Source organism: Pleurodeles waltl, chromosome 4_2 (genome assembly GCF_031143425.1).
Source record: "Pleurodeles waltl isolate 20211129_DDA chromosome 4_2, aPleWal1.hap1.20221129, whole genome shotgun sequence".
NCBI classification, from domain to species: Eukaryota; Metazoa; Chordata; class Amphibia; order Caudata; family Salamandridae; genus Pleurodeles; species Pleurodeles waltl.
The window spans coordinates 371,340,165-371,484,343 of record NC_090443.1 but is presented as its reverse complement, the minus strand read 5'-3'; positions in this window follow the sequence as shown (position 1 = coordinate 371,484,343).

Here is a 144,179-nt window from a genome sequence, read left to right as displayed (position 1 = left end):
TGTCCAGAGGTCCCTGATGGGCCAGGTTGGTCATCCAGATCCAGGAGAGCAGAGTCTCTGTCATCACTGTGGGCCTCTTCTGTGGGGAGACTGGATAGTGCTGGCACCTCTTCTCCAGTGACATTGGCTGGGATACCTATGGGGATGTAAATGCAGTGTTATTGTTTCTGTGTGTGACATATTGTGCATGGGTGGGTTGCCATCTATGGTTGTTATTGCCCTGGCAGCTTTACCTTGTGTGAGTTGTTATGTGGTGGGCTAGCTGATTCTCTCTAGTGTTCATGCTTTAGTGATAGGTGTTCATGCAGGTCTGTGAGTGGTGTCCATGCATTGGTATGGCATGCATGGCTTGGATTTGGGATGAGTGGGTTGTGATGGTGGGGTGTGTGGGAGGTGGTGGAGTGATGGGAGTGAGGGTAAGGGGGGGTATGTGATGGCATGCAGGTAGAGGGGTAGTAGTAGTATAGAGTTGACATACCAGAGTCCAGTCCTCCTGCTACTCCTGCCAGGCCCTCCGGATGCATGATTGCCAAGACTTGCTCCTCCCATGTTGTTAATTGTAGGGGAAGAGGTGGGGGTCCACCGCCAGTCCTCTGTACAGCGAGCTGGTGTCTTGCTGCAATGGAACGTACCTTCCCCCGTAGGTCATTCCACCTCTTCCTGATGTCATCCCTTGTTCTGGAGTGCTGTCCCACGGCATTGACCCTGTCCACGATCCTCCACCAAAGCTTCATCTTCCTAGCAATGGATATCTGCTGCACCTGTGCTCCAAATAGCTGAGGCTCCACCCGGATGATTTCCTCCACCATGACTCTTAGCTCCTCCTCAGAGTATCTGGGTGTCGTTGAGGTGCCATGGGTGTTGTGTGAGTTGTGTGGGTGAGGGTGTGTAGGGTGATGTGTTGGGGTGTGTGATGTGAGGTGCGTGGGTGGGTGGTATATAGGTGATGGTGGTGTGTGTCTTTGGTCTTATCTGTGGTCGTGGTGTGTGTCTCGTGGCAATGGTTGTAGTCAGAAGGGGTTGTGGGTAATGTGGTTGTGTTTTTATAGTGGTGTGGGTGTGTGGGTGTGGTGTGTGTATGGGTGTCAGGTATGTATTGTTTGAATTGCCAATGTGGTGTTGTTTTGTTTGAGTGGGTGTATTTTGAGTGCGCCGGTATGTACCGCCAATGGTTTACTGCCATTCAATGTCCGCCGTGGTGATTCGTGGGTCATAATGTGGTGGATGTTGTTCTGTTGGTGTAACGATGTAGGTTTTGATACCGCCAGTTTATCACTGACCTTTGGTGTGGCAGAATTGTGTGTGTGGCTGAATAGTGACGGATTGGTGTGTGTGTCATAATATGGTGAACGGATATCCGCGGCTGTATGTTGGCGGTAGTCAGCACGGCGGTTAGAGGGATTTACTGCCAATGTCATAATAAGGGCCTATATCTCTTTGTATGTTTTCAACTGTTTTAACATGTTTTTAAGATACCATTTTAGCTAGTTTTATGATTTTAGCTTTTTAGTCCAGAGCATTTTTAGCCGGATTCCTTCACCTTCAATGGCATCATCCTATGGTTTCATACTAGTTACTGCAGTGGGGAGGGTGTAGTGAATCCTATATTTTTTTAATGGGAAACAGGCATTAGCTTAGCCTTCTGGTTTGCAGACCTGTGCCCCGTCACTAGTGACTTTTACCCTACTTAGCTTGCTCTGTTTTAGCACAATGATTTAATTATATGTTTCCAAGATGTCTGCATTGTTTCTAGTAAGGCCAATATTTTTGTTTCACGTTATCAGTGCTACCGTGCTAAGACGTCAATATCAAGTGACAAAGATAAACAAACTGTAGATATTCACATTAGGTACTTTCCTTCTTCACTCCTTCGAGGGGATTTTTTACATAAATTGCTGTCCTAAGCATGTCTTGTTAACTATTGTTTGGGAACAGACCTACGTCAGGGGTCCGAGCAGATCTGTATAAATGCACCTCAGACAGGTAGTCAGAGAGATTCCGACCAGATGCCATTGCTGCTATTGATGCTACACATCGCCTTGACGCTGACCCAGTCTTCATGTCCCTACGGAGTCTGAGCTTGAGACCTCATTCCATGGTAACGAGGGTGGGGGGGCTCTTCTCATGGACATGTCATTGGCAGAATAGGTTTAACACACCTAGCACTCTTTAGGTTAGAGATTAGGTTCATCATGCTAGAGTATTAGGACATATTTCATATTGCATGTAATTTTATGTCAATGCAAGATGGTGGGGGTCTTTGTATTAATGACTCTTGTCTTTACCATTCTGTTTCTTGCATTGTTTATTATCCTGATCATTGCAGCCCATGCAACTTATCGGAGATTGCAGTTTTGTTAAATAAAATCTATTGAAAACTTTACTGCATCTCCTTCATTGCCTGTGTTTTATTGAGACATGTTGTTCATGTGAGAAAGGGGTACTCTCTGTTTAACCATGACACTCCCTTAGATGTCATACTCTTGAGTCCATGCGTAAAGGCTGCCACAAATCACCTTTTACTGTTTGGGTTTTTGGTGAGGTGCTGCTTGTGAGCAAGAATGGTTGGGACAACAGTTGCGACTTGTTGTAGGACTGGCATTGTCGCCTACAAACATAAGTACTGCTATCTTTAAACCAGCAGTCGTACCTAGAGCAAGAGTCAAACAACGACAGATTCATCACCCTTTGCTGGTTTATATCCCTGCCAAGCCATTGACCATTGCCCGGCCAATGTGCATGGGCCATCCATGGTTAACGGTCCTCCATGTGTCAGGGATGTGGCCTATTGCAGTGCCAGTACATATTCCCATGGACACACTGTGCAGGCTCAGCTTCCAACAATGACTAAATTCCATGGGCAATTACTGAAGAAGCAACATTACCTATGACGTTCCCCCCTTGACACACATGTACGGTGCAGGCCAAGCTACTCTCACACAGAGTAGTGACAGTGTTCAGTTCTGACATTACCTAACCTCCATTCATTGACAGCCCCTACCTTATGTGTGGCCCCCTTGCATGCTACCTGTTAGGGATGGTATTGTGTTGGTGAATGGCCCATGAAATTGCAAATTGCCCACATAATGTAACAATATATGTAGTGGTGCATGGTTCTTGGCCTTCAGAAGTCACATGCCAGGGATTTGGGTATCACTGATATGTGAGATAGAGTCTGTAGAACCCCATACATTACCAAAGATGTGTGTACCATAATTGTTGTTTCTGACACACTCCCTGAGGTTAGATTTGCTTTCCAATGGTATATGTATTGGGCAATGAGTAGAACAAGGATTATGTTGTTAAATTTATTAGAGGTATTTACAAAGTACTTTTTTGGTAGACTAGGTATAAAGGTTGTCAACAATTGTCTGTCTCCTGCGGACTCCTGCTGCTGTGTTTGGTTGGTCCCCCTCAAGGTTGTCATCCCCATTATCCTCCTCCTCCTCATTGTGGACATCTAATTGCCCATCCCAGGGGATATTGTTTCTGACACACATGTCGTGCAGGATAGCACACACAAGCATGATCTTACATACCAGCGGGGGAGCATACAAGATGCTTCCTCCTGTCATGTCCAGGCACCTGAACTGGGATTTGAGAAGGCCAAAGCTCCTCTCCACCACATTGTGTGTTTTCTGGTGTGCTTCATTGTAGGCAATCTGTTCATTGGTAGTTGGATTTGCAAATGGGGTCAGGACCCACGGCTGTATGCCATAACCTTTGTCAGCTGCAAAGATAAGAGGGAGAAATTTAGTGAAGAGTTGAGAGGGATCTGGAATATTCCATGGCAGTAATTGGTTGCAGTTTGAGTGGTGAATCAGAGGTGTCTGTGGTGTTGTGTTGTGTATGTTCCAGGTCTTGTGATTTGGTTCTATTTGACTGTCATTCTTGGATACTGACTCAAGGACCTGTATACGACCATTTGGATTCCAATACGTATGCTCATCATTTATGTAAAATTGTGTACTTCATTTTAGTATCAGGGTCCTCATATAAGATGGAGGCTACCACCTCCTTGCAGCACAATGGTTTCAGATGTGTAGCCAGCATAGTTTCCCTACAAAGCCAGGCTATTCCGTCAATGAAGGCATGTGGCATTACACATGCAGTGCAACACTTAGTGGGCCTTAGTGGCAGATGATGGTTATGTCAACCATCTTGGCCCTCACTACAAATCTGGCAGTCTCGAGAATGCCAGAGTAACAGTGACAGTTGGACCGCCGCGGTCGTGGCAGTATCACTGACACATTATAACAGTGGTGGACCCACCACGATAGGACCGCCAACATTGCCAGGTTGCTACCAGCCAGCTGCCTGGCAGTCCCAGTGGTCTTAGTCCCCCAGGGCAGCACTGCAAGTAGCGCTATCCCCCGTATTTCGACTCCCAAATCTGCCAGTCTTTGTATGGCGGTTTCACCGCCATCCAAGGGATGGTGGAATGCGGATGTCGCGTGCCCCTGGACTGGCTATGCAGTTAACATGGGCAGTGTCGGGGCCCACATGGACAGACCTGTAGCGCTTTCCAATGCACGAATTACATGCAGTAATAACCGCAACCAGTGCTGCTGCACCCACTCTAATGCCACACTGCAGCCGGATCACTTACAAACTGGCTGCAATGTTTTGGCCCTCTTCCCATCTGGGCTGGCATATGGAAAATAATGTTTCTGCCCACATTTCCAGCAGTGAACTCCTAATTGGTCCAGCAGGGTTTGGACCACAATGGCTGTCTAACTGTGGTGGAAGTTTACCAAGTGGCCTCTGCTGGACAACAAACTTGTGATGAGTCTCCAGGTGTCCAAGGGTGTGTATCACATATTAATATGATGATCACATTTGGTACCGGTGTATGTCCTAGCTTCTTAGCAATTGGATTTTCAGCCAGACTTACTACACATGCACAGTACAGACTCTGGGAGGGGGCCCAGCTATTTTTCTGAAAGGTCACTTAGTACAGTGCATGTATGGCCAGTCATGTCCTCCATACTCCTACGGGGGCCTACTATGGCATCCATGTACATTACAGTTTAGCAGAGAATCTGCACCAAGGTGTACTATTGTTAGTCTACAGTACAGGCATGATGGTGGTAGGGGGTGCTAAGTGGAGCATGTGAGGTGTCAGTTAAGTAGTTGTGGCACCATTTCTCATGGTTCTGCCCCATTATCTTTAATGGCAGGTACATTAGACTTCCTATATGTGCAATACAATGCATTTGACAGATGTATGTGCAGCCTACAGGTTTGTCAGGCATGTGTAGGAGTAATATGTAGTTGGCACCACTTGGGTGACATTTGGTGTGGATTGTGCCTGAGTCTTGCACACCATGAATGCGGTGGCAATGTACCTAGGTGTGACTTTCTTTACATGCTTGTAGGAAGTTGGCTCTGTATGTACTATTTCAAAATAAGAAATAGCATGGACAGAGTCCAAGGGTTCCCCTTAGAGGTAAGAAAGTGGCAAAAAGAGATCATTCCAATGCTCTATTTTGTGGTAGTGTGGTCGAGCAGTAGGCTTATCAGAGGGTAGTGTTAAGCATTTGCTGTACACACAGGCAATAAATGGGGAACACACACTCAAAAACAATTCCAGGCCAATAGGTTTTTATATAGAAAAATATATTTTCTTAGTTTATTTTAAGAACCACAGGTTCAAGATTTACAAACAATACTTTAAATGAAAAGTATTTCCCTTAGGAACTTTAGGAACTTTGAATTAGCAAAATACCTAATACAGTTTTCACACAAATGGCAATAAGCTATTTTAAAACTGGACACTGTGCAATTTTCAACAGTTGCTGGGGGAGGTAAGTGTTTGTTAGTTTTGCAGGTAAGTAAACCACCTACAGGGTTCAAAGTTGGGTCCAAGGTAGCCCACCATTGGGGGTTCAGGGCAACCCCAAAGTTACCACACCAGCAGCTCAGGGCCGGTCAGGTGCAGAGGTCAAAGTGGTGCCCAAAGCACATAGGCTTCAATGGAGAAGGGGGTGCCCGGGTTCCAGTCTGCCAGCAGGTAAGTACCCGCGTCTTTGGAGGGCAGACCAGGGGGGTTTTGTAGGGCACCGGGGGGATACAAGTCAGCACAAAAAGTACACCCTCAGCGGCACGGGGGCGGCCAGGTGCAGAGTGCAAACAGGCGTCAGGTTTGCAATGTAGTTCAATGGGAGACCCAGGGGTCTCTTCAGTGATGCAGGCAGGCAAGGGGGGGGCTCCTCGGGGTAGCCACCACCTGGGCAAGGGAGAGGGCCACCTGGGGGTCGCTCCTGCACTGGAGGTCGGATCCTTCAGGTCCTGGGGCCTGCGGGTGCAGTGTCCTTACCAGGCGTCGGGCTCTTAGAAGCAGGCAGTCACAGTTAGGGGGAGCCTCTGGATTCCCTCTGCAGGCGTCGCTGTGGGGGCTCAGGGGGTCAGCTCTGGCTACTCACGGGCTCGCAGTCACAGGGGAGTCCTCCCTGTAGTGTTTGTTCTCCACAAGTCGAGCCGGGGGCGTCGGGTGCAGAGTGCAAAGTCTCACGCTTCCGGCGGGAAACGTGTATTCTTTCAAAGTTGCTTCTTTGTTGCAAAGATGTTTCTTCTTTGGAGCAGAGCCGCTGTCCTCTGGAGTTCTTGGTCCTTTTAGATGCAGGGTAGTCCTCTGAGGCTTCAGAGGTCGCTGGACCCTGTGGAACGCGTTGCTGTTGCAGTTTTTCTCGAAGTGGGGAGACAGGCCGGTAGAGCTGGGGCCAAAGCAGTTGGTGTCTCCGTCTTCTCTGCAGGATTTTCAGCTCAGCAGTCCTTCTTCATCTTAGGTTGCAGGAATCTAGTTTCCTAGGTTCTGGGGGCCCCTAAATACACAATTTAGGGGTGTGTTTATGTCTGGGGGGTTAGTAGCCAATGGCTACTAGCCCTGAGGGTGGCTACACCCTCTTTGTGCCTCCTCCCTGAGGGGAGGGGGGCACATCCCTAATCCTATTGGGGGAATCCTCCATCTGCAAGATGGAGGATTTCTAAAAGTTAGAGTCACCTCAGCTCAGGACACCTTAGGGGCTGTCCTGACTGGCCAGTGACTCCTCCTTGTTTTTCTCATTATCTCCTCCTTCCTTGCCGCCAAAAGTGGGGCCGTGGCTGGAGGGGGCGGGCAACTCCACTAGCTGGAGTGCACTGGGGTGCTGTAACAAAGGGGGTGAGCCTTTGAGGCTCACCGCCAGGTGTTACAGTGCCTGCAGGGGGAGGTGAGAAGCACCTCCACCCAGTACAGGCTTTGTTACTAGCCACAGAGTGACAAAGGCACTCTCCCCATGTGGCCAGCAACATGTCTGGTGTGTGGCAGGCTGCTGAAACTAGTCAGCCCACACTGGAAGTCGGGTATGGTTTCAGGGGGCATCTCTAAGATGCCCTCTGGGGTGTATTTCACAATAAAATGCACACTGGTATCAGTGTGCATTTATTGTGCTGAGAAGTTTGATACCAAACTTCCCAGTTTTCAGTGTAGCCATTATGGTGCTGTGGAGTTCGTGCATGACAGACTCCCAGACCATATACTCCTATGGCTACCCTGCACTTACAATGTCTAATGTTTTGCTTAGACACTGTAGGGGCATAGTGCTCATGCACTTAGGCCCTCACCTATGGTATAGTGCACCCTGCCTTAGGGCTGTAAGGCCTGCTAGAGGGGTGACTTATCTATGCCATAGGCAGTGTGAGGTTGGCATGGCACCCTGAGGGGAGTGCCATGTCGACTTAGTCATTTTCTCCCCACCAGCACACACAAGCTGGCAAGCAGTGTGTCTGTGCTGAGTGAGGGGTCTCCAGGGTGATATAAGACATGCTGCAGCCCTTAGAGACCTTCCCTGGCATCAGGGCCCTTGGTACCAGAGGTACCAGTTACAAGGGACTTACCTGGATGCCAGGGTGTGGCAATTGTGGAAACAAAGGTACAGGTTAGGGAAAGAAAACTGGTGCTGGGGCCTGGTTAGCAGGCCTCAGCACACTTTCAAATCATAACTTGGCATCAGCAAAGACAAAAACTCAGGGGGTAACCATGCCAAGGAGGCATTTCCTTACAATGCTCATGCCATAGGCCATTGACATGGCGGAGCTATTGTTGGTTTGGTCTAATGTGTGTGAAGTATACCTAGTAGTCGACCAGTGGACACTTGTAGTGGTCTGTGGTTTTCTTCTGTATGCAAAGGGGACATATCTCTACCTGTCCTTCACGTGGTGAGGTTGTTATTTTGTGGCTGTGTTAGGTACATGTGGGTGTCTGCGTTTATGATGTCCAATCATTGTGGTGCTTTGCAGCATGTTGCATATGTGTTGTTGCCAGTACATGTGTGGTCCCATGCCCATGCGTCTCTGTTGTGGTGAATATCTTGTTGGTCCTACAGGGATGCTGTTTTGTGTGTGTATTGATTGGTTGGTTGACTTACTGACAAGTAGGCCGTTGCTATATTGTCCATCCTGGAACCGCTTGTTGATGGAGTGCCGGAATATGTAAGCACCATGGACGCTGCCGTGGTACTTGGCTGAGATGTTGGTGAAGAGCCCTTAGTGGTCCACAATGGCCTGACCATTTATCGAATGTATGTGCTTGCTGTTCCTGTACAGGTGTTCCATAGCTGCAGGTGGCACCAGTTGTACATGGGTGCAGTCCATTGCACCCAGCACATGCGGAAACCCAGCAATCAGATAGAATCCTTGCTTGGTCTCCTGCTGCAGTTGCTGGGTGTTAGGCAAGCAGATGTGGTGGGGTGTGAGGTGGATGATGGCATCTAGGACCTTAGGCAAGAAAACAGATATTTATGGCTGTTAGACACCAGCCACTAGTGCCCCTGTTGTCTGAAAGGATCCAGAAGCCAGCATATGCAGTACAGTGAGGAGCTTTGGGATGGGTGGTATGTTGTAGGAAGTTTTCATTCTTCCTGTAATATCTGGTGCAATCTAGTTCACCAGGCGTAGAATGGTAAGTCCTGATGATGTCTTGTTCCCTGAGGCCAAGGAAGGTTGTCCTCTGCCAAAATATCCCCTTCTGCGGTGCCCTTGTGGGTGCCATGGTGGTGTTTGGGGTTGCCTTTGTGGAGGTGGAGGAAGCAGCTGTCATTGCATATGTCTGCAGTGTGTGCCTAGCTGGAGCAGTACGGCTTCTATGTTGTGTTGGAGGTAGCAAATGTTCCTTCTGTGAATTTTCCTTATGTAGTTGTGTATGTGCCTCATTTTAACACCTGGTCAGACCCAGGGGTTAAAATTTGATGTAAAACGGGGTTAACATCATTTGGGTCCGTCTCCCACCCGTGCGTCTTTTTTGCACGGGGGGATAAATATGGTGCTACAGGGCTTAGAGTCATATTTTGGACGGGAACACCTACCTTGCATCTCATTGACGCAAGGTGGTTTCATGCATCCCAAAAATTACATTAACTCCTATATTTTCATGCTAGACGGGTCTAGCTTCAAGATGTAAATATGGAGTTAAGTTTGCGCTGAATTTGCATTTTAAAAAATGATGCAAATTCAGCGCAGAGTATAAATATGCCCCACAGGTACTACTGGGCTGAGCACAGAGCCTTCGTGATATATCACACTGAGCTGCACCAGCTCCGAGGAGAACCAAGTGCCTGTTTTTTGTGTCTACAGTTCTTACTTATATATAAAGAAACATCCAATGTTTATTCGTTTAATACGGAATTTATCTTAGTTAATGTATGAACTTTAGGCAGAACAAGTAGATAAACAGAGAGCAAATTTTTGCTTACGTTTCCGACATGTTCAGTCTAAAGTTCAGGCATTAACTCGGAGAAATTCCGAGTTTAATACATGTATTTTAGACACCTTCAATGCAAAAACATAGGTGTTCGGCTCTTCCCCGAGCCAGCGCACTTACGATGCAGCCCAGGCCCCAGAGCAGCCTTGCTCCGGCTACCAGTGATTTAATAGTTGTCAAAGAGCGCAGGCTTGCTTTCGTTAGAGTTCTAGGAACTATACCTATTTAGTAAAGGCCTTGCTCATAAATATAAAATGTAGAAACAAATAAATCACTTTTCCAAATTGCTGTACTGTACACTGTAAGTAACTAAACACACAGGAATACCCTGCATTTTATTAATAGGATGCCAAAGCACTCTAAATTAGATAGTTTTTCAAAAGTTCCACTTTTTAAGTTAGGCTCCTAGCGGTGGCTTTCTTACCAATGCTCCCAGAAGCGGCTTATTGTATGCCTCTCCACTCGCGTGGTCTGGCACTCTACTGCAAGCGGCCGTGGAGCGCTTAAATGCCCCCTTCTTTTCTACCAATTTTACTCTGCTGATTTGTTTAACTTTTGCCTTATGTTACTTATGACTTTCTAGAGACTTCGAGCTTCAATGACGAGTGAAGGCGAAACCAGATTGTAAGGTGAGAATGAGGACGTTCATTAGTCCACTCGAAATTCCTGATAAAGAGCAGAGATCCATTAAAACTCACCTAAAAAAGTGGCAACCAGTCCCCAGACTCTCAAAAGTAACCTCTGCGCTGCTGCACGCTGTCCTCCAAGGAAAGCCAACAACTCACCTCTACTTCTGTGTTTCCAAGCAGTGATTATGACTTCACATGTGACGCCGGTCCCTGTGATGCTGTCAGTCTGTGCCTGAAGCAGGTGACCTCACAACAGACTGTGACCTGAAGGTATCGCCATGGTGTCTTTGTGACGCAGCAGTGTGTCGCATCCAAGTGACATATTCCACAGACTCTAAGATGGGCTTTATTGTGTCATTAAAAGCAGGCAGGTCGTCACAGAATTTAATATGTTCTGTTGATATTTAAAAACATGATTTATTTTTAGAATATATTCTTTATTGGATTTGGAAATATCAAATGTTTACAATTTGTTAACATATACACTGGCATTCCATACATTTTATGAACTGAGCAATAATATGCGTGTAACCCATTTCCAGTTTGTAGGAATTTTGATGAATGTATTTTCCCCCAAGATGAAGCTTTTTTTCGACCTTAGAAGATCTGCAACTTCCTTTTCCTTCCTAACATTGAATGTTTAGGACAATCCCACTAAAGGTGATCACTAGTTTTTAATGTTGTATGAACAAGTACTACAATAGTTAGCAAGGAGTCACTGGAACCGTTGCCTTTCACGGATTTTAGTGCCTGTGACACTCGTAGCTTAATCAGTCGTATGGAGGAAGAATCCTCGACAGTAGCTTTGAGACAGCTAAGGTCTAAACTTTGAGACAGCAGAGGTCTAAACTTTGAATAAAGAACTTAGGGCCAGATGTAGGAAGCCTTTTGCGCCTCGCAAACTGCGAAAAACGCAGTTTGTGAGGTGCAAAAGGCCAAACGCGATGCACAACCGCAAATTGCGAGTCGGTACCGACTCGCAATTTGAGGCTGCGACTCGCAAAGAGGAAGGTGTGTTCCCTTCCTATTTGCGACCGCATCGCCATGCTGAGTTGCTTTGGGACCGCGAATGCAGTCGCAAACCAACTCGCAGTTACCATCCACTTGAAGTGGATGGTAACTCATTCGCAAAAGGGAAGGGGTCCCCATGGGACCCCTTCCCCTTTGTGAATGCCAATAAAAATATATTTTCAGAGCAGGCAGTGGTCCTATGGACCACTGCCTACTCTGAAAAAACCGAAAGCAAATGGTTTCGGAATTTTTGCTTTTTGCAGCTCGTTTTCCTTTAAGGAAAACGGGCTGAAAAAACAACAAAAAAACAGCTTTATTCAAAAAGCAGTCACGGACATGGTGGTCTGCTGTCTCCAGCAGGCCACCATCCCTGTGAGTGCCTGGACTCGCTATGGGGTCGCAAATTGCGACCCACCTCATTAATATTCATGAGGTGGGTCTTTGCGACCCCATAGCGAGTCGCAGAAGGTGTCTGAGAAACCTTTCTGCATTACATTTTGCGAGTTGCAAATTGCGAGTCGCTAGTACTCGCAATTTGCAACTCGCAAAATGTTTTGTTGCTACATCTGGCCCTTAGGTCCACATATATTAAATACCGGTCGCAAAAACCTGGTCACAATTTGCTGCCTGTCTTTTTGGGACCACTAAGGAGTGAGTTGTAAACAGACCTACCTCTAACAGCTATGTCTTCACACAAATTATTCTGGGTGTGCAGCAAGAGGTGGCTAGGGGTAAGACCAAAATGTAAATACATACTACATAAATGGTATATAAGGGTGCAAATGCGGAAAAGAGCATTAGGAGGTTTTAGGTGAGCTGGGGGATAAACACCTTCCCCATTTTTGTAAGGAACATACTGGAGGTTGGGTGAATAGTAGATGGATTAAAACGATTGTAACCCCTGTATGAGAAGTGTTTAGAAAGTGAGACAGAAACAGAGAGAGGTTATGAAACTTATGATATATCGTTTTCCATAGAGAATTGCTTCTGGTTCAACAGACTACGTCTAGAAGGTTAATACAGACGTAAAAATGGCTTTGAAATACACAAAGGAAATTACTGAAAATATGACAGTCCTGGCCGTAAATACCTTTACAAATATTACAATACTTCAAAAAATTTTACTTTCCCAAAAAAATATTCTTTTTGAATTTGTTCATTCAAAATTGTATTTCAACTTGAATTACCTTCTCGGTTTTCTATGCAAAACTTTCGCCTAGATCCATATTAGGGAATTACAGATGAGTATGACCAACATGGTGGTGCAGGTAATAGTAGTGCAGAGCGAAAACGAGAGGTGCACAGAGAGCAGAGACTTTTAGAGGAGAGGGTCATTGCAGGAGAGGAAAGAAGTAATGAAAAGTGGTGAGTGAAAAAGAGAGTTGTAGAGGGATAGTAGGAACTTCAATGGTTGAAGTGCAAAACATAGGAGAGATTTAAAGGGGAGACATTAACAGTGTGGAGGGGTGGTGAAGATGAAGGGGAACATTTGCATGGGAGATTATGGTACATAGAATAACTCGCCAAAGTATAGGAGAAAAAGTTTATAATAATGTCAACTAAAGTGTTCCCAGAAGACAGCATGACCTGATTGGCTCCTTTGGTGGGGTAGCTGCTCCGAAAATAATGCAATGTGTCTTTAAGTGTGTGTTTTAAGAGTAGCTGAACAGATCCCATCATCACTTCACTGAGGGAAGACTTTTTCCTAACTTTAGTTTTTTTCCCCTACTGCTTATTCATGAACTTGACTCTTATACGCTTTTGCTCATTTTGCCTATGAAACTTATTTTTGTACATTTGAGGCTGACACATTCCACTTAGAATGTTCTATTTACACTTTCAATGCTTCATTTAGCTTAGGAAAAATTATTTGTAGAGCAGGTATATTCTATGTTTTGCATCTTGTACTTTGTAATGCTTTACATTGTCATCTATATAATACATAACTTCAGGCTGAATAATCTTATTGATATGTATGCATACTTGACAAACTGTTTAATTGATTGATTGATTGAGTGATTGATGGATTGATTAAGCTTGTAACTTTGACTAATCAACAAATACATCATCATGGTTTTCAAACCACCCCCTCTGTTGTTCTTGTGGAGTCAAATAGGTTTTGCTGTAATTTGATATGTGATGCTGATAATAGCTTCTTTTATACACTTTCAGTAGCCAATAAAAGGTCCATGCGACCAGTGGTGCAATGTGTTCGATGACTACAACAGAGCATGCAGGTATAGGAAAGTTCACTGAATCGTGTTCTCTTGGGGGTAATCTGTATGCAGAGAGTTTCACTGGCACAATGATCATCAGGTTGTGAGCCTGGAACCTGGCAATACCAACTCAGCCGACCATCCTTCCAAGGTCAGTAAATAAGGTACCATTGAATTGGTTGATAGCAGTAACTACTATTTACAATGCTTAGAATGGCAGATGTTTATTCTGAACACATATCTTGATATTCCTGTGCCTGAAATTGTAAGTGTGAGTAACTATATGATATAACTAAATCTGGAAATGAAGTTACTGTAGGCTATCCCCACCTATATCTCTCCTTATCTCATGCTAGTTTTGTGTCAAGTGATTATGAACAAAAATGCACTTCAAATCACATTGCAAAAATAAAGAAAGGTACCGAATCCAGTATGACAACTCTGAGGCTAATCATAACCCTAGAACTGTTCCAAAATCTTAACCATGACCCTATCCCAAATTGTAACTATCCCACTAGCCAGAGCCCAAACCCCCAAACCAAACCCCACTGCAACCTTGAACATTACACTAAACACAATCCTTCCATTGTAACTTCTAATCGTAAATCTCAAACATCCCCTTAACCTGTAAAGATAGTATTCCCCTGTAGGAAACTGGTACTTGTTGCAGTTACCCCTCCACACTTTTTGCCTGATAGTGATGCTGACTTGACTGAAAGTGTGCTGGGATCCTACTAACCAGACCCCAGCACCAGTGTTCTTTTCCTAAAAATGTACCATTGTTTCCACAATTGGCACATCTCTGGCATACAGATAAGTCCCTTGAAAAAGGTACCAGGTGGTACCAATGGCCATGTGACCAGGGAAGGTCCCTAAGGGCTGCAAGCATGTGTTGTGCCACCCTAAGTGACCCCTCACCTAACACATGCACACTGGCAGTGCAGATTGTGTGTGGTGGTGAGGAGAAAAAGACAAAGTCGACAAGGCATCCCCCTCACTACCTGTGACATAGGTACATCACCCTTCTGGCAGGCCTTACAGCCCTAAGGAAGGGTGCACTATACCACAGGTGAGGGCATAGCTGCATGAGCAATATGCCCCTACAGTGTCTAAGTCCATTCTTAGACATTGTAAGTGCAGTGTGGTCATACTAAGTATATGGTCAGAGAGTTTGTGAGAACAAAACCCACAGTTCCATAATGGCTACACTGAATACTGGGAAGTTTAGTATCAAACTTCTCAGCATAATAAACCCACACTGATGCCAGTGTTGGATGTATTATAAAATGCACACAGAGGGCATCATAGAGAATCCCCCTGTATTTTACCCAATCCACTAGTGTAGGACTGACTTGTCTGTGCCAGCCTACCACTAAGAGACGAGTTTCTGGCCCCCTGGGGTGAGGGCCTTTGTGCCCTCTGGGGCCAGAAACAAAAGCCTGCTCTGGGTGGAGGTGCTTCACACCTATTCCCTGCAGGAACTGTAACACCTGGTGGTGAGCCTCAAAGGCTCAAGCCTCATGTTACAGTGACCAAGGGCACTCCAGCTAGTGGAGATACCCGCCCCCCAGACAAAGCCCCCACTTTGGGTGGCCAGTTAGGCAGAAACATAAGAAAAACAAGGAGGAGTGACCACTTCAGCTGGGACCAGCCCTAGGGTGTCGAGAGCTGAAGTGACCCCCTCCTTGCAGAATCCTCCATCTTGGTTTGGAGGACAGGGGCCAATAGGGATAGGAATGTTCCCCCCTCCCCAAAGGGAGTGGACACAAGGAGGGTGTAGCCACCCTCAGGGACAGTAGCCATTGGCTACTGTCCTCTGACCCCGAAAACACCCCTAAATCTTGTATTTAAGGGCTCCCTGAACCAAGCTAGTCAGATTCCTCACAACCTCACAAGAAGAAGAAGGACTGCTTAGCGGAAACCCCAGCAGAGAAGAAAAGGAGATAACAACTGACTTAGCTCTAGCCCTACCGGCCTGTCTCCTGCTTCAAAGAACCTGCAGAAGAAAAGTGATGCATCCTGCAGGTCCAGCAACCTCTGAAAAACCTCCAGAGGACTGCCTGCATCGCAGAGGATCAAGAACTCCTGTGGTCAGCGGTCCTGACCACAGAAAAACAGAAGAACAAACCTCTTCTGAAGGACTCCCACCACACTCCAAAAGTGAGTCCGGACCACTCTGTACCCAATGCCCATGGCCCGTGTCCAGGTGGTGCACCCAGCCAGAGATGATCCCCAGGTGATTCTGAGCAAGTGCTCACCCTGGGTTGACCCCTGCATGATGATGCCCGCAGAGGGAATTCCGAGGACCCCCCTGACCGCGACAGCTCCGGATGAAGATATTCAACCCCAAAGGACCCACTGCACCTGCATCCGCCAGGCGCTGGAAAAACGACACCCGGTGCAGCAACGATCAACAGACGGCCCTCTTTCCTGTCCAACTAGTGGTGTGCCCGAGACACCCCCCCTGGACCTCGCCTGCAGCCTCTGAGTGACCCCTGGGGTCCCCTCATAGACCGGCATTGGGAGCCCGACTTCCTGTTTGCACCCTGCACCCGGCCACCCCTGTGCCGCTGAGGGTGCATGTTTGGTGCCTACTTGTGGCCCCTTCAGTGCTCGTCTAATTCCCCCTGGTCAGCCCTCCGCGCTGTGGGTACTTACCTGCAGTTAGACCGAATTCCGAGTACCCTCTGTCTCCACAGGAGCCCTAGTTAAAATTGTTCAACTTTGACCTCTGCACCTGGCCGGCCCTGTGTTGCTGGTGGTGGGTGTTTGGGGTTAACTTGAACCCCTACAGTGGACTATCTGTAACCCGGAGACTGGAACTGTAAGTTGTGTGCTTACCTCTAAAACTGTACTTTATTTTCTTCCCCCAGGAACTGTTCAGAAAATGCAGTGTGTCCACATATAATATAGATATTCTCTGTTTTCTTAAAAACTGTTTACTTGACTAAAGTGAAACAAAGTTACATTGATGTCTATGCTAAGTACTTACCTGCAACAGTATTTGCTTCTGAACTGAATCTTGTGGTCCTAGTAATAAAGTAACAAAAATATATTTTTCTATATAAAATCCTATTGGTCTGGAGTTAAGTCATTGAGTGTGTGTTTCTTCTGTGGCTTGTGTGTGTACAACAAATGCTTAACAGAACCCTCTGATAAGCCTTACTGCTCGACCACACTACCACAAATAGAGCATTAGTATTATCTATTATTGCCTCTGTCAAGCCTCTGGGGAACCCCTGGACTCTTGGCACACTATATCACATTTTGATTTGTGTATACAGAGCCAGCTTCCTACATCCTCTAACTACAGAAATTCTTCTAACCCTTAATCTACTGGAAAGCCTGTCTCTAAACCAAACTTCATCCCCAACAGAAACATTTAGAGAACCGTAGTACAACCCAAACCTAATCCCATTCTTATCCTGTGCTATAAACCTAAACCTAGACTACAGAAGCCATTTGCAACACAAAATACAGTAAAGGTTTCAATAATGAATTGATTTTGTTCAATATTACTCTAAATATATTGTTCATAATACCTTTCTTGATAATGGTTTCTCCTTTTTCGTATTATACCAATTTGGAGCCCTGGTTAGCTGAGAGTGAATTTAAGACATAAAATCCAGCTCTCCATTGCTAATCAGCAATTTGTAAGATCCTAGTAAGGTATTCTAAATTAAGCGTTGTCAGAAAATTTGTATTCCTGATCTGTACCATGTCTATCAATTAGACATGGATTAGCACATGGGAAACTAATTAATCTCTGGGATACCTCTTATCTTGTAATGCGTGCTTTGGAAAACATATTAATTGTAGTGACTGGTCAATGGTGAGACTGAGATTGCATGCTGCAGCCAGCAACCACAATCGTTTAAGGTCCTTGTGAATTCTAAATTACACTTCTGTGACCCAACAGAGGCACAAGTGTCTTTCCACTGAGTGGGGCCTTGGAAAGAAAATTCATGTTCCTTTGCTGAAGAGAAACATGGCAGCCATGAATCCCTCCTCCACAAACCCAAGTTAACATCTGGGTATGCAGCAGTGAATATACCGTGACATGTTCCTGTGTGAAGTTAGGGATCAAATTCTATGTCTGAAGGGTAACCTTCTGGATTATAGGAACTCCTGGAATTGCTTACTCATAACTGTTTTCATACCCTTGCAGCATGTCAATCTTACATGATTCTTGTAGTTTTTTTTATTTGTTCATACTAGGCTTAGAGTGACCCCAAATGCTAAGTGTTACTGTAAATCAGACTAAGCCTGGACACATTTTAATTTACATCAGTAAGGGTGTGAAAATTCCAGAAATGTCCCAAAATTTAATATTACACTGTTTTCCATAATTTTCACCCAGATGGGAGTGGTTACCGGGGAACAGGACGTGTGAAAGTCATTTTAAGGCACAATCAGTCTTCTCCAGGTATCTCATGTGACTTTTTTATCCAAGGTGTGCCCTTGAGAGAAAAAAAGCCAGGCGAGGGATATCGGCAAAACACATTTTCCTGTAAAAGCATAATTTTGCCTACTTTCATTAACCTTCTGTGAAATTTTATGATATTTTGCCAAAATAATTCTGCAGGTTCACATTATCTCCTAATTCAGTCCTAAAGGTCAAGGGTATAAGGGAATAAAAGAGAGTGAATGCTCAGTGGACCTGCATGGCTCACACTCCACAGACAGTACTCTCAAACCTCAGTACTATTTAAACTACATGCACAAAACATACAATCTGTCACTCTCGAGCTCAGGGATTCTAATTCATCAATAGACTCTTATCACACAGTGTGAATGATACAGTGTTCAGTTCATCATTGCACTCTTCCGTCAAAATGAGACTAGTTATTTTTTTAAGTGCAATACACATAAGATTTCTGATAAGACCTCCTTATACACTTTTGAAAATGACTTGTGTTCCAACTTTAATCAGCCCTGAGGAAGCCGGAAAGCACTTCAGCTAAACATGTTTGGTTTGTGTAATGTGAATTATTTGAAGAACTAAGGTCCTAAGATATTGAAACAATTTTTCATCGATAGCTTTAGACTTAATTTGGAGAACCCCCTCTAGAAAACTTCTTATTGTGTGGGATAACCAGCAAACTAAAGAAGAACGCTTTTCACTGCACTGCAATTAGGAGGATTGCTACCTTTTGGACTGGATTGCATCCTTTAACTTTAGGCTTTTTTTTTACAATGAAGTGTATCATTGTTTGTCTTCCACAATTTTCTTTGTGTTGTCTTCTGTATACTATATAATAAATGTGTTATTTTGCTGTAAAAATCCTAAACTGATGATAATTTTACTTGTTGAATGAATATTGTGCAACTTCTAATTCAGACCCAAATTGTATGAGACACTTTTACCAGATGATTGAGGAAAAGAAATGGAATGTTCCTGCTAAGTTTGAAAAAAGCATTATTTAACTACTGCCTAGTGATGGTTCACAGATCCCTGTCAAAGAAGGAACTGGAACTATGCTTTTTGGATTGATTGGAGGTACTTTCTCCAAACGTGTTAAGTGGTGAAGGGGCAGAGGTCCACTTTGTTTTTTGGTCCTCTCAGGATACAGGACTCACATGTCTCTCCTACTGGAGGAAGTGGCTGACTTTGCATCCCAAAGGGCGGCACTAGTCTTGCAGTCTGCTCTCACAGGCCATTTGAATACTTAAATCCTCCCAAATCACCCACTCCTTCATCTCCCAAAGTTCTAGACCACTAACTTGCTGTTTCCTGGCAGCAGGTAGTTTTCCCAGGCTCCTGCTCTCATTCATAGATCTACCATAGCTTCCAGGTTCTCCCCTTTCTGCCAGTCTCCTGCCTCACGCAGCCTGGCAACCACATTTGCTTCTCCTACTTCCCATTTGCCAACATCTAGAACACCACCTCCTTCCAGGTTTTCACAAAAGGTCACCCACTTGCCAGCTGAATATGAGCCTGCCATTCCTTCCCAGACCAGTGGCTTACTAGCAATATCAGGACCATGGGAGGAGGAGTCAGAGTCATTCATGGACGAGAAGTCACATCCATAGATGTACATTGATCATACATGATGCACATGGCTGTTGATTCACCACAATGCCAGATGTAGCACAAGAAATATCACATGTCCTTTAACTTCAATTACATCAGAGGAAGTGACATCATATGTCTTTTTATGTCTTCTCAAGACGTTATTTCACATGACAGTTGTCTGGTTATGTCACAGGAAGTATATCACTACATTTAAAACTCTACAATTAGTGCAAGATTGGGAAAGTGTAGATTCTATTTCTGCCTTTACCATATCAACCCATGTCTTTCATTCATCATCCCTACCTGTCACAACTCTACCTCGGTATCTCTCTCACCTCCATAGCTGTTTTATAACCTTTCTTCCCCATCTTACTCTTGTCTTTAACTTTTCCTATCATGTTCATCTCTATCTTTTACACTTTTCCTACTACACCCTGTCCTGCTCTCTCTTCTCTGCAGTGTAGTTTACCTCTTAACAACATCTCTGCAATCTTATTACATTCAATTCTCTCTCTTATTCTCAAAGTTCTACACATGTTCCCTCCCTCTGTCACCATCAACCTATTTTTTCTTAGCTTTATAGTTAACAATCATAGGGGGTCATTCTGACCCCGGCGGTCTGAGACCGCCGGGGCCAGGGTCGGTGGGAGCACCGCCGACAGGCCGGCGGTGCCCCGCAGGGCATTCTGACCGCGGCGGTTCGGCCGCGGTCAGATGCGGAAAACCGGCGGTCTCCCGCCGGTTTTCCGCTGCCCTTTAGAATCCTCCATGGCGGCGGAGCGCGCGGATTCTGACACCCCCTACCGCCATCCTGTCAGGAACAGGATGGCGGTAGGGGGTGCCGCGGGGCCCCTGGGGGCCCGGGCACTGCAGGGGCCCCCGTAAGAGGGCCCCACTATGTATTTCAGTGTCTGCTATGCAGACACTGAAATATGCGACGGGTGCCACTGCACCCGTCGCACATACCCACTCCGCCGGCTCCATTCGGAGCCGGCTTCCTCGTGGGGAGGGGTTTCCCGCTGGGCTGGCGGGCTGCCTTCTATCGGTCGCCCGCCAGCCCAGCGGGAAAGCCTGAATGGCCTCCGCGGTCTTTCGACCACGGAGCGGCCATATGGCGGTTCCCGCGAGGCGGGCGGCTACCGTCGCCCGCCTCAGTTAGAATCAGGGCCATAGTCTCTTTTCTTTCTTCTAGGTTTCATTGCAACCCTTTTGCTATCATTATGGTTTGCTCTTACCTCCAATCTCATGACTCACATTGTCTCACACACATCTACTTGTCCATGTTCACCTGCATCGCACCTTGTGTTCCCCCAACTTTACCTCTCTCATTATCACCTCCATCACTGTTTTCCTTAGGACTGCAGGTCTTGAAATCTCTTAGCTTATTTGCATACAGTCTTCTCCCCTATATTTGACCATAAAGTATCTCTTTAGCATCCCGCTCTTCTCTTATAATGTCAACTTTATGCCTGCTGCATTAGCCACCCAACTCACCGCTGTCTCAAATATTCTCTTACATCCATTTCCAGATTCAGGCCCTCATTCCGACCGCGGCGGGCGGCGGTCGCCGCCCGCCATGCGGTCACCGCCGAATGACCGCACCGCGGTCAAAAGACCGCGGCGGCCATTCCGACATTTCCTCTGGGCCGGCGGGCGCTCTCCAAAAGAGCGCCCGCCGGCCCAGAGGAAATGCCCCTGCAACGAGGACGCCGGCTCAGAATAGAGCCGGCGTAGTTGCAGGGGTGCGACGGGTGCAGTAGCACCCGTCGCGTATTTCAGTGTCTGCTTAGCAGACACTGAAATACTTTGCGGGGCCCTCTTACGGGGGCCCCTGCCGTGCCCATGCCATTGGCATGGGCACGGCAGGGGCCCCCAGGGGCCCCGCGGCACCCCCTACCGCCATCCTGTTCCCGGCGGGAGGACCGCCGGGAACGGGATGGCGGTAGGGGGAGTCAGAATCCCCATGGCGGCGGAGCGCGCTCCGCCGCCATGGAGGATTCACTGGGGCAGCGGTAAACCGGCGGGAGACCGCCGGTTTACCCTTTCTGACCGCGGCTGAACCGCCGCGGTCAGAATGCCCTCGGGAGCACCGCCGGCCTGTCGGCGGTGCTCCCGCCCCCGTTGGCCCTGGCGGTAGCCTACCGCCAGGGTCAGAATGAGGGCCTCAATCTCCTATGTTAGGCTACAACTTCAATAACTTCTCTCTAACCTCTACTTTTCCCAGTTTTCATATTAGCTCAATCATGTTCCTATTTCTTCTCTCATTTCTCTCCCTTTTTTATTTACATGCTTCACATCTGTGCCTGCTTCACTTGTACACTCCTTTGCCGTTCCCTCTCTTCACTCATCTTACTACATGCTGGTTCAACATTTTACTTCTTCATCCCTTTGTATTTGGTAGGCCTACACCTCTCTACCTTTTGTTGCCTGCTCTCTTTTGGTATCTCATTCATGTCCTTACTCCAAGGGAGAAGCTAGAAAAATAAAATACCACCCCCGACTTTGGTTCATACATGGCAATTGATGTGCGATTAAAGTGAGCAACACCAACCCTTCCTATGAGGTGCCATGGCAATTGTACCCCTGGGACAAATTGTCTGAAAACGGTGCAATATGATAAATATTATTGCATGATTTTAAAGGAATTTGGCCAAAAACTACACATTTTCATTCATCTTTTCGATAGTCTTTCTTTCCATATCCGCTCCTTTCATTTCTTCTTCCTATCACCTTTATTTTGTTTGGTTTTTTAAACAAACTTTATTAAATTCTGGAACAAGAAGAACATAATACATACGTTATGTTTTACGGCCACACTGTATGTTGCTTTTATTTGAAATCATAATCAGTGCATTTTTACTAAAAACATTCGGAGCAATGGAGAACACAAGTAATATAGGCATACAATATAGAGGCAGCACAGAGGCCTTCTGAAGAATTACTGCAAGAAAACAAAATTAAACATAATAGAAATTTCCCACCCCCCTATAACTCCAACCGGTTATCTGCTGTGCGTAACATTAAAGGATGATAACGTTAAGGAAGTAGGGGGGGATGGGGATATGATTAGGAGGGTGGAATCAATACGAAGCACAATACAAGTATGAAATCAAAAGACCTGTTACATTTTACAAAAACATTTGTGCTGAAGGTCATGTGACATTAGCAATACAGTGGAATAGGATCTTACTTTCTCTTCATAACTCTTAGTCATTGCCTGTCAGGGACTTAAATATTTCTATTAAGTCAACCCAAACTAAGGACCAGATTTACAAGCCCCTAGCGCCACCTTACGCCACATTAACGTCATTTTTTCCACTAATGTGGCTCAATGAGGCAAAAATTGCCATGCCATATTTACAAAGTGGCGCAATGAATGCAATGGGCCTCTGCCATACCCCAGTGTATAACCTCATCTTGCCAACTGGATGTAAGAGGGGCCAAGGAGATTTCCAGCGTTTGGTGATCCCTCGTTTGGTGAGTAGAAACACCAGGTACACAAAGCACATCATGGTTTTAGAGTTTTTTGGGGCACAGATACAGGCCCAGAAGACAATGTTGAGCCGTATTACAGTGGGGTACCCCAGTGATCACAGATAGAGTGAAGTGACCATCAGCCCATAAGGGCGCCAAGAGACACACACCCAAAGCATTTGTAATTAAGTCTGTAGGGTCCGCCTCGCATCAGGGGCAGTTCAGAGAAGCCATGGGAAATATTTTGTTTGAATGGCATAAAATAGGCCCCGTGCAGAACTGAGAATTGAATACCTGAGAATTTAATAAATTTAAACCATGAGTTGTGGATAATCATACTGGGGTATTTGATAAGAAAGAGCCATTCTTTATCATGTAGGTCATGAGCCAAGCCCATCTACCAACAGGCTATCAGGGGTGCCAAGGAGGTGTATAGGTGCATGTGAACTCCTTTATATTGCCATTTAACTAAATATCTGACAGTGCCCATTTCTTATACTGGCTGGACTACGGAGTGTGTCTCTGGTTCTGACCTCGTTTGCACTCAGTGCGCGCTGTGCATACTTTTCAGACAGCCTGTACACAGGGAGGGTGGAGGTGTCACAGAGGTGCATCTGCATACTGAATAGTCTTCCTGGGCTGAGAGAAGGGAGAGGCGGGGCACACCTGCATTTGTAAAGACTGTGCCCTGGCCTCACACAATAGGGTTGTTAACCCCCCACTGATGTTTGGAGCCTGTGCTGAATTGAGAGAGGGGGCACTCCCAGAACCAGTTGTAACTGGCTGGAACCTCCTCTCCCTTCCATTGTAAAACACAGTAAGAACTGACTATAAGTACAGGGAATTTTCCCCACAATTTGAAGACTCTTGGAATCATCTTGGAACTGGACACCAAAGGCTGAAAGGACTCACCAGGAACTGCTGCTGCTGTGCTGACCTGTGACCTGCCTGGTCACTGTGATGGACTTGCCACTTGCTGCCTTTCCCTTGTGCTGGCCTGTAGCTGGGCCCTCCACATGAGGACCTTGTCTTAAGATTCTGCTCCCAGGGGCAGGGTGCTGTGGCCCCTGACCCCTGCATCCATTTCTTCACGAGAGGTGCTTTTCCGTGGTTGCGGCTGCCATATCGCTGATTGCAGTGTGCTTATGGAGCCTTGGGAGCTCATAGGCTCCTTGCTGCATTGTTCCCCTTTAAATAAGATCACCGCAGCGGCCCGGGAAGCTAGAAGAACACACGCGCACCACATCGGGTGCAGGCGAGTGTCTGCTCGGGCCCCAGGAGGGGTCTGATCTTCTTGTGGCTTCACAGCAGGACCAGGGGAAGGCGCGGGGAGTGCCCCCTTCCCCCTGGCCTCTGCTTTAGGAGCAGGACGCTCCTTTTCTGCTGTTAGGTAAAACGGGCATTATTGTGGCCCACCCCCTTGGTGGAAGGGCCAGTGGAGGCCCAGGAGGGCCCCCAGAGATCGTGGGTCCCGGGAGGGGCCTGTCATTAAACCGGAGGGGGTGCGTGGTGCCTCTCTCCTGCCCTAAGTTGTTTTTGCTGGCTTTGGCCCCCCTTGTGAGGGCCGGTGGAGGCCCTGGGGGGCCCCCAGTAATCACGGTCCCCGGAGGGGCATGTCTATAAAAGAGAGGAGGTGCATGTCGCCCTCCTCTGACCCCAGAGTATAAGGGAGGCCCCCGTTTTGCGCATAGGAGTGCCGGGGGCCCCATTGTTCGCCTTCTAGGCACTGGAGGTGCCTTCATCCAACCAGGTACTGTTTAAAGGACCAATATAGTTGCAATCCAAAGTTCTTTCTACAGACTTTTGTATGATTCATATATTACCTACCTGCGTTTGATGTTTTTACATATGTGTATGCAAATGTTCCTTTTATGGACATGCTTGCTAATATGTTTTTCTAACTTGCAATATGTTTTCTAATGTTCCTACTATGGGCATTTTATGATATTCTTATGACAAGTGCTGTGATGTAATAATGTGTTTTCCTGACTACTGCTTATGTTGCAGAATACTGAGTAACCTGTGTGTTATGTGTGACTACTGCTAGTCTGCAGAGTAACTAATGTGTAACGTTCTGACAACTGCTAAGGTAGCAGGATAGTACTAATATGTGATGTTTGGTCTGATAATTGCATTGTGTACAATACAGTATATTTTCATATAATCTGGTGTTGTGTTTCCTTTGTGGTCGGGATATTGTGTCACGTGTGTTGTGTGTGTTGTGCAAACGCTTTACACATTGCCTCTGGGTTAAGCCTGACTGCTCGTGCCAAGCTACCAAGGGGGTGAGCAGGGGTTATCTTGGACGTGTAACTCCCTTGCCCTGACTAGAGTGGGTAAGTTCTGCCTAGCTGAGGTGCATACCCTAGCCAACCAGAACCCCCATTTCTAACAGCCCCATATTGTGACTTTGAATGCCTCCCACTCTCTCAGCGGGGAGGAAGCAGTGTCAGTGTTTTCTGCAAAGAAAGTGGTGGTAGTGATGCCCAGACTGTCTTTGAAAACAGTCTCCTCTAGTTGAAGAAGGTGTAAATGCAATGTTGGGACTGGGGTATGAATTCATCCCCAGGACATGGTGAGTTCAAGATGATTGTGATCGGATAGAGTTTTACCCATGTAAGTGTAATCAGTGATGCACACTTCCATGTGTGAAGGACATAAAACATGGTCCAGGTGGATGTGTAGCTTTTGTGGTGGGGAATAGAAAGAATATTCCCTCATTTCTACATTGAGCGTCTGCCAATGCATCAGACAAGGACCACCCCATTATCCAGTCTCATAGAGCTTTCGCCTGCTTGACTGATAGAGCACTTGGGAGAAGGGCTTGTGAATGAGCTAGGTATGTGTCCAGAACTGTATTAAAATCTCCTCCGATCAGCCATGGAAGATGGGACCATTCAGCTAGCACAGGAGAGGTGTGTCAGAAAGGCATCCTGCTCCATATTAGGAGTGTAAACACTTCCCGGTACCATGGCTTCACAGACAAAAATGTATCAGCCATGTGCTTCTAGTTTAGAGTCCGTAGCCTCAAATGGTACTCCACCCTTAGTCCAAACTGCTGCCCCACAGGCAAATGCAGAATACGTAGTAGCAAACAATGGCCCTCTCCTGTTCATACAAAGATTAATCAACTCAGTAGAGGAGAGGAGGGTTTCTTGTAGATAAACTATGTGAGATTTGATGCGGTTGACTTGGGACAGGATACGGTGACGTTTGTGGACTAAGCCCATGCCTCTGATTTTCCATGTTAAAATGTGTAAATTGTTCACAACAGTCGACATAGAAAGAGATAATATGAAACATATCGAGCAGAAGCATCCATCAATCATCCCATGTCTCCCGAATCATGTGTGCACAGCATATGTTTTAAAGAAGAAAAATAACAATCAAACCCCAATACTTGGGCCAGCGAGGAACAATCGATCTACCAAAACAGTAAACGTATCTTAATATAAACTGCTTTGGGGAATGCCAGCGAGGCTGTCAGGCTGTCTGCATGGAATAGCAAAAAGCAATAGCGCAAGAATTTACAGCGTACAGACGGGGCGACACAAGAAAAAAACACCGTATTAATGCAGCATCACATAACAAATACCATTCTTAGGCCCTGATTTATCAATGTTTTGGGCCGCATTACCGTCACATATTGACGCAAAAGCGGCGCAAACTTACAAAATACAATTGTATTTTGTAATTTTTGCGCCCCTTTTGCGTCAAAAAATGACGGTAATGCTGCGCAATTTCTTTTTATAAATCAGGGCCTTAACGCTGAAGGGACGAAGGGCATCATGAACAATAGATGAGCCTACTTGGTAAAGTACAGGCCAGCAGGGCAGGAATCGATAGTGCAAAGTCTCATACCTACAGTGTCAGATCATAATGTCCGCTGTCTGTAGCGTCACAGACGGAAAGAAAGCCATGACAGGATTAGAGTTGGAGTGTGAGGCAACTCTCCCCGAGGAGCTGGTTGGAGACAGTTGGAGTTGCTGCCTGCCAAAAGACACAGTGGCATGTACTGCACGCCGCCCTTCCAAGGCCTGCTGAGGGTCAGGGACCACCTCGAGGAGAGCAATCGGGGAATTCCATACTGGCAGTCGTGAGGAGGCTGTTGTATATTCCGATTTGATAGTTATGTGGGGTGAGAGGGTGACAGGCACTTGGATAATGTATTTCCAACCAATCCCATACAAATTCGGGGGTATAAAAGAACAACGTTTGCTGATCATGGACCACCCTCAAGTGCGCAGGAAATATTAAGGCTTATGTTAGACCTTCAGAGAGAAGTTGTTTCTTCGTGGCGAGAAAGGATGCCCTTCTGCGCTGAACTGCCAAGGTGTTTTTTGGAAAAAGGGCCATGTTAGAGTTGTCAAAAACAACTGGGGCATTCTCCCTAACCTTTTGCAACATAGTGTCCCAGTCCCTGAAGTTGAGAATGCAGGCAACAATGGGTCTGAGGTGCGCCCCTGGCGGCAGCTGGCTCACCTGCACTCTATGTGCTCTTTCCACTTTGTATAAATCAGAAAGTTCCTGTGGGGCCATACTGGTACTCAGCCAATCCTCGACGAACAACATAGCATTAGGTCCCACTGTCCCCTCAGGTAGTTCAATAATGTGCACATTGTTGCATCTGCATCCTCTGCCCTGTCATGCAAGAGGCGTAGATTGTGCCAAAGATCATCCAATCCATTTCAGGGGGCCACCTGTAGTAGAGCCAAGGTCTGTTCAGTTATCATCACCTAGAAGGCCCAAGTCTGTCACCAGCGTGCCAATGCAATGTTTTCTATAGGTGCTCTCAAATCTGGTATTTCTTGCAGGATGATGTGGAGCTTGTCTGAAGCAGGGCCCATTGCCATTGGCGGAATGCAATCGTCTTCTTTGCGGGTCAAGAAGACATCTGACTGGACATGTTGCAATTGAGAGCTCTCTCGAACTGGCGTCGGGGCCGGCCTAGTGCTCTTGATGCGACCCATGGTAATCAGAATCCGCTAAGGCAAGTAGATTAAGGGCGCTGAGAGGGGTCAGCATCTAAGGAGAGTTGTTGAGCCCAGTTTCCATCCCCTTGCTGATACCCAGGGTCTAGGTTGCGCCCATGATTGTCACTCACCAGAGGTTACGTAGGGCTAGCTGAATTGCACCGGCAGAGCGTGGGGGCAAGGCTTGCACGCCATCTAAGGGCGGAGAATGAGGTTCCTTCGGGGGTTAGTTAGTAGGGTCAATGATAACACATGGCTTGCCCTGCAGAGTTCAGAGTCAGCCGGATAGATGTGCCGATGAAAGCAAGCACATTAGGCAGGTCAGGACATATAGGAGGGATGTATGTAAGCCAGTAGTCATAGGAGGTGGGATATATCATGAATTCCCCTCAGGGCTGGTCGCTTCTCAGCGATGTATCCTAGTATGTGTGGGAAGCATCACTGGCCTGTGCAATATGAAGGCGCCAGATACCATCTGCCAGCAGCAGCGCATGCCATTTCATGGCTCATAGAGTCCCAAGGGGGGGGGCAAGAGGGGCACAACAATGGAACAGGCCTGGTTCTGGTAGTAACAACAAGAGGAGGTTTCTGGACTGTATAGTAGTGACAGGGGACAACTAGCAAGTCAATGCCTCCAGGACATACAGTCAGGGTGGCCGGCTCTGCCGGCGCTGTAAGCTGAGCCCTCCCGCACGGCCCAGGCCCCCCACACTCACTGTCAAGCCAGCATTAGCGGGTCGAGGAGTGGGAGCACAGGTGTGAAGTGCAGTCCCCAGGGCTGGCCCCAGTGTTTAATTTATAGATAAAAAGGTGCTGGTGCCCAAAGCCCTCCTCTTAAACACGCGGCTGCTGCAACTAAATGTGTGAACATGGAATACTGAGGCAGCTTAATCCTGAAGCCATCTCGGGCCTCTTCTATCCATATAAAGCCACTCGCTGCCCCTTCAGCTCACTCTTGCAGCTTTCTACTTTCTCCCTTTGTGACGCTTTTTCGTTTTTCCCTTCATCCGTTTTTCCCATATGTCTTTTGCTGGAACCAAATGCCGGAGGCAGAAGAATAAGCCCCGGCCCTCAAAAATAAGTGCCTGTGCTCAGCACCGGAAACAATAAGCACAAATTAAGCACTGGCTGGCCCACCGTGCTCTCACTCCGTTTGCAGTTCCTCGGGAGGAGCGGGCAGGCCGTCGCACATGCCGGTACCAGTCCGATAAGTGCCCACCTCTGGCCCTGGGCTTCAGTTGTAATCCCAGCATGCCCAGCCGACAGAGAACAGGCCAGGTTTATAGTGACCCGACGGCTGGCCCCGAGGGTCCATTCCTGGCTCATAGGAACAGGCGTCGGCAGCCCCGCAGTACAGGGCAAATGTGGCCAGTCGGGGGGGAGGGTGTTGGTGACAATCTCCCCTGGAGGGGAAGGTTGTTCCAAGGCCGGTCTCCCTCGTGGCAGCGGAGTGGTAACTAGTGCACTTCCGTGGGGACAACAAGGGGTGCCGGGCAGCCCCTGAAGGTGGGCCGCCAAGGCCCAGCAGGGCACAGCCACGTCCCCAGCCACGCAAGCCCTTCTTGTTGGCGGCTTATGGCTCTGGCACTAGCTCACTGCTGGTCAGAGCGATAGCAGGAGGGGCAGGAGCAAATCTCAGGAGCAAATCTCCCACTTCAGTGCTGCATGCAGTTAAACGTTGCATACGACACGGGTGGTAGCGGATAAATGCATTTTCAAGAGAGCCCTCTGAGAGCATTTTTGGCGGCTAGCCACACCCCATCTATATTATGTTTTTGTGTGCTTTATTCTTTCTTTTCATCTTTCTTTCCTGCTGTCTATTCTTCTCTAGTTTAATCTGTTCAATTTTCTAGCTTTCTATCCCTTTACTCTTATCATGCCCCTGTCATTCCTCTGCACCTTCTTTGCATTTTTTCTTTTTGTATTCCTGCCATTCATTAATTCTTTCTCTTCTTTCCGTCAGTCACCCATCCCTTTAGCTCACATTTCTTCTTTATTTCATTATATTTTTTGCTTTCCAACTTTCCCTCCTTCCATTTTTCTTTTTAGTTTATCTGTCTCTTCCTTTTCACCCTTCATTATTTATTTTCTTCCTTATTACTTCAGTCTTTCTTCTTTTACATTTTTTCTTTTTTCTTATGTTCTTTTGCATCCTCTTTCCTTCATGATTCCTTTACCTTCCTTCTTTCATTATTTTCATTTTACTTTCTTTCCTTTGAGCTGACTCTCTCCATTTGCTTCTAAAATATTTTTTCTTTGTCATTTTAATAACTTTTCTTTCTCTCTGCAGCCCTTTTTTGGTCGTTTTAGGTTTTCTTTTTGTCCTCTTCCCACAGCTATGCTATTATTGTCGTTTATACTAGTGGAATTTATTCATTTCTTCGTCTGAAATGCGATGACCGTTGAGCCAGCGATGAAAGAAGAGCCATAAAACAACTCAATCTGCTCCAGTAGCACCCTGGCCTTACTCTCATGGTCTCCCTCCTGTGCTCTTTTTCCCCTGTATCCACCTTTCTTTTACTCAGTCTATCCTTTCTACTCTCCCTTTCCATATCCTTTACCCTACCTTTTGCTCAGACAGGTTATTTAACTATAGGAAATGAAAAGCGTACAGTCCACACATGATATTGCGGTGTGGGGAAATAGGTCAGCTAGGTAGTCCCACTATTTGAGGGACACCTTCCCTTAGTCATGCTCCATTCACCTTCACATCGCTTACAGGCAAGATACAGACTCAAGGCATCATGATGAGAGCCGCAGTATTGGGTCCTGATACATCAGGGCATCACTGCCTCCAGAAGACTTGACATTTGTCTGCACTATGCAGTGTACCCTGAAGATACTCTGAGGACAGAGACATTTCTAGGGGATTTATAATACCGCACCTGGTTCCTCTCTTAATTCCCCATAACTTCCTAGAGTTTCACCTGGACATTTCAGCTGTTTTCAGCTTTGAAGTGTCCAGGAGAAATGCACTAACTCCGTTGAGTTACTACAAATCTTGTACTCCTGATGGGACTGGTACCTGCTGCTGCTACAGTACACATTTGGATTACCACTTGACTTGTAATGAGGCTCAAAGACCTGTCTCTCTGGAATTTTGATTCTTCTCCAGTCACTAGACCACTGAGAGGTCCTTCATGGGCCCAGCAGCAGTCAAAGTGAAACAAACTGTTGCTGGCATATGACCCTGACATACTATTTGTGCAGGTAGATTATTAGGTCATCCTCTGAGTAGCTGAAAACCTTCTAAGGAAGGATATACCTTTCAGTGCAGGGGCCTACCGCCACCCTGCCTCCTATTGCAGACTCAGCTGGAGCAGGGGACTGCTGCTTCATTTGAAAGCGTCCTTTGATTTGGCAGCAATAAAGCCATCAGTGAACAGCACAACACTGCCTCTTGAGGCAGCTCCGAAGATGCTTATTACACCCCTGCAGTTTAGAAACAATTACTTTATTAGTTAGTGCACCAGACTTCAAAGTCTATTTATTTTGCTAAATAAATACATCCTGAAGTGCAATGCACATCCTAAGAAAGTGCTCTTGTTTTGGTTGGAGCAACAGGAAGAAAACAGGCCTCGCTAGACCCTTACTTTCCTTCTGCTCCTAGCATTGCTATTGCACCTCAGGGGTCGCGAGGGCAGTGCATGCGTCACAACTCTCTTAACCATAGAATGACGCCATTGCGATGCAGAGAAAGAGAAGAGGATCTTAGTGGGAGGCACTAATCAGGATGTGTAAGGAGGGTTCTTAGTGATGGAAAGGCCAACGAGCTGGATGAAGAGGCGTGAAAATGAAGGAAGATTTGGACTTCTAGATAGTTGGAAATGCATGATGTTGACATGTAGAATGGTGAGGATCAAGGTCAAACTGACCGTACTGGGCGTCAGATGTTTACCCGGGATTTTTTATTGGGGGCCAGTTTTTCAGCAGTGCTTCAATATCGGCCCCCAGTAAAATAAAATCAGCGCCCAACATAATCCACTAGGCACTCATGTTCCTTTCCAGCCTCCATGTGTTTTTAAATATGTTATGGATTTCAAATCACTTGCTGCAGAGTTCCTTCTATATCCAACAGTTTTCAGCAACAATAACAGTGTCACAATATCTCTGGTGATTAATCATCCTGCTCAGGAGAGGTGAGAGTTTTGTCTAGTGGCAGTTTTGGCTCATCTAAGGTAGAGCAGAGGGTTAACATGCCTGCTGCAAAGAACGTTTACCACTCAGATCGCAGAACTGTACTTTATGTGCATAGCTCAGTGGGTTACTGCTTTTGTCACAGTGATCCTTTTCTTACTTGTAGGAGGCTGGCCTGGCTTATAGTGGGTACCTGATGGTACTTACACCTTGTGCCAGGTCCAGTCATCCCTTATTAGTAGATTAGTAGTGTTCTAACAGCTTAGGCTGATAGAGGTAGCTATAGCAGAGCAGCTTAGGCTGAACTAGGAGACATGCAAAGTTCCTACTATACCACTTATATCACTTAGCACTATATCACAAGAAACACAATACTCAGACTTACTTAAAATAAAGGTACTTTATTTTAGTGACAATATGCCAAAAGTATCTCAGAGGATATACTCCCTTAGGAGGTAAGTAAAATACACAAAATATACACACAAACCAAAATCAGGTAAGTAAACAGTTAGAAAAGTAGTGCAAACACTGTAGAATACAATATGATGCAACAGGACACAATAGGCCTAGGGGCAACACAAACCATATACTCCAAAAGTGGAATGCGAACCACAAGTGGACCCCAGGCCTAGTGTAGTGTGTAGAGGGTCACTGGGAGTGTAAGAAAACACTACAGGTGTCCAAGATACCCCACCCCAAATCCCTGAAAAGTAGGAGTAAAGTTACCCTACTACCCCAGAAGGACAGTAAAGCCGAGATAGGGGATTCTGCAAAGACAACAACTGACTGCAAAGCACTGAAGGCGGATTCCTGGACCTGAGGACCTGTAAAGGAAGGGGACCAAGTCTAAGAGTCCTGCAAGTGTCCGGGGGGGCAGGAGCCCACTAAACCCCGGATGAAGGTGCAAAAGGGCTGCCTCCGGGTGGAAGAAGCCAAAGATTCTGCAACAAAGGAAGGTGCCAGGAACTTCTCCTTTGGTCAGAAGATGTCCCACAGCGTACTGGAGGATGCAGACTTGTTTCCATGCAGAAAGACCGCAAACAAGCCTTACTAGCTGCAAGTGTCGCGGTTGAAGATATTGGGTACTTCCAGGGCCCAGGGAGGACCAGGAGGTCGCCCCTTGGAGGAGGAGACAGAGGGGGCACTCAGAAACAGAGAGAGCCCATGCAGAAGCAGGCAGCACCCGCAGAAGCACTTGAACAGGCGTCCAAGAAAGCTGAACACGGCGGTTGTCTCAGCACAACAAAAGAGGGTCCCACGAAGCCGGTGGTCAACTCAGCGAGTTGAGCAATGCAGGACGGAGTGCTGGGGACCTGGGCTATGCTGTGCACAAAGGAATCCTTGCAAAAGTGCACAGAAGCCCTAGCAGCTGAAGATCATACAGTACACAGGATTACTGTCTGGCGTGGGGAGGCAAGGACTTACCTCCACCAAATTTGGACAGAAGGACCACTAGACTGTCAGGGTAACTTGGATCCGGCTCCTGTGTTCCAGGGACCACGCTCGTCAAGATGAGAGGGGACCCAGAGGACCGTTGATGCAAAAGTTTGGTGCCTGCGTTGGCAGGGGGAAGATTCTGTCGACCCACTGGAGATTTCTTCTTGGCTTCCAGTGCAGGGTGAAGGCAGACAGCCCCCAGAGCATGCACCACCAGGAAACAGTCGAGAAAGCCGACAGGATTAGGCGCTACAATGTTGCTGGTAGCCTTCTTGCTACTTTGCTGTTGTTTTGCAGGCATCCTGGAGCAGTCAGTGGTCGATCCTTGGCAGAAGTCGAAGAGGGAGATGCAGAGGAACTCTGGTGAGCTCTTGCATTCGTTATCTGAAGAGAAACCCACAGGAGAGACCCTATATAGCCCTCAGAGGAGGATTGGCTACCTAACCAGATAAGAGCCTATCACGAGGGGTTTCTGACGTCACCTGCTGGCACTGGCCACTCAGAGGTCTCCATTGTGCCCTCACGCCTCTGCATTCAAGATGGCAGAGGTCTGGGACACACTGGAGGAGCTCTGGGCACCACCCCTGGGGTGGTGATGGACAGGGGAGTGGTCACTCCCCTTTCCTTTGTACAGTTTCACGCCAGAGCAGGGGCTGGGGGATTCCTGAACCGGTGTAGACTGGCTTATGCAAGGAGGGCACCATCTGTGCCCTTCAAAGCATTTCCAGAGGCTAGGGGAGGCTACTCCTCCCCAGCCCTTAACACCTATTTCCAAAGGGGGAGGGTGTAACGCCCTCTCTCAGAGGAAATCCTTTGTTCTGCCTTCCTGGGACTGGGCTGCCCAGACCCCAGGAGGGCAGAAACCTGTCTGAGGGTTGGCAGCAGCGGTAGCTGCAGAGAAAACCCCAGAGAGCTAGTTTGGCAGTACCCGGGGTCCATGCTGGAGCCCCGGGGATGCATGGGATTGGCACCCCAATACCAGATTTGGCTTGGTGGGTCGATTCCACGATCTTAGACATGTTGCATAGCCATGTTCGGAGTTACCATTGTGAAGCTACATATAGGTATTGACCTAAATGTAGTTGACACGTGTAATGGTGTCCCCACACTCACAAAGTCTGGGGAAATTGCCCTGAACAATGTGGGGGCACCTTGGCTAGTGCCAAGGTGCCCTCGCACTTAGTAACTTTGCACCTAACCTTCACCAAGTGAGGGTTAGACATATAGATGACTTATAAGTTACTTAAGTGCAGTGTAAAATGGCTGTAAAAGTTGCAGTGGCAGTCCTGTGTAAGAATTGTCTGAGCTCCCTATGGGTGGCAAAAGAAATGCTGCAGCCCATAGGGATCTCCTGGAACCCCAATACCTTGGGTACCTAGGTACCACATACTAGGGAATTACAAGGGTGTTCCAGTGTGCCAATCAGAATTGGTGAAAATGGTCACTAGACTGCACTGACCATTTTAAAAGCAGAGAGAGCATAAACACTGAGGTTCTGGTTAGCAGAGCCTCAGTGATACAGTTAGGCACCACACAGGGAACACATATAGGCCACAAACTATGAGCACTGGGGTCCTGGTTAGCAGGATCCCAGTGACACAGGCAAAAACAAACAGATACACAAGTAAAAATGGGGGTAACATGCCAGGCAAGATGGTACTTTCCTACACAACCCCCCCCCCCAAATGAGGGACAATAAGGCTAACCTTGCCCAGATGAGTCTTCATTGTCTAAGTGGAAATATCTGGAGAGTCCATCTGCATTGGAGTAGGTACTCCCAGGTCTATGTTTCACTGTATAGTCCATTCCCTGTAGGGAGATGGACCATCTCAACAATTTGGGTTTTCACCTTTCATTTGTTTTAGCCAAAGTAGAGGTTTGTGGTCTGTCTGAACAATAAAGTGAGAACCAAACAGGTATGGTCTCAACTTTTTCAGTGCCCAGACCACAACAAAGGCCTCCCTCTCTATGGCAGACCAATGCTTTTCTCTAGGGGTCAACCTCCTGCTGATGAAAGCAACAGGTTGATCCTGGCCCTCAGTATTAAGCTGTGACAGCACTGCCCCAACCCCCAATTCAGAAGCATCAGTCTGGACTATGAACTTTTTGGAGTAGCAAGGGCTTTTTAGGACAGGTGCAGAGCACAATGCCTGTTTGAGCTCATCAAAAGCTTTTTGACAGCTGGCTGTCCACAATACCTTTTTAGGCATCTTCTTACTAGAGAGGTCATTAAGAGGAACTGCAATGGAGCCATAATTCTTAATGAACCTCCTATAGTACCCTGTTAGGCCTAGAAAGGCTCTCACCTGGGTTTGAGTTGTGGGGGAGTCCATTCCATAATGGTTTGGATCTTCCTCTGCAGTGATGCAATCTGTTCCCCACCTACAAGGTGGCCCAGATAAACCACATTCCTGTGCCCTATCTGGCATTTTGAAGCTTTGATAGTGATGCCTGCCTTTTGCAGGGCCTCCAAAACTTTCCACAGGTGGACCGGGTGATCATGCCAGTTGGAGCTAAAGACAGCTATATCATCTAGGTATGCTGCACTAAAAGCTTCCAACCCTTGTAGGACTGTGTTCACCAACATTTGAAAGGAGGCAGGTGCATTCTTCAGACCAAAGAGCATCACAGTGAATTGATAGTGCCCTCCAATGGTTGAAAATGCAGTTTTGGGTTGAGCATCTTCTGATAATTTAATCTGCCATTACCCTGCAGTTAAATCAAAAGTGCTTAGATACTTGGTAGAATCCAGTGTATCTATGAGCTCATCTGCCATGGGTATAGGGTGAGCATCTGTCGTGGTTACTTGGTTGAGCCCTTTATAGTCAATACAAAACCTCATCTCTCTTTTACCATCCTTACTGTGAGGTTTTGGGACAAGCACCACTGGGCTAGCCCATGGGCTTTCCTAAGGCTCAATCACTCCTAAGTCTAACATTTTCTGCACCTCTTGTTTAATGCAGTCCCTGACATGGTCAGGCTGCCTATAAATCTTACTTTTGACAGGTAAACTGTCTCCAGTATTGATTGTACCACACCAAGAAGTGGTACCTGGTATTAGTGAGAAGAGTTCAGAAAACTGACTTAAGAGATTTACACAGTTGTCCTTTTGCTCAGCAGTAAGGCAATCTGCGACTACTACTCCCTCCACTAAGCCATCAGCTTCAGTGGTGGAGAAGAGATCAGGGAGAGGGTCACTCTCTTCTTCCTGTCCCTCATCAGTTGCCATGAGCAGGGTGAGATCAGCCCCGTCATAGTAGGGTTTTAGGCGGTTGACATGGAGCACCCTGAGGGGACTCCTGGCAGTGCCAAGGTCTACCAAGTAGGTAACCTCACCTTTTTCTCAACAATTAGATGGGGTCCACTCCATATGTCCTGGAGTGCTCTTGGGGCCACAGGCTCCAATACCACACCTTCTGTCTTGGGTGGTACTGGGTCAGGACAGCCTTCTGGTCATGCCATTGCTTTTGCAGCTCCTGGCTGGCCTGAAGGTTTTTACTGGCCTTTTTCGTGTTCTCAGCCATTCTTGATCTTAGGCGAAGTACATAGTCCACAATGTCCTGTTTAGGAGCTTTTAAAGGTTGTTCCCAACCCTCACAGGGTGCCCAAAGAGGAGTTCAAAGGGGCTAAAGCCCACTCCTTTGTGGGGTACCTCCCTGTAAGCAAAAAGGAGGCAAGGTAACAGGACATCCCATCTCCTTCTGAGTTTTTCAGGGAGTCCCATTATCATACCTTTGAGAGTTTTATTAAACTTCTCAACCAGACCATTTGTTTGTGGATGATAAGGAGTAGTGAACTTGTATGTTACACCACACCTTCCACATTGCTTTGAGGTATGCAGACATTAAGTTACTACCTCTGTCTGATACCACTTCCTTAGGGAAGCCCACTCTGGAAAAGATTTCCAGGAGGGCCTTTGCCACTGCAGGAGCTGTAGTGGTCCTTAAGGGGGGGATTGCTTCAGGATACCTAGTGGCATGGTCCACTACCACCAGGATAAACCTATTGCCTGAAACTGTTGGAGGGTCAAGGGGGGCAACTATGTCAACCCCTACCCTTTCAAAGGGGACCCCAACCACAGGAAGTGGAATTAAGGAGGCCTTTGGTGTACCACCAGTCTTGCCACTGGCCTGGCAGGTCACACAAGAGCCACAAAACTCTTTGGTGTCCTCTGACATATGAGGCCAGTGAAACAGGGGAACACGTCTGTCCCAAGTTTTACTCTGGCCCAAATGCCCAGCCAAAGGAATGTCATGTGCCAAGGTAAGAAGAAACTCCCTGTACTGCAAAGGGATGACCAATCTCCTGGCAGCTCCAGGTTTAGGGTCCCTTGATTCAGTATACAGGGGGTTGTCTTCCCAATACACCTTATGGCTATCACTGACATACCCATTCTGCTGTTTGACAGCTTGCTGTCTCAAACCCTCTAGTGTGGGACAGGTCTGCTGTGCCACACTCAGCTCTTCCCTAGCAGCACCCCCTGCACCCAAAAGCTCAGCAGTGTCTGCTGCCAGCTCCTCTGGTATAGGTTCTGCACAGGGAGAGGATTCCTCTTCCTCAAAAGGGGAATCTTCTGGTGAGGGAGGGATAGTGGGCAAGGCTTTACCCTTACTACCCCTAGCTTTTGGGAGCACTTCTTCCATTGTTCCAGGATCCAAGTTTCCCTGTCCTTTTTGCTTTTTGGCCTGAGCCCCTGTCAAAGCACAAATATGCCCAGGAATGCCCAGCATTGCTGCATGAGCCTCCATCTCCACTTCAGCCCAAGCTGATGTCTCCAAATCATTGCCTAGTAAGCAATCTACAGGTAATTAAGTGGCTACCACAACTTTCTTTGGACCAGTAGCCCCCCACCCCCCAGTTGAGATTCATAACAGCCATGGGGTGGCTAAGTGTGTTATTGTGAGCATCAGTCACTTGGTACTGCTGACCAAGTAAGTGTTGATCAGGGTGAACCAGTTTCTCTATAACAGTGGTTCCCAACCTGTGGTCCGCGGACCCCCAGGGATCCGTGACACATTCCCAGGGGGTCCGTAGGCCTGGGCTGGGAGGAAGGCACTTCTCCAGCTGGGGCCTCTGACAAACACGTGTGTGCGTGTTTTTAGATTTATTACTTCCTTTGTTCAGCAGGTTTAAAAGCACCGCAAAGCTCCTTCTACAACAAAAATAAAAGCGTCAAGATAACTCTGGTCATTAGTGTACCTGCTGGACAGGAATGAGAGCTTTGGACAGTGGCAGTTTTGATTCAACAGTAGCGCAGATGGTTAATATGCAAGCTGCAAAGGAAGTGTATCATGCAAAGAACAGTATTTTATGTGGATGGCACAGTGGGTTACTGCTTTTGTCACAGAGATTCTTCTGTTACTATGCAGTTCATAATTGTAATATAGCACAGTGCGCTATGAACTGCCATTAAGGGCTTGCATGCCAACTGCATGGCACAAATCAGAAAGTTGTTTTTCCCAGTCTTTCATTTTCCTTATGCTGCTAAAAAAGGTTTGCATGCGTATAAATATATTGTTATTATTAAGGACAACGCTAACCACTGTGTTGTGTTCTGAATCCTGAGTTTGTGCTTCTCCAGAAAAGCACTCTTAGAAAATGCCTACCAGTGTGGATGACATGGGAATCCTACACCTTGTAGCCTCCAGTAAAGTGCTCTGACACCCTACAGTGGTATGAGAGGTGCTATAAGACAAATTAATTACATGTGACATGGAGGCTATGTCGAGATGAGAGGCCCTTATGGTTTACTTCCTTTCCCTGCCACATATTTCTGTGAAAAAGCTTTCTCAGATCTTACTTACGTAAAAAATATTAACAGAAAGCGCCTCGGAAAGTTAGAATCTGACCTGGGGATTCACCTTTCCTAAATAAAACTAAACATTGAAAAGTTAGTTGCCGAGATACAGCATCAACCTTCCCAAGAAAATATTTCAATTTTTTTGCATATTTTTTCAATATAAAAGAATCATATCTTCAGTAAATTGAGTATTTGTTTGGTGTGTAAATAATGCAAACATTTATAAATGAATAATGCAAACTCAAATACATGAAAATCTGACATGTAATTGGGGCACATAAACAGAAAACACAAGCACACATTGTCTTCAGATTGATAGAGGTGCAATTCTAGTGAATATACGTATATGAACTTATACTCATTCGTTAGTGAAGAGCAAGGCAAAAAGCCATGCGTGTAATTTGCCTAATCGGCAAGCTGCGAAACCAAAAAACGAATCCAAAAGGGATGAAAAGTAGATGTGCGTGAAATAATTAGGTGACATTTTGGAAACATTTTGGGAAATTTGCAATCTGATTTATAGCGAATTACTTTTTTATTGTTTGAAATTTGAATTGTACAAATTGCTTGGGGGTCCTCGGCTCCCAGTAATCATTCAGTGGGGGTCCTCAGGAGTCAAAAGGTTGGGAACCACTGCTCTATAACCATAGTTACGCTGGCTCCTGTGTCCCTGTAGGCCTCAATCTCAACACCATTAATTAGGGGTAGTTGCTTGTACTTACCCATATTAAGGGAACAAGCAACCAAGGTGGCAAAGTCAATGCCACCATCAGAGACTAAAACAGCCTCTGTGGTCTCCCTAACAAGACCAACCCCAACTACACTGCCAATGGTGAACCCAGCTACACCCTTGAATTGGCTATTTGTAGTAGACTTCCCACCACCCCTGCTATTACCAGGGGCACTAGAGGTTGCAGTTGTGGTTGTGGTAGTGGGAGCCTTGGTGTTTTTCTTTGGACAAGTGGCATCACTTGCCCAGTGGCCTTTTACTTTACATAAAAAACACCATGGCTTTTTCTGCTTGTGAGAAGAGGATTTGGACCCACCACCCCCAGAGGATTTTTGTGGGCCTGATGAAGACTCAGAATGTTATTTATCTTTGTCCCCACCCTTGTCAGAAGACTTACCATCCTTCTTCTTCCCATCCTTGTCACCCCCTGTATGCACTTTTCTGTTCACTCTTGTTCTGACCCATTTGTCTGCCGTCTTTCCCAATTCATGGGGAGAGGTCAGATCTGAGTCTACCAAGTACTGGTGCAACAAATCAGACACACAATTGTTCAAAATATGCTCTCTCAGGATTAGATTATACAGGCTTTCATAGTCAGTCACCTTACTGCCATGTAACCAACCCTCCAAGGCCTTCACTGAACAGTCTACAAAGTCTGTCCAGTCTTGAGAGGACTCTTTTCTGGTGTCTCTGAACTTAATCCTGTATTGTTCAGTGGTTAAGCCAAATCCATCCAAGAGTGCATCCTTAAAAACTTTGTAATTATTAGCATCACTTTCTCTGACAGTAGGGAGCTACCCTTACCAGTGAAAGATAGCCACAAGATAGCAGCCCACTGCCTTTGAGGGACCAACTGTACCATACAGGCCCTCTCAAGTGCAGCAAACCACTTGTTTATGTCATCCCCCTCCTTGTAATGGGGGACTATCTTATGCAGGTTTCTGGAATCTTGCTCTAACAGGATTATCATCAAAAACACTGCTGCTGCCACCATGGGGAACTAACCCCAACCTCTGCCTTTCCCTTTCCACATCCAGAGATTCCCTGTCTAAGGCCAACTGCTGCTGTTTAAGCTTCAGACTGGCCTCTTCCGGCCTCAGCTTTCTTAGTTCCCTTTCCATTAAGTTATCCTCAGGGTGGGAGGCTTGGGAATTGTGAGACACAGAAGAAAGATGGGAATTGGCAGAGTTAGACCTGTCCCTAACTGGCTGGACTCTAGTAACCTGGCCTTCAGGAGTGAAAGGTGCTCTACTAATGTGTGACTCCCTCCCACTACCAGTGTCACTAGATGGCCTGTTAGCTGACAGGCCCTTAGAAGAACCCTCCCCAGCATCCTCAGGGGCCTCCTCTGAGTCTTGCTGGGTACCCCCCTCCTCTACCTCCTGATCCTGGGATGGGCCAGATTGGTTCTGGTCACTTTCTAGGAGAAGGCTAAGGAGAAGATCTTTAGTAGGATTATTACCAATTACTAAACCTCGTTCAATGCAGAGACCCCTCAAACTTTTAAAGTTTAGATTCCCATATGTTGCCTGGACAACTGTGGGAGTAAGCTCTACTGCAGATATGACAGAAAGGGTTTAGGACAGAGAGAGAAAAAAACATTTTGAAACTTTTTTAAAGAAAGGAAAAACGTTTTCAAACTTTTGAAAACCTTTGAAAGTTTTCAGAAACTTTTCAGAAACTTTTCAGAAAGTTTTAGAGAAGGAAAGTTAAACTGTTTATGTTACTGTGTATATTCTGAAGTATTTATTATGAAAATCACCAATGGCAAAGTGGTAAAGCAGTTACAAGTACTTATCCCACCGCTGCACCACCAATGTAGGAGGCTGGCCTGGCTTATAGTGTGTACCTGATGGTACTTACACCTTGTGCCAGGTCCAGTCATCCCTTATTAGTAGATTAGTAGTGTTCTAGCAGCTTAGGCTGATAGAGGTAGCTATAGCAGAGCAGCTTAGGCTGAACTAGGAGACATGCAAAGTTCCTACTATATCACTTAGCACTATATCACAAGAAACACAATACTCAGAGTTACTTAAAATAAAGGTACTTTATTTTAGTGACAATATGCCAAAAGTATCTCAGAGGATATACTCCCTTAGGAGGTAAGTAAAATACACAAAATATACACACAAACCAAAATCAGGTAAGTAAACAGTTAGAAAAGTAGTGCAAACACTGTAGAATACAATAGGATGCAATAAGACACAATATGCCTAGGGGCAACACAAACCATACATTCCAAAAGTGGAATGCGAACCACGAATGGACCCCAGGCCTAGTGTAGTGTGTAGAGCGTCGCTGGGAGAGTAAGAAAACACTACCCGTGTCCAAGATACCCCAACCCAAGACCCTGAAAAGTAGGATTAAAGTTACCCTACTACCCCCGAATGACAGTAAAGTTGAGATAGGAGATTCTGCAAAGACAACAACTAACTGCAAAGCACTGAAGGCGGATTCCTGGACCTGAGGACCTGTAAAGGATGGGGACAAAGTCCAAGAGTCCCGCAAGTGTCCAGGGGGTTCAGGAGCCCACTAAACCCCGGATAAAGGTGCAAAAGGATTGCCTCTGGTTGGAAGAAGCCAAAGATTCTGCAAAAACAGAAGGTGCCAGGAACTTCTCCTTTGTCCAGAGGATGTCCCACGGCATGCTGGAGGATGCAGAGTTGTTTCTACGCAGAAAGACTGCAAACAAGCCTTGCTAGCTGCAAGAGTCACAGTTGAAGATAATGGATGCTGCCAGGGCCCAGGGAGGACCAGGAGGTCGCCCCTTGGAGGAGGAGACAGAAGGGGTGCTCAGCAATAGAGAGAGCCCATGCAGAAGCAGGCAGCACCTGCAGAAGCACTTGAACAGGTATCCAAGAAAGCTGAACACGGCGGTCATCTCAGCACAACAAAAGAGTGTCCCACGAAGCCGGTGGTCAAATCAGCGAGTTGAGCAATGCAGGACGGAGTGCTGGGGACCTGGGCTATGCTGTGCACAAAGGAATCCTTACAAAAGTGCACAGAAGCCCTAGCAGCTCAGGATCATACAGTACACAGGATTACCATCTGGCGTGGGGAGGCAAGGACTTACCTCCACCAAATTTGGACAGAATGACCACTGGACTGTCTGGGACACTTGGATCCAGTTCCTGTGTTCCAGGGACCACGCTCGTCAAGATGAGAGGGGACCCAGAGGAAAGGTGATGCAAAGGTTTGGTGCTTGCGTTGGCAGGGGGAAGATTCAGTCGACCCACGGGAGATTTCTTCTTGGCTTCCAGTGCAGGGTGAAGGCAGACAGCCCCCAGAGCATTCACCACCAGGAAACAGTCGAGAAAGCCGACAGGATTAGGTGTTCCAATGTTGCTGGTAGTCTTCTTGCTACTTTGTTGCGGTTTTGCAGGCGTCCTGGAGCAGTCATCGGTCGATCCTTGGAAGAAGACGAAGAGGGAGATGCAGAGGAACTCTGGTGAGCTCTTGCATTCGTTATCTGAAGAGAAACCCACAGGAGAGACCCTAAATAGCCCTCAGAGGAGGATTTGCTACCTAACCAGGTAAGAGCCTATCAGGAGGGGTCTCTGACGTCACCTGCTGGCACTGGCCACTCAGATGGGAGAGGTCTGGGACACACTAGAGGAGCTCTGGGCACCACCCCTGGGGTGGTTATGGACAGGGGAGTGGTAACTCCCCTTTCCTTTGTCCAGTTTCGTGCCAGATCAGGGGCTGGGGGATCCCTGAACCAGTTTAGACTGGCTTACGCAAGGAGGGCACCATCTGTGCCCTTCAAAGCATTTCCAGAGGCTGGGGGAGGCTACACCTCCCCAGCCCTTCACACCTATTTCCAAAGGGAGAGGGTGTAACACCCTCTCTCAGAGGAAATCCTTTGTTCTGCCTTCCTGGGACTGGGCTGCCCAGACCCTAGGAGGGCAGAAACCTGTCTGAGGGTTGGCAGCAGCGGTAGCTGCAGAGAAAACCCCAGAGAGCTAGTTTGGCAGTACCCGGGGTCCATGCTGGAGCCCTGGGGATGCATGGGATGGGCACCCCAATACCAGATTTGGCTTGGGGGTCAATTCCACGATCTTAGACATGTTACATGGCCATGTTCGGAGTTACCATTGTGAAGCTACACATAGGAATTGACATATATGTAGTTCACACGTGTAATGGTGCCCCCGCACTCACAAAGTCTGGGGAAATTGCCCTGAACAATGTTGGGGCACCTTGGCTATTGCCAGGGTGCCATCACACTTAGTAACTTTTCACCTAACCTTCACCAAGTGACTTATAAGTTACATGCCAGGCAAGATGGTACTTTCCTACACAACTGTGCAGTTCATAAGTCACAATTGTAATCTAGCACAGTGAGCTATCAAAGAGCCGCATCAAAACTGCGTGGTACAGATTAGATAGGTATGTTTTACCCAGTCTTTCATTAACTTAATGTTGCTAAAAAGTTTTTTTTGGGGTAGAAATACATCCTTATTGGTAAATCCAACCCTAACCATTGTGTTACATTTTGAATCCTGAGTTTGTGCTTCTCCAGATCAAGCACTCTAAAAAATGCTGACCAGTATAGACGACATCAATCCTACACCTCTTCTTATGTAACATTTTCTATACCCTGATTTACACACCTATTATTCATTGTCTCTATGTGGGTGTGTGATCTCACAAGCGTATCCCATGTGACAGTTAGATGTAAGAGAAGTTGAACAATGTGCTTTCTAAAAATTCTCCAAAGTAAAATAGAAAAGCATAATATAACATGCAGCAACATAACACAGCATACCGTAGTAAACTGTATAATACCATATCATACCATACTATAGCATAGCACATTTTGTTTTAGAAAAACATAGCTCAACATAGCAAGTTGTACCATACCATAACAGACCATACATACCACACCGTACCATAACATAAGATAATTTAGTGAAGCATAGGATATCATAGCAAGCTGTACCATACCATAACAGACTATACCATACCATATCATACCATACTATAAAATACCGTACCATACCATACCTTACAATGACAGGCCACGTCATACCATGTAATGCTCTACAAGGAGAGGCCATGTCATATCACACCATACCATATGCCATACCATACCATAAAACACCACTGTGTATTAAGAGACCACAAATATAAAATAAAAATTGGTGGTAGAATCTGCTCATTCTAGTAGTCATTGCTGTCTATCCACCGCCGTGGGAACTCTCCATGATAGTCTGCATTCCTACCCGGATTTCAGGGAGGAAAGAGGCTAAATCAACTATTAATGTTGTTATATCTCCAGGGTGCAGAGTTTTTGGAACTTTTCCAAGAAACATTGAGAACAAATATATTCACTGAACCAGATAAACAGCTCAACTCTGCTACCTATATTAAATATCTTATGTCAAATAAACTGGGTTATGGGATAAGTCGTGAGCTAATCTTGGTAGGATTTAAAGAGATGTAAAGAGATGTAAAGCTTAGCTGCACATTTACGTAAGCGGTGTAATGGTTTCTCTCTCTTTCCTGAGAAAGTATTTAGCTGATTAAATAATAGAGACACACCATGCCTAAAATGTCTACAGTACCATTTCCAGTCATATCACAGTTAACTATTAATAGGACGTTTTAAATTTAACAAAGTAAAGGTTGTAAGATAGTGCTGTGCACAGTAAAACACTTGTCTGAACTACTGGGAAAAGGGGTTCTGCTGACAGCACAGAACTGTGTGATAGATTTCACTTAAAAGAAATCATTATAATGTCATGTACATTTAATAAAACCTGAAAACCTCTAAAATACAATGTAGTTTGCAAACAAAGTGATCCGAAGTTAAAAGTGTGTCCTCCAGCGGATGCCGAGAACCGCAGATGGAAGTTCCCGCACTGTAATATGACAAATTGTCAGAGTTTAGAAGAAACTATGGGGGTGATTCTAACTTCGGCGGGCGGCGGAGACCGCCCGCCAAAGTTCCCCCACCAAAATACCGCTCCGCGGTCGAAAGACCGCTGAGGGTATTTTGGGATTTGCCCTGGGCTGGCGGGCGGCCGCCAAAAGGCCGCCCGCCAGCCCAGGGCAAATCAACCTTCCCACGAGGACGCCGGCTCAGAATTGAGCCGGCGTAGTGGGAAGGTGCGACGGGTGCATAGCAGACACTGAAATACTTTGTGGGGCCCTCTTACGGGGGCCCCTGCAGTGCCCATGCCATGGGCATGGGCACTGCAGGGGCCCCGCGGCACCCCCTACCGCCATCCTGTTCCTGGCGGGAAATCCGCCAGGAACAGGATGGCGGTAGGGGGTGTCAGAATCCCCATGGCGGCGGAGCGCGCTCCGCCGCCATGGAGGATTCTGCAGGGCAGCGGGAAACCGGCGGGAGACCGCCGGTTTCCCGCATCTGACCGCGGCCGAACCGCCGCGGTCAGAATGCCCTGCGGGGCACCGCCGGTCTGTCGGCGGTGCTCCCGCCGACCCTGGCCCCGGCGGTCTCTGACCGCCGGGGTCAGAATGACCCCCTATGCCTCCAGATTAGGTGGTATGGGATACGTGCAGGAGCCCAGTGAATAAAAGAGTGAGTAGAGCCTCACGATTAGATACCTTTCCATAACATTATCACTACAAGACATTTTGGGGGTTATTCTAACTTTGGAGGAGGTGTTAATCCGTCCCAAAAGTGACGGAAAAGTGACGGATTTACCACCAGCCGTATTACGAGTCCATTATATCCTATGGAACTCGTAATACGGCTGGTGGTATATCCGTCACTTTACCGTCATTTTTGGGACGGATTAACACTCCTCCAAAGTTAGAATAACCCCCTTTGTCTGTTTGATTGGAGAAGATTTTTGCACAGTCCTGAAGAAGCGTCAAGAGATCTTTTAGGACGTGATTAGGCGCGAAACATGTTGACTTATTTAGTGGTGTCAGAAGCAACATTCTAAACCATATTATTGAAAGAGTAAAGAGTCATTATTTCCCTTAGACTCTCCTTTTGTTTTTAATCTTGACCAACATCCCCTACTATTGAGTAAAAGGAAGTTCTTGAGGAGAGTTGAGTCAATTTTATTTTCATCTTTTCTTTTTCTCCACTGTTCTGTCTATTCTGCACGGAAGTTTGGCTTGGTGACCCCATTGTGGGTCCCGTCAGACATTGCATTACCAGTCTGGCATGGAGCAAGCCTGATGATGAGACCTGAGGGCCCTTGCTTCTGAAATATTTCCATTCTGGACACCTGGATGTTATGTTTTATGGAACAGTGTACCTTTTTTTGTTTAACATCCATAATATTACTGCATAGCTTGTTGCAGGACTGTTAAGGGTTTAGTGTACTTAAGCCCTAGAAAATACTTCTTGTGGAGGCATGATGCTTCAACATGAACTCAGGCATGTGCACAGGCCCCATTCCTTCTTCTGTACAGCATCTGAAAATGCTGGAGTCCATGAGACGAGATGGGAACTTAAAAAATTGCAAATTGCTGACGACCAGGGGCCATATTACAGACGTGCCTCAGAATGCAACTGGTATTTGCAGCTGCTTTGTGCACCCTCGGGGCACTTTCGGACTACAGAAAGGGCTGCAAACACTTGGGGAGCACCTTCTGTAATACAGATAGCGCTGGCACACATGTAAGTGACCAACTTTTGGTGACACACTTCCAGTAACCCTCCTGAAGGCAGCTCTCTGAAGGGATGAAAGGACTCCCAGACATCCCCCTGCAGGCGGGTGTAGTCGCTCACAGCACCTGCCTGCAAGCATATCTTTAATCCCTCTTAAAATTGCAGGCGGGTTGCTGCCTGAACAGAGAACCACAAAGCAGCTTTTAAACAGCTGCTCTTTATCTCTCTTGAATGCGTTGCTCTGGGAGCAGCTCGAGTTCATAGCTGCCCTGAGGGCAGCACATTCAACATAATAGGGCGCCCATTCCCTGTTTGTACCCAGGGCGCCTGCTCAAAGGTGACCCGTGGTGCATACTGGAAAAGTAGTGTGCTCTATCTGTAATAGGGCCCCATGTGTTCTGAAGTCACTTGTGCAAAGTAGTGGAGAAGTGTATTCCACCATGGTACAGAAAGCCTGGGCTAATGCATACAGTCACGCAACTCAAAGCTGAGGTCATGTTGCAAACACACCACAAACAGAGCTAAGAGCTAGGCAGTGTCCAGACCTCGTGCAATTAACTGCATGGATCACACAACCGCACTGCAAGAGCTTACCATCCAAATCAATTTAAGATATGCATGTCATCAGTTCCACAGGGTCTGCCGGGTCCTCGAATCTTGTACTATATATTTTTATTTAAACTCAGCTGAGAGTTCTGGAAGCTGAGTGTAGACGTGCACACATGAGCCTCATGACCAGGTTGTGCAGGCTGTGGAGAGTTTTTTCCCAGCTTGGCAACTCTTCTGCACTTGTGCACCACACCTGCACTGGACAAGGGACAGTGCATTGCCTCAGAAAGGGAGCTCTTTGCCAGTGGCCTTTTCATTTGCAGTGAGCCATCTGAACAGTGCCATAGCTACAACTGATGTAGTAGGTGCAGTGCTACCAGGGCCCGGAGCCCTAAGGGGCCCACTGCACCATGATAAATGCTGCATTCACTACCTCAACAGCAGTCCAAAGGACGACTTTCTTTCCTTGCACCAGGGACCATGGCATCCTTGCTAAGCTATGGTATCTCAAGATAGGATTTGATAGTGTTACTGTACAGAAAAAAGCAGTGCTTAATTTATGTTGGTGGTTTCTGGTGCTGGGCAACGGCACTTATTTTTTGAGGGCCGACACTTATTTTTCTGCTTCAAGCATTTACTTTGAGCAAAAGACACATTTGGGAAAGATGGACTAAGAGAAAAATGAAAAAGTGTCACAAAGCTAGAAAGCTGCAAGAGTGAGCTGAAGGGGCAGGGATTGGCTGTAAATGGATTAAGGAGGCCCGAGACGGCTTCAGGATTCCGCTATCTCAGTATTACGTGCTTGCACATTCAATTGCAGCAGCCGTGTGTTTCAGAGGAGAGCTTTGGGCACCAGCACATTTTTATTCATAAATTAAGCACTGGAAAAAAGGCCTTGTTGGTTACATCTATGCAGACCATACTTGTGTTGGAGAAGAAGCAGGCCATATCTGACTGATCACCCGGGCTGGCTTCAACAAAAATGAGAAGGTTTCAGCCTTGCCAAGCCCTGGATCCCTACCACAATTTGCTGCTCCTGCTTCTTCATAAGTCACAGGCCACAAGGGAATTGCCATGGGCCACAAGGAGGGAGCTATGACCCCTGCCACTCTTAAATGATTCCCATAAATCACTGTTGTATTAGGAGTAAAACATCTGCATATGGTTGATTCTTTTCAGAGTCAAGTTTATCTGGATAACCTTTTGTTGTACATGAGCACAGTAAATGTATATGGTGTGGCAGGACATGTGTTTAAAATATCAGTTACTTGAATTAATTGGCCAAGGATGACAGACACATATGGATCCCCATTGGTTATATGTACAGGTATTTGTAGAGAGAACACCTAGCTTGGAAAAAAGGGAAAATATACTATTTGAAAGGCAGTGGGTCTGATTCATATCCAAGAAGAATATATGGGGACGTTAGATAGTTAGATGGGTCTTCTTTAGTTTCAGTCCCGGGACCTGGAGGAGCTGTTGTGCTTAGCACTGGTGCATAAGGTGCCTTGGGCCAATGTGAATTTTCAGTTGTCCTCCAAAGTGCAGGTCAGTAGTGTGTATTTTCAGTACTAGTACTGGATATTTCTGGACGTTAGAACAGCTCTGTGGTTAATACAACTGGAATTTAAATGTTTTAGTGATGAAATTGTGATGTAGTATGTGGATATTTGCAAGAAAGTGCTACTTTGAGGGTGGATACATGCAAAACTCTAGGAGAAGTGTAGGGCGAAGTGCATGGTTTAGAGTTGCATGGTAACAAAAAAGCATCTGATTTCAAGAGGAAGTGCTGCAAAATTCTCATTGCATTTGAAGCAGAAGTGCTTGGAATGAGAAATAACCACAGAACTTGGTGGTTGTGCACCAATTTTGGATGTTTTTCCTTCCATATATTTTTCTGCACTTCTACACTTATGAATTGTGTCTGGAGAAAAGTTTTGAGTTGGGTATATCTTGTAGACTTGATATCGTGATTCAGCCATAAACTATGACTGAATCAGCAATACTGTAAAAATTGTAATGATGGCCTTAGAGTTTTAGATGTGGATGTTTCTGAGTCTGATTGGTTCTGCATTCAATAGTCCAGGCACATTCCATATTACTGTAAGATTGCTGCCTATTGTCCGATTGGTCTGCAGCTTCATGAGGGAATGGAAGATCTAACTGGAAATGGCCTGAACATGCAAATTTTAGCGGTGCCTTGCTTCCATTCCCTGAATGGCGGAAGATTTTTCTGGTTCGATTCTGAAGTGGAAAAGAGACAGTAGAGTGAGCCCTCTACTATTAACACACAAGGGACAGGAGGAGTTCAAGCTGCCACACGTTCTTCTAAGACATCCAGTTATCACAAAACAGTGTGACAGCTTAAGGTAGAATACAAGTTACAGTATTACTACCTCAAGGTAAGTGGATATAAATCCAATTTGTATGTTTACAGCAGTCCTATGCAAGTGCAAAGGAAAGGGAAAATCATTTGTATGGAAGAGGAAGCCACACACACATAATAGTGCCATGCTTCATCATCAGCAACCTCTTCCTACCCTGGTAGGACAGTACCACCAGGGTGGACTCAACCATCGTTCCCTACAGGTGGTCACAGTACATGGCTCTGTCTCGAAAGGCAACTGGAACGTCCCTCCTGGGTGGTGGTCGTTCACCAGGACGGTGTCCCCCACTTGGACAGGAATTACTCGGGCTCTCTGCTTCTGAGAGGCATAGTCATTGGTGCGAGTCGTCCGCCTTGTGGACTGGCTTTGGGGCAGTGCGGGATGGCGTCGGTCCCTACCCTACCGAAACAGAGCTGGCTCAGGGTTGCGCCGGTGGTGGCATGAGGGGTGACTCGGTACTCCCGGAGGAATGTGTATATGGCACTTTCGACAATCTGTGATTCCGCTGTGGCTATGCAAATTATCTTGGTTAGTGTCTTGACAAACCATTCTACCTCCCCGTTTGCCTGTGGCCACTTGGGCGTGATCCGGCGATGCTTTGTGTTTCTCGATTTCGGAAAATCTGCCCACTCCTGACTGTTGTATGGGGGCCCGTTGTCCGTGCCGATCTCCCCAAACAGACCGTGTGTAGAGATCAGTTTTTCCATCTTCGGGATTTTCCATCTTGCACAAGCTCCACCTCCGAGTATCGCAAGTAATCATCCACCACCACTAACATGTAAGATCTGGTGGGCAGGCTCCTGAAGTCTGCACTGACCCTTTGCCACTGGGCAATAGGGCCATCCTCAGTGATGACTGGCGCCGGGGAGTCTGACATTCCACTGGCTTGGCAGACGAGGCACACTTTCACCATATCCTCTACTTCCTGGTCTAGACCGGGAAACCAAACCTTGGTCCGGAGTCGGTTCTTTGACTTGACGATACCCTGGTGGGCTCCGTGTGCTAGTGACACAGCTCTGGACGTCAGGCAAGAAGGTATTACAAGGCGGAGACCTCGCAGCAGACACCCATTGTCGCTCACTGAGAGCTTGTGTCGAACATTGAAAAGAGCCTGAAGTCTGGTTCTGGCATCTGTGGTGCGAAAGGCCGCAGGACATTGCAGTGGGTGCTAGTCGCCAGATCGGGTAGCTTCCATGGCTATCTGTAGGCAGTCGTCTTGATTTGTGGCTTCCACCACTTTGGTGAGCAGTATGGGCAGCGACCTGGCCCTATCAACCACCAACCGAACATACTCTTCAGTTTCCAAGGCTTCTTCAGCTTCCTGGGGGGTAGCCGGGTGTGCGTGGAGCAACAGGAAAGCTGCAGGGTTTCGAGTGCCCAGTTGGTATTCTACAGTGAAGTTGAATTCCTGCAGCTGCAGTATCTACTTTTGGATCCACGGTGGTGGCTTTGATGAGGACCCCTTGAAGAGGTGAAGTAGTGGTTTGCGGTTGGTAACCACAGTAAAGGCTTTGCCGTAGAGATAGAGGTGGAAGCACCGACACCCCCAGTGAATGGCGATGGCCTCCCGCTCTATCTGGGAGTACTGCTGCTCTGTAGGCGTAAGTGTTCAGCTGGCAAAAGCGATGGGGGCCCACTCCCGCAGTCTTGTTTCTGGGTCAGAACTGCACCCAGGCCCGTGGGACTGGCGTCCATGGCCAGCTGCGATTCGCGTTGAGGATCAAAGAATGCTACCGTGGTGTCAACGAAGAGGCCGTTCTTCATGCTTTCAAAACCGCGTTCTTGCTCTTCACCCCAGCCCCAGGGATTATCAGCTCGGGTGAGCACTCGCAGGGGGCCGGTGATGTCGGACAGGTTTTTCATGAACCAGCAACAGTATGTGACCATACCAAGAAAACTCCTGACCCCCGATACAGAGGTCGGATTTGGGGCCTCCTGGATATCTCTCACTTTGTACTGGTCTGGACCAATCATGTGCTCTGAGAACTGGTACCCGAAGAAGCAAATGTCGCTTTTGAGAAACTCGCACTTCTCCCGTTGTAGCGTCAGCCCATGCTCCTGCAACCTTTTGAGCACCGCTCGCCGCCTTACCATGTGATCTTCCAAGGTGGTGGTGTGCACCAGAATATCGTTGCACACGTTCAGGACCCCCGAGAGCCCTTGCTGGACCACTTGATGGTGTGCTGAAACACCTCGGAGGCGCTGGAGATGCCAAAATTTAACCGGGTGTACCTCCAGGGGCCTGTGTGCGTGGAGAAGGTGGTTATTGGGCGGGAGGTTAGCACAATCTGATGGTACCCAGACCGGAGGTCAATTTTGGAGAACCTCTTGAATCCTGAGAGCTCCCTGGTGATATCGTCTATGGTTGGGGTTAGGTGCCTCTCCCTCTTGATGGCCTGATTGGGCAGGCATGTCCACATAGATCCGGATGGCATCAGGTTGCCTAGGTGTCCTTGCAACAACTATCAGGGACACCCAAGGGATGGGGCCCAACACCTTTTCGGTTATTCCTGCTGGCTCCAAATGTTGCAGTTCACGTTCCACTTTTGGAAGCAAATGGAAAGCCACCCGCCTGTGTTTGAGGGTGACGGGGGCTATGGAGTCGTCTACATAGAGTCTGAGTGGGGCCCCTTCAGGCATCCAATGCCATTGAAGAGCGAGTCGAACTCTTTCACGAGGTCTCCCAAACTGCTAGCATGGACACTGAATACAAAGTGCACTAGATTGAGGCTTTGGGCGGCTTGGCAGCTGAGCAGGAAACCTGACCCTTCAAGTGACACGTAAACTGGTTGTGATTTTCGTGCTCTCATGAGTAATGTCTGCTGTGAAGACTCCAGCTATCTCGAGAGGGTGCGCATGTCCAAAGGAGTAGGCATGCACCCTTGTGGGTTTGAGTGGTGGTGGGTTTGGAAGTCCATGGTGCACCTTGGCGGCCATGAGATTTATCGAGGCCTCTGTGTCAATCAAGGCTGAGATGCGTTGATGTTGCAGTAGCACCTGGCCTATAGGCAGCCGCTGGTTACAGATTGCCTGCACATCATGGATTACTTGTGGGTTGTCGCCCATGTCACTGTCTGGCGAGGTGGTAGGCAGGGAAGCTACAGCCCTGATGGCCTTCTTGGGTGTGGGCACCGCCACCTTTGGTGAGGAACGGCAAACTTTTTCAAAATGGTTGAGTTTGCAACATGCGCTGCAGGTCTTCCCTTGGGCTGGGCAATCCCCGGGATGTGACAAAGGGCTCCCACACCATCTGCAGAGTTTGTCCCTCGATTTCCCTTTAGGCCTTCAGCTCTCACCTTTGACACATCTGTGGTCACCGCGTTGACTGGCTCTGATTTTATTTAGACAGTCAGCGCCTGTTGCATATGCCTGGCCCGTGCCTTCGATAGTCCTTGTGAATGTCCTAGGGGGAGGATGTCTCTCATCCGCATGTTCGGCTCCTGCAGGATGCGTTCCCGGAGTTTTGATGAGGAGCACCCTTGGATGAACTGCGCCCTGACTTCATCTTTCTCACCAGGCAACGTGCACGTGCTGGCCAGTTCCCTTAGGGACGCATAAAAACATCTACTGACTCGTCGAACTTTTGGCATGCTTGGCACAGTAGGAAACACTCATAATTCGGATTTGCATAAGGTTAAAAATGTACAGTGATCACACCTTTTAACGTGTCGTACGTGTCAGGTGTTGCTTCTGCCACGGACTTGGATACTTTGTGGGTGTTGGCCCCTCCTAAATGAAGGAGTAGAGGTCTTTTGCGCTCATCTTTCACCTCTAAAGCCTCGAAGTAGGTTTTGAGGCGTTTGACCCATGCTTTCCACGTTGCAGCTTGGGTGGGGGGGCTCCAGTGATGGTAAAAGGCTTAAGGGCAGGGATACCAACCATGTCGAGGGGTGCACCGGGCTGCCAGCAGGATTCAGAGTGGGGTGCCTCAGACTCCGTGCCCTGGGGATGTTGGCTTGTGCATTGGCCTGTGTATCTCCTCACCTCAGTCAATGCAGCTGGTTCACCTCCGGCCTGCTCGCCTCCACTTCATTCTTCAGAGGCAGCCACCTTGCAAGGCAGGACTCCCACAGGGGCCAATGACAGCAGGAGTGGATGCTTGCCGGCTAGAGCCCACGTGGCAGGTGCTCAGCTCCACAGAGCAGACCTCAGCAGCAGGTGTTGAGGCCCCTCCCGAAACATGGCGTGCTGGAGAACAGCAGGAGTTGGGGAAATGGTAGGGCCACTCGGGTGGGGCAGCAGCGCTCCGAACTGCAGCATGCAGGGGAGCTGCAGGGGGTGCCCGGAATGCGGGGACACCTGTGCGGGGCTGCAGGCAGCTTTAGAATGTGGCCCTTCACTAAGCGTGGCCAAGGAGCACAGGGAGGGTGTGTTGGGCCGGGCGGAGGCACTCGGGAGGGGCAGACGGCAGCCAGGAAGCGTGCCACTGTGGAAACAGGCACAGGAACACCAGGACGGTGTGCGTGTGCAAACACACTATGTTGCTTTCTGTGTGGTTTTCGGCACGAGGATGGTGTGGCGGGCGCTCCTCGTCGCCAAATGTAACATTGTAAGCCGCATGAACCACACGTGAGTCGGAATACTTGGTAACAGTACGTTTATTGCTATAACAGTATGGGCCGGAATACCTTTTTTCGCCCTGGCTCCTACTATATATATACTTGGCCACGTCATGTCAGGGCGATCGAGAGAGGGGGAAGCTCAATAAACACCTACAAAACTTTGCATGGTGGGCTGTCACAAAATATGGGCCAACACTACAGCCCACTGCCTCTACATGTCATTGTGCCCCAACAAAGGATTAGCTATCTCTGGCTCTCATTCATATGCGCACCCCCATGGGGGTTGAAAACAGCCTCTTACTACATGAAAAGGTGCATCATGCCTGTCCACCTGTACATGCCTGCTCTTTGCCACTAGCACAAAGAGCGGACAGAGTGCGGCCGTTTTTAAAGTCTGCCCACCTTCTCCTGACTTGGGGTAGTTCCGTGTCACGTCAAGAATCACATGACCACATAGACGTATGTCAGGGATTCTGGGAAATGTAGTCTGTTCCCAAATTGCACAAAGATCGTGATCTAAGGACACCATAGAGGCTAAAAAAGTTTGATCAACTGCAATTAAATAGATGTCGTCTACATGACTAGGTGCCCATTTAACCTAATGTATATAGGCACGACTACCAGGAGTGTGCGCACCCGCTAATGTGTGTGTGAGGCTTTCTCTTCTATAACAATGATCTTTCCTTTCCTTTGCACTTGTAGAGGAATCCTGTGAACATCCAAATTGAATTTATATCTGCTTACCTTGAGGTAATAATACTGCAACTTGTAATTTATCTTAAGCTGCCACACGGTCGTATAAGTAGAGGGACCCCAACATGAAAGTCTCACTTGTATTTCCAGGCACAATATGTGAGCAAGCCAGGGCAGACCTTGTCTGTCCAGGATTTTGTCAGAGCACATTATGCTATTCTCATTTAGGTCCATAAACAAGATGCGTTTACTAAGCACTGCTGATGTTTATTAAATTGTTTTGCACATGAGCTGCTTTGCTGTTGCTTTTTCAAGCTCCTCCCTTGTATTAAGCATGACCATTGGAAATATTGTCAGTTATACTGCAGTTTACGGCACATCCTGCATGTTTGGAAGAGTACTGGTGGCTCCATTAGTGTAATGAATGCATGCCTAGATAGTGACCAAAAGCTTCCATATCTCCCATGCCAACTCGGGATCACTGCAATCGCCTTCCTCCTTTTGCTCTGTTTCACTTTATTGACAGCTAAAGATGTTGCATGAATGGGTAGCGGGCACTCCTAGCTCTAAAGGAACTTTAAACTTCCTAGGCACAGCTTTTCAGTGGACGCTTCTGCAAATAGGAAGCAAATTCTATGTTTTGTTCTTTCTCTCTGCCTTAAGCTCTTAAAATAAATTGTATTCCTGGACTACTTAACCCAAAACTAAACAGGAAGCGCCCTTGTTTTACGAACATTGGAAAAAGGCGGTATGTGCATCCCAATTCCCATAAATTGTGGGGCCCCTTGATGGATAAAGTTTTCATCATAGGAACTCCATGCCAGGTTTAAGTAGACCATGTTGTGGATACAGAAGTCTACATCTAAAGTTCTAAAACTGTCAAAACTCAGTTCCACAATATATTGCAAGAGATACATCTCTCTAAACACGATCTCGCTATTGTTTTCGAGATGTAGCTCCAACCACAATGCTGTATGCACCAGGAATTACGTGCTCAGTATTTCTTTGGAGATTTAAACAGTAACACACACATTTTTGGTATCAAGGGGCTTGTAGCAGTCAGTGGTTGAACCAGTAGATAAGCATATGCAAACTCACCTCCATTGTCCCTATATTTCGACACTTATGAACCTCCCTCTGCCTAGCACAGAAACTAGCAACATCACAAAATAAAATGATGGACGGAGTGTTGAAACTTTTCAAACACTCACTGTACCACTGGATTCAAGCTAGCCTGGCAGATGAGGGGTGATACCCCGAAACCGGTCCCAGGATGCTTGTTTCTGGTCCAAGGAAGACCTGGCCTGGCAGTTCAGGCTGGACTCTTCCCATGGAGAGCTGGGACAAGACTGGGTCCAAACTGAGGTGGCATGATGAGTAAAAGAATGAACCCAGATCTGTGACTGGGGTGATTGTTTAAAAAATTACAGCACTCTGTCCATCATCCGTTTGTGTTGCTAACATTGCTGTAAGTCTCCAGGGTATGCCCAGAAGTGAGCCCCATGCTCACTGTGTCACTGGATTCAAGCTGGCCTGGCTGATGAGGGGTGATACCCTGAAATTAGTCCCAGGATGCTTGTTTCAGGTCGAGGGAAGACCTCGCTTGGCAGTTTGGACTGGACTGTTCCCATGGGGAGCAGGGTCAAGACTAATTTGTATATGGCTGGGTCCAAACTGTGGTGGCATGGAGATCAAAAGAACATTGAATTCAACCCAGATCTGTGATTTGGGGTGAGTCTTTGAAAAGTTTCAGCACTCTGTCCATCATTCTTTTGTGTAGCTTGCACAGAAACTAGCCTTCTTTGGTGGCATCTGCACTCTCTGAAGTACTGCCTTCTTCTCAATTGCACTCCATCCCACAGTAAGAGGAAGACTGTAACACAACCTTTCTCTAGGAGTGCACCTTTAAGTATGGAAATCCATTCCACTGACCCAAAGATTTCCTCAGAGGCCCGCGGCTGGCTCCATTGAATGGCACCTAGGCAGCGTGGTCTTAAATCACCCTCATGCCTCTTTTAACCATCAATTGACACTCCGTACAGCTTTATCTTACTGTTTCAATTTCTTTTCCATCCCTGCTTTCTTTATTTGTTCAATGTTTCTGTCATTCCATTTGTCCTCCTTTCCCCCTTTTATGTTTTCCTCTTTGTTGACCTGGGTCAAAGTGTGGTGATAAGTGTTTTTCTCTAAAGATGAGTGCCACTGGGCCCCACCTGCAAACCACACTCAGATTTAGCACTGACTCTTCCTTTGGGCTATTCAGAAGAGAAATGAAGTATTTATTGTTCCATCATCACTTTTTATGTGAATCTCCTCCAATTTTCTGGTTTTAGTTATAACAGGTAACTGATAAAGTATTGCATTTTTACAGTTGAATACCCAGTAACGTTAGTTTGTGTGTGAACAGCTATCATACAAATTACTGCAAATTTTTGCAATTCTACTGTTTTTTGTAAATCATTTATCTTTTCCCACTGTATGTTGCTTCACTTAACTTGTGAATTTAAAATATATTTGGCTTATGATATTTATGTTTATGAACCATGTTATTTTTGACGTGCACAGTCACCGGCTGGGTCTTGTCCATGCTGTATAAAACTGCAAATAAATAAAAATTCTGCGTGTCCCAATTATTACTTAATAAGCGTGGTCAGACTACCATGGAAAATTTACCCTGCGAGACTGTGCATTAGAGAATCAGGAATATAGCTGACTATGTTCTCAGTGACTTGGCTGGCTGATTTGCAGAGAACAACCCCTAAAGCTAGTTGGAGGCCAGCATGCTAGATTTAAATCTGGGCATCATGGTGGCTGGAACTTTGGAAGATGATTTTCTACAAGGATATACACCCGAATTATATCATTAGGTGCTTTATTACATAAATGTTTCTTCAACCCTTCTGCCTCTCTGAGCCATCCCACTTTTACGGTGGGTTCGAAAGGTGACTATTGCAAAAATATGTAGTCTGTGGGTCATAGAAGGTACTGAGAAGAGAATCCTCTACACCAGCAATCAAAACAAAGTACCTGAGGAAAGGCAAAACCCAAATACATACCCTGAAACACATGGTTTATCATTTAGATCACTTAACTAAATTCTCAGCAAAGAGGTGCCTAGCTGACTTCATGAGAATAAGTAGATGACCTTCCAAGTAACAAAAATGTAAGCAGTTTTGGGATGGTGGCAGAGGTGACCCGCGCGCTCTGTTGCTAACGCACTTTACCTGCCCCTCCCCCGGAAGTATGCACAGTTGAGCGCTGCTGATGGATGACATTTCGTAGTTCTGCTTTATTTGGACCAGATCAACGAACAGGCTACAAGTGTAGAGTTTGGATGGGGCACCACTTTTAGCCGGCAGCCAATTTATATGTGGTGCCGCCTCAGTGGATTCAGCAGCACTGACTGCCTTTGGCGAGGCTCGTGAAGACAGCTCAATAACGCCGAGTTGGGTGGGCTATGACTCTTCTAAGACCTGCTCTCTGGCCTTTGGAGACAATGCTGTGGCTGGAGAGGTCGAAGCTGCTGCGCATTTGCTGCCTAGGGAAAGGGTTGTTGCCATTTTGTGGCTAATCCCTTTTCTAAGAGAACTGTTCCTTTGGATGCAACATTCCATGTGTGGAGACGCCCTCCCCATCTGTATTTATGTCTGGTGCTTAAGTGAAGCAGGAACTTTGTATAGCATAGATAAGACTGATAGACTGGTAGAATTGCAGCAATATCTTTCAGGTTTCACTCAGTTGAACTTTATGTGCTGATTCTGCCTATTGACCATGTGAACATTGCAACGTAAAGGGAGAGGCAAATTAGCAGGAGCGCCCTGTCCTTTAGGGTGGAGGGGCCACCCCCCCCCACCTTTTGCCCCTCATGAAGAGTGTCTGTCAGGCTGAACAAAGGTCAGCCTGACAGACACTCTTCATTTTCAGGTCAGACAGTCAGGAGTGAGACATGCGCGATTTGTGCAGACTCCTGGCTGCCGGAGCTGAACTTTGCTGGGCTGGGGAGATCACAGCTCCTATGGGCATGACCTCCTCGGCTCAGCAAAGGTGCCTCGAGGCCCTCCCCTGGGTGACGAGGAAAGCGTCACCCATTGACTTCGACCTGGGCGCTTCAGGTTTATGCCCTGAATCGCCCAGGGCGAGTGTCAATCAGTGACACTTTGTCACAGAGTGGGGTGGGGTCAGCAGTCTCACTGACCCCATCCCACTCTGTGACGAGGCTAGGACTGCTGCCTTCCCTCATTGGCTGACATAAGGTCAGCCAATGAGGGAAGGCAGCAGTCCCAACCCTCCTGGGACCGGAGGCTGAAGGTAAGTGTGTGTGTGTGATGTTTTAAAATGAATGTTTGGTGCGTGCGTGCATGTTTGAATGTTATGAGTGTTGTTAATGGATGTGCGTGCATGAGTGTATGTGTGAAAGAATGAGTGTGTGTGTGTGTGCTTCCTGCCCACCCCCCTCCCTCCTAAAGTTGCCGGCCGCCACTGCTTATTAATCACACCAGGTCAATCCAATTCATCCCAGAAGCCTAAGCGCAGATGGGGCTTAATCAAATCAGTTAACGCTCGAGTCAGTTCAACATGCAACGTGGGAAGGAGTTAGAGAACTCTTGAAGGCAGGTTGAGTTGAGCAAGTAGTAAATCTGTGTGTGAGACAGGGCTGGACAGCGAGAGTAGGAGAGGAGGAAATGTTTCAGAACCTCAGCTAACAGACATGATTTCAGAGTCAGTTATGATAGTAGGATAAAGGGGATGTGCTACCTCTGGTGGGGGGGTGTTGTATGGATTCTTGTATCACTAGAAGACTGCTAGATTAGGGGCGGCAGCACCTCTGATTGTAGGTGGCTGAGTCGTTCCTACAACAATTGGCAACTGTCAGCCCAACCCTTCTGGCTTTCTAGCAGCAGCTCACCCAAACCCAAACATTGAAGGTGATTTCTTGCAGCCTGATTCTGAAAATCTGTCAGGGAAATTGTGGTGGAACAAATCTTACCCTTTTCTCTTGTTAGCAATACGTCTTTTACACACACACACAGGCAAGAAAAAAGATGCAGGACAGTTTTCAATACATTTATTGAAAAGACTGCAATCTATGATAAAATGCATGAGCTGCAATGTTTAGGATAGTGACAAGAGACAAAATCAGGATCGTGAAAATAAGCAATGTGAATATGAACAATCCCAACATTTTGCAAAAATACATGAATATGGAAATTCCTCCCTAAAGAGTATTGTCTACCCTAAAGAGCACAAGGCATGATAAACCTAATCTATCCACGCTATGTCCATGAGAAGTGCCCCAAGCCCCATTGCCTTAGGACAAAGTCGGCCCCCAGTCAGGCTTCGTAGAGACACAAATTCTGAGATCTGCTACAAAGTGACGTGCAGTATAGATGGAACGCCCTCTAATGACATTGGTGTCACAGAGTGTTTTTGTAAGGCTCATGTTATTGTCCGTGCAGACATCCTGGCATGGGTATGTACCTAAGCATTAGATTGTGTTTGCAAACTTGTATCGGCAATATCATAACAAAATTTCTAACATGCTCAGATTCTGTTCTCATCTAACGTGACGCAAAGGGACATGATGACAATCCAATACATACATTACTGATAATGACGTTTTCAATAAATGGCAACTGATTATAAAATAAAAACACTTTTATAAAATGCAAGAACTGCAAGTACTGCTAAAATGAATTGAAATTAATAATGAAACAGAGCATATTTATCTAGGTAAAAGGGCATAGGCCTGCAAGCCGAAGCTAAGCTAAACATCTAGTTGGTTAATTGGCACTGAAATCAGATTTGTTTGAGATTGTGTTCTGGGGAATGGGGATAGGGGCTCCCAGGGAATTCTTGGTGGGTATTAAGGGTGACGGGGTGCAGTGTCATGGCACCCAGAATGAGTTTTGTGTGTGGGACTAGAAGGGGTGGGTCAATACACTCTTCCGTCAGGGGTTATGGGTTTGTGTATGGGAGGATTGGGGCGAGGAGGGCGGTGGTGGTGGTCGGGGGTTTTTTGCATTGGGGAAAAATGAGAAAGTTCATGAGTTGCTATGCTACAGTTGGTATGGCTTACTTTGCAGCTGATGTGGCATCTGGATGTATACTCGATATGGCCTAGAGGGAAGGGGTGAGCTGGGAGCAATTGCGATTGTTTTAGAGAACCATTGTGACCAAGGTGGTGAAAAAGTGCCAGCCCAGCGAAGATTCAATTTGATACTTATTGAGGTTAGCAGTTAACAATATAGCTATTTCCAAGGGAGTATACTATAGTTTGTTTCTGAAACACATTGCACTTTAATATTCATAGGTATAACATGGATGCTTTCTCCCTGTTTGGATAAGTACTATGGTGGTCATTACCACCCTAGTGGTCTTCAGACCACCAAGATCACGGTGGGGGTCTGCGCAATGTTCGGACCGCCAGCAATGCCAGTTTTCCTGCACAGGGGGGACTGACGGTGCCAGCGCTCCTAATCCACCAGGGCAACACTGCAAGCAGCACCGCCCTAGGGATTACGACCCCCTTCTCCGCCAGCTTTTACATAGAAGTAGCACCTCTTTGTAAAAGCTGACAGAGACGGGGTGAAGGAGGCCCCAGGGGGGGTCTGCACTGCCCATGCACTTGGCATGGGCAGTGCAGGAGCCCTCATGGCCAGTCCCATCGCGCTGTTCAGTGCGGCAGGTGCTGGTGCACGCTACGCACTGCAGCATTGCCGCCAGCTCAACTATAAGCCGGCATCAATGAAGTAGGCTGTTTCCAGCTGGGCCAACAGGCGGAAACACAGTTTCCAACCGCTGACCCAGTGGGAAGCTCCTAATGGGGCCTGCGGGAAGGTGGCCGCACTGGGGGCAACCTGACCGCAGGAGTTTGGGGGACGGGCTTTTCCATCTACCAAACTCATGATGACACCCTATGTGTATATGCTCTTTACCACCTATATGGTGTTTGAGCATATTTTGATGCTTACTTTGATATGCGGGACTCTTTTCACACAGTGCTGGGTGTGTACACTGGTTCTTTGCGGTCTGTAGCACCATGACAACAGTGGATAATAAGTCGGATAAACAGGGGTCCTGGATTGTTTCACTAAAAGCTAATGGGTTAAATAACAAGCGCAAACCTGAGCTATCAAACAGTAGATGAAAGAACACTCGCCAGATTTAGTTTTAATTCAAGAAATGCATTTTTTAGACAAAAGAGAGCCGTAATATAAGATGTTTAAACACTGGGCACGTCACCAATGTTTGTCATCCGCGCAAGCCACTCATTGAGCAGTAGCAATATGTGGGAACAGACATTTCCCTCTGCAGGTTAGTTACATGCAAATAGATAAGAATGGCAGCTGGGCTCTCATTAGTGGTTTGCTTAATACCTCTAGATTGACAATAGCAACGTTTTCTGCCCCCAACCTTGACGACCCCACCCCAATTGTTGAGTTCACGCAGGCTTTGTTGACCATCCCTGGGGCAGTAATTATTGGTTGGGATCTTAACTTTCACCTAAACCCTACTCTGAATTCTACATCTCAGACAAGCAAACAGAACAAGCCATCGGTAGCCAAAGATGTGTTCAGTTGTATGCAAACCTTAAGTTTAGCTGATCTTTGGCAAGCGCACTATGCGACGAGGCAGGAATATTCTTGTTTCTCGGGTAAACACAATTCTGCGGCCAAGTTGGATTATTTTTTGTTTTCTCGAGAATTTAAATTGAGCAGCTATGCACACACTCCTAGTAGCTTTTCTGATCATTCCTTGGTGGAAATGGTTATCACAGGCATTAAGGCAGAGAGAACCACTTTTCAGTGGTGATTTGATAAGGTTAACTTGGAAATTGAATAATGGTGTAGGATGTTAAATAGGGAGATAATGGGTTACTGTGCATTAAATGTAGGTTCCGCTAGTGTAGATGTAGGGGGTCATTCTGACCCTGGCGGTCTTTGACCGCCAGGGCGGAGGACCGCGGGAGCACCGCCGACAGGCCGGCGGTGCTCCAATGGGGATTCCGACCGCGGCGGTAAAGCCGCGGTCGGACCGGCACCACTGGCGGGGTCCCGCCAGTGTACCGCGGCCCCATTGAATCCTCCGCGGCGGCGCAGCTTGCTGCACCGCCGCGGGGATTCCGACCCCCCCTACCGCCATCCAGATCCCGGCGGTCGGACCGCCGAGATCCGGATGGCGGTAGGGGGGGTCGCGGGGCCCCTGGGGGCCCCTGCAGTGCCCATGCCACTGGCATGGGCATTGCAGGGGCCCCCGTAAGAGGGCCCCTACATGTATTTCACTGTCTGCTGCGCAGACAGTGAAATACGCGACGGGTGCAACTGCACCCGTCGCACGGCTTCCACTCCGCCGGCTCGATTCCGAGCCGGCTTCATCGTGGAAGCCTCTTTCCCGCTGGGCTGGCTGGCGGTCTGAAGGCGACCGCCCGCCAGCCCAGCGGGAAAGTCAGAATTACCGCTGCGGTCTTTCGACCGCGGAACGGTAACCTGACGGCGGGACTTTGGCGGGCGGCCTCCGCCGCCCGCCAAGGTCAGAATGAGGGCCGTAGTCTGGGATGCATTTAAGGCAATGATTTGAGAACAAATAACCTCTCATACCATTAAACAGCGAAAGCTACTAGCTGCTCAACAAGTATCTCTTCAATCAGCTCTCCGCCGAGCAAGTCAGTTTTACACCTGTAACAAGAACACTCATAATAAATTGGCGCTTAATCAAGCGAGAAAGTGCATGCACGTTTTGTATTATGTTCGCAGTTACACAGCCAATGCAGCCTACCTTCAGAGGGTTTATGAGGAGAGTGAGTATGCTGGCAAATTTCTAGGTTGACAGACTTGAGAACACCAAGTCCATAATTGGATTAATTCGCTATTCGATGAGCAAATCCAAACTCACATCACAGAGCCTGCCCAGAGTTCGAAACAAATGTAAACACTATAAAGCAAAATACAGTATACAACAACAGGTCAATATGGATTGTCTTAACCATTTCTTATGTCAATTATCCCTTCCAAAGCTCTGTGCCATTCAGAATCAGGTCATATTAGCTGCAGTCTCCCTTGAGGAGATTGAGAGGGTGGTGGGCTCACTGGCCAGAGGGAAGGCCTGTGGCAAAGGTGGGCTACCCGTAGAGTTTTTTTAAAAATAAATTTTAATTTGCCTTGAGCCCTCAACTTGTTAAGCTGGCTAACCATATTTAAGCCAGTAGCGAGGTCCCAGCATCATTTCATAATGCGGTGGTGTTTAGCTTCATGAAAAAAGATAAGGATAAAGAAAATGTTAACTCATACAGGCCCATCAGTTTGTTAAATGTGAATTACAAAATAATTGCTAAAGTATTGGGCAACTCATGAGTAAAACATTAGGCTCCCTTGTCCACCCAGATCCAGTGCGGTTTCATTCCTGGGAGTCAATTGTTCTCTAACACACATTTCTTAATTGAGGCATTAGATTATTTTTCGCAAAACCGCATTCCTGCGCAAGTGTTTTTTTTAGATGCCGAGAAGCCTTTTGATCTAGTGTCCTGGGCCAGTCTTTTTGCCATTCTTCGAGAGTTTGGGTTTCTAGAGATATTAATTAAGCATGCATCGCACCTATATGTTGGGGCTACTGTCCAAATAATTATTAACTCTCAAAATATTGGGACTTGCTCGATTGCTAGGGGCACGATGCAAGGATGCCCAGTGTTGCCTATTCTTTTTGTGTTATTTTTAGAGCCCTTAGCCATAGCAATACACAAAGATCCCCATGCTGTGGCCCCCATAAATCGAATGACCTGGATTAAACTACATGCTGATGATATTCCGTTATTCTTAAAACCGGGCCGTACAAATTGGCACCAGCCATGTTTGGAAAGGTGTTTAAAAAATTTCAAGAATTTCAGGATCTAGGTGGGTACAAGATTAACAAACTGAAAAAAAGATGTTGCTAAATAATTGTTCACTGGACACTTTACCAATAGATTTCACCCCTTAGTTAATCCTTGACCTAAAAGATACTTAGGCATATATGTAATAGAAAATGACCTTTTCACATTGAATTAGTCCCTTCTGGTGGGTTAGATTAAGGGTCTTTTTGAAAAGTGGACTGACTTACTTTTGTTGATAATGGGTCGGGGGTTTTGATAAAAATGTCTGTCTTACCTTTATGCACGTCCATATTCTCAACTATTCCATGCCCTCTTCAAATGAAATAGTTTAAGGAACTGGAGGGCATTTTTTCGGCCTTTATCTGGGCAAATAAAACACCAAGGCTAGCGATAGATGCACTTTATAGGCCGACAAAAGAAGGTGGCCTAACTTTGCCAGATTTAAAACTATAATATTTTGCCACCGTTGCTCATCCTTCAAATAGGTTCTTTAAAAAAGCTTCTGGTCGAAAGCGGGGTGACAATGTTTTATTAATTTAATTTTTCGATGGTTTTCTGTGCCTTTCAAAATCTCCTAACAAAGTCAGATATAAGGTCCTAAAATAGATTATTAAAGGTAAAGAGCAATTCTGTAAACATTATAATATACCAGTTATCAATGGTGTAACCTGCTTGGCAGATATCTATGTTGATAATCATCTCTTGTTGGACAAGAGAATTAGCACTAAGTGGGTGTGTTATGGATTTATTCTGATATCTGATTTTTTTAAATCAAGCCAGTTTTAAGACGTGGGAGGAAATTGAGCATTTTATAGGCTATTTCAGCCAATGATGGAAGGATCTTTTATTTTTATTAGACAGTTCTTAAGCAAATTAGATCTTAGTAGAATTTGTACTAGCCTAGACCTGGTTAAGACTGGATTGGCTACACTACTCGTAGGTCTATTATTGGCTGGGTCAGCATTCTTAGTCAGCAGCAGACCAAGGTGTTATATTCGAAGGCTCGAGATAAGTGGCAGTCCAAGGAAGGTCTCCAGGTTACAGACGAGATCTGGAACAGGGTAAATAAATTCAATCTTTGTTTAATAAAAGGGGCAAATTTCCGTAGAATGTGGTTTTATGCAAAGTTATTACCCTACAGAACCCCAGTGTTTTTGCACAAAATTAATCCCCACGTTCCTGATAGATACTTCAGGTGTTCTGCTGTGAATGGAGCCAGTTGGACACATATTATCTGGGAGTGCCCTGAAATATCTTCCTTTTGGGCAGATCTTCAGATGCACTGTACACGCACTTTAGGGTTATATCAGCCAATACCTACATAGCTGTTCTGGGGTACTCTCTCGATATTAATGTTTCATCTCTCTCTTTGTAGCAAGATCGATAATCCTCCAAAAAATGGCGATCGGCGCACGTTCCAACATATTTACAATGGTGGTCCAAAATGTTGAAAATTAAAGAATTAGAGAATCATTTTGTATTGAGGTCAGGATCCCTTAAGAGGTTCTGTGGGTTATAGGAATCTGAGCCACGGTGGTAAATTATTTTAGTCTCGTGGGGGCATTATTGTACAATATTTGACATTAAGAGTCATGCGCAATATTGATGTCACGATGATCACGTTTTGTTGTGTTGCTGCTATCTTTCTTTTTAAGGACTTCTTATTTTACGTTGGAATATTAATTATTTGTACAATGTATGAACTCTTCTAATAAAAACAAAACAAAATGTTAGCAATTTTGTCTGAGCAAGCTGGTTTGCAAGCGTCACATCTCAGGTGCCAAGGTACAACACGTCCAGTCTGGGAGTCATCTAGAATGAGTTTGAGAAGGAGGCTAACTCAGCTTTCTGCTTTTATTGAAGCCATCTGCATCTTAGATAATTCCTAAGTAGACTTTCAACCTTCACATATCACTGAAAAGTTCAGGGAGTGTCTGGAGGTAGATTGAAGAGGCATGAGGTGGAATAAAGACGTGCAGCTTTGGTATTCTGCACTCTGACATTCAGAAGCACAGGCTTTGGGCTTCTGAATAAAACTTTGGGGCCCAGCACTTATTATTTTACAAATTAAGCATTGGATTGAAGTATACTCTGGGGCCCCTTATGCCATATTAGGATTTCACAGAGGGATGTCGTAATGCCACCAAAAAGTTAAACATAATAAACTCTAAGCATCCTTTGTTTTTTTACTTATAAAATACAGCCGATACAAATCACTTAAATCAATGCTATCATTCCATTTCTTTTTTCTGGAAGCAATAAAAAGCATCCAAATTGCATAAATAACCTTTTAAGAATGCATAAGGTATCTACAACCCTCTAAGTTTATTAGCAAACATAAAAAAAAAAACATATGGTGACACAGGGTCTGATTACGACCTTGGCGGATGGGATGCTCCATCACAAAAGTGGCGGATATTCCGTCCACCATTTTACAAACTCCATTATATCCAATGGAACTTGTAAAATGGTTGGGCGGGATATCCATCACTTTTGTGATGGATATCCCATCCGCCAAGGTCGTAGTCAGGCCCACAGTCATGATTTCTATTGATCTCCCCCCTTTGTTCAACAGTGCCATATTCTCTTAAACCTTTTATTTGCATCAACTCCTATAGCATTTTTTCATGAAAATGAACCTTACATATTGTAGCGTGCCATTGGGCAGCAGTTGGAGCTATATCTGTCTTCCAATTGACCGAAATTAGGGATCTACAACTAAAGTAACATTAAAGAAGAACTAGGCCGCTCGTGCTGACCTATCATTAAAGAGGGATAAAATACCAAAAAGCGCTCCATAAGCATCAGGAAACAAAATTATATCCCATCCGTGCCCTAATTTCAGAGAAAACGTTCCAAAAAAGCACACAATCTGGGACAGGTACAAATTGAGTGGAGCCAGTCGTCGACTTTGTGCCCACATCTAAAATACGCAGACGAGACTACTCCATATATTTTTTGTATCTTCTCTGGAGTGTAATGTAGCAGCCATTTACTGTGAAAAGCCATTCTTCTGTAGTCTACTGCCCGAATCGCCTTGGCGCTAAGCTGATTGTAATGTTGACATTGGGTGGCTGTTATTTTACAGTAGGTAGTATTAAGAATTCAACACAAATGGTCTGATACCAGAGTAGTACCCAACTTCTGGAGGAATATTCTGTACCAGCTGCCAATCCCTGTTAGAGACGGTATGAAATATGCTCGGCTGAATTTCTCGGATACTAAATTCATATCCATCCCATAGTCAAATGCTTGATTTGAGTGTACCTAAAAAGAAGTGTGTCACTCATAGAGGCGTGGTTGTTCCTTAATGTTTGTCATGAGGTAAAAATTATATTGCGAAAAAAGTCGCTGGAAACCAAGACTTTTCCAATGGTTAATCGCCACTTTGGCAGAGCCGAAAACTCAGCTCGGCACAGGCAGAGAGCTTCACCTGAGTGTGGAAACGAGGAAGATTATATTCTGCCCAGATCAAATTGAAACGATCTGCTATAATAATGTGAGGGGTCTTGTCCCGCATCTTCTTGGGTAATCTAGGAATCTTTAAACAAGAGAAAAGATCTATGGCTTAAGCATTGAGCATAAATAGAAATTATTATTGCCTGAGGTATCTCTGAATGCTCGTGTAAGCCAATCTACAAAGGCTGCTTCATAATAGGTTTTTATGCGTGGAAATGCCAATCTGCCCTCCTCCAAACCTAATTGAATGGCTTGTAATGTAATCTGTGGTTTCTTATTTTGCCAGATAACCCGCAAATTGCAGTTTCTACAGTATCAAAAAAGGCATGGGGTGGCTTAACCTTAACATTAGAAAATACGAACAGAAGCAGAGGTAAAACATCCAACCTATAATCGTGAGAGAAATATTCTCCCACTGTTTGAATAAGCCACACATCTTGGAGAGGACAGAAACATAATTGAGTTTTTGGAGATCTGCAAATTTGTAAGTAACCTGAATACCTAAATAACGAATGGGACGCTCTGAATTTTGGCTACTGTGCATAACAGAGGGAAGAATAATGGAACAACAGTTAAATAATATTGCTTTGGATGTTGACGGATTAATTTTATAGCCGCCTATCGCTGTGAATTCATTAATTTTAGAAACAGCATATGAGATATTAGATTCTTTTGCAGCTAAGTAGAGAGCCACGTCATCAGTGTATAATTTAAATTTGGTGCATTTAGTAGAGTAGAACGGATATTTGAGTCTTGGCGAATATCACAGGCAAGTGGCTCGATGAAGAGAGCAAACAATATGGGGGACATTGGACACCCTTATGGTGATCACACCAGATGGTGTGTTATTAATACATATATTAGCTCTTGTGTTGGAGTATAAAGATGTCAATAGCTGCTGAAGCTCGATGGAAAGCCACATTTGTGGAAAATAGTGAATAAAGCTCCCCATTTCGACAAGTTCGAAGGCTTTTTCGCGTCTAACATCATTACCGCAGCCTTGATATTTCGGTTCGAATAGCAATCCGTGGCTTGAAGTAGAAAGTTGGTGTTTGAAGTGATATATCACACAGGAAGAAAACCATTCTGGTCTGAGTGTATGATGGACGGAGCCACTAAAGATAATCTAATAGCAATAATCTTCGTGGCCATTTTGTAATCACTATTAAGAAGACTAAGGGGCCGATAGAAAATCAGCTCCATCACTGGTTTATTCTTTTTCACGTAGCTGACGACAGCTGATTCAGTGAAGGAGGTCGGTATGCGCAGCCCGATAATATCTGATTGAACAGACAATTTAAGAATGGAGTAAATTGCACAGAAAATGTTTACTCTAAGCAATCTTTCAGACATGATTGTGTGTAAGTCAGAGGGATATGCTTTCATTATCTGTAACCTTTTTATCTATTTGTGTTTTGTATACTACAGGATACCACGTTGCCATAATCTTGAAGGAATAACTGAGGAGGAGAGTGAGATATTGTTAACAGGAAAGAAAAAAGTGTAATTGAATGAGATTAGTTGCAACAAAATTATTATACATCTGATTAAAACCCAGCTTCATCAATATATAGCGAGGCTAGAGCACATTTGAATATAAATATTTTCTAATTTGCCAAAACAACTCTGACCAAAAGTGAATGTGTTGGAAGTTCCACAGGGTTGAGGGCTGACAATGAGTGATCTTCCTCTTACATTGGGTGGACTGGATTATAAACAGGATCATGGAAGCAAGCCTTAGGTGTCTGGTCAGTGGGTCCTTCTGGAAAATCTTAGGTAGACTGTGGATTTCCCAAATCATGCTCTCTGACGAGTATAACCAAGAACCTGTTGTTACAAAGAATAATTCTAATATTTCTCTAAATCCCACATTTTCTTTCAATTTTCACACCTGTTTACTAGACAAATAAATTACTGTTAAGTGTGCTTTTACAAATGCGGTTAGCTACATTCTTAAATATATGTCATATTGTTTTATCTATTTTTTGTGTCAAAGGGAGGGAGTTTTCCGGAGAAGTCTTTCCTGTAGAAAGTTGAGATGGCGCGTGAGGCCGGATTAGAGGTGCCTGTCTAAAAGTCTGATGAGTTAATGCAAAAGTCCCACTGTGCTGAGTGTGTCACAGGCATCAAAAAGGAATAATTCCTATATTTAGACAGTCTGCATTCCTTGAATGTCTGTTTCCTGGTTTTTGGATGTTAGATCAGCCTTTTTGGCCTAGTACAAAAGTATACGATGAAAGATGTCACAGGCTTGGCGGGGATTGCCGTGCCATTATTTCCTAAAAATACTAACAGGTTTACAGTAATTTCATAAAATGGCGTGTTGTCTCAGCTGAGGTTGGACCATTTCTTTCTTCATCACAGATCAATTTTGGGGGGTTGTAATAACGTCAGTTTAACAACTTAATGCACAATCATGTAGAAGCCAAAAGATGATACAAATTAAAACCGGTACAACGGATGGCTTCATTAGATGAAGCATGTGCCTAGGTTGCATTCTGTTTGATTGGTGCCTTTATTTTTAATAAAAACATATTTAAAAAAAAATCCATTTACAATTTTGCCTAAAAAGTAGAAAACCCTTTTATTGGGACTTCCCTTTTTTAATTCACAGTCCTATTTCTAAGCCTTTATGATTTTTTTGTATGTTCGATATAAGAGGCTAGAAAAGGCGCAGGTTAACCTTAGGTCTAGACAGATTATTACTTTTCAAATGTCCTTCAAATGTTAATCTCCCATTAGCTGTGCGTCCTTGCTTGTCTTGCTTGTTGTGAGGGCAGGTGATTAACAGCTGTTATTGACTGTAGAGTAGACATGGGCAATAACGTTTAGCAGGGGTTGAGCAATGCCACTCTAGTCTGAAAATTGTTTTCGTCTGTTCAAGGGAGTAGCCTGCTACTTAACACACCCTCTACTTTGAAACAAACCTTCTAATGCCAAAGAGTGAACTAAGAAAGCGAGCCAACAATCCGTTGAAAGGTTTACTTCATCCATTTATGCATTCATCCTCTCAATCTTCTCTGAAGAAATTCATCCATGCATCCATCCATCCAGTTTCCTTGACCTGCCCTTCCCATCCTCCCATTGGACCTGTCAGTGCTTGTTTCACTTTCTGCTTTCCCTGTTGCTCAATTTCCCCCATCTCTCCTTCTCCCCATTTTAATGATTTTCCTTTCTCTGTCACGTTCACTACATCTAGTACCCCTTTGCCTCCACCACTTAGCCCTGCCCTGGCATGCCCTTTAAACCTTCTTTAAAAGCTGTTGCTTGCAGACCCGTGAGACAGACGAGGCCCTAAAAAAGAAAACAAAGTTTTAATGGAACTTATCTTTTTAGCCCATGCAGCTCAGTGCCACCCTTCTTCATTCGCACCTGTAGCGCCTAAATAGCCCACAGGCCCTGTCTAATAAATGTGTTCAATGCAAAATAACTAACCCTTCAACTAGCTCAGGGGGGTTGTTCTTTTGAGCTTTATTTACGTTTGACTCTATGTACACATCAGCCAGCCATGTTAGGAGCTACTACAATTTTGAAAAAATAGGTGAATAAAAAATGCTAAGGGCTTGCTTTAGAGATTGGCACAAGATAAAATCTTCCTCTTTTTTAATCCTCTGAAGATGGAGGAGATTCCGTATGTCTATGTTGTACTGAAAGTACGTTTCCCTGAAGGTACAGGTTTTCAAACGTCTACAGGCTAGGTAGCCATAAACCGCTTTCAAATTATTAAAAGCTATATTTTATTGTTTCAAAGGAAACAGCAAGTACAAAGAAGTGATTTGAGTGTTGCGAGCCAGCAGGCCAATGTCAATTTTTAGGTACGGCTTTAGCAAGACCTCTAGTAAAATAATATGTACAATAGTCTTCTTTATTGAAGGGGTGTTCAGCCAGTCCTTTTTATCCATTGATCTGTTATTGTGTCATTCACATTTTATTCTGACTACTACAGCATACAGTAGAGGGGTAATGGCTCAGCCCACATCATTCATTAGCTAACTTCACTGTGAATGATGCATTTAACCCTCCATTCATAAAGCTGTTTATTAATTGTTAGGGACCACTATGGCACTACATGCTTTTTTGAGACCAAAAAATATATATTTTTGTTTCTAGAAAATGTTTTATTTAGAATGGATTGGCACCGGCAGCTCCCTCAACAATTACGTTTTTCAAAAAACCATGAGAAAACAAAATAACCTTTGAGAAAGCTAAAAAGCTTCCAACCAGTGCCATACCTACATGTTTTTACAAACACTCGTTTATATTAAGCTTCGGGGCATGGCCAGTTGTCTTCAGGACAATTTGTCCTTTTAATTTTTCACGAAAGTTCTGAAAGGAGGAAAGAACCCTTAAGCCATGGTTCTACCCAATTACTTTTTTTTGCATGCCACTCCGAGATTTGAAAGTCAGAATGGGTAGTAATTAAAAGGAACGTTTTCCCCATTTCTGACCTTTCCCTATGCAGGCCCCTCTAGGCAATATCTACAGGGATTTTCATTGGGAAAACACTAAGGCCCATATTTATACTTGCTTAGCGCCGTGTTTGCGCCACTTTTTGACGCAAAAACAGTGCAAACTTACAAAATACAATAGTATTTTATAAGTTTGCGCCGATTTTGCGTCAAAAAGTGGCGCAAATGCGGCGCAAAAAAGTATAAATATGGGCCTAAGAGCCGTATTTATGAGGGCCTTGCTTCGCTGTTGCGTCCCTTTTTTTTGGTAACGCAATGGCGGCGCAAACTACTAACTCATATTTATGAGGCAATGCAAAGCCACTTTGCATGGCTTTGATGGCCTCATTAACATGGAGTAAGGCAAGGTAGCGCGGATCGCTGCATTGCCTTACTCTGCACTAGGGAGGCATTCCGTGGGTGTTGCGGCGGGTGTTCTCAAGCAACAGCCATGGAATTTGACCCATACACAGATTTACAAGATCTTGTAAACCTTGGAATGCGCCAAAACCTTACACTTCCCCAGGAGAGGAGCAACAAGGAGAAATATCACTATTTCTCTAAGTTTTTCCTCTTTCTATGCGTGCTGCATTTTGCAGCATACAAAGAAAGAAGAAAAAGCCTCTCAGGATTGTTTTGTGTGCAGGAAGGTTCCCCTTCCTGTACAAAACCAATCCTGCACGCAATTCAGGCATCTTTGCACCATGGTGCAGGGGTGCCTGCGTTAATGCTATTCTGCCAAAACAATGCCAGCTCACAGTGGAAAGGACAAGATTGTGCCTTATGCCATAGATATAGCGCATTCCTGCCCTTTCCCTGTGATGCAGGGCCGCACAGCAAGTTAACTTGCTGCACTGCTCTGTGCCACAAATCCATAAATATGCGCCTAGATCTGGATACAATTTGTGTTCAACTTGAAATCTAAAATTGGGCGCATGGTGGCATCCTGCATAACTCATAATCAGGCTCCAAAAGGTGAGGTGGAAGGATTCCTTGCATTAGTGTAAGCCCCTGCCGTGTTGGTGAATCACACACCGTGCCCGCATAAATCTCTTCTGAAAGATCTTTAATCTACTGAACAAAATGTAGAAATTGACAAAGTGGTACATAACAATTCTCACTCACCAGCAATTTAAAAAGATGTGTACTTTTTAAATATATTCAAGCCTAGGTAAATCCACAGAAATCTGAATTGCATTAAAACACTATAGTGGATCTTTGAGCAACATATTTAAACATATTTAAGACGGGCCCTAATCATGATTGCAGGAGTTCATATCATGAATTGTTGTGAATGAAAAGGAAAAACACCCTTCAGGTCTGACTGGCAAACACTTTTTCCATAAAAATAAAAGAGTACACATTGTATTAAACCCATGGTAGATAATAGTATCTCGGTTGTTTAATGCATGTAAATAAATGTAAGATTCTGATTTTGGTGCTATATAAGATACACTATCCTCTATATTTAATTTAGTTCTTGATTTTTTTTATCAATGGGATCTAATTTCCAGGAAACATTTTTGAGGCAAGTACGTCTACTGTGCATTGTGACTCTTTATCAGTGGTGTCAAATGCAGGTCTAGAAGACTGGATCCATGCTAGATATTTAGGGTAACGTTTGACCATATAAATGACTTCCGCTTAAAGTTGTTCTATGTGCATCTATAATGCACAGGCAATGTATGAAATTGGGTTATTAGTTTAGGCAATATCCACAATCCTTATCAGGGTGAAACAGTAAAGTCACTAAATTAACCTGACTTCAATCCCTTGGTAGCCATTACACAGAGCAGACGTACTTAACTTGGAGACAATGTGTAAAGTATTTATGCAGTACTAAAACAGTTAGAAAGCTAACCCACAACACAATAAAAATCCCCATCCAATTTAGAAAAATAGAATACATTTTAATAAATACAATTGTATAAAAATAAAAAAAATCCAATAAGGTGAAGCAAGGATATGATTTTTTAAAGTTTAAATTACTTATACTGGTTGCTGTAGACTGGGATGTAGGCATGATTTGACGCTGACCGCGATGGAGCATGGGTTGGCTACATGGACCCTGTTTGTCTCATTTGGAAGTTTTGCCATGGGACTTAGGGCCAGATGTAGGAAACGTTTAGCGACTCGCAAACGGCAAAAATTGCCATTTGCGAGTCGCTAAACGCGTTTCCCAATGCAGAAATGCATATTGCGAGTCGGTACCGACTCGCAATATGCATTTCGGAATCGCAAATAGGAAGGGGTGTTCCCTTCCTATTTGCGAGTCTGAGTGGTATGCAATACCATTTGCGACCGCGTACGCTGTCGCAAATGGTGTCGCAGTTACCATCCACTTCAAGTGGATGGCAACCCACTCGCAAATTGGAAGGGGTCCCCATGGGACCCCTTCCACTTTGTGAATGGACCCACAAATATTTTTTCAGGGTAGGTAGTGGTCCAAGGGACCACTACCTGCCCTGAAAAAAAACCGAAACTAAAGGTTTCGTTTTTTTTTTTAAGTGCAGCTCGTTTTCCTTTAAGGAAAACGGGCTACACTTAAAAAAAAAAAAACTGCTTTATTGAAAGCAGTCACGAACATGGAGGTCTGCTGACGACAGCAGGCCTCCATGTTTGCGAGTGCCTATACTCGCTATGGGGCCGCAATTTGCGACCCACCTCATGAATATTTATGAGGTGGGTCATTGCGACCCCATAGCGAGTCGCAGTCGGTGTCTGAGACACCGTACTGCATACCAATTTGCGACTTGCAAATTGCGAGTCGCAGGTACTCGCAATTTGCAAGTCGCAAATTGGTTCTTTGCTACATCTGGCCCTAAGTCTCAAAAATGGAAGTTAAAAATCTTCAGCGGGGAAAGGCGTAAGCTGTAGCTGAAGAGGGCCTAACAAGGTCAAGTAGCTATTGGACAAGGTCCCAGTGAAGACATTTGTTTTTGTCAGGAATGCTCAGAGCAGGAGGAAAAATACAAAGTTTTCATGCCCAGAGAAGGTCCTTCACCAGTTGGATACTCTGCCCCTCTCTGCCTAGATGCAGGGTGGTGAAACCCATATCTTCTTGTACAGAGCCTGTGTGCCCACACACAGGTATGACCAGGAAAATGAACACCCCCTCCTCTGTGGTCACTTTAAACCAGTTCTGAAGGCACTTCCCCTCCCACCTGGATTGATGTCTTCCTCACTGGAGGAACAAAAGAAGTGACCTGTCCACGTGTCGTCTGATATCTGCCTTGGACAGGAGAAGCCTCTTTTGAAGTGATTTAAGTTCCTGGGCTCATCCCAAGTGGGCATCCTGCCACAGGAGCAAAATACCCACTCACACCAAAGCCTTTGTCTCTGCTCTGGAGGCAGATTTTACACCTCATTTTGGGCTTTGGCACTCAGACGGCTTTAGCTGGAACTCACACAAAATAGCCCCCAGAGGCTTTAGGTATGGAAAAGGTAACTTTCTGAAAGTACCTTTTCCTGATTATTTATAAAATCCTGATTCATCATTTAATTGAACTTTAAATAAATATTACAGTTGCTACCTATCTACTATTCAAAGATAGTATTATTAAAAGTAATAGTGTATCCCAGTATTTCTCTGGAACAACGAGTGTTGCTACAGTGAAAATAGCTTTCAGGAACTAGTCACTGTGAGGGCATGTTTAACATTAACTTTCAACCATTTCTACTGTTAAATACCATGCACTGTGCCTTATGGGCTACAAAGGCCTACATATAGGGGAGGTATTAATATTTTAAAAGAAGGTTTTGTCAGTTCAAATTGCAGTTTTCACACTGCTACTTTCAGGCTACTATGGTAGGTCTGAAGCCATGTTTACACTTCCACCATAGTGGATGGCACAACAAGTGCTGCAGTCCACTAATGACATTTAACCTACAGGCCCTGGGTACACCTGGTTCCATTTATTAGGAACGTATAGGTAAGTTAAATATTCCAAGTAGGAATATACCAATTTAGTCAAGTAACCATGTTAAAAGTGGGACTACAGGCACTTTACTACTAGTCATGAGGGGAAAAGTGCCTAAAGTTCTATGGAAAAAAAAAACAGACAGGGACAATATCTGGGAGTACACCATGCAAGGTGCAAAAGATGGTCATTTCCTACAGGCAGCATGGATCTGCCAATTCAGAACCTATTTTGTACACTCCACTAGGTTTATAAACAACTGTTTGGAAAAGACAAATGTGATCATATTTCTACGTCATCTCATGCATCAGTCCGCAACACATGAGATCCCTCTCTTCACAATCACAAAGACTAAAAAAAGTAAATTTTCGGTACTTGAGTGGTCAGATCAGAGAACATAATGAAAGGTGGTCGAGTAAGCATCTGCGCCTATGAGAAAATGGTTCAAGAAGGCTTTCAATTCAGAACTGTGGTGGACTACAGTGACAATATTTGATTGTTTCTCAATGTAACAAAGCTCTAAGGGGCATACTTACAAGCCCCTTGCACCACCTTACTGCCACCGTAGTGTCATTTTTTTTACGCTAAGGTGGCTTTTCTGACACGCCATATTTACAAAGTGGCACAATACTTGCATTGCGCCACTTTGCAACCCCTTGCGCCACATTATGCCTGCAACAGGCATAATGAATGCAAGGGGGGCATTCTGGCGCAGGGAGGCCCGAAAAAATGGCACAGTGAAATTTACAACATTTCACTGTGCCATTTTTTCTACCATTTTTAATGCCAGCTCAGAGCAGGTGTTAAAATCACACACCCATTATGTTCAATAGGCCTCCCTGTGCTTTGTTGCACTAGTATCAACATTTTTGACGCTAGTGTGGCAAAGAGCCATAATATTGTCAGAAATGTTGACGTTACTGTGTAACGACTACCATGATGCACTGTATTGTAAATATGGCGCAACCATGGTGTCGTTAGGTGCCGGTAGGGGGGGCAAGAAAAGTGCAACATCATCAATGACATGCCACTTTCTTCTAAAAATGCCATCAGTTCCTTGGCTTGGTATTTTCAGTAGTCTGATATACTTTTACTTATTTTTCACCTTTTTTAAACTTTACCAGCGTTATGAAGATCTATTGAGTTACCAGTCTTTTAAGTACACCAATATTTGTTGACTTCTTAGCCCTCATTCAAACGAGTTTTAAGAGTGAATTTATTCTCAGCTAGTGGTGGAAAAGCCAATAAGTCCAGTGTTACCTGCCAGACTATTGAGTTTGTCAATGATTTTTTAAAATGTTTTTGTAAATCTTTAACACACACACATTAAAAAATGGCTGCCTGGACTTGCACATAGGTGTCGGCTTGTGCATGCAAGGGTTTACATCTTTGAACACAAAGAAAGACTATTCAGAAAGATGTTGGCTGCATGCAGTACTTGCCTGGGATGCAGCAAACTGCAAGCGGCAGCACGGATCCGGTAGAAGAGGCTAAGGAGCTATTAGGCCCTTGAAAAGTTAAAAAAGATGAAAAATTTAAAGTTACACATTTTTTAAACCACAAAGGGGCCCAGAAGACACTGGCATTGGCTGGGTCTACTTTATCTGTGGCTGTGCTTCAACAGAAAGCCATCATTTACAGAGAAAATGAACAATGGCTTATGTGGGTAGACCCATGGCCCCATGGTGCATGCTGTGTTCGGAGGAAACAAAATATGAATGACAGTAAAGCAGACCTAGTATACAGTATACATATTTTTTTGTAAAATCAAAGGCCTTGGCTAATGTCAAACCTAAAAAGAGACTGTCCAGAGTCTTATCAAGGAAGACTGTAAGCAGAGTTCCAGTTCTACAAACAAGAAAGCAAATAATACAAGCATTGTCAAACCCAGTGGCATGGCTTATAACCAAAAGTGTTTGGATGCTTATATCCATGCAGTCATTAGGCTCTGTATCTATGTACTCAATAAGTGAGCATCCATGCACTGAGTCACTCATTCATCTATTTATCTACCCTTTGACTCATTTGTGCTTTCATTCACTCATCAAACTGTAACTTCACACACATAAACTCTGCGATCAAGTAGGTGTCACTTTTAGTTATTAGCCTTACCTACTGGCTTGGCTGTTACTTTCTGAGTGATGTGAAAGTGCCTCCGGTAGTGTGTAATTGCTGGCCTGTGAGGAGGGAGAGAGTTCTATTGGTGGTATGTGACTGCTAGTATATGAGGGGTGTGAGATTGTCACATAGATATGCTTCATGACTATCCTCTTACATCCAGGACCAATGTAAAAGAGTACATGGTGATATTCCACCATTTTACTGTCTTTTATGTGGTACTAAAACATTAGGCTACTTCCATCATTGAAAACTGATGCAGCAACTCTAAAATTTGATGCATCACTGAAGTTGCATCAGTTCTGAGGCCAACTTAAGCGGTGCACCACTTTTTGGACGGAATCATTATGTCAAAGTTCCCACAGATGAGTCAGAATTTCTGACGCACCTTGGGTCCTGCGCCATGGGGCACCATATTGTAAATATGGCTCATCCATGATGCAGTAACGGATTCCTGCATGTTGCAACTGTTTTTGATGCATCACTGCCGCAAAGCAGTGATACGTCATTTCTTGTGACTATGGCCCCCAGTGTTTAATGATCTAAAACCTCCTTCCTGTGGTGTTTTTCAGACATTTTACAATCTAAAACCCCTTTTAATGCATTTGTCAGAGTTCACGATACAAAACCCCTTCCTACTGTATTTGTTGGAGAAGTAAGAATGTGAAACCTATTTATAATAGCAGTGGAGAAGTGTGGCTCAATAGTTAGAGCGGCAGACCCTGATGCACAAATCTGGTCCAGGACCATGGTTCAATTCCCGCCCGGCGGGTCTTGGGCTCAATTTCCTCGGACCTGATAATTCTCGCATCAGTGCCTAATCTAATTCATGGTTACCATTCTGTAACTCTGGGCAGTAGCTTGCTTAATCTCCACAACAGTGCTGGGATGCCTGGCTTCACCTTGGAGGTTGCCCAGGAGTGGGCACCTCCCAGGGAAAAGCCAGGAGGGGTTCCACAGCAGTATGTGTACAGCACCTTGAGACCCTAACGGGTGAGTAGTGTGCTATACAAGTATGAAGTTTATAATGCCCTTGTCATGAGCTGACCATATAAAAAGCCCCTATCTACTGCATGTGATGTGATCTGTCTTGAAAATGTCATTATCAGTTAATAGCAATTGAACTACTTCATAGGAGGGCTAGCACAACTGTTGTGTATTGAAATACTAGTAAATTAAATCAGCAAAAGGGCAGAGCCAAGGCCCTGGGCCACCTTGGTATCAAATCTAAACAGAACACCCGTTACACCCCCTGTGCACCTGACTTCTGGGTAGTGAGGCAGAAAAAGACTTTCTTAGGGAGGTGAAGGTGTTTAGAAACTCAGAACTCTAAATAAAACACAGTAACACCTAATAAATCAATGTCCACCTAGTGCTTTCACCTATTTAAAACATTGAATTGAATTCACACAGCTAAATACTAAACATAACATTATAAATGCACACAATGAAAACTAGAACACTGTTCAACTACAGATGTGTGGAGGAATCTCTCCCATTATCAAACATTGCGAAACCCTTTCCTACAGTGCTTGTTATGGAGATTGTAGCGTAAAATCCCTTCCACTTGTATTTTTTAAGGTTTTCACAATGTAAACTTACTACCTATTTGTTTATCAGAGAGTTTACAATGCAAAATCCCTCCACACTATTTGAGTCACAGGGTTATATCAGTCAAGGCCATTTCATACATGGTCTATGTTAACAATGCCTCTGTCAATTGTGAGCAATGTAACTACTTGACAGGCTGGATAGCACAGTTACTGTCCAGTCAAGAGCCCATAAAGAAGACAATCAGCAAAGGGGAGGTGCCAATGTGCCATAGATATTTTACGATGTTGCATAAAATGGCTCACGGATAAGGAGCGTTGCTGTAATAAAATAGGTCTTCCTATGTTAGGAATTCTTCCTTCTAAGGATAATGTGGGCTGGATCTTCCATAAAACTTAATGGTAGCCAGGCATCCAAGTGCTGTTGGGGCCGTTGTGGAGATTAAGCAATTCCCTTGGACCAGATAATTCTCGCCTCGGTGCCTAATCTAATTAATGGGTCCCACTCTGCAACTCTGGGCAATAGCTTCCTTAATCTCCACAACGGCCCCAACAGCGCTTGGATGCCTGGCTTCACCCTGGGGTTGCCCAGGAGTGGGCACCTCACAGGGAAAACAGCCAGGAGGGGTTCCATAGCGGTATGAGTACAGCGCCTTGAAACCCTAACGGGTGAGTAGTGCACTATACAAGTGCAAAGTTTACAGTTTACAGTTTTACAGTTTAACATAGATGAAACAGGCAAGTGAATAGAACCCATAGACTCGGACCAGACATTAGAGTGCTAGAGTTCATGGCTACCATCCATCAAACAATTGTTACCTTTGAATGGCATTCATTTTCAGCTGCTAGATGTCTCCCCATTCCTATTTAGTAGATACACAGTTCTCAAGGTGCAATGCAGTGTATAAAGGATCACATCAAGATCTAAGTATGGCACCTCCTAAAAATAAGGGGCATATTTAAGAGCCCCCTATCGCCACCGGAGCTTCACTTTTCATGACGCGCCAGTGGCACTAAGCACTGCTCCATATTTACAAGAAGGTGTAATGCCACTTTTTTGTGGCATTACGCCTCCTTGTAGTTATGCCCCTCTGACACATTTTTCTGAGTCAGAGGGACGTGCAATGGGTGTTGCTGTGGGCATTCCACCGCAACATCCATTGCTTGTGACGCTGCCTCAAATTTACGATGTTGTCGTAAACCTGAGGAAGCACCAAAAACGAACGCGTTAGCATGGCAAAACGAGGAAGAATGCTTTTATTCCTTCTTGTTTTTTGCTTTTTCTATGTGTGCTGCATTCTGCAGCACACATAGAAGAAGCAAAATGCCATGCACGTTTTTTTTATGTGCAGGAAGGGACACCTTCCTGCACATAAACAATCATTCAAAATGACGCTTTGGTACTTCTATGTGTGCTGCATTTTGCAGCACACATAGAAGTGCCAAATCGCCATTATCGATTGTTTATGTGCAGGAAGGAAAACCTTCATGCACATTAACAGTCTATCCCCTCAATGCAGACCCACCTGCACTATGGTGCAAGGATGCCTGCGTTGGCGCTAGGCAGCTTAATTCAGTGCCAGCACAGGGGAAATGCAGAGGTGCGCCCCTGCGTTTCAAAAGTGGCGCAGGGCAGCACTGCTATTTTTGGAGCAGCACCGCTTTAGCATAAGTCTGGGCCTAAATCTTCACAACGTGGATTAGTAAGAATATTGATGACTTACCCTTGCCTAACAAAAAGGTTTTCATGGCAGATCAGGATGCTGGTTTGGGGAGCTGGCCATAGTAGACGACATTATCTCTGAGGTAGAAAAGGATAATTTCTGGCCCAGGCAACATACAGCTGTCAATGACATTTTTTGTAACTAAATGTATAGTTTTTTGTAACCAATTATGCAGTTTAGCAACTTATGAGGCCCAACATTACTAGTCAAGGGCAATGTCCAGCCTCACAAGAGGTATGAAAACCCATTATGAAAACCACTACAATACTCCTCAATCCGCAGTGTGTCCACTGTAGACAAAGAAGGTCTCTGAGGTTATGCGTCTGGTTTGATTGAAAGTATGGCCAGTGTACAAGGCTGCAGCTTTCAAAGGTACGGTAAATAAATCAGTTAGTGGGAACCATGTGCAGCATCAGTAAGTAGAAAGGCTGCAGCGCTATTTTTATTTTGTAATTTTCTCTCCTAGACCTTGTCATAATGACTCTGGAACAAAATATAGATGGTTGAGACAGAAACAGAGGGACAGGGGGTCATCACTGAAATGCTTTTGGATGGCAAAGTCTGCATAATGTCTTTCCCCTTTTCACTTGTACTTCTGTGAATTGATTTCCCTGGATAAGGAATGAAACAGGTAATTGACAGGTTTTATTAAAGGGCATGTTGAGTGAATTTCTGCCTGTGTTTACAGAGATTTGGGAACTGCTGGGTTTCTGCTTTTGGAGCCTCAGCCAACTCTGCAGGTGGAAACTCTTGACTAAGCAGCCCACACAGTATGATGCCCTGTGATGCAGTGGACTTGCCTTGTGAGGCATCGTAGACTTAAACAGTAAAAACAACCAATGGCCCAGATGCCCCTCGAGAAAACACACTGTACAACAGGTCCAGTAGTCAGAAATACACCCGTTCCCGCCAAGGAGAGCAGGGCATTGCACTCAGATGGTAATCCACCAATCTCTCCATAAGGGCATTTTGAAAAGCAGTACAGTTGGAACAACCTCCCGGATTTCTCTGCAACGAGGATAGAGGGCTAGGGGTAGAGGGAGGGTGAGAGAGAGAATACAACATTTCTGCCGAGAAATGCCACAGGAGGTCCCTTTGGCCAACAAACATGGAAGTTGGAGTACAGAAGGAAATTACAAACAGAGTCAATGGGTTGCTCAGCTGATCCAGTGCTCACAGGTCTCAAAGGCAGCCGTAAATACTTTGGAACCCAGAAGCACTGAGTTGATGGTAAGTAGATAGGCCAACTGCCTTATGTAACAAATGAGTCCCATATAGCAAGAAAGGTAAAAAACAAACTGGGGCAAGGGAGTGGTACGAAAAAGCTATAGGGGATACATGAACCAGGGAATGAATAAAGCAACAAACAAAAGAGATGCAATGCGGTGAAGAACCGAACGAGAGCTGGAGTCACAGAACCAGGAGCAGTCTTGCTAGTTTGGAGCGCTTTCATAAGAACCATCACATTCTGTAAGAGATCTACTTGCCGTGACTCCCTGCTGCCTATTCCAAAGCCTTGGTTTCTTTGTGTGGGCCATCTTCCAAGAGCCATTCCTCCCCAGACTTGAATCCTTCCCAGCCTTACATATTTGTTTAAGACAGATTCGATTAGTCTGTCTTCCCGACTTCCCTTGATAAAATCCTGATACCACTGAATTTTTGGTATTCTTAAACTCCCGCTTTGGAAGTTTGTTTTGGAAAAACACAAAACAAATATGCAGCAGCCAAATAAAACATTGCTCATGCTTACCGGTGCCTACACTGCAACTGTTGCAAGGATGGGTGCCTGTAGGCCCAGAGACCCCTGCAGGAATCTCATTCTGATGGACGGCTCTCTTCTGGGTGCCTGCCAAACTCTAGATTAACGCCTTACACTGTTATCTGAGTGAATGGCATACACATGAATAACTGCATACCCTGATAGTGTACAGTGTTGCGGTATGTGGGGCAGGACTTTTACAGCCTGGGACTTGAGGTACGATCGTTTTGAATCTTAATAGGCGTCCAACAAAGTATGACATTTGTGTTTTCTGTTATGTCTCAGAAAGCAGTTCTGGGTCCGTTGCAAGTTTCAATCATGAAGCTTATAAGAAGTCAAGCAGACCCATACACTAGTGTTAAAAAGAGTGCAAATGTTGTTTGTTCTCATGTTTTCATCTATGCCAATTAGGAGTTCAAAACCAACATACAAATTCTCATTTTGCTCAAATGTTCACACCTTAATCAATAGTTTCAAGCTGCTGCTAACGACACCGAATTTTAAAAACTTGTCAATAACATCCCCAAAAAAGGACACAAAAAATGCATGTGTACTTCCTATGTTGTTATACCCAAGAGCAAAATTGCCATGAAAATTCACCGGGTACGAGGTCGATGTCTGTGCAGGCATGCCAATAATAAATATGCAGCAGCTGGGCAAGTGACAGTTTCTTGCACATTTATTTCACCAAGGATGGTGGGCTGCTGGGGACAGTGGGGTCTCTGTCTCTAGTCATAAACTTTGAAGGCACTCATCTTTATGAATAAAGCACAGTGCCCAATTTCATGATCACCCCCAATAAAAGGAATCGAAATAAATGTGGTAGAGAGGCACCCATTACTACTGCTCATTCGAAGGGCCTTTTGCACCACATTTGCCTAATTTTTTTCATGCAAATGCACTTTAAACTTAATTCTATGTCAGGACCGGAGGCAAGGATTATGCCTTCTTTCTCCACTTTATTAAACAGCAGCCGAACAATACATAAGAACTACTAGTCCCATGAGAACTTGAGAATCGGAGTACAAAAAGAACCAATCAAAATACAAAACAAAAACCAATCAGGAACAGGCAGTCAAAATATAGTCCATTAACCATTTCCAGGCTTCCTCTTTCTTCATTGCTCGTAGCCGATAAAAGTTGTTTTCATTTACTCTGTTCGCTTCTTACATGGGTTTATATTCTAATGTGTGTAGTTTTTGACAATTATTGATTTCTTTATTTACTTCTAATGTCGTGGGAATGTTTTAGTTCCTTCGCAATCGTATTTTCTTATTTGGAGTGCGCTAGCAGTGTTCGAACGCCACCAGGTGGCGCCCATTCGAACACTTGCGCTGAGGAGGCGCGCTGAGGAAAACGCATGGCTTCGATTCATGTCAGTTCACAGAGATGAAGCCGCGCGTCCTCCACCAGCTGTGTGTGTGTCTCTCTCGCTTCTTTTTCTCAACCTGGAGAGTAACACTCTTCATTAAGGGTATGTAGCCACCACTTGACACCCCGTTTTCATTGGGGCCTGTATTGTTTTCTTATTCCATATGCCCTACAGGGTCGGTATTGGGCTTTCTGCTCTTTTTTGGGACACGCTCGCAGGCAGATTCCTCTGGTTATATATTTAATATATTTATAGTGAGGTTTGTGCTCCATTTAAATATTTTCTGTGAACTGGGGAGAGGTATCCCGGGCTGATGCCCTTGTACATTAGTGTGATTTCACACTTTTAATCCTTAGCTGACCCCCAGCTCACATAAACTATTATTATTATTATTATTATTATATATATTTATATAAACTGTTGACTATATTTAAAAAAAAAAAAAAAATCCTCTTTGAATTTCATCATCCAGTTTATTATGGAATTAACGGATGATGAGGAGTTTTTTGATGCTGTTGATGCCTCTATTTATAGAGCAGTTTCTGAGGCAATTGGTCCTCTTGAGGACAGACTTTCTCTACAGATTGCACGTGAATGTGTAAAATGTACAGCCTCTAACATAACTCCCTCAGCGCTACCTATATCCCTTAATGACTCTCAAACCTCTAGCATTGTCGAGCGGCAGAAGTTGATCACAATGTTTTCAATTGTGTTAAAAATTAATTTTTATCTCTTGCTGATCCCTCTCTTTCCTTAGATCCTCAACCCCACTCTCCATCTCTTCAACACACTGACTCCTCTGGGGAACAAGATGATGATGATGCAGGTCCGTCCAGACCGTGGTTTCCTTCCACCTGTCAACCTACTCCTCAAGAGTCCATTTCGGACACTTCTGATATGTTAGACCTGTCGCGTGGGCTCTCATTATTCTAAATGAGACTACTGGATTTCTAGGTAGCAGGATCGATAACGGTGTGGGGACTGAGTCTGACCCACGTGTAAAGAACTCTGTCACCCTAAATCCGGTTTTTGCTCCGGCTAACTAGCAGTGCCTCATTTCTCCCATGTGGAAGGAATGATTTGGCAGCCGAGCGCATGACATCTTTGGAACTTCTCAGGGAAGTCGTGGTTACTCAGATCCAAACCAACTCTCTTATTTCCAATATGATCTCATATACAAATGACAAAGACAGTATAAGTTGTATATAATGTTTTAATAAAACGACTGTATTTTAGATATTAAGGCGTGAGCCGCAATAACCAGAACGATACAACACAGTAGGATTGTGATAGTTACCAGGAGAGTAAAACATAAAAACAAAGCTATCATATTGTCAAACAGTTTCTACTCTCCCTCTGCTTGTTCTATCTAGAGCACAGCATGTTAAGCTTCTAGCTTGCCTATTAGAATCACTATGGGGATATCAGCCCTCATACCTGAGCAAAGACCTGTGATCTTGGTTCAGCATCTGCAACTAGGCAGTCAGCGTCAAGTTGTGGTTCCCTGGTCGGAATCTCCCTCTTGCGTGTATTGGGACAAGGAAGTGATTTTATAACTAACATGTCATCGTGATCACAAAATGTCCCTACGCAGGAATGCCAAGTCTAAACTCTTACCACGTCTATCGGCAATGTACCAGACTGTATCCTTGACTGAAGCACAGAGTAAATATGTTATGGAGAACTCCAGTGCTGAAGTAGGCAAAACAGTGTGATATGAATAAAAAACAACACCGTAGAACTGGCTATTTGAAAAATAACAGTACGAAGCCTAATAAAAAGCATGTAGAGCAGAGTGCACAGAGGCTCTAAGCTGTCAGCAAATGAATAAAACATATTCAGGGCAAAATGCACAAAGGCCTAAAGCCTGAAGCTAAAGCGCAAAGAATACATAAAACTAACCACACTACACCCTCCCCTTGTCGGTAGCAAGTGGTTCCAAGAATATAAAAGGATGCCCTAAATATAAACAATACCTAAAACAAGTATTTCGACAAGGTGAGAAGACAACAAAGTCATAAATTTAGGTAACACGTGGCCATAAAACCAAATTTAATATAGTGTCAATTTTGTAAAAATCCAATCGTCAGATAAAAGCAATAGAACGCAGGAGTTCCTCCACTTCGATATATGTCAATATCGGAAGATCCACGCCACAAAGTACCATGGAGCAGGTGTGATCCAAAGCCCCAAAACCATTCAGGGCGGCACCCCGTGCAGGGCCTATGAAAGAGACAATACCATCTTCCTCCAGGAAGGGAATCTCATAAACTGCCTCACAAAGCAAGCGCATCCGTAGTGCACAAGTCTGGGAATGAGCCCTAATCGGGAACATCAACAGATCAGTATCGACCATTGGAGGGCGCTGCAATGAGAGACAGAGAGACAGTGCATGTTCAAACGAGCACCAAAGGCATCGAAACACGGGTTGCACACAATCCAAAACCGGTCTGAATGACAGAGACCAGTCGCACTCCAAATGTCCCAGGAGTGTCGCTCCAAAATGCTGCATCATGCGTTCACGACACAGCTGCGCTGATGGGAGCAGCAGTACAGGATCTCGTCGTGACGGGACAGCCATTGCGAAAAAATAGCAATAACAGCAATACTCCAGCCAATAAAGCCAAAGTAATCGGGAAACCCCCAAAAATGCTTCCGAAAATAGAATGTATAGCCGAAGGTATCAAACCGAATATGGAAGAGAAGGTATGAGCAAAACCAACACCAACGACTTTGAAAAAATGTGCAATACCAGCAGTGCTGGATGCATTAAATATACGTCCCACAAGTTCACCGAAGTGATTCGGAAAGTTAGTATTCAAAAGGGACTGTATCTCCGCCGATGACCTTGCCACCTGAAGTGCGTAGGTCTCGCTAGCAGATATAAGGGCCACATGCTTTTGAAACAATAAAGCTTTTAGCCGACTCAACTTGTCGAAATCAACCTTGGAAGTAGCAATATGAGGCCAGATGTCTGCTACCTCCCTAAATTGAGTGGGGGGAAACAACACATTCCCGCAGCACGTAACGGCCTTGTTGACAACGACGATGTAAACTATTCCGGCACGCATGCCACAGCAGCGTTCGCTGTTAAGAACAATGTAACTGCCGTTAGAAAGCACCTGGAAAGTGTTTTTAATAACCGGGACTGGAACTCCCTTCAGATAACAAGCTAAGTTAGCAATCGAAGCGTTACACGCCCCGTGCAAGGACAGCTGTTTACAAACCATTGAATGGCTGACAGAAGCTTCGCATTCGCTGCCGCTAAGAAAAACCTCCTTCAAACCATTAACACATCTGTACTGAAAGGGAAGGTCCCACACCTCGTGTATGTAACTGTCTCCCAATAGTTCATATCTACCCACCGGAATGTGCTTCAAACACGAAGTAAATTGCAAAGTAGAGATAGGTAAATTAATAACCCCATGGATCAACCATTCAGCTGACGGAATCTCAGCTACCGTGAAAGGCAGTTTCTCTAACTTTTCAATATTTAACATAACATATGTCGCTTCCTTTTTAGCCATCAGTTGTTGTTGACGAGTCAAATTAAAAGAGATAAAGATCTCTCTGGCACGAACGTGCCGCCATGGAACGCGAACCGCCTTCAAGGTCTGAAGAGTCCAACCCAGCTGCATGATGGACCGCGTCTGACTCTGCCCATGATATAAAGAAGACATGTCCGATTTAATAATGTCAATGGCAGAGGAAACAATGCTGTCAATCGTGTAAACACGTTCAGAAAGGGTATGCATGCCATTATCAACAACAGACAAGGTCTGCATCAGATTTTCCTGATCAATCTGCCTCAACCGGGCTGCAGCCTCTTGTTGTGAAAGCTTCCAAATCTCATTATAAACCTCGTATAAGAACCTTTTCTTCCGTGGTACTCTGGGACCTGACAAAAAATCTTGTAAATCAGTATTATTAGACAGTAACATGAGATGTGACTTAACTGCATCCAGCGTGGAGGACTTCAACCATTGCTGACATAGCTTCCCCACACTGTATGAAGTTATAATATCAGCATGTTCTGGTGAAACGTAACGAGGGTCTGCCCTACTAGTCCTGAACCCCCCTGAAGAGGTGACAAAACGTTGATGACACATATTAGTGTCTACAGGCCATAATAACCACCCGCCTGGATGTAACGATGAAGTGTTAAGTGTACCATTCTGGACCCAATGTGTAAAGTCACTGAAAGTAGCATTCACATAGTGCTGCCAATTTGTTAATTTAGAAGGGACAGGTATACTAGGCAAAGTTAACTCCTTAATCGTCGCTAAGCCCAAACAGCTAGTCTGTTGTACTGTGTCATTGAGGAAAATCATCTGTACAGGGATAATACATGCTCTAAATAACGTGTCCCTGCCTCGCATTTGCCAATTTTTCGTACCCCAAACACTTTTCAAGTCAACAGTTTTGAACCAGTATTCATATCCCTCGACCGACAGTTTAGATACAAACAAATTAGAATACAGTAATTTAGTATCGGTCAATAACATTTGCTTATTAGAATACGGTGTAACTTTAAAATAGTAGGACCTAGCATTACGTGGATCATGCCCAGTAAAATATGCAAATTTGTCATAATACGTTTTTGAACTCCCTTGTGGAGGAGTCGAGCAATGTTCCCATTGCACATAATTAAACATGGACTTAGGGCTACTAGCTTTATGAATAAAGTGGTGTCCATAATAGTTGTAACAAAACATGTCACCATGATTATCTCTAAACTGGTAAGCATCTTCATCGTCATAGACAGTATAATATTGCAAATCCGTTAGCATAGAATCTACTGTCTTCACATCCCAATCATCAGAAACAATGCCAGGTATAACAATATCATTCATTGATAATTTGAGGACATACGGTATTCGAATCAATTCAGTGGGACCATATATATCAAACATTACTTTATCCCACACAATTCCATCCGGAACTGGTATAGCAGAAACGTTCACTGTGGACAAGTCTCTTCGAACCATATGAGACGAAAAATGTGGTTTCAACACAGTCTCCACGTGCTCAATGTCAGATCGATCAGGAAGAAAATGACCATGTATTATCAGAAAAAAAGTAACCACAAATCCCAACCATAATAATATAGTCATCACGGCCAAAAATAGCCAAAAATAGTTCCAAGGAAAAACAAAATATGTTTGTTTAAGCCATCCCAGCAGCCGTCGTGGACCATGGACAGAAGACATCGAAGACGAGGAGCCGGACCCATCATTATCAGCGTCGTTGAAGCAGCCAGAAGCAGTTCTAGCAAAAGGTGCAACTCTGAACGAAGAAGCAGACGGAGGCTCCCGCCGTGGCACGCTATAAACCACATGTTCAGAAACATCAGTAGAACGTACAGCAATTTGATCACAAGATTCCGTATTAATCGCCATCGGTGGAACGATCGCAAGATCATCATCCACCCTCCCCAAGCTCGGAGAGGAAACAGTGTCGGTGAAAATCACCTGCAGCGGGACCTCATCCCCAGTAGTGAGAGGGATTCCGGAACTACTGGGTGTCCCTCTTGGTCTGCTGTGCAGAATCGGCCACATGTTGTAACTTGACATTATCAATGGAAACAAAGCGATTTCCTTTGGCCCCTCGCAGCGGCGGTAAAATCACAGTTCTCGTGCCGCTTACCCCTAACACAGGGACAGGTTCTCGATAAGAAGGACCAAATTCTTTTTTAACTGCGACCTTTTCACGCACCAGATCCCCAATCCTGGGTATCCAACCAGTAGGTGTTACTGGCTCATCCTTAATTCCTGAGGAGGCAGCATTGGCAGAAGAGTTATCTTCACGGAATTGTTGTAAATCCTGCAAAACAGTGACACAATCATTTATGTCAAAGGGCGTATCTGCCGCCTCCACACCAGGACCATCTAGATCAGGAACATACATTCGTGTTCCAAACAGGCACTCATATGAAGTACGACCCCCCAGTGACCTTCTAGGCAAGTTATTAAGTACTCTCTGTACTCCATATAGGTGGGCTAGCCAACCACGACCCGTACCTATAACTCTGGCCGTTAAGGACTGCTTTAAATCACGATTTAAACGCTCCACGACAGAATTTCCCTCTGGATGAAATTGAGACGAGAATTGGAGTTGGACCCCCAACGAAGCCATGGTGTCCCTGAATGCCTTAGAGGCAAAAGCAGGGCCCTGGTCCGAATGAAAAGCCGCAACTGCAAATATATCGACAAAGATGCGCAAATCTTTAATAACAGTGCGAGCGTCAGCCGAGCGTTGTGGCCATACCCATACAAATCTGGAGCACGAATCTACAGCAACCAATATATATTTGTATGCACTATCTGGTGTCAGCGGACCACAATGATCCAAGTACACACACTGTAATGGTTTGTTTGAAATCAGAAGGGGCGTCTGCTGCGGGCGTCTAGCCGACGATGTCTTAATTTGTTGACAAATGTCACAACAAAGGACATACTGTTTCGTCTCTTTATAGAGACCAGGCCACCAATAACGAGCCTGTAAAAGTGAAATTGTGGCAGCCACCCCAGCATGTGCAGAAGCCACCCCCTCATGTGCTGCAGAAATCAATCGAGGTCTCTCAATTTTATTGGGAATTTCACGTACACCAATGCCTGGAATTGTAACAGTAGCATGTAGCGCACCATTCAAGCAGTAACTATATTTTGAAGGAAATCCTTTAGGAAAAGGCGTGCCATCAGCCATAGCCTTTATGGCAGCTGAAATTTCTGTGTCTGGTTTTGAACTCGAACGAGTCACTGCGGCTACAGTGGCGACAGCCACTGCCGATTTCGCGGCTTCATCAGCCAAAGTATTCCCAGCAACGTGTATTCCAACGCGCTGGTGTCCAAGTGTATGCACAACATGGACATTAGGAAGCGTTTCCTTTAGATCCGCAACCTTACCCCACAACATTTTATGCTTAATGGTGTTGCCTTTAGAATCTCTGAACCCATTCATCTTCCAATAGTGTAAATATTTGTTGAAAGACTGCACACAGTAGTAGGAGTCACAGACCAGCAAGGTTAAAAGTGCCTGATCCGCATGCTCCAACGCTAACAATAGAGCTTTGAGCTCAGCCAGCTGTGCCGTGCAATCTCCCAAGGTTTTAGTATAAGTATGTCGGGGGCAGAACACTTCCCCCTCCATAGTGCCGCTCACCACCGCACATGCAGCAGAATACTGTTGTTTAGTCCCAACCGCCGGTTGCGCAGAGCCATCGGTATACATGACCACTTCATATTGGTCAATAGGCAATGTACCAGCAGGAACAGGGTATTCTATTTCGTATTGAAGAAATTCTTGAGTCTGCAGTTTAGGGTCAAATACATAATCTACATCAGTGGCTGTCAAAGACGTAGCCCATTGTACCCATCGCGGGTGTAGAGCCTTCGAATTAGGAACACTCGCTTTAGTAACAGCCTCTAAGGCCGGAACCGGGGAAACGACAACAATGCGTTGACCCTGGGCCAGCGGTCTTTCTTTAATAACAGCCATCTGTACTGCAGTGAGAACTTTCTCAGTTTGTGCAAAACGTTGCTCTGCAGCAGAATACAAGTGAGATTTGTATGCAATCGGGACAGTCTCCCCTTCATTAAAGGTGACATAAGTAAACCCAACAGCCCCAGGTATTACCCTGATCACTAAATGTGTCTTATTGTCCCGAGTGTGTAAGTGTTTAACTGCTAAAAGATCACTCTGTAATTCTCGCAGTATGTGTGTATGTTCAATCGTCCAAAGTTTACTCGAAAAATTCGGGCGAATCAACTCGTATAATGGTTTTATACGCGTTGCATATTCAGGAATGTAAGTTCTGCCAAAATTCAGAAACGCCAACAATGACTGGAGCTTCCGAACCGTATTAGGAGGCTGCAATAAAGCACATTTCTCCAAAAAATGTGGCGCTAAGCTCTTGCCCTCACTCGACAACTCATATCCCAGGAAAATGACGCTGAGGAAAGCAATCTTTGATTTCTTAAAATTGAACTTATAGCCAATATCAGCAAATCCCACAACAATGCGCGATACACGCCTTAGATGTTGCAGAATCTCATCATCTGTCAGATATATGTCATCAACATATGATAATGCTTCAGGGTCGAACTCATGCAGCATTTCAGTTACACGAGCCGAAAACAGTCCTGGGCTATTCTTATACCCCTGAGGCAAACAACAAAAAAATTTCTGAGAGCCAAACGCACTGAAACAGGTATAGTCCCGACTCTCGGGCGCTATATTCTGGCAGAAAAATCAATTCGAGATATCCAATGTTGTTTTGTATTTTTTACGCACTATATTATTCATAAGCGCTGCGCTATGTGAATTCTGTATTGCATATGTGCGTGTATGACTATTCAAATGTCGGTAATCCACCACTATCCTATACGAATGGTCCGGTTTAGCAACTGGAAACAAGGGATTATTCATCGGCGAGACACAGGGCTCAATAACACCCTGATACTCCAATTCTGTAAGAATTTTCCTAACCGATGCCCTAGCTTCAAATTTGATAGGATATTGCGGTTGTGGCTGAGGTTCGCCCTTTATCGGTATTACATGATAAGGTGATTGTCTGTCCCACCCCACGTTATTTCTATACAAGGCGGGAGCCTGCGCTAGAGCCCATGATTTACTATAGGACTCCGCAAGTTCTCTCGGACAAGTGGTGAGAAGGAAGGTGTAATAACCTCCTCCCCAACTGGACAATCGCGAACAAAGTCAGGTGGCCAATCTTGTTCGGCCAACAGAACATCATATGATTTTACCACATGGTCCCAAAAAATGGCGTTTATAACACGGTCAATGTCCCCTTCCAATCGCATAGTTACTTCATATACCCTATCAGGATCAGAGACTCGCATATCCGCTGTTTCTACTTGTATGAAGTCATCAGTTGCTTTCACCTCCAGATGCTCTAGAAGACTCCGGCGAACTATTGTGACCTCTGCCGCGCTGTCTAACAGTGCTAACGCCCATGTCTGGTTCGTCAAGAGAACTCTCTTCTTGAGCGGCATGTCTAACTGAGACAGCTGCCACTTTCTTCTTTTTGAATTGCTGTTTCTGTTGCAGCGGTTTCTCTTCTTGTTTAATAGAAACCTCTGCTGAGCGTTGTGAATCCTGTCTCGGTTTCACGTACTCCGTCCTCCGCTCTGACCGCCCACCTCTCTCACTTCTCTTTTATGAGGAGTCCTGAAAGGAACGAGATTGGCGTGTATCAGTATATTGATATCTATCAGGCGTCTTCAAAGTATCCCTATTCCTGAGATTATACTTATTCTGTGGGGTCTCCGTTTGCGGAGACTGCCCATCATCCTTCTTAGGTGTTTGCTGTTTCTTTTCCCAGCGCTTTTTCGAACCCTCAGGTTGTTGCTGTTTAGCATTATCTTTATTATTTTTACCCTGTAACTGGGGTTTTTGTGGCCTAGCCCCTAGGCTATCACGACCAATACTAGAATATGTTTCCGCTATTATTCTCGGAAGCTCCCGCTCCTGTTGAAGCAGCGGAACATCCCGAAGACGCATACGCACTGCTAGTGCTACTGCCTCTCCTTTGAGATTACTCAAAATAATAGAAGAAACTGTGGCAAAATTGCCCAGCAACTGCATGCCCAAATCCAAGGCAGGGGCAGCCCCATATTCTTCCTGAATCTGCTTAAGTACGTCCGGTAAATTAGCTAATGTCGGTGTACTGTGTGCCGTAGTGTAGAGCGCGGCAAACACCGTGCCCCAGGTATTACAAAGGTCCACCGGAGGAACCATCCCGTACGGCAAACACATCGTCAAAATTCTATGTTTATCCTGAGGTCCCGTATGGGGAAATACTGCTTCCAGCGTATTAATTTTTTGCGCCAGCCAAAACGGAGTCTCCTCTCATTTAGCCGGTGCTTTACCCATAACTGAGTGTACAGTGGCCGGATTAAGACCCGGAACCACCGCCTGTGGGTGCGCTGGAGCAGCACCCGCTGCATTCGTATTTAATGTCTGCATCACAAACTGAACTAATCGTCTATATGTAGCCGTTAATTCTGTATATAAACGACGAACTTCAACCACTGCCAATTGAGCAACCGCAGGATGTGGTGTATATGTAGCCAATAAAGGCCAGGTAGGACCATCATTACTCAGTGGACCTAACCTTACTTGTGCTATTGTGTGTGGGAGGGCGCCATCAAGCCAATTATGGTGTTCTTGATAAGATAGAGGTATTTCTAAATAAGCGTAAGCCCTGTATTGTCCAGGGGCATTCGCAACTGTGTATTCGTGAAAAGTAGTTGTTCCCCCATCCACTGCTGGAAAAGCGACCCAAGAATAAAAAAGTTCTGTTCTATAGGCTGCATGGGCGTCCACCACAAAAGTGACTGGACCCCCCTGGACTGTCAGTCCATGTGTCAATAGATGTCCCGTGAGCGGATGTCGCATATTAATTGCTATGTTCACTACATTAGGATTCGCCATTTTATAAAAAACGGCTGCAGGTCAGAGAAGGCACACCAATATCGGGGTTTTTTCCTTTCAAAGTTCAAGCTTGAACAACCGACCACTAAGCAATAGGAAGCACCTATGCCGTGGCGGCGGAAACCCTCAGCCCCACGGACGTCTCCGTATACGGAACCGAGGAGTCAAAATATATATGAGACCAAGAGAGTCAGTCGGACCTAATCATTAGAGCCAGACCAAACGTTGGCGGTGCCATGTCGCGTGGGCTCTCATTATTCTTAATGAGGCTACTGGATTTCTAGGTAGCAGGATCGATAACGGTGTGGGGGACTGAGTCTGACCCACGTGTAAAGAACTCTGTCACCCTAAATCCGTTTTTTGCTCCGGCTAACTAGCAGTGCCTCATTTCTCCCATGTGGAAGGAATGATTTGGCAGCCGAGCGCATGACATCTTTGGAACTTCTCAGGGAAGTCGTGGTTACTCAGATCCAAACCAACTCTCTTATTTCCAATATGATCTCATATACAAATGACAAAGACAGTATAAGTTGTATATAATGTTTTAATAAAACGACTGTATTTTAGATATTAAGGCGTGAGCCGCAATAACCAGAACGATACAACACAGTAGGATTGTGATAGTTACCAGGAGAGTAAAACATAAAAACAAAGCTATCATATTGTCAAACAGTTTCTACTCTCCCTCTGCTTGTTCTATCTAGAGCACAGCATGTTAAGCTTCTAGCTTGCCTATTAGAATCACTATGGGGATATCAGCCCTCATACCTGAGCAAAGACCTGTGATCTTGGTTCAGCATCTGCAACTAGGCAGTCAGCGTCAAGTTGTGGTTCCCTGGTCGGAATCTCCCTCTTGCGTGTATTGGGACAAGGAAGTGATTTTATAACTAACATGTCATCGTGATCACAAAATGTCCCTACGCAGGAATGCCAAGTCTAAACTCTTACCACGTCTATCGGCAATGTACCAGACTGTATCCTTGACTGAAGCACAGAGTAAATATGTTATGGAGAACTCCAGTGCTGAAGTAGGCAAAACAGTGTGATATGAATAAAAAACAACACCGTAGAACTGGCTATTTGAAAAATAACAGTACGAAGCCTAATAAAAAGCATGTAGAACAGAGTGCACAGAGGCTCTAAGCTGTCAGCAAATGAATAAAACATATTCAGGGCAAAATGCACAAAGGCCTAAAGCCTGAAGCTAAAGCGCAAAGAATACATAAAACTAACCACACTACAGACCTAGATTAGATTATTCATCCTAGGTATTCTGAAAGGGACCCGTCTCATAAAGTTGCAAATTATGTGCATTTGGAAACCTTTAGAGAAGGAATCATGTAATTGGCTGAATGCTGAGTGCCCACCGCCCTTCTCTACCTGATAAAGTAGCCATAAATCCTGAACTTGATTCCAGAATGTCTACATTCTTACAGAAATTCATAAAGGCCCCAAAAAAGGGAATAGATAGGTCCTGGGGTGCTTGTCAAGATAAGCTTTTGAATATTATAGGCCCTTTAACTAAGATTCTTGACAATGCCAAGGATGCCAAGTCCTCTGGTGTGCTTGTCTGTCCCGATATCCTCTAAGGTTGGGCTCAACATGCTATAATTTTCCTGGGCAATGCAAATTGTGCGCTCTCTACTGAGCGGCGCTATTCTCTCCTGATCAAAGTAGATCCCAAATTAGGAGATTTGGCTGATTCCGAAGCAGGCGCTGTAGCTCAATGAGGATTATTCAGCAAACCCTTCATTAAAGAACTGGGAACGTTTGTGAAGACTTTAACTTCATTGGCTAAGGTACAATCATTAATGAAGAGGGTTTTTGCCCCCCGTTTTTCCCACGGGGCTGGTCGAAACAGGGGCCGCTCGACCGGCCGGGCTCAAGCACCTACCTCATCCAGAGCCCAAGGCTCCAGACAAAACCAGTTTCAGGATTCTAGATTCGCCAACTTCTACCCCACAAGAGGCAGACGCTTCAGGTATCCTAGGTTTCACCATAGACTCGACTTCCGCCACTTTAAGTCTTCCATCTCGAAAGATGGCAAATATTTGTCAGGAATTGCGGCATACTCCGATCAAGCAAAGGGTTTCACTTCGGCAGATTGCTCGCTTAGTGGGACTCCTCTCTTCATCTATACAAGCAATTTTTCCCGGTCCTCTCCATTTTTAGGCTCTTCAACGTTTAAAGGCATATCACCTTCACAAAGGCTAACCTACTCTCAGAAAGTCCTTCTCTCAGAAGAATCAATAGAAGAAATATGTTGGTGGCTATCACATATGGAAGCCTGGAATGGGAGAGCAATGTTCGGTTCTGCTCCAGATCTCATATTCAAGTCAGATACCAGCAGATCAGGCTGGGGCGCTCGATTCAGAGATTTTTCCTCTGGGAGAACATGGTCTCTGGAGGAACAAAATTTACAACTGTTTGGAGCTTTTAGCTAGTTCATTTGCAGTCAAGCGCTGGACCAAAGACTTGATCCACTCATGTGTTCTCCTGAAGATGGACAATATCTTGTCGATCCGTTATATGAACCATCTAGGTGGCACGCGTTCCAATGCTCTTTCCAAACTGGCAACCAGTTTTTGCAATTCTGCCTGGATCATCAAATTTCAGTAACTGCTCAATACCTTCCGGGCAGTCAAAATCAGATTGCAGATTTTCACTCCAGACATTTCAGAGACTCCAGTCTTTGGAAACTTAATCCAGAGGTGTTTTCTGATCTTCAGGATTTATGGGGTCCGTTTACAATAGATCTCTTTGCATCCAGACTGGATCACCAGCTTCCCAGATTTTTCATCTGGAAACCGGATCCTTTTTCCACCGCCATAGATGCTTTTCTTCAAGACTAGTGTCGGGAGAAAGGTTGTGCCTTTGCGATGATAACTCAAACGTCTGCTCATGTTCGTCGACATCAAACAGACATAGTTTTGGTGACACAAATTTGGAAGTCTCAAGTTTAGTTTATGGTTCTTCTGGAACTTTCTTGGGATTCTCCAATCAGACTCCCCCTATTTCCTTTGATGCTTCTAATCCGGACAATATGCCTCATCAGATGGTTCTGGAAGGCTCTCTATCAGTGATGGTGTGGCGAATTTCCGGGGACAATGGTCGGTCCCAGTTCTTTCAAAACAAGCTGAGGACCTACTTTCAATGGCTTGGGCTCCCAGCACGTCAAAGCGTTACAGATCAGCTTGGGGTCGATGGGCCCGTTGGTGTTTGCGAAGGAGTTGCAATCCTGTGGAAGCTGATGTAGTCCATCTTCTCAATTTTCTGACTTATCTTGCTTCTAGAGGAATGGCATATCGATCCATTAATACTTTCAGGTCAGCTATTTCAACTGGTCACTGTATGGTTGATGGTGTTCCGCTGGGGGAACATAAACTACTGTGCCATCTTCTTCGAGGTATTAGACTTTCTTTACCACCTGAGCCCCGTTATTCTTCCTTTTGGGATGTCAATAAAATACTGAATCTGTTCTTGTCTTGGCAACATAATCAATATCTTTCTAGGAAAGAACTTTCTGCCAAACTAGCCATGTCCCTTTGTCTTATATCCTGTAGAAGAGTTTCTGAAATCCGTGCCTTTGACGGATATGATAGAACCTTCTCTCCTTCTGGTGTATCCTTAATGGTAAGTAGACAAACGAAAACTAATACCAGAATAATCTCTTATCCTGCTTTTCTAGATGTTCCAAAGTTGTGTGTTGTTTGTTGCCACCAAGCTTATGAGGAGATGACTTCAGATATTCGTCCTCCCGGAGAGCGTCAACTTCTTATTGCACTGTGTAAACCACATAAAGCAGTTTTCTCACCCACCATTACTCGGTGGGTTTGTTGGGTGATTCAGGAGGCTGGTATCAGCCTTTCCCTTTTTGGTGCCACTCGTGGAGTTATGGTTTCTAAAGCATTTACTTTAGGTGCTCGTCTGGAGAATATCATAAATGCAGCAGACTGGTCCTCAGATTCAACCTTCAAGAGATTTTATTTCAAGGCAGTTTTTTGATGTGGCTCAATTAGTGATAAACAAGCTTTGAACTAGCATAATCCTTGCCTCCGGTCCTGACATAGAATGAAAAATTTCCTAGCTATCATAACAGAAAGTAACAATTTTATTAAGGACTCAGAGAGAGGATTATCCCTCCTGGTCATATAAAAATGTTTTCAGGGAAACCTTTTTCAAATTTAAATGAGCCCTCCCCGTATGTAGTAAGTACTTTCTAATTATCCATTCAGATTTATTGTATTTAAACTGTTAGAATGTAATGAATTGTTTAGGTTTGTTCCGATGTCTCTTCCTTTCAGTCCTTTTCTTCAAATGTACTGAATACCTTGTTTTAAAACCTCCTCTTTCTTCATAGGATCTGAAACAGCAAAACAGGATTCTTAACTAGAGATGGCAGCCTGGCTTTCGTGACGAAAGAGGAAGCCTGGAAAAAGTTAATGGACTATATTTGAACTGCCTGTTCCTGATTGGTTTTTGTTTTGTATTTTGATTGGTTCTTTTTGTACTCCGATTCCCAAGTTCTCATGGGAATAGTAGTTCTTATGTATTGTTCAACAGCTGTTTAATAAAATGGAGAAAGAAGGCATAATCCTCGCCTCCGAGTCCTTAATAGAATTGAAACTTTCTGTTGCAATAGCTAGGACATTTTTCACTCCATATTTATATTTTGACGTTTGACACGTCTAGCGTCAAATTATTGGAGTTTGCACCATTTTTGCATCAACGAAATGCAAGATAGGCATTCCCATCCAAAAAAATGATGCTATCCCCATAGCAGCATATTTATTCCCCCCATGCTAAAATGACGTACAGGTGGGAGGTAGAACAAAATAATGGTGCTAAACTTTCTTATCGCCATTATTTAACGCCTGGGTCAGACCAGGTGTTACAGGACCTGTGGACCCATTCCCACAGTCAAACACCATGGAATAGGCCCACAGATTCCCACACTAAGCCCCGTGAACACCCCCACCACACCAGAAGGACACCAGAGGATGGGGGACCCCATTCTAGGTAAGTAGGGTAAGTATGGGTAAGTATTATAGTATTTGTTTTAAAACTTGCCATTGGGGGCCCTATAATGGGGCCCCCTGCATGGCACTGGGTGCAATAGCCATGCCCAGGGGACACTGGTCCCCTGTGCTGGCCATTCGGGTGGTGGGCATGACTCCTGTCTTTGCTAAGACAGAAGTCATGTTTTTCGATGGTGTACATCTGGAAATGGTGCAAGGCTGGTTAACGACATTTTTTTTTTGCCTCTAACCAGCCTAGCGTCATTTTTAGATGCAAATCCCCCTTCACCCCTGCTGCCACCCCCACCCGGCTAGCATCCTTTTTTTAGACGCTAACCCAAGCTGAGCGCCGCTTGTGCCATTCTATAAATACAGTGCCCATCTAGCATTGTAAAATGATGCAAGCTGGTATGAAACTTTTGGCCGCAAAGCTGCATTAGCGCAGTTTTGCAGCAAAAAGTATAAATCTGGGCCACAAGGAACAGAAATGACTCCTATTTGTCTTACACATCCTTTTGCTCCAACCTAAGTAGGCAGAGGTGGAAGGGGTATGGAATACCACTACTTTTAGAGCAGGATTTCTTCTGGCACTGGAGGCAGACCATCGCCAGAAGCCAAGTTATTGTTGCACATGAATGTGCATCTATGGACTGATAGTGCATCGAAAAAAATAAACTAGCCAGGGGCCTTATCATGATGCCGTTTTCTACCCTGCGCCAGCGCAGAAGGGGCCTGTGCGCTTCTTTTTTGCACCTTCAGCGCGCACATTCAATTGGAACATCTCCGAGTTTATCGATGTTTAGCTGACAGCAGAGCTCAGACACATGAAGAAGCAATTACTGCCCTCTGTTGCAGAACTGTGCTATCAGCAAAAAAACATTAACTGCGAGACTGTTCAAGTAAATGTATACGTGGAAGGCCATAAAAAGAAGCGGACAGACCCCTTCTATGTTCACCAGTGCAGAAAGCAGCATCACGATACGGCTTCTGATCCTCAAATGTCACACGTGGCGTGACCCAGCAAAGATAGGTTTGACAAATCCATTATTTCTAATAAGAACAAGTTCAACATGAGTCAAAAGACCAGCTTAGGAAACTACTGTAAACCTTTCGGGAGTAGTAGAAAAGCATGTTTTGGAGAGTCCTGGCCAAGACTGTGAACTTTTGCCACAGTTTTATACTTGGCAAAACAACTCTTTTAGTCTCTCTAGACCAGGAAGCAGACATTCAGAAAATGTGGTCTGACTACACAGTGCCTTTTCTCAAGCCAGTGACACATGGATTACTGCCTGGCTTTAATGAAATCATCCGTAACAAGGATGCACACCACAAAAACAGCCTTATGTGCCAATGATAGTGTGGAACCTATGTTAGTGGGGATGCATTAACTGACTAGAATGCCTACCATAGGCTTTTAGGCACAATACAACAGGAAAAGACAGATGTTTTCACAAGGGCTCAGTCCCATGAAGAAACAAAGAAGATTTGTGAAAAAGAAGTCTATAGCTGGATTGGCAGGGTTGGGGCCCTGACTATGAGTGGGCAGCACACATAGAAGTGCCAAAGCATCATTTTCAAATGATTGTTTATGTGCAGGAAGGGACACCATTTCTGGCATTTTGCTCTTTCTAAACATGCTGCAGAATGCAGCACGCATAGAAAAAGCATAAAATCAGGAGGAATAAAAGTATTCCTCCTCGTTGCGCCTTGCTAACATTATCCCTGGGGAGGCATTAGATTTTGGCACTGCCTCAGGTTTACGAAATCTTGTAAATCTGAGGCAGCATCAAAATTCAATAAGTGTTGCTGTGGTACGCCCACAGCAACACCCATTGCACGCCCCTCTGACGCAGAAAACTGCGTCTGAGGGGCCCATATTTACAAGGAGGTGTAACGCCACAAAAAGTGGCGTAACACCTTCTTGTAAACATGGAGCAGAGGTTAGCGCCACTGGAGCATCAAGTAAAGCAACGCCCCAGTAGCTCTAGGGGCTCTTAAATATGCCCCAAAATTTTAGCTAGGTTCAAACATTTTGTCTGAATTATTGCTTAAGTTGCTTAAGTTAAAAATGGACCCATATTGGGACTGCCGTACTCTGTTAATCTATTTATCCCTGTTATCGTAGGGGATAACGCTCTTAACTCCCACCTTCCAGACACGTCACCCGACCCAGAATAGGCTGTGAAGAACTTTTCCCAGTGGATCATCGAACGCATCAACACAATCGCCCCCACCAAGCCAGCTGACCCCAAAGTACCAACCAGGAGAGCCAGCTGGTTGTCAGTGGAGCTGAAATCCTCCAAAGGCACCTGCCAGCAACTAGAAAGGAAATGGCGTGCTAGCGAAAAGACAGAAGACCATACCACCTTCAAAACAGCACTCAACCAGTACCACTACCTCCTGAGAGAAACAAAGAAGAGTGCTCTAGCAGACAACATAAAGGCTAGCACACACCATAGCAAGGGGCTCTTCATCATTGTGAAGGAGTTCTCCAACCCGACTGCCACCGTGAATGACATCACCCTCTCTGGTGGACTTCTTCCAAAACAAGATCTCAGCCATTTACGTGAACTTCAAACTCTAGCCCCACATCGCTGACAACATCAGCCTACTCACACCCATGAACACAAACTCCGAACACATGCTCACCCGTTGGGACCCTCTCACAACTCAAGCCACAATCTCCATCATGAACTCTGTACACTTGGGAACACTCAAGAACCCATGTACCCACCACATCTTCAACCTCGGTAGCAAGACATTTGGCGACAAGCTCAAGGAAGTCCTGAATGCCTCCAGAAAACGGCCTCCTTTCCTGAAGACTGGAAACACACTGAAGTGAGGGCCCCTCCTGAAGAAACCATCTGCTGATCCTGCACAACCGATAAATACAGACCCATCTCCTTGCTACCCTTTCCGGCAAAGGTTCTCGAAAAAGCAATCAAGGAGCAAAACACTTGGAACATTACAACCTCCTGGACCCCTCTTGTTAAACCTGGCATCCTTGGTGTGGCCTCCCCTGTCTTTTTTGCCTCTGCTTCCCATGTTTTAACTGTCTGCTGGACTCTGCTGTTTTTGGTACTATGGGCACTTTACCATTGCTGACGAGTGCTAAAGTGTAAGTGCGCCCTGTGTACATTGTATCTGTAATTGGCTTTTCCATGATTGGCATATCTGATTTACTAGTAAGTCCCTAGTAAAGTGCACTAGAGCTGCCCAGGGCCTGTAAATCAAATGCTACTAGCGGGCCTGCAGCACGTGAGTAGCCCTGTAAGCATGGCTCAGACTGAGGAAATTCGATTTTTAATACGATCGTATCGACCCGCCATTTTGTGGCCCGCCGCCATTTTATGTTGCCTTCACTCAGGCAGCACAGCAAACGAAGTCCATTCTGCCTTTTCTGCTTATTCTGCAACATGGTGTTCAAAACAGCCTTCTGCCTCTATCTTTACAAGGCTGGTATTAAGGTCTGACCGAGTACACTAATCCCTGTCTGGTTTTCTAATCCTTGTTTCAACTATCTGTAGGCTCACACTATTCTCCGCCGATCTTATCTTATCGTCTGGCCTTCGCTGTCCTTTGCTAGTATTCTCTCATTTCACAACTGTCCTCCAAACGCACACAAACTTATCGCACCACATGCAACTTCGTTGTGGATCGGTTAATGAATTAGTTCAAGGGAGGGGTGACAAACACAGCTGGAGGGGAGGCAACCTTAAGTCACTTGATACTTTGTTTTCCAATTCCTTCTATTGGTGCTGTCTTGTTTTCCGACATTTCTATTGGCTCTGTTCTATCTTTACATTATTCTTACTGGCTCCTTTCTATGTGTTCTGGGAGTGTATGTAGTTAATAAATGGTTTTTATACGGTATATAAGATTGTGCGCCACAAAGTAAAGTGGCAGTCTCCTGAGAACATACCTTGTGTACTTCTTGGACAACTGTACTAGCTGCAGCTAATAAAATCTGATCTTTTACGCCTGACAGAGTGTCCCGTGTCTCTGTTAGTTGAGGCAGGTGAATCCAAGGAGATTTCAGGCGTACCCTGCGCCGCCAGGCCCATAAGGTTCTGGTTCTTCAACTGGCGCCCAACGTGGGGCGGCTTCAGCGGTACCGGTTCTGCCTGAAGGTCGTGAGGAACCCCGCAAGAAAATTCTGGAGGAATCGCGAGCCACGTCAAGCGACCCCTGTATGTCGAAGTGGTCCGAAGGTCTTTTTCAGCGCGGTTACTCCTTCCTGACGGCTACTGACGACTGCTGCCCTGACTGCCGCCTTGCCTTGGCCCTTTCTTTGATGATGTATGGTAAAGCGAGACGATAGACGGGCCTCTGTTGGTGTAAGAAGACATCCTTAGTTAAGTATTTGGTGGGTCGCGCCCACAAATTTTGGTCTTTGTCTTGTCCTTAGGTCCTTAGATTTGGCCATTGCAGTGGCCAAAGCCGAGGGGTAAGTGCATTTGTGCTGTGTAAACTGAAAGTTTTACCCCCTTGATGTTTGTGAACAGCCAGTAAAAATCGTGAGATGTCTGGTCTGACTGAGTTTGGAAAACTTTGTTGCTTTGGTTGTAATAGGGACTCCCAGCTTGAGGACTCCTGTCCGATTCCTTCGGTTGGAACTCCCACATATGAGCTCTATTCTAAACATGGTATTGGTCCTATTGCCTTTAATAAGACATGGACCCGATATACAAAGAAAGATGGTGTTTTAAAATGGCCAGAAAATGGTAGTTTCGAAACTGATGTGCTAGATAATTTAGAAGCAACGTTATTTAAAAGAAAAGCCCGGCCGGCAATGTTTGACTCTTTTCGCCTTTGGCGTAAGGAAGCCAAACAGAGAGAAATTAAACAAGCGAAACGAGATAGGAAAACACAGGGAATGACGATTATACAGGCTGCTCAGCAATTCAAAGATGATGAAATAGATAATGCAATGGAAATTTCAGACAGACAGCATCGAATGGCAATAGATAAATGCTATCCGACGTTGCCTATCTCTTCCCTTGATAAGAGAAAAGATTTTGAGGAAGATCCCTTAATGTCCCACTTATTGAAATTGCCTCCGCCCTATGTACAAGGTGCTAATGCACCCCCGATGTTACAGCCTGTTCAGCCGCCAGTTGTGCTTCCGCCTGCTCCAGCTTTTCCACATTTGCCTCCTCAAGTATTGCCTATGCCAGCTTTGCCTTTAACTCCTTTGCCTTCTGCTCCTTTGGCAATTCCTAATGCTCCTTTAGTTAATTCACCTAATACCTTGTCCCCTATCCTTATGTCAAATTCTCCATCTATGCGTAAGCAATTTGCAGATACTGTCTCTGGTCTCTTATCACCTTTCTTTGAAGCTTTAAATGTGTCTCCAGCTTTTTCTCGAAGACAGTCTCGTAGTCAATTCCCAGACTCCGAAGAGCGAGAAAAATTGGACTCACTTGCTTGTAGATGGATCAAGAAGGGTCCTCAATATAGTACGTCTGATATTATGTCCACCTTTCTGCAATGGAATGCACCTACGCAGAGATATGTTTTTAAAGTTATGTGCGATACTCTCGCTAAAGAATGGGAGGATATGAATTTGGGTTCGGTCCCACAGGATCTGTTAGATGTTCAGGCTGACTTTGACAAAGGACTTATTGTGGGTCCTAAGGTTGAAAACGCTGTCAGAACACTTATTTCTTTCAGATCCCTATTGTTCTCACAGACTTTTCCTGATTCTGATCCTTCAGTTAGGACAGCACTGAAAAACTATCCCATGAGAGAGGTTTCTCCAATATGGAAGGAAGAAGTTGAAGCAGCAGGTGCTAATCCAGCTATTCCTGCGCATTTTCAGCGCATATGGGTACATGTCCCCTGGAAAAGGTCTGAAGTTTTAGCACTTAAACAGTCACTACCAGATCCACGCAAAAATCCTGCTGGTTACTATAAAGAGTTGTCGCAAACAGTTGATGCATGTACTATGAATCTAGCAGATATTGACATGTTGATGGGAAATGTAGTTCCACAGACAATATGGGCTAAAATTCGTAGAGAGGATCACGCTCAAGAATTAGGCGGCGATTGGAACGCTATTATTGCCGCAGATAGAGGTCAAGTAGGTGGTGCAAAGCCCGACGCTTTGATCTCAGAACTCCCTGGTAGGATTATTACATTAATGAAAACAATGATGCCTGCTTTGAGAGTTAATTGGGATAAGCTAGCAGCATGTAAACAAAAGAAAGATGAAAGTGTTTCCGATTTCTTTACCCGATTCGAGGAGACATTCATTGATCACAGTGGTCAAGATATGGCTACAGAAGGGGGACAGCGATTATTTGTGGATAAGTTCGTATATAACTTGCTTCCTGAACTATCACACAAGCTAAAAGACTCCGAGAGTTCATGGGCAGTTTCTTCTTCCGCCCAGATATTGGCTACTGCACAATATTATGAAAATAGAGACAAAGAAGAAAGGGAAAAACAAGAGAAAAAGACGAAAGAATTAAAAACTAAAGTTCTCTTGCAACAGGCTTATCCTCCTCGTTATGTTCAGCCTCAGTTTCAACAGCCTCCGCAGTTTCAGAGGTTGTATCAAAAGCCTGAACCATTCATTCCAAGACCTTTGCTAGGTCCCAATCAATGTGCTTATTGTAGGGAGGAAGGTCATTTTAAGAACAGTTGTCCGGCATTGTTGCAGCGTAATGGAGCAACATCTGCTTCACGAGGTTGTGGTGGTCCTCAGTCAGCAAATAGAGGTAGAGGTCGAGGTGTGTTAACCCAAGAGCAGCGTTCTTTTGTTCCTCCAAATTCCGGAAATTACTTTGACCAGCAAAATGTTAGGTCTACACAGTATTACAGTGAGGATCAGTATATTGAAGGAGGGAATGAAAGTCTTCATTTTGAATAGGACAGCCATGGACAAAGTAAGGGGGTTACGTCAATTCCAGTGGATCAGAATGGACCTTATGTTAATGTCACTACAATGGGTGTTTCAGAGCCATTTCTTTTAGATACTGGTGCCATGAGAAGCTCTATCATTCATTCTAAACTCCCTGGCGCACCTTTGTCTGGCTTAACAAATGTATCTGTAGGATTTTCTGGCGCCCCTGTTCGCAATCCAGTTTCTTGCCCTTTGCCTGTTTCAATAGGCCCTTATGATTTAGAAGCTCCGCTTCTTCTGACGAATGGTTGTGGTGAAAATCTGTTGGGTTTAGATCTATTAAAAAGAATGCATGCTACGATATATTGTTCACCTTCTGGTGTATACCTCACTCTAGGACAGAAAATGACTAGTCCAATGTACTTAGCAAAAGATCAATTCCCACCTGAATTGCTTTCTCTTCCCGAAACGCTTTGGGCTACGGGTCCGAATGACGTTGGTTGTCTTGAGATCCCACCTTATGTTGTTACTCTTAAGCCCAATGCTGAAATGCCACGTATTCCGCAATACAGAATCTCTACTGAAGGTGAGAAAGCACTTCTGGAAATTGTCCATGATTTGATTCAGAAGGGTGTGGTTGAGGAAACGAGAGGAAATACATGTAACAGTCCTGTTCTTCCGGTTCTTAAACGCACTGATCCTTCTCAGCCTCCTGTTTATCGTTTTGTAATTGATCTTCGGGAGGTAAACAAGATTGTCGTACCGCAGTTTCCTGTAGTCCCAGATATCACTGCTCTGTTGACGATGATACCTTCTACAGCGACTTGGTTTTCAGTTATTGATCTAAAGAATGCTTTCTTTAGTATTCCCATCGCCGAAGAGAGTAGAGATATTTTTGGTTTTTCCCTCGGAGGCCGAAGCTTCCGGTTTAAACGCGCACCTCAAGGTTATTGTGAAAGTCCCTCTATTTACAGTCAAGCTCTAAAATGTCATCTTGATGCCTTTTCCTTACCGTCCGGTGCCGCTCTCATTCAGTACATGGATGACTTATTAGTTGCCGCTGATTCAGAGGAGATTTGCAAAAACGTGACCGTTGCACTGTTGCGTCATTTGTTTGATCTGAATCACAAGGTTTCTCCTTCTAAATTACAATATGTCTGTCGCGAGGTGACTTATTTGGGTCATCTCTTGTCAAAGGAGGGACGACGATTGACCCCCGAACGAATTCAGGCAATTGCACAAATGTCAGTGCCATCCACACAAAGAGAGGTACGTGCCTTTTTGGGCATTACTTCTTATTGTAGACAGTGGATTCCGAGTTTCTCTTTATTGGCTAAACCGCTGTTGGCGCTAACTTTAAAAGATACGCCTCAGCCTCTTCCGTGGACTGACGAATGTCAGAAGAGTTTTACTGATTTGCGTATTGCTTTGTGTTCTGCTCCTGTATTGGGTACTCCTGATTACAGTAAGCCCTTTACGCTCTATGTCCACGAAAGAGAGGGTTGTGCATTGTCAGTCTTAACGCAGCGTTTTGGAGATCAACAGCGACCATGCGCATATTTCTCAGCTACGTTAGATCCAGTAGCTAAAGCATTGCCTAGTTGTCTTAAGGCGACAGCGGCAGCAGCAATTTCTATTCGACAGTCTGCTGGAGTAGTGCTAGATAATACTCTCATTGTTATGGTGCCACATGCAGTGGATACTTTACTAAATAGGACAAAAACGCAGCATCTTACGAGTGCTCGGTTGTCCGGATATGAGCTGACGCTTTTGGCTAGTCACATACACATCAAACGATGTAATACCCTGAATCCAGCTACTTTGTTGCCTCTTCCAGAAGAGACAGATGTCTCTGAACAGCATGATTGTTTTCTCCGTACTGAAGAAGAGACTAAGGGTAGAATTGACCTAAAAGACACGCCATTAGTGAATCCAGATGGAACACTATGGGTAGATGGTTCTTGTTTCAAGCTCCCGAATGGAGATACAGTTTCAGCCTACGCTATTACTACTTTGCATACGATTGTGGAGACAGCACGCATTAGACATAATTCAGCTCAGGCAGCTGAATTGATAGCCTTAACTAGAGCGTGTGTGTTATCCAAAGGAAAAAGAGTAAACGTGTACACTGATAGCCAATACGCTTTTGGTGTAGCGTTTAACTTTGGGCGTTTATGGAAGGAAAGAGGATTCTTTACTTCCCATGGTACTAAGATACAACATGGTCAATTAGTGACTGAACTTCTTGAGTCACTTACAATGCCTACTCAGATAGCGATCGTGAAGTGTAGTGCACACAAAAAGATTGTGGACGATGTTGGTCGAGGAAATGCATTTGCAGATGAGGTAGCGAAAAAGACAGCCAGAGACAACACAAGTCGAATGTATGTTGCAGGTCCCGCAAACTGCGTAAGAGAAAAGGGAATGTGTGAAGATACAGTAGAGAGTGTGAAATCAATTCAAGGAGAGGCTACGGAGAATGAGTTGAGAAAGTGGAAGGAAAGTACAGGAATGTTAGATGAGATGGGATGTTGGGTTGAATTATCAGAACATCAACGTTGGCTGTTACCAGATGCTTATGTACTACCTGTAGTTACTATGGCACATGGTCCAGCTCACCTAAGTGCAAAAGGAATATGTAAACTTCTGGCTCCAGTGTGGCAAAATGAGGGGATCCCAAAGTGTGCAAATAATGTAGTAAAACATTGTATTGTTTGCTTGATGTACAATCCGGGAAAGGGAACCCCAACTCCAGCAGGTCATTTTGCTCCTCCAACATATCCATTTGAGGTGTTGCAGATCGATTATATTCACATGGAACGATGCAACAACCTCAAATATGTTCTGGTGGTAGTATGTGCTTTTTCTAGATGGGTAGAAGCCTACCCTCTGAAGGACAATACTGCTTTATCAACTGCCAAAATACTTTTGAAAGAATTCTTCCCTAGGTTTGGTTTGCCGCGCATTGTCTAGAGTGACAATGGGAGCGAATTTGTGGGTCAAGTCATGCAAAAAGTTTGTGCAGGTCTTGGCATAAAACAGAAGTTCCACGCGGCGAATCACCCACAGTCGGCTGGTTTAGTAGAATGCTACAATGGAACCTTGAAGCTTAAAATTGCTAAGGTGCAAGCTAGCACAGGACTTAATTGGCCTGATGCTTTACCATTGGCTCTTCTGTCCACCAGAACAGCAGTACACTCTCGTTTGGGGCTTAGCCCTTACGAAGTGATATTTGGTCGCCCAGCTAATGTATGGGGAGTTCCTCGCCCTAAGAAATACTCAGACTTGCCATACCCGATGTTGATTGACTACTTGCATGACCTTACAACTAAATTGCGTGTTCTTCATCAACAGGTTCAGAGTGCTCTACCAGAGGCTTCCACAGACCCAGGTCATTCCATCCGACCAGGTGACTGGGTCTGCACGAAAAATTTCCAACGACAGAGAAATTTGGAGCCCAGATGGAGAGAGCCACGCCTGGTTCTTTTGACCACAAGAACAGCAGTTAAAGTCGAAGGAAAGAAAAACTGGGTGCATGCCGTGCACTGCAAGTAAGTGCCCTTGCCTTTCGATCAGTGGGTCCGTAGAGGCATCAGTGACTCTGAAAGTGAGAAAGTTCCGCAATTTGTACCATTCAGTGATGCGCGTCTAATTGGAACACTTTCTGAGAAAGAGGACGACGACATCCTTCAAGAAGCAATACCATTCGCATCGTCGCTTGAACACGACAAATCCAGGAACATTGTTTCAAAACCAGACTGCCTCTGGACAGGAACGCTTTAATTTGAGACCAAGACCAAAGAACTTGTAAATTTCTCTCCTATGTAGTACTCTATCCCGGTTGCAGGGTCACGGTAGGAGTCTTAGTTACGACCTGAGTAAGTGGCAATAGGCCTGCAGGACCTCACAGTGTCATAGGACGGTAGATAATCGTGACTACAGTGATTGAGGAAGATTGCCGTGAGCATCCACTTAGAAAGATGGAGGCTACATTAGATAAAAGAGAAAGTAAAAATGTAAAGAATAATTGTAAAGAAATATATAGTCGTTGTAGTATTGCTCTATGCGTCATTATATTGTCGTGTATTCTTTTGGCATCTGTAAACTGGATCATTATTACTCTGCAGCAAAAAGTTGTCTCTTCTCCTACCTCTACATCTTCTTCTACTATCTCTCCGCACCTATTTCACACTCTTCCCCAGCATGAACTCATCAGAAGAACTGAATACTTTAACAATTCCTTCGTCCAGTTGTTACATCAACATCAGTTAGTGATCAATACAACTGACTGTTGGGTGTGTGGACTCATACCACATACGGTAGAAAAAGGAATGCCATATTTAGTTCTTCCATTCTCCTATGAAGGTTCCGCTTGGGCTTATTTTGTCATTTTCAATAATGCATATCAAAGTAAAATTAAACAACCTGTCAGTTCACATAGTGTTGGTTCAGATTTCAGTCATAGTTTATTGATAAAGGGAATGGTAGCTATGGCTAAAATCATGGAAAAAAGTGAAGCTTCCATAGATGAAAGAAAAGCATATACCAATTGGAACATAACTAATTACATTTCCAGCCTCAATGATAAGGTTAAGCAAGGAAAATCTCCTCCGATACGGGTCATACCCCAACAAGGAAATTTCTGTCTGCAAATAAATGGTAGAACTCCAAACACCGGACAAAGAGAAAGTTTATGTTCCCATACATATGTTTATTCAGCCCTGAATTCACTGCCGTTAGTACCATCTCAAGGTACATACTTCGTTTGCCACGATAGGGCTTATACATGGTTGCCAGCTGATTTCTCTGGTACTTGTTATATATCCTTTCTTCTTCCCCCTACATACACCGCTCCTGCGAACCATCATAAAAATAGATATGGCAGAGGGATTGTGGATTCGAAAGACACAGCAGGACAAGAGGGAGGAGATTTCCTCAAAGGATTTCTTCCCTTCTGGGGTCCAATGGCCAACAGCAGAAATATAAGGCAATTGGTTTGTGTCGTAGAAACCACCATAGACATCACTGTAGGAGCCTTAAGTAACATTACAGCTGAACTACAGGCTGATCGTCTTATGACCTTGCAGAACCGTGTTGCCTTAGACTTTGTTCTTGCGGACCGTGGTGGAGTATGCAAATTGATCGGATCAAGTTGCTGTATTTTCATACCTAATGACGCTCCGACAGTATACCAAGCTATCTCTAAGTTACACATAATCTCCGAGTCGATTCATCAGGACGAAGGAGATTGGTCCTTTTCAGAGTGGTTTTGGGGATTACTGTCCAAATGGGGTTGGAAGGTATTGACATTCTTTGGAGTAATTTTAGCTTTTATATTCTCTTGTTGTCTTTGTATGCACTGCGGTCCTGCCATCTGCAACCTATGTGCTACTGCATGTATTCCCAAACCCAAGTCACAAAGAGCAGAGAATATCAAAATGATGGTACAGCAACAGCTTGATGACCTCATGGCCATAAACATCGACTCAGATTAACATGAGTTTGTGTATCTTGCCTGAGTTCTGGCAAAAGGAGGGTCTGAGGAAATTCGATTTTTAATACGATCGTATCGACCCGCCATTTTGTGGCCCGCCGCCATTTTATGTTGCCTTCACTCAGGCAGCACAGCGAACGAAGTCCATTCTGCCTTTTCTGCTTATTCTGCAACATGGTGTTCAAAACAGCCTTCTGCCTCTATCTTTACAAGGCTGGTATTAAGGTCTGACCGAGTACACTAATCCCTGTCTGGTTTTCTAATCCTTGTTTCAACTATCTGTAGGCTCACACTATTCTCCGCCGATCTTATCTTATCGTCTGGCCTTCGCTGTCCTTTGCTAGTATTCTCTCATTTCACAACTGTCCTCCAAACGCACACAAACTTATCGCACCACATGCAACTTCGTTGTGGATCGGTTAATGAATTAGTTCAAGGGAGGGGTGACAAACACAGCTGGAGGGGAGGCAACCTTAAGTCACTTGATACTTTGTTTTCCAATTCCTTCTATTGGTGCTGTCTTGTTTTCCGACATTTCTATTGGCTCTGTTCTATCTTTACATTATTCTTACTGGCTCCTTTCTATGTGTTCTGGGAGTGTATGTAGTTAATAAATGGTTTTTATACGGTATATAAGATTGTGCGCCACAAAGTAAAGTGGCAGTCTCCTGAGAACATACCTTGTGTACTTCTTGGACAACTGTACTAGCTGCAGCTAATAAAATCTGATCTTTTACGCCTGACAGAGTGTCCCGTGTCTCTGTTATTTGAGGCAGGTGAATCCAAGGAGATTTCAGGCGTACCCTGCGCCGCCAGGCCCATAAGGTTCTGGTTCTTCAAGACCTACCACTGCAGTGTCTGTGTGTGCAGATTTAACCTGCCAATTTGACCTGGCAAGTGTACCCACTTGCCAGGACCGAACCTTCCCTTTTTATACATGTAAGGCACCTCTAAGGTAGGCACTGGGTAGCCCCATAGGCAGGGTGCAGTGTATGTTAAAGGTGGGACACATATTGATGTGTTTTACATGTCCTAACAGTGAAAAACTGCCAAATTAGTTTTTCACTGTTGCAAGGCCTATTTCTCCCATAGGTTAACATGGGGGCGGCCTTTAAATATCTTTTAAGTACAGTTTGCCTTTGGGAGCAGAAGGAATGTGGAGTTTGGTGTCTCTGAATTCACAATTTAAAAATACATCTTTTGGTAAAGTTGTTTTTTTAAATTGTCCAACCAATCAGGCATCTGTGATCTGCCACCTTTTTCTTCGCAGACATCCCTCAGATTCGCCGATCCAACAGCGGAAGTCGGTCCTTCACTCACCTGGCAGCCAAAGCCTGGAACGACCTTGCCCTGCTCCTCAGGAATGCAGCATCACTCCAGGAATTCAGAAAGTGACTCAAGACATGGTTGTTCGAATGAACAGAGCACTGCTAAGCAGCTAGCAATGGCAGCACCTTGATTTGCTGTGCTTTATAAATCCTTACTGATTGATTGATTGATTGATAGGCAAAGCCTCTGTTTTAACCAATTTGTAATCTATTATCCATCTTGAATGAGATGTAAAATGCATACCCAAATATTGGTACATTTCCACCTCTTCTATCTGTGTCCTCTCTAAGTACTATTTAAATTCTTTCTTCTTCTGACAAAATACTAATATTTTGATTTTTTTTCCATATTAATCACAATTTTTTTTGTCTTACAGTACTTTTGAAAGGCATTTCATTTTTTTCATATTAATCACAAATGTTTTGGTCTTACAATACTTTTGAAAGGCATTTAATTTCCACTGGTGTTTTATTATTCAAATCCATAATGACTAACTTGTCTGCATAATGCAGAGGGGATATATGGCACCCTCCCATCTCAGTGGAGAAAGAGGCAGATCCCATTAGGGTTTCTGGGAGACCACTTAAATATTGTGCGAACAATGTCGGGGCCAGCACAACAACATTTTGGTGAGGTAAGCAACAAAATCAGTATGTAATTCCCAGTCACAGCTCATGGGGATTTCTGGGGGGTGGAACACAGGTGAGGTGGTGGGGGGGGAGGGATTAATAATATTTTTTTTTTTAAAAAACTTACCTACGTACCGCACGCCCCCGATCCTGCATCGTCTCTGGGCCAGGCAGGCACAGGCTCCCAACCTGCCCTGCGGCCAGTCCTGATGCTGCTCAGAGCAGTGTCAGGATTGGCTGGGAGCGCCCAGCAAGGGTGCTCCCATGCAGACTGGGAGCCGGTGCAGGCTCTCTCCATCCCGGCAACTGTGTTGCTGGGATGGAGAGAGTCTACCATGCATGTGTGTTTGACCGGAGCGAGACAGCCGGCCAAACACACATGTGCCGGCCAAACACACATGTGCTCTGAGGGGAGTGCACAGTGCACTCCCCTCTGCTCGTCACCCCCAATGCCCCGCCCCTTTCACAAAGAAAGGATAATAAACACAGTTTATTAAACACAGTTTATTATCCTTTCCTTGTGAAAGGATTGGCAGTGGTTGCTGCTGGTGGGGGAGACGACGCTCCTCCACCATAGTTTATTCCCCCAAAACTTGAGATAGGTTCTATTTATTGAAGCAGATAAATTCTGACTCACAGGGAGTCAGATTTTATCCAGTGTGATAAATAGCACCTTCCCTCTGGGAAACTCATAATCAGGGTCTAAATTAAGCAATATTATTCAAGGAGGCGGCACTCCCAGGTATTTATGGATTCAAGCGGGGCCAGAGTATCCTGTGGCAAAGTAAATAATTTCTTGGGTGTGCGCTCCCCTTTGGATAATATTGCTATTGTAAGTCAGCCCCTTAATCTTGGGGATGAAATTCACAAAACTGTTTGTTAGATTGTGTATTTTTCATGGGACTGTTTAGGCAGAAGGTACAGGAAATATACCAGCCTGATTTTGTTTTGTGATAAATCTCTTGCACTTTTATCTCATTGAAATACATTGCAGTAAATGTCTGATTTTGAAGGTTACAAAAAGAACATATTTGAAGGGTGAAAACAGAGTTTAGTCAAAATATAAATCATTTGTTGGTGGTGTCATGCTAATTTTAAGAATTGTGTGGAGTTCCTAGGTGATTTTACCCTTGCAAAAATGCTGACCTTCTGTTGGGACTGGATAGACTATGTTTGAAGGAAAACAGCTTTCTCTCGTGACGTTTTCAGTTAAGTTATGGAAGGTAATCCAGAGGCTAAAATGAGAACACCATTTTTTTAAATTAACAAATATCTTTCTGAATAATGTGAGAAAATAGTCTAGCATGCAGAGTAAAACTTATGCCCAATGGCAGTAGATGACTGTCAGTTGATTCCACAGTGCTGGATTACAACAGTGAGTTTAATGAACAATTAGAGTCCTACCATTCAACTATTCATGACAAACCTGAGGCACATCTGAATGCTGTGTTGCTGTATTCAGAGATTAAAACATTTCCTATGGAGGAGACTGCAGTAAATGAACAAATGGTGGGTCATAATTTGTCATAAAAATTGTGCTTAGTGCTCTAGAAAGCTAAAATGAGAATACATTTCTACATATTTACAAATATCTTCCTCTGCCTTGTGAGAGACAAGTCTAACATAATGAGTAAACTATGGCCTTCCAAAAGGAGCATACATCTGACAGTTGACCCCACAGTGGCCTACTTCCACTTCACCTCAGAGTTCTAATCAACAACTAGAGTGGTGACATTCTATGTTAATGACAAAGGTAAGGCACATATGAACATCGTATTGCTGGAAGCATTAAAACAGTTAGCAGCCCTGATTAAAGTCCACAGGCACATTGGAGACCAAGCAACCTCTCACACTACGGGCAATCATCAAGGACAGGTAGGGTGGATGGGTGACATCAACACAGAGAAAGGGGTGGGTGGGAGCAGAAATAAACACCACACACAAGTGGTAGTGGGAGGGGAGAAGAAGAAATAGTACCGCAATTGCAACACAAGCAGCAGGCAGGCAATAATTAAGTTGACTCAATCTGTGGTTGGTCCATGCTCCACAGGAAGGAAAGGAAGAGATACTTGGCCTGCACTGGTTAGTTAGGATGCACCAAGATGAGTGACAAAGAAACCAATGAATCGTAAGAAATGGATGGCTAGCAAGCCCATTGTTGTACACAATAGGCTCACAAAGGAGAGGGGATGCGCAAGCAGTGCATGAGCTGTCACAGGCAAACAGAAAGATAAAATGGACAAAGGTGGTAAGCAGAGATGAAAAACAGCAAGGGAAAGTAAAACGAAGAAAAATAAAGTGTTGAGTGGAGGAAGAAAGAGGCAGAAAGTGGAATCAAGACTAATTAGACTCAGTATTTAGCAATCCCATTATTTGGAAGCACCAGTTGTGGGCTCTTAAGAAAAACGTTAGGTCCGTGTACTGTCTTGTTTTTTGTTTTGCAAATTAAATTCTGATGGCAAAACTAAGGAAGTCCCATGATTAAAACGTAGTGCGAGATGTATCTTTTGTGGAGCAGTGTAATGGGTTAGTGGAAAGAGAATAATCCAAGAATCTTTTGTTGAGATAAAGTTGTATCTTTATGTAAAGGAGAAGATGTTGGAGGGATATTTGGGTTAAGAGCGAGGTGTTAACAGGAGTAAAGTTCCGGTGCTTTTGGAAAAACACATTTTGTGAAACATTTCAATTCAATTCATATTTACTTTTGTTTTAAAGAGGTTCATGTTTATATACATCTATTGATGATAGTCAATAATTTAGCTGTTATTTCTTGGTGATGTTTTTATTGCTCCATCAGTGAGACATTATGATTGTTTCCCTCTGAAAATGTGTGATACTATGTGGTTGGTTTCCCTTCAAAAGCATATGATAGTATATGGTTGATCAAGCTAACTGTTTTTATTGATGTTCTCCGACATCTCCCATTCTTTGACTGGCTAATAAATCATGCACCATGGGTTGAATGTAATAATTTTTGGCTTAGCATAAAATGACCAGAATGTATATTAAAAATATGTTATTGTTTTATTATTACCTATGCAAAGTTAATTGTTTCCACTTCATAAAACATTGTATCTGATTCTGTGCACTTGTATCGCTTCATCAAAGTCCTGCATTTATGAGAAGTGAAAATGCAAATCTCTTGCACACTGCTAACGTCATCATGGCAAGTGACACAAGAGGACCTTGGGCCTAAACAAAGGAGCAGTGTACATTTTCTTGGAAAATCTATACTGAAAGCTCAAGACTGCAGCTTGTCAATAAAGATGACTCATGCAGGGTAAGCATTCTTTCTTTATGTGTGGGGTTATTTAGGGGAGACCGGGCCAGCGGGTACAACAAATATGACACCTTTTTTTCCCCTCCAAAAAGAAAGGTGGTGAATTGTCCATAATATACGATAAACTCCCTTGGATCAAGCAGTCTTGGTCCCATATTGTTCCTTTCCAGAACACAGTCCTGGGATATGATTTAACCTTAAGTGGAGTGGGAATCAGAGCTAGACTACAGTGTCTATTTAATAGGCATATCAATGCGCTATAGTCAATAAAGCTTAAGCATAGCAGAAACAAAAATAAACACAGTGACCCCGAAGTGACTCTTATGAGAGATGATCTCTGGAAATGGCTTAGAGATTTAAAGCCAGTGAGGAAGCAAATGCACCAATCAGAGGCAGCATCTCAGAAATGTGTGACACAATCACTAAGCTACTTGAAGTGTGAAGAATTCTGGAAGTTAAAGTGAAAGACACTGAAGGACACTCTAAAAAAAACAATCTTCACCTTATTAGCTTCCCTGACAGAGTAGAAGGATTCTCAGTATATCTCTTCCTGGAACAATGGATTCAGGATACACTGAAAGCCAAATGTCTCAAAATTCTTCCCAGCTGAAAGATCTCATTGAGCACTGGACCTGGTTCTTAAACCTAGGCCAAACCTAGAGCTATGGTCATAAGTTTCCTGAATTTAAGGGACAAAGATGCTGTCCTTCAAAGAAAAGGTATGTAAGGAAATGGTATGGTGACCCAGCATGAAGGACTAAATATACAGTGTTCCCTAATTATTAACAGCAGGTCAAAGAAAAACTGTGTTCTTTGGAGATGGTGAAGTGCAGACTCTGGCTAAAATACATGCCTCTTTTCCTATTAAAGGTATGGGTAATTAAGGATGCAAAGAGACACTTTCTCCTGTTACTTGCATTGCCTCTGACTGTCAGAAAAATGGGAGAAACAGGTGGTTTGACAAACTGCAGAGGTGTGACCTACATAAACTCGTTCAACGACATGGGCCTGTCCTACAAGGGCTCGAGGTAAGATCTAAAGGAATGTCTCCTTGTTGAAGAGTTGTGAATAGCCAGACTGCATGATAAGGCACAGAAAGATGTACTGACTTGGAGAGAATTGTACCAAATATTTTGTTATGATGAGCACCTTAATAAAGATCCATTTGCTGAGGAACAGTAGACAAAAGCTCATACTACGATGTGACACCATTGGCTGATGAATGATTATCACTGCTATGCTTGTAATGGTCATGATGATGTAAAACTGCTAAATTACAGTGAACTAGTCTCTGATTGTCTATTTTGTTAATGCTCTATAAAACTCAGTAAACCATATTTTTAAACAAATATCAAGTGTGAGGATTGTGGTGTGTTATATGGTATGGTTGTGCAACCTCACTGTGTAATTCACTTGTAAAACAGTCTTGGGTCCAGTCAGGCTCATTTGTAAAACCTTTAGTTCTCCCCTCCATAGCTGTGGGTTTGAGCAGCAAGGCTTAAACAAATGTACTAGTTTAAAGCATTTAGAAGCACTAAACAATGAAATAAGGAAGTCACACAACATGAAAGAATTCCAACACCAATTTATAAACATAGAGTATATTTTTATGAATTTGTTGACACCAAGAAAAGCAAAATCGACTGACGGTTTCCAGAGATATAGATTTTTAAGGAAAATGTAAATCTCAGCTTTTTAGCCCAAAGCACAAACAAGCATTGATAATTGTAAAGTTTAGAAATATTTGAAAAGTTTGAAAGGGTTTATGTTTGGCTACTTCAGCCCGAGTGGAGTGATCAAATCCAGCAGGGAGATGGTAAAGGAGGCCCCTATGGAGTAGTTTGACAGTTACCTGGTCACCAAAGGAGTCTCAAGTACAGTTCCATACTTTACATCAAGACCGCCATAGACTTCAATAGAGTGGTCCTGGTGCAGGGGATGCAAGATGCTGAGGATGCCGAAAGATACTCTGGGTGCTATGTCGTCAATGAGGGTGTCCTTTTAGTTATTCCTTAGTCCACGGGTAAGCTGGTGTGACTTTGACCTCAGGGGTTGGTGCCTCTCGAAGTCCTCTTTGAGCCAGTAGAAGGCCAGCTGCAGCTGGGCTATCGATCTCCGTACACAGTTGATCCAGCTGTTTTCCTCAGTGAATGCTGGTGTCCCTTTTTAGTAACCAATCTGGATTCATATGACTCTTCTGGGTTGAGCAGACTGGGGTGCACATTTTGGCCACTGAGGATCAGTCTTCTAAGTCACCCAGTGATGGTCAGCTGCGATTCACAGAAACTGGATACCAATTTGCTGAAATGGGCTTCTTTAATGGCCCTGGTGCTGAACCCAGGGGGTCAGCTGACTGATCCTTGGTGTCACTTCTTTGGCCTGAGGCTCGGGAGCGACTTTTCTATGAGTAAGGAACCACAGGCACAATCCTATCTTTGTTAGCCCAAGGTGCAGTCCAGCAGTCTGTACAACCTCTCTTGCCAGGGGTCACCAGGGCAGTCCTTCTTCAGGCCTTTCTCCATTTCTCTTGTCATCTGAGGTTCAGGGTACCAGTGGTGCCATTTCTATGCCCAGAAAGTGTCCTGGGGGATCATATGGTACTAGCTAATGAGTCACCAGGATATCTCCCACCCTGTGACGACTTTCGGCTATGTGTTGCATCTAGCAGTGCTAAAGTGCACTATTCTGCCTGCCCCCAAGATGTCTGAACCCTTCCTTGGATGTTAAGAGCTTGGTAGGCCACTCTAGAGGTGTGGCTACCTGTAGGCTACACACCCACAGGAATCCTGGTTTGGGCACTGGTTCCCCCTCTCTTTTACCACTGCCAGCCTGTCTATCTGAACAAATGGACAACACTTCAAAAGTGTGATCGCCATTTGTCCACTAAAAGTGGCTTCGCCTTTGAAGCTCGCCTTTTGGGCCAATACCCTCAGTGGCTTCCTGCAGGGGGAGGGTAATACTGTAGCAGGGTTCTATTGTTCCTGAGCTTGGGAGTCAGTCACAGTACTCCACAGGAGGGCAGAACGCTGTCTCATGACCAGCAACTTTGCGAGGCCACTGGGCAAACTGGGCAACAGAGTGGGAAGTTGGCCAGACTGAGAGGCCAGCCAAACTTTGTGTTACCCTATGGAGTTACTAACTTTTTCACAGGAAAAACAACAAATTTGAAGTTTTGCCATTAAGACATGTTAAAAGAATAAGTCCTACTTAATAACATGTAGCTCACTGCATTAGGACTCCATAGGTCTTTCTAAAGGGAGACTTACGTATATTGTTAAGGGAAGAGGGGGCTTTGTCATTGATTTAAATAGCAAAGTTGAATTAGCATTTTGAAAAATAGCTTCTAGGCTGCAGGGGCAGACTGGGAGCCATTTGTTCTTAGTCCCAAACAGAGTGGCACAACTGGTGCTGCAACCCTGGGAGGACACTGTGTCTTACATGCCCTGGGTACCCTTGGGACCATATAGTAGGGTTTTATAAGTAAGTCAGTTTATACCAATTGGGTGTAGCCAATTCAACATACATTTTGTAAGGGGTTTGAACACTGGCACTGAGGACTGGTTAGCAAGCCTCATTGCCCACTCAGAGTTAAAAAAAACAGCAGCATGAGTCCAAAACCTTGAAAGTGATCATGCATAAAGAGGCATTTCCTTGCACCAATCATGGATATTTAAAATATGTACGTCATCCCCATGTAATGCTACCAAAAGTACCAAAAGAGGTCCTCCCAATGGTGTTAGGGTAAGATGGGGAGATAGAAGGAGTGCCAGAAGCACATGTGTGTGCATTGAAATGTGCTTGCACAGCCTGGTGACACAATCAGGAAATGCAGACATTCCTGACTTTCTAAGGCTACATGATACACAGACATAAGGTGTTGTTCTTACATTCTACTCATCATTGGTTGCACTAAGGTGTCCCTGGGCAAGGTATCATGTGGCAGGAAATGGCAGATAAACAGACATCCTGAAATAATGGTAGGTGCTAAAGAGGGAAGCAGCCTGAATAGTGTAAGTGGCTGGGCAATGCAGGGTGCACATCAAAGGCATGCTGTGCTTGGTCAGACGGTGACTCTTGGTGGGTAGGTGTCATGGAACCTGTTTCTCATGTGAAGCGCTTCAGTGCCCTTGGGCCAAGATCACATTATATATATATACCTATAAAAAATTGAATAAACTACTTTTGGAAGGAGAAAAATGTAATGATAGTCACAAGGCTAGAAACAAGTGACTGTAGTATGAGTTGTCAAAGCACCACTTCTAAAAGACACAATACTATGGTGAACAGTTGTCATGCATATCACGATGGAAAGCAGACATATTGGGACCTATAGTATCAATCATATTCCATTGGTCTTCAGAATTTTGAAAGCTGCAGGGAGCAACAGGATTCCAGCTATGCATAAGGGGTTAGAGGAATCACTGAAATGGTGTGCAGATCAAGGTGGAGACAACCCAAAAAGGGAAGGTGGCCTCGTTGAAATGTTGGGATCAGGCAACCCAGACACTTGGCTAGTCAGGTGGATGAGAACTGAGCAAAGGGCAGAGTTTACTGACATGAAGATTGCATGGAGGGGAAAGGTGGATTGTGGTTGGGCATGCTTAGGAAATGCTTGCAAGTAGATGTATAGAAATCAGATTGTTTACTCTGCAGCACCTTATATGTGTCACTGCTGCAATCTCACTTAGCAGGAAAAAGGAACTTTCATAACATTTGCACTTTTTAAGCAAATTAAACAATAACATAGAAATTGGCAGCTCACCTAGGAACTGCAGCACCCTTTCTTGTGAATCAGGTAGTCCTGAAGGGCCAAGATCAGGAATGTTCATGGAGGGCTTCACAAGCCTTTGAAGATGGAGAGGACATGCCGTTACTGCCAGAGTTCCCGACATTGAAACTGGGGAACCAGGTTTGATTTTAAGCATTGGCTCAACATCCTGTGATTCTGGGCAAATTACTTAATCTCCCCGTGCCTAAAAAACATGAATGTGACTTTGTGTAATGTAATGAGGTGCTCTTGTAAAGTGCTCCACTACTTTCAAGTCGAGATCACGCTAAATAAAACTGCCCCAAAAAATTAGGTAATTCAGATTTAAGGGCTGTGGGAGATCATAGTGGTGAGCAAAACAGGAAGGTTAAAGTTAGATGCAGTGCTCCCCTAAGTGTCAGAGAGCTTTACATGGGACATGGCAAAGTATGATAGGGCCCAGGTATTGCCCACCCTTATACAATTTTATAGGAGAAGGCTGAGTTGGAATGTATTGCATTACAACTGTGTAACCAACTGAGGGCCATAAAGCACCTAGGTGGTGTAACAGGTGTTTGGGCATATTTTATTTTGTGACCTCTCAGCACTTTGGTATTACAGAAGGGGCTGCAGATGCTTGTGCGGCCCCTGTATGGCTTGCACAAGCACACATTTTGTAGCTACTTATCCCAAGGAGGACCATAGCCCGATGCAAATGTGGGAATGCCTTTGCCCTTGGGCAGTCATTTTGACCCCTGATGATGTCTTTTGGGGGTGGGGTGGATATGGTGGTCCCAGGTAATTCTCAGTCATACGCCTGCAGGTGTATGCAGTCAACCTTTACACCAGCCTACACGGAGGGGAGGCAGGAATTGTTGGAGGGCAGGGGGTAGGGGCGAGGAGGGGATCCCCTTTCCTGCTTGAAAATGAGCCCAGTCCTCTGGCGTTGAAAGACAGACCTACTATTTCAAATCAGGGATCTGTTTTTCACAGATGCACTGCACTCTCGCCATTGCAGGCACATGCTCCAGCGTTCACACCTACAATGGGGAAAGTGTATTTTATTCTATTTCAGGGTCCAGTTTCTGGGGTAGGAAAGATTAGATTTCAAGTGCTTTACAGTAATGTGTAACGTTGTTTTTATGTTGTGTGCCACATGGGCAAAAGGTGTGTTTATTGTGATATCTCAGGCCACCTCTACATTAAAGCAAAGTTTCTGCCAACTGAAGACATGTCTGTGTTGCCTTGTCCTATCTCCAAACAGCATTAATAATATAAATTACCAAGCAGCCACTTAAATAAATAACTACAGGCCCTCATAATGTAAAGCAACCATTAGAGGGCTCCTTCTTGCCGTCCCAGAATGTGAGATAATTTGGTCTACAAGGGCTTAGTTCACTTTAACACAATGTTCACTTTATGTTCGGTTTCCTGCTGGGGACGGCTTGTTCTTCATTGTTAACAGAGGTGGGTCATCATACAAGTCCGAATATATCAAAGAGCCACGGGGTCTGGGGAGAGGCCTGAGGCCGGATGTAGTCTCTGGTAAACACACTACCGAGGGCTCGCCCGCCATCGCACTAGTCTTTCCAGCCAAATACACGTCATCGTGGGAACTGCAGTGTCAGGCCCTTTCGTCTGTGCAGAGAGGAGGCCAAACACTAGCAACGGCGCGGGGCTGTTTTTGTTCTCCACCCCGGTAGGGCTAAAATCTGAAATAAAGTCAAAGATGAAACTTTAAAAAGAAGCTTCTCAGTGGCAGTTCGCCGCTCCTGTCAGCACCCCCTAGATGCTGGAGCGGAAACGTTTGCTTCTTGACCCTCAACGACGCTGGACACTAATTCATCCAAGTGAAAAAAAGTAATCGTCGAAAACTGTTGACTAGTATCATCAGAGCTTCGAAGTGGTGATTCGTCGCAGACCAGCGCTTTACACAACAATTAAATAAAAAAGAACATACATTTCGCCTTTAGCCATGAGTGACTCTATTAATGAGGGCCTTGGAATGTCTGGACATTCCTTCTGTCTCAATTCTTTCTAGGGTATTAACATTTTTCAAACTAGATCCATTTTTGAGCAAGCAGTGGAATTTACTAAAAGAATACTGTATGTCAACATACACACCAGTGGAAATTACAATTATTTATTGTAGTTTGTTGGGCCTTCTGTGTAAAAAGACGTGGGCGGGATCGCTTAACACTTTTGAATTGATGTTTCATGCCCTTGGTTGTAAGATAAGGCAGTGCCTGGTGCAGACATCTTTTACTACCCTTTTATGACTGCTGGTTTCTGAAGGTGGTAAAGTGTGTGAAGAATGTTTGTGTACAGTAGTTGTGTGGAAGTTTGTTGTGGTTGTGATGTGTTCTCTTGTTTTTGGTGCTGTTGTGTTTGTTGATTTAACCCGTGGTGGTTCTGTTTTCCCTCTTTTGTTGTGTTGTGCCCTTTTATGTTTTATTTGTGTTGTTATGTTGCATTTTTCCCTGTTACTGGGTTTTGTTCTTTTACACGTTAGAATACATAATTAAATACTGATTTATTTCCATCCAAAAATAACATATACCTTTAAAGTTCCCACAAAACAATTTACCACCAAGGCCCTGAATATGAGTGGCTCTGTGTTTTCCAACCCCTACGCAAACTTCTGTTTGTGCAGGGGTCGGACTTACGGGTTGAGTGTTTCTCTCCAGAGGAATGGTTCCCTCCCGTAGCACGTGTTCCAAATGGGACATTCTTTGGGGGACTCTGATTGGTTCATTTGCATGGACATTGCTAAATGCAATGGGAGAAACCACTGTTTGGAACGTGCCTATGAGGGATTACAATGATGTATTGACATTTTCAAAAGGAGGGCGGTAGTCCTACTTTTATACTACCCAAGAATACTGGTTGACCTTAAACCAGAACAACTGTTTCCCTGTGTCTCGTGCAGGGAGGCACAGTTGATGGCAAAAATCTTACTGCTGCATTCCTGTGCCTTCGTCCCCTCCTCCATTTTTTTTACGGGGGCTCCTTTTGTGGCCTGGGCAATCGGGATTGCACTAAAGGCTCCCTTTCTCCCCTTTTGCAGCTAGGTTACCTCTTTGGTGGGGCCAGGAGGCTTAACCTCCACTGGAGTCCTCAGCCTTTCCTCTTTTTGGGTGATCACAGCGAAACCCACCCATCTGCTCACAGTATAAGATGGTTAATGTGCATGATCTTTGTTAATGTTCGTGTTTTTGTTGGAGGTAGTCATAATTGAGAAGATGGTTCAGGTTCATGCACTTAATTAATCAATATATTCTTGTAGTATGTGATGGTTAATGTGCATATTCTTTATTATTTGTAATGTTCTTGTGGGAGAAGATGCCTAATGTGAATTCTATAGTTTATGTGTTGCAGATGAAGTTATAGGGCGATTCCATGGTTTTGGTACTCAATATCAAACAAGAAAATATACACAGAATAGGAGGCTTCATGAAAATACCACTCCCATCATTTGAAATGTGCATAAAGTAGTGGTCTGGGTGACAATACCACTACAATCATTCAATGGGGCCCTGGTGAAAGGGACGGCGCCTCTGTACTCCCTGGGACAGTTGCAAGCCTGAATGATTGGCCGGATGGCCCATGTTCGCTCCACTTTCAGTGGGAGATATGTCCCCCTGGACTATGGCCTCCATAGGCAGGATAAAACCATGCAAAGCCGTTTGAGTTTTACATCAGTTATATGTTGCCCTAATGACTGAAGTTGACCAACCTTGTAAACAGTTAGGTTGTAGTATTGGTGTCTGCTTTTGGAACTTCTATAAGTTAAACCATTATCTGGTTTAATTAACCTGCTACATCAGATTCTTCCCTCAGAACAGTGCCCCCCCTCTTATTTTTCTTGGTCTGCATGCAGTATATGCAACCATGCAATTGTGTTGATGAGTCGTGATTGGTTGATTGGCTATCGAATATCGTGCTAGGGAGTTCTGCCATGGTTTGTGCTCCTAGTGCACTTTATGAAGGGCCCTCCTCATGGATGTCACAGCAGCGACTTCTGGCTTCCCCCTTTTGCCCTGTGGCACAGATTTGAGACCCCTTGTATCAGAAGTGGCAAAATCAGTGCCAGGAATACAGGGCAACTCGTCCTTATGGACGTTGGTTGGGGCTCCATGCTCTTTGTTTTCTGTCAATTTCGTATTTCACTAAGTAAATAATATATGACTTCCAAATATTGAGGAGGTGTACTAGCACAGGTACTTCAACTTGCAACGATTGGCTATGCCTAAATATCACACCACGTTTGATTATTTAGTAGAAAGTAATGTCCTATGCTATATTTCAGTCACCCTTAGAGAAGTCTATTGTTGATGATGTGATGCTGTTTTCTATTTTCACATTTATTTATATGTATGTATTGCATAAGTATGTATGTGTATTTCTACTACAACACAAAAATACAAAAGCTTAAATAGAAATACATCCATAGTACGCTAACTCAAACATGTCAACATTAATAAATCTTCGTCATGCTTTTCATCTTTTTCATCATACAGTATTTATCTTTCCATTATGCCCCAAATAATTTCTTATGTATGTACACGACACTGGAATGAATACATCTGTGTGTCTGTCTCCTCTATGCCCTCCATTTCCTTACAACATAAAACTATGGGATTCCAAAGAACTGTGGGATTCAGAAGATCACCAGTATGTAATGAAACCGTGCCATTTAGACACAGATGGACTGCCCACCATAGGCTCTGCCTCCCTTGCGGAGAATTAGCTTCCTTATTTACAGACTTTAGCCATTCAGGCAGGGATTTCTGTGCAGTGAACGGAATACCCTATGCACTAGCCCTGTTTACAGCACTGAATGTGTTGTAGAGCAAATGCAACTTGCTGTGGGTACTGGGAGAGGTGTTCCATCAAGAAAGGAATCTTCAGCTTCTTCCAGAAGCACATTAGAGGCATTGCTTATTAAATATGCCAGGAAGAATCAGTGGTGCTGGAACAATTTTCTGAGCAGGTGTGCTGTCATCAATGTTACATCACAAAGTCATGGGGACTGTGAAAAATCCAAGCATCATACAAAGAACAAGTGTAGCAAATGAGCCATATCCATTCACAGGGACAGTAGTGAGAGCCCGCTATCAATCAGTCAATCAATCAGTTTTTGTAAAGTGCAGCTACTCACCCGTGAGGGTCTCAAGGTTCTGGGGGGGAGGAGCCTCATCCTTAGAGCCACATCTTGAGGTTCTTCCTGAAGATGGTGAGCGATGGGCTTTGTCTGAGGCGCAGGGGGAGGTTGTTCCAGCTCTTTGCTGCAATGTAGGTGAAGGATCGTCTTCCAGCTGTGATTTTGCAGATGCGAGGGATGGTGGCCAGGGTCATCTAGGTGGAGAGGAGGTATCTGGCGGGGGTGTGGACGGAGATGCAGTGGTTCAAGTAGGCTGGTCCTGCATTGTGTATGGCCTGGAATGTGTGGGTGGGTAGCTTGAAGGTGATCTGCTTCTCGACTGGTAGCCAGTGGAAGGTCCTCAGGTATTGGGAGATGTGTTTTTGGCGAGGGAGGTCCAGAATGAGTCTGGCGGCGGCGTTCTGGAGGAGTTGTAGGTTTCTGATGTTTCTAATTGAGGTGCCGGTATAGAGGGCGTTGCCGTAGTCAAGCTTGCTAGTGACTAAGGCGTGGGTAACTGTCCTGTGACAGACTGCTGGGATCCACCTGAAGATCTTCCAAAGTTTGCAGCGTTTGTGCTAGCAGGAGGAGGTGACTGTGCTTACATGGCGGGTCATGGATAGGGAGGAGTCAAGGATGATTCCTAGGTTGTGGGCATGCTCAGTCGTGGCGGGGGACGCTGAGGGATGTGGGCCACCAGGAGACATCCCAAAGCTGAAGTGCATTTCCAAAGATGATGAGCTCAGTCTGGTTGGAGTTGAGCTTGAGGCAGCTTTCTCTCATTCAGTTGTGGATGGCCTCCATTCCTGAGTGGAAGTTTCTTTTGGTTGTGTCCGGGTCTTCGGTTAGGGAAATAATGAGTTGTGTGTCATCGGCATATGACACGATGTTCATACCGTGGCTTCTGGTGATGGCAGCAAGAGGGGCCATGTATATGTTGAACAGTGTGGGACTCAGTGAGGATCCTTGGGCTACTCCGCAGTTGACTCCTGTGGGTCTGGAAGTGTAGGGAGGGAGTCTGACCCTCTGCGTCCTCCCAGAGAGGAAGGAGTGGATCCATTCCAGGGCTCTTCCGCGGAGTCCTATGTTGTGGAGTCTGGTGCGCAGAGTGGTGTGGAAGACTGTGTCGAATGCTGCTGAGAGGTCGAGGAGTATGAGTGCTGCGGAGTGGCCGCGGCTTAGAAGTAATCGAATGTCATCGGTGACTGCCAGGAGGGCTGTCTCCCTGCTGTGGTTGCTGCGGAAGCCAGACTGGGAGCTGTTCAGGGAGTGGTTGGCCTTGATGAAATTCCGTAGTTGTACATTGATTGCTTTGTCCAGTACTTTGGCGTGGTAGGGAAGCAGCAAGATGGGTCGGAAATTCTTTAGTTCTGATGGGTCAGCCGAAGCTTTCTTCAGGAGAGGGCATATTTCGGTGTGTTTCCAGTACTCTGGGAAGGTGCCAGCAGTTGATTGTATTCTGGAGCTTGGGGGTGGTGGATGCCCTACTTTGATGTATATGTGGTGCGGGCAGGGGTCCCTGGGGGCTCCGGAGTGGGTGCTGTTCATGATGCTGACTGTTTCCTCTGTGGTGAGCGTGGACCGTGGATGGTCTCGGTAGGTTCTGGGGGGGTGGATCGGTCACAGGTTCCGGTGCCAGGATTTTCTAGGAGGAAGCTGTCGTAGATGTCCTGGATTTTGTGGTGGAAAACAGTGGCAAGTTTGTCGCAGAGGTCCTGTGACGGGAGGATGCTGGTGGCTTCAGAGGTGAGATCTGTGAACTCATTGCTGACTGAGAAGAGTTCCTTTGTTTTGTATAAGGAAGAGTTGATACGCTCCCGGAGTGTGTCCTTCCTTGCGTTCTTGATGTTTCATCAGTGGGCGGTGGTTGCGGCTCTGAATGAGGTGAGGTCTTCACTGGTTTGGCTGTTCCTCCATTTTTTCTCTAAACGTCTGCAGATACGCTTTCATTCTTGGAGTTCGGTGGTGAACCAGCTGGCTTTCTTAGGCATGCATTTGGCGGATGTCAGCTGGAGGGGGGCTAGAGTGTCGCCGCATTGGCTGATCCATGCGTTGAGATTGTGCGCTGCTGTGTTGGTGTCATTGGAGGGAGAAGGGAGGGATTCGGCAAGTGAGTTGCCCATTGGTGAATTTGTTCCATTTCCTGTGGGGGGGATGGGGGTGCGGGTATGGGTGCGGCTGATGGGTGCGGTAATTGTGAAGTGTATGCAGTGGTGGTCGGTCCAGTCTGGGGTGGAGATGGTCTCGATGGTGATCTGGTTGCTTGACGTGAAGATAGGGTCCAGTGTGTGTCCTGTGATGTGCATGGGTGCAGAGACCAGCTGTCTGAGGCGGAGGATGGTGAGGTTGTCCAGCAGAGCGGTGGAGTTTGGGTCGGCGCGATCCGCGAGGTGGAAATTCAGGTCGCCAAGGAGGAGGTAGCTGTCTAACGCCAGGGCCTCGGGAGTAGCGATGTCCACAACATCGTCTATGAAAGCAGGGTGCTGCAGATGGAGGAGTTGTGGTTGGAGTGGATCAGGAAGTGAAGGTGTTCCATGGTGGTGCATTGCTCTTCCGTGACAGCCTTGACACGTAGTGAGGACTTGTTTATGGTGGCGAGTCCTCCACCTGGGCGGGAGGGCCGTTGCACCTTAGGATGCTGTATCCATTGGAAATGGCGATAGCGATCTCTGGTCCCGAGGTGGTGTTGGTCCAGGTCTCGATAAGGAAGGTGATGTCCGGTCGGGTGGTGCCGATCAAATCCCAGAGTTCTGTGGCGTGTTTATGGAGGGAGCAGATGTTCCGGATCAAGCAGTTGGTGGGGTTGTGGAGGTATCTCTGTGTGCGGAGAGTTCCTTCAGCTTGTTGAGGCTGGCCCTGAAGTTGCTGTTCATGCAGGTGAAAGGTCCATAGGTGTCCTTGGGGGAGATGATACAGCAGTTGCTGAGATGTCTGATGTTGAGCCAGAGGAGGGTCTAGGAGTGGTAACGGAGACGGGCCAGGGGGTGGTTTAACAGAGATCCAGGGTTCTTGGCGCTGGGCGCCGTCCAGGTGCAGACAGGTGCAGATGGGCTTGCCTTTGGTGCGCCTTCAGTGTGCCAGCGGCGTGCCCGCCATAAAGAAGGGGAAGGGGAAGGGGAAGTGGTCAGCTGGGAGGCGGGAGGGTGGGAAAGGTGCTTCACGGGGAGAGGGGCAGCGGAACAATGGGGAGAAAGGAAAATAAAAGGAAAAACAAAAGAAAAAGGCATAAAAAGTAAGAGTGAAAGAGCGACAGATAGAAACACCCACCCATGTTGGCCACTAGACCACCAGGGATGAGGTACAGGGACAAGCCTGCGGGTGGAGAAGGGCCCTGAACTGAGAGTCCAGGGACTCCCAGTTCATCCCAGGCAAAAAAGCAGAGGCAGCAGCAGCCAGAGGAGCTGGGGAGGGCAGTAGACGCTGACCAGGAAGTCACCAGTTATGTAGCTGGTAGTGCATTTTGCAGCAGGCAAATATATTAAAATAACATGCATGGTAGCACACTCTCATTTACAGACAGCACATTTTTCATGAAAATGACAACTAACTTTTCACATACATGCAGTTTTAATGATCAACCTTTATATCAAACAAATAACAATGTGAGGAAATGTTGGTTCAGTGACTAATTATCATTTGCACATCTCTAAGTAAGGTGTCTTCATTTGTTTTGGTCCAGTTAAAAATTTTTGCTTCCATCACACTTCAGAATTACAAGTGTTTCATTTGTGCTTGCTTTCTTAACTGCTTGTATATTTTGAAATATTTGTACAATATATCTACATTTATTTACATTTTGTGTCACTAAAAATAGCATCATAGAGCCTTTGCCATTCACCCTTACCTCAAGATTGCCACATAGTTCCCTTTGCAAAATTCGCTCACTTTGCAGTCAGAAAATGAAAAGTAAACACCATTCTCCCTATTAAACGAATAAGCAGCAATTTGTCAGAAAACATAGCCTGGCCTTTGACCTCTGGCTTAGAAGGCTCAGCAAAAGTAACAAAGTAACAATATAAAGACAACATTTCAAGGCATCTTTATTGCTCAGTCACCTTCTGAACTCCAGCATCCTTATTTCTAGGGGGGGGTCACAGAACCCCCACATCCCTACTTTCAGTGCCTATGAGAGAAACAGAAGGCCTGCTGCTCGTCTTTTCCTTCTTACACTTCTGTGTTAAAAGCCTAGGGGTGTCTAGGATCAAAGAGTTCAGTTCACCACTGGATATCTTGATCTCCTCTGCCATATATATTGGGGGTAAGTTTTTATGAAGAAAAATATAGCTGATGTATGAATGCAGATGTGCAAGGATGGAATTTATGTTTGCCCTCCACCTGCGTAACCGCCCAAGATGGAATCAAGCATTAAGTTCCAGCCCTCCCACGTTCCTGATCCTAAATTACTTCAGAGCTCCTTCTGTGTGGTACTAAACTAGATAAAATAATAATTTTAAACAAAACAAGTAAAAAAGTACATTAGCCAAAAAGAACCTCCTATAACTGAGCCAGTATAAAAATATTACTAAAACAAGTTCTTTGCTTTTAGAACGTCACTGCGTAGTTTTTTATGGTAATTATATATCACTTTTAAAACTCTCTGAGAATGATTGTGTTCCTAAAGTCATTTTTCACCTCCTCGGTTCACTATAAAATAGTTTTCTTGCTTTAATGCTTAGTATATCCTCTCATCGTACCGCTGGTGAAAATTCCACTTGAACAGCCCACCTAGGTGCTATATACCATTTTTTTCTTACTCTAAAAATATCCAATGGGAATAAAGGACCATTCTATGGGTTAAAAACAAGGGTCATTCAATTGGTTAACAATGAGATGCATTCTATTGGTTGAAATAAAATCCAAAATTACCTCATACTACACAATTACCCTTATCCAAAGTTAACTCGAATGTTCTGCCAGTACCTTAAATCCACAACGATCCACAAACCAGCAACTGGATATAGCTGTAACTAGTTTATTGGAATTTCGACCAGAGACAAATTGAAGAGCTCCAAGAAAAGGGTATTCGCTTACTTACATGTTCAGCTCTTTCACACATTATTGTTTTTATGCAAGAAAAGGTAGATCAATTACTGCGTGAATATATTTTCTTTTTCTCTGGAGCCTCCATGTGGTCGGTACTGAAGAGACATTCCAGACTAATAATAGTTGTGATGAGGGAGCTGCGTGGGACGAGGGAGCAGTAAAGTACTTTAAACAAAAGTTCTTAGTCAGCCCTTGTCATAATTAGACACATCATGGCGACCTATGTGTGGGAGGGCAGAGTGTGAGCGCCTACTCATGTGGAATAAAACAGGCTGAAACCTTACTGAGAGTTTTGACAGCACATTCTTCCAGAACTCCCCTGCAGTAGCTGTAAATCTTTGTCTCTCTGATGATGAGACATTCCTAACAGATGTTTGAGCAGTGTTCCATACTCCACCCTGAAATGAAGCAGATGGTGAAAACCAGTGCACGACCTCTGTTTGCAGATTGATTCACACGCTCTCATGCACTGTGCACAAAGCATGGCGCTTATTGCCTTAAGAAGATAATCTGCACATAAATGAGTACATGTGTAGAGGACTGTACTCTTGATTCTTCCAGAGTGGCCACCCGTGTCTACAAGCTGGCCTCTGTCACCTTTACTTGACAGTGGTGTGATGGCTTCCTATTGGGGATGGGGAGGAGGGGAGGTGTTGGTGAAGTATCCTGTACCATGTCCCTTACGTATCCAAACATTCCTTCGAGGACAGAGCATAGGTAAAACTCTTTGATACATCAATCCATATATCCTCTCAACAGGACTGACAGAGGATGCTAAGGACCAGGTCTTGACTGGTCTATTGGCCACCAGGCGTTTCGGTAGGCTGGAAGGGTGGGACTGGTTTCACTGCCTGTGGGGCCAATTTTGCTGCTGCTGACGGCCGGTCACGTTCCTACTTGCAGCACTTCTAAATAAACAATGCAAAAATAAATGGTTTTAAAGTATGCTTTTAGCATGCTTCAAGACCATTTGTTTTAGCATTGTTTAGTTTATTTAGTATGCTTTAAGCGTACCTCAAAACCATCTGTTTTTGCAATGTTTATTTAGTATGCTCTATGTATACTTCAAAGTGATTTGTTTTTGCATTGTTTATTTAGAACTGCTGCAAGTAGGAACGCGGCCAACCAAACCCCAGCAATAAAACCGAACCCCAGCAGTGAAATCGGTCCCAACACTGCCAGCCCACCAAAAAGCCAGGAAGTCCATCTAGCCCTGCTAAGAACCGTGCTCTACACAAAAGGGCACCCTGAGGCAGTGCACTGAATGTCTGCCACCTTTTGGATTTATACACTGAAGGCCCCAGCCCTGCCAAGTTTTCCAGGTCCGTGTGTGATGTGCACCCAGTCCAAGTTTTTTCTTTGAATTCTAAGACTTGTAGTCTTGTGTATGCCATTAGAAAACAGAACTTCAAGTCCCAGCATTCAATGAAAAAAAAATCTGGACTGGAGTAGAACACCATGCATAGAGCTGGGACACTTGGCAGCTATGATGTCCCTTCTTGCTTGCCAGTTTTCTGTGTACCATAATACTGACCTATATACATGCAACGAGGATTCCATCATTTGCATAAATGACAGCCCACATACACATGACGGAATGCCCTCAGATCAGTCCACTCTATCTGCAAGAGCTAAGGCACCCTACGTAACACTAAGGTGTGCCTATTCTATTGCCAATGACCCAGCGAGCTCACTCTTTTGATAACAGGGTGACAAATGTTGTAATCCGGGCATTTACTCTTTCATGTAGTCCACAATAGACTCAAACCTAAAGTCAGTAAAGGCTCAGCATGTCAAAATGCTGAAAAATCTTCACCTTTGAAAGCTCCATTGACCAAGTTCAGAAAAGACCTTTACAAATAAGTCTGGTTTTCATTAAAAAAAATCACAAATTATATTTCTACAATCTACACTTTATTCACAGCCATTGAAAAGTACAAATATATAATGGAAGACAGAAGTGTGTATCATTCTTATTTCAGCATAAACCACACAGTCATAGGCCCAGATTTACAAAGATGTCATGCAGCGCAATAAAACACCCAGAGTTGCTGCCTTCCATGACAAGGAGAGAGCAGGAGAGCGACATATCGACAGCGATATGGCACTCTCCTCCCCTCTCCCTGGCCCCTGCACAGAAGTTTGCTGCTCAGCACCAAGAACACTCTCTTGCGCAATAGTGCAAGGATCTGTGCCACAGTCTAGCATAGGCTTTGTACTAGAAAGGGTACTTTTCAAGAGAAATATACTATACATAGGCAAACTTTGAAACATTTCCCACATTGGGTGTGTGCTGTACAGTGCAGCACACATGTAAAGGGGGAATTGTTGGGAGAAAAAAATGTGTCTGCTTTCCAGCAGCATTATTTTCTGGTGAAAAACCCTGTCCACTAATGTTAATAGATAGGGTTTTGTGTCAAAAAGCGTAGGTAGTTGCCTGGGACTAGCTGTGAACCGCCCATGTAAGGCCCCTTGTCACTGAATAACGCAAAGCAGTGCTTCATGCTGGTTTGTGTTACTTTTCCTTACAAACCAACACCAATTTGCATTGGTCTGTAAATCCCCAAAAAGGGTATGCATAGGATTTGTGTTACAAAAGTAAAGCAAACCCGATGCAAAACCTTTCTACCTCTTTAGCGTTTTCGGAATTGTTGCCAAGAAAATGAACGCAAAGATGCCTGTTGCATATTACACCGAAAGAAAGGCAATAGAGTTAATTTCTTGTACGGCGGTCCCAATGGTCTGCCACAGCCACAGATCACGGTGAGTATGGGCCTATGGAGGGGCCCGCGGGAAGCAGAGCAACGCTCTAGTCTTCCCGCGGGACTTTTCGGGAAGGAAGTGACGGCGAAGAGGACAGGGATTGGGGAGAAAGGTAAGTGGGGGTGGGTTTAAGGGGAGGGAATAAAAGGGGTTGGGGGTGGAGGGACCGGCCTCTTTCCGCGTTCCCATCGCACGGTTTTAGTTTGGAGTGGCCGGTCCCTGGGGTCTTTGTATCGGCGGGACCCCCTTTCTTTTCTGGGTTGCAGGTAGGGTGGCAGGTAAAGGGGAAGGGGTATACGGGTACCCCCCCCCTGTTTTCCTTTATGCAGTAGGTCGGGGGCGCGTTTTCAGCCTGCGCCCCCCCTCCTCCTTTCCTCATGTCTACGGGAGGCGGCCAGCGCTCCCGTTCGAGCGGCCGCCCCTCCCCCTTGTTTTGGCAGGAACAGGGGCACGGGTCTTGTTGGCCAGCCGGCCGCACTTGCGGCGTCGCGGCCGCGGGAGAGGGTGGGTGGGGGTTTTTTGAGTCGCCGCGGATCCGGGGGGCCCTGCCAGCGGGCCCCTTTTTGCCTAGGGGCCAACAGGCTATTGCTGTGGCGGCGGATTGCACTGGCCCCGACCGCGTGGGGCCCAAGGGAAAGGAAGGAAAAAATGGAGAATGGATAAACTGAATGAATCCTGCTAACAATGGGGGAGTGGAAGGATATATAAACATGGAGATGGTGCTGCGCGGCGGACTCGGGCTGGGCGGCTGTGTTTGTCTAGGTGGGGGAGCCCACCTCATTACAGTGTGGGGCCCTCGCCACCGGCCCTGAAGGCCCAATTAGGTGAGCAAGGGGCAATACAGGCCCCATCCCCCCCCCCCAAAAAAAAACCAAAAAAAAAGTTTCGGCACAAGGTGGCTGTTACACAAGGCACAACCAACGCCCTAGCGGGATCCCCCCCCCCGTGCCAGGCTCTACGCAGGACCCGGGGAGGCACCAAGTTAGGCAGGGCCCATGCAGCTCTCTCAACGCACCTTTGGGCCCGCAGCAGGGGGGTACAGGCAGGCAAGGCCGGGTATGAACTCCGCCTCGGCGCCGCGGCAAACAGCCGCGTCGTAGAGGTGGCACAAGCGGCGCTTCGCATTTGGTATGGGGCCTGAGCGGAAGGGGACAAGAAGTCGGGGAGGATAGTGGTTTAGGCAGCGTGATGGGAGCCAGTGGCGCATACGGCCATGCGGCTTGCGGAAGGTTAATGCCAATGTAAGAGGTTGGCAGAAAGGAAGCCATACCAACGGGGCGCAAGACGGCCCCAGCGCGTTGGTCAGAAGCGCTAGAGGGGCCTCCGGCGGCCTTCTCTACTCCGCAGGATCGGGGACAACACAGAGATGGCGGACGCCATGTGGGTCACGATGACATGTCTAATAGCTACATGATGAGGAGTGGGAGTGGTAAAAAACGGATGGATGTGTGCGTAGAGGGTGTGCTGGAACTTGACTGGGAAGAGGATCTGGAAGAATGGGAAGAGGGGGAGATCAAGGAAACGGAGGGCATGGCACAAGGGGGAGGGGAAAGGGACGCATGAGCGGTGCAACCCCTCTCTCTGTTTTTCCGTTTTTGCAGGAGCGGGACAACACTAGTGGCCAACAGGAAAGAAAGCAAGAACAAGCATGGGGCCGAGGGGCCCGGAAGGTTTTTGCGGCCGGTGGCTACGAATGGCAGAGGTAACGGGCAAAGGTGGTCGGTTTGGGGGGGACAGTGCAAAAGGGGACAACACTCCAATTACAAGTCCATTGGGGTAAGGGAAGTTTCGATATTTGACACACTAACAGGAAAAGATAAGCAGCGTGGGGAAAATGGCACAGAGCTGCAAGCCAGAGGTACAACTGAAGGCGGGGACAAGGCTGCAGGAGAGAATTCAGGCAAAGATGAGTAGGAAGGGGGAGAACATATAAAAGGCTACCCTATATGGGTCTGGCTATGCCATTGGCTCACACATAGCGGATGAAGCAAAGGACAGAATATGGAAACACGAGTACGTAGACGTTTTAAACTGTTACATAGGGACAAGCAAGCCAAAGAAAGGTCATAAGGAAGAGGAGTGGGAGTTGGCCTGTAGGCCGAGGGTGCCAAGTAATATGGGCAATGGGACATCAGCGTTTTTAATCTTTGCAAGCATTTATGGCGAGAGATACCTTGACAGGGCTATAGCACTATTTAAATACAGGGGCATCATTAGGGAGGTGCAGATGCATTTTGGGGGTTTAGCCTGGCTGATTTTGGACGAGGAGTTCAGAGCTTGAGTGAGCATTAGTACAGATAAGCCATGGGGGGCCATAGACCCAGAATTAGGGATGCAGTGGATGAATTCATCACAATCTGCAGCAGCGACACATACGGCCAGTGGGTTACCAGTAGTATATAAGACGTTTTCAGGCACGTCCCGCCCCAAGGGGGGCGGGTGTGGGACATAAGAACAACACCTAACACGACAGGAGCGTGCTGGAACTTCAACAGGGGTTTCTGCTCCAGACATCTTTGCAGAGGTTACCATGACTGCTTCAAGAGCGGGGGCCGTCACCTAGGCACACAATGTTTTTCACTTTTCAGTCCCTCTGAACAAGGGAGGGCTGCTAAAGGCAGAGGGACACTGGGCGCCACGGCCTCAAAGGGGCCTACGCCAGTCGGGTTAGACTTTATTTTCCCATGGCTGAGTATATGCACGGTATAGGGCAGCGGTTTTAGGTTAACAGAAGGTTTACAAGAAGGTTGCAGGGTCAGCTACCAAGGCCCACGAGTGAGACGTTGGGCGGACAATTGTGGTCTGCAAAGGAAACACCACAGGTGGTAAAGGAAAAATTTGGACAAGGAACGGGCATTGGGCAGAATTGTGGGCCCATTTTATGAATGGCCAAGGCAGAATTGGAGGATATCTACATGGGGAGTCGTGCCAAAGAAGGCCCGGGTGATTTCAGGTTGAAACGTCACCTCTCATGGCTGGAGGGCACATATGTTAACGATTTCATGGCAGCGGAAGACACCAAGGTGGTGTATGTATATGTGGAGGATGCTATAAAATTGGTCAGGGCATGTGGCCATGGGGCAGAACTGGCAAAACGCGATATACAATCAGCGTGCAGGCTATTGCCGATACATCCAAGGGATTTTTGATTTGGTGGAGATGCAGTTTGGAGGAGCGAGCCATGCGGACAGGGTCCTGCCCTTGGGTTTTTTGTGCGATTTCATGTGACTGGTTCGAAGCCTTAACACCTTCATGCGGTGGGTTTTTTGTTAAGAGCAGTGGGCATTTAGGTGGTGACCCACTATTTTTGAATGACGCCCCCTTTTTTGTAGGAAGTAAAGATGCAGGGGAATGCCGGACGGCTATATAAAAAAAAAAAAAAAAAAAAAAACTCAGGACATGGCACAGCAGATGGGAGTGCTGGAGCACTCGGAAAGACCGAAGGACCCTCATCGTTTATCACCTTGCTGGGTATTTGAGTTAGACTCCAGTACAATGACGGCCAGATTACCGGCACAGGAAGTAACGGAGATGCTGATTTTTCTCGGCCACGGTGCGGGAGGCATGAAAAATAGATTGGAGAACAGCCCAGAAGCTGTCGGGGCACTTTAACTTTGCTTGTAGGGCAGTTAGGGGGAGAGGACGTTTTTGCAGGCGGCTAGGTTGTTCGTTTGGGTGCAGCTTTTGACACACCACAGAATAGGAGGGTCAGTTGGACTCAGAGGAGAGGTTAAAGTTGGGAAACAGTTCTGGACCAATGCAACGGTATCCACGTGTTTCTCTGAGGAAGAGACAGTATGGCTGGTGCGCATGTTTTTGGTTTTTTTTCTGGGAAGATAGATGGTGCGCAGAGGCGTGGCCCAAGACAGCGGACCCGGCAGACATTTGGGTATGGGGGGAATGATGATCACGGGATGGGTGGAGATGTCCTTAGCGGAATCCACTCAGCAATGTTTTCGTTTGCCATGGTTGGTTTTTTCAGCTTTGGAGCGGCTACAGGAAATTTTTGGGGACAGAGTGAATAACAGCTAGAGCATCAGGCGTTGCATTTTGGGCTGTGCATGATTCGAAGAGGTTTATCAGCGGCCAAGATCAGGGGTAAACTGGCGGGTGTATCTTTGTATGGGAAATTGTTTTGATCACGACCAGGCAAGAAATGAACGTTGAGAAGAATGTGGAATGTTTTGGGGCAGAATCAGAGCGGTAGAGGGTAGAACGGCCAGGAAACCCGTTGATTTTGATTTGTCACTAAAGTGGTTTACGCGTACGGCCGGGAAGTTGCGCAGACGAATGCGAACTAGCACTTTTCCGCGCATGCATGGGTGGAGGTTTTTTGGAGCTTTTGGAGTGTCAGATTGGTTTGGGGGGGGCAGCAGCTGGGATGCGATACAAGGAGGTGGTGTGCACGGCGATCGATTGGGGGGTCATGACTTAGACGGTCGGAAACCAATCAGCTAGGCAAAAGGAAGTGGGTACAGTTAGAGGAAGGGGGCAATGTATTGACTTGCCCAGTCACAGAATGGAGCAAGTTTCAATCCTCACGGATGTCAAACAAGGAAGCAGGGGTTTGTTGTACACAGATCAGGGTCCAAGCTTAATAGATTTCAGCTTTTACGAGGTTTAAGGATGGTGTTTGGGACGTGTGGGTCGCCGGGCCATTGGGTTTTTTGGTACGCATCCGTTTAGGATTGGGGTAGCTACGGCTGCGGCGCATTTTCGGGTTGGGACTGGGCTAAGATCAGGGCGATAGGCCACGGGCGATCGAAGTTTTGCGAACGTTACGTTAGACGCTGAAAGGTGGGGAGAAACAGCTGTAAGGGGTTTTTTTTGGTAAAAGGGGGAGAGGTTTGTTATAATAAAAAAAAAAAAAAAAAAATGTTACAGTTGTTTTTCCATTGCAGGAGACGAGTTTGGTCCAGCGCAGGGCAAGATGGTTACATGGCTGGTCGGCCATTAAATTGTCCACGGGGCGGCGAAGTCCGCAGAGGAACAGATATTTGGTCGGGCCTGGGGACTATCCAGCAGACGGCACGAGGTGCTACGGTGGGAAAAGAGCAGAATGCGGTGGGGAAACTGCTTCTTTCATCACTGCTAACTTACTGAGCGGGGGATGTGCAGATTTGTTAATCATACATTTGGGAGAGAATGATCTTGTGAAACGGTCAGGTCTCATGCTACTGCAATACATGCAGAGGGTTTTTGGAGTTTAAAAAAAAAAAAAAAAAAAAAAAAAAAAAAAAAAAAAACGCATAGTACATGCTTGGGGTGGACAGATTTGGTTCCACGTAGAGTGTGGAGAGGGGCAGTGAAGCATGGAGCCATGAAGCGGGCTCGAAGGAAACTTAACAGAGCCATGAGGGCTTTTTGCGGGGCGCAAGGGAGCAAAATATTGAAATATGGGAACATTACAGAGCAGGAGGTTGCACTTTTCAGGGACCATGGTGTTCACCTGTCCACAGTGGGAAATGCATACTATTTGACAGATCTGAGACTGTGTTTTTGAAGAGTTGTGGGGAGAGAAATTGTGAATTGCAAACGAGAAATGAGAAGTACTGGTCGCAGTAGCGTGGCCTTAAGGGGGGTGGGGCAGCAAAACGCCAAATGGGTTTCTGCTGGTTGGCAGTAGATGGGGGAGGGTGGTGAGTCAGATGCGGGCTTGGCCACCCTTCCAGGGAATAAACAAGCAGGTGAAGGCTCTGAGTGGGGGTACGCGCGAACCAAATGGGGCATGAAAGGAAAAGGGGAGCGCGTAGGGGAATGGAAACGAGATAAGGGTTTGAAGGGGAAGGATGAGCCAGGAGATGTTAATGGGAGGGCTTTATTAAAGTTACGGTTATGTTTAAAAGTTAATGGTTATGTAAATTATGCAATCCTGTCCTAATAAATGACCTTTTACACTTAATCAGCTGTCACTGAATTATTTCCCGATCCATATAATGAGACACGTGCGCGGTAGAGTCGTGATGTAAAGTAGCTTCGTGTATTCAAGACAGTGCTGCGTGCTGCGTGCTGCGTCCGGCGTCAAACCTCCCTTATGAAAATGGCGACCGTTTACATCTGAGGCAGGGCATAACGCAGGCCCTCTAAGTCCCTGTGGTAGGGACAGAGGTCACTCCTTCAAGGAGACCCCATTTAGCCCAAGATCAATGAATATCTGTCAGATATGGGAGGCGAAGGGGCCTCCCTTCACATTCTGCGGAAGGGTCCCGTCATTTTGCGGTACGCTATTGCTCTGAGGAGACCCCTGAGGAGGATATCTGGTGATAAAAAGGGTTGCAATTTAGAATATTAATACAAAGTGAGCGAGAGACACACATTCATTACGAAGAAATTCGAGGTTATTTATTTATCAAAACGTACACCGAAGTACAAAATTCGAGAGTGAAAAAACTGAGCATGTCAGAACTGCTAGCCAGTCTTAAAATGACAAAAGAACCAGGTAACAAGCCTTGACAAGGGCTTCTGAAAATGTGGGCAAAAGAAGCGTTGTCAAATTTCACTGTACAACTGTATGTTTTAAAGTCTAAATTAATTTGTAGCGGAAGAATAAAGAGAACTTGTTAATACAGAGAAGAAGTGGGTTAGTTTGTAATTCGTTGCTGGGATGTGCAATGAGTGCACTGATGCAAAGACCAAAGGCTTTCTATGTGGTCTTGTACTAAACCACTGGTAAACTCTAGTGTGCGCCAACTTTTCACTCATTATGTACTCTGCTAGTTGAAAGCTATAAACTACAGTGCGAATTACTACTGTGAAACTATAGGGGAATATGCAATTTACAACACCACAATCCACCCCAGTTCTGGTCTGCAGTTTATGGTCAAGAAAACCAGACCACATGTAGTGAATACACACTTATTATATCTTAGTGTAAATGGATATGTCACGTTTCAGCACATCTAACTTACATTCAAAGATCCAGGTGTAAGTGCTGCAGAAAATGTGCGAAATGTACAAGTTTCCATGGTTTAGTACGGACAGTCTGAGAAAGGGAGTCATATAAAGAAAGAAAATCAAATCTAGAATATTTTTCAGTTTTTCAAACCCTGTGAATGCAGTGCATAGGATACTTCAATGTATAGGTAGGAAAACAGGTCTCATTTTTTTTAATGAATACTATTCATTAACATTATTTCATGAGTCAGACATATGTCACAGACATGTGAGTAGGAATACTTCATGAATAAGCCTCACATGAGTGGTTTACCTAAATGAGTGGTTGCTTCTTACATCTGTAATAATATGCTCTGGGTTTTGGGAATTATGCCT